We start from the raw sequence: 132,704 nt of genomic DNA on the forward strand, positions 1-132,704 counted from the left end.
GGACTTACAATGCTCAAGTGTAACACCTCTTCATTTATTTATTTATTTTAAAGATTTGTTTTATTTATTTGAAAGTCAGAGTTACAGAGAGAGGTGAGACAGAGAGAGGACTTCCATCTGCTGGTTCACTCCCCAGATGGCCGCAATGGCCCGAGCTGCTCCGATCCAAAGCCAGGAACCAGGAACTTCTTCTGAATCTCCCACATGGGTGCAGGGGCCCAAGGACTTGGGCCACCTTCTACTGCTTTCCCAGGCCATAGCAGAGAGCTGGATCAGAAGAGGAACAGCCGGGACTAGAACTGGTGCCCATATGGGATGCCGGCGCCTCAGGCCAGGGCTTTAACCTTCTGTGCCACAGCACCAGTCCGAAATGTAACACCTCTTATACTATATATATAAGATAATTTTCACACTGAATATAAAAGCACTAATTAATACTGCAGATCAGGGGTCAGCACTGTGGCATAGTGGGTGGAGCCGACACTCACAGTGCAGGCTCCACATGGGTGCTGGTTCAAGACTCCACTTTTGATCCAGCTCTCTGCTATGTCCTGGGAGGGCAGTGGAAGATGGCCCACGTACATGGGTCCCTGCGGCCATGTGGGAGACCTGGAAGAAGCTCCTGGCTCCTGGCTTTCGATTGGCACAGCTCTGACCATTGCAGCCAATTGGGGAGTTAACCAGCAGATGGAGGACCCCTCTCTCTCTCTTATCTCTCCTTCTCTGTGTAACACTGACTTTAAAGTAAACAAATAAATCTTTAAAAAATAGTGCAGATCGTATATCTCAAAGTCTTTTATCTACAAACACTACTTCTACTTCCAGAATTTTCATGTTTTCTCTGGTTGAATCACTTGATGAAATTTATAATGAGACCTAATTTATGTAAATGTAATTTTTATTTTCTCTAAAGATCTCTGAAATTGATGAGATAATCAGATTTATGAATATTTTTCATCTACTTGCAAATTCCTTTAAACACAATTTTGAATTTAAAGCATCCTAAGCATTTTTAGGACTTATTTATTATATATTTCTATATATGTATAGGGAACTTGATGAAGCTAGTAATTCAATACAAAAATTTATGTTTTCTATAGTACACCTCTTTGATTATCTCTTTCTAGACTTCCCTCATCTTTGAGTTATTTTGCAGTTCTACAAATTGTAGATAATTCAAACCAATGAAAAATGATTCTTGTCTACATTCAAATCTTACCCTTTAAAGATCCAGTTCTCTCTCATAATGTGAAAAAAATGTATTGTTCTATTTACATATTCATTTCAATATTTCTGATCCGTGTATGACTAGTGTACTTGTTCATTCTTTGAATTATTGTTTGAGCCTGTTGATTATAACATCTGCCTGGTTTCCTCACTGATTAATGAGTAGAATAAAATCTTTAACATGTGCTCATAAAAGAGTCATGATTTTAGCCTTTTAAAAATATCTTTTGAGAATAATTAAACTACCGATTGCATTTTATTTAGTTGCATGGCTTTGACTTGTGTTTACAGCTAATGAATGTATTTTTCTATCAATATCCTAGGATCTAAAAACACAATTCTACTATAGCACTCTTTAATTAATACAGGTGTAGTGGATGAAAAGAAAAAAAACCTTTTCTCACCAGCTGCTAAGTTCATGGCTAAAATCCATACAGCAAAACACAGATTACCAAGAGAAAAGCACATAGATTAATTTAGCTTTTATGTGGCACGGAAGCCTTCACAGTTTAATGTAAATGTCAAGGAAATTGGTAACCTTGCATATTATTACACTTGGGTTTGAGGGAGAGTAAGCAGACAGCGGTAGGGAAGTATAATTGGACAAAAGAGGTATAATCTAAAGGCAAGTAACCATGGAAATGGCGGTATCGTATTAATGCCTGTTTATTCAGATTATTTACCCTTCCCCCATGTCTTTAGAGGCAAAAAATTCCTTTTCTCCAGATACAGGAATCACAACTTTTGAATGAGAGTCTGCTTTTCTGTCTCAGAGAAGACTGAGAGAAGGACAGAACATGACCTTCCTAGATTTTATAATCTGTTTAAGGGAAAAGGGTAGGAAGTTCAGATTGATCTTGCTTCTGCTGATTCCCTGAGTACCAATATGCCAGATCATAGGGTCCCATGCTCTAGATGCCATTACCTAAAGTGAAACCAAATAATCAATATTATCAAGAAACAAAGGTAAAGAATAAAATATCATTTTATCAAGTTTTTCTTACTTCATTTCATTTTTTTACTTTTAATGGAGAGAGGGAGGGAAGGACAGAGGTAGAGAGAGACAGACAGAGCTTGCATCTGCTGAAATGTTGGGGTTCGTTCAGGCTGAAGTCTGGAGCTTAGAAGTCATAAAGAAATATAGCAGATAGTATTTTTCACAGCCCTTTAAATTTTCTGTGGGGCACTGGATAGTTTCTCAAAGTCAGCTCTGTGCTAAAATCTAAGATGATTTCTTTGCAGATGAGTCTGGGAGTCTGCAGATTGTTCATGAATTGGGAATAGCCAAAACTTACAAAGAAATTGCATTGTTTAGAAGATTCCAACTACACGTTTGCCATTATCACTTAAAAGTCCATGGCAAGTGCTTATATGTAAAAGTGTCATTCATAGATAAGATAATATTCTATAATTTAAGACAGATTTGTGTTCAGAAGAGTTGAATCATCACTGATGCACCTGTTTAGTGTAGAAGTGTGATTGTTACACATGCAGTTGGACTGTAAAACTACTAAGACTCTGAAGACTAACATAACCAGAACACAAGTAGGGAAAAATGTGCAAAACTCATATTTTGAAACTGAATGTGGGAGTTGAGTTGTGACAAATATGGTAACAAAGACCTACGTTTCTGCCAAGTGAGTGCATATCTTCTCTCTATGCCCAATGCTGTGCATAAAATCAGCATTGACAGAATTCACCAAGGAGCCAAGGCCCATTTGTTTCATTTTCCTTAAATGTTGACTGGCATCTTAACACTGGAAACTTACATAGAACAATGCAGTGTGTGTGTGTGTGTGTGTGTGTTTATTCACTTTATTCTGATTACACAGAAACATATGAGAAAGACTTAATATGTATCTATACTGGGGATCCACAATGTGAAGTTGTGAAGAGTAGTCGTTACTTGTATGACTTCTGCTTTCTCTCTATAAGTAGGAAATCTATGCCTTGTTTCCTGAGCTGGATCTGCAATATGTGTGGTACAGGAACCAAAGTTGGCTTCTCCCTAACAGGAGAATTGAATGGAAAAGTCTACAAGTGGTTTGCTAATGAAACACCTTATCTCTCCTTTGCTTGTATATAATAACCTGTTTTTCAGTGATATAAAAAATGAAAAATGGTAGTCACCATTGGAAAAATATTGTACAACTAAAAGGTATACAAAACTGGTTCTCTTGGGTGACAGACTAGTGATCAAGTCGTGACAGTATCTTCTGAAACACTGTGTTTGTATGTGTGTTTGTGTGTGTGCAGTCCTGCTTGTAAGTAGAGCATCCACAATAACAAAAATTGGAATCCCAAGATACTCTAACATTCATAACTTTTGAGCAACTAGATGCCACACCTGATCTCTTGAGATTATTTGCAGGCAAAATGCTTCTGCACAGCACAGACTTTGTTCAGTGTCCTCAAAGAAAAAAGAGCCTCCCAATCTATTCAGTTGCAATACACAAACTCTATTTCATGCACAAAATTATAAATAAAAAAGGTTACTGTCAGGGTATGTATAAACAGTATAGGAAACATAAGAAAATTTTGTTTAAACTTGGATACCATTCCCAAGATATCTCATTATATACAAATATTACAAAATCCGTAACAATATGAAATCTGAAGCACTCATTGGTCCTGGGCAGTTCAGATAAGGGAGAGTTAGCCTGTACCATATTGAAGGGGAAAATTATAGTTTTGAAACAACTTTTTTTATCTCTTGTCCCTTCAACTTTGTTCTGTGAATATGCTCATATTCTTTCTCCTGTTCTCACACAAAATCTCAGCCAACTGTGTAATTTCTTGAATTATCCTTAGGAAATAAAAAGTCACACAGTAATTCTAGGTTATAAATGCAGTAACCACAGTAATCTAATGTGATCAGTCCCAAGTCAACAGTTCTAGACTATGACCTTTAAATTTGCCCTAAGGTGATCTCAGCCATTTTCACAGCAGAGGTCTGCTATTGTAAGGGAAAACACAAATCTTAAAGTGAAAGGATTAATTAGCCTGTAAAGACAGGGGTGAACTTTCTCTCCTCTCTTATTTTAGAGCATTTACTTTACAAAATTTTTTCTTACTTTTTGAAATGTATGTAAATATTTTTGAAATCTTAAGCTCTTTCTTTCAGCTTTGTGACCTAAAATGTGTTTCACAATGACCTAGGAACATCTTTTTGAAATGGAATCCTCAGAGGTGATGGGAGTCTGTTTTCTAGGAGAGTGTAGGATCCTAACTCTGGTACCTAATTCTGAAGGTAGGAGATTAATTGGGGGTGGGAGGGGGATAGTCAATTAGGTAGCAAATTTTAACTCCAATTGTGACGGGTCATGGGTTAATAGGCACTCTGGAAATTGAGCGTGGAAAATGTTCTCCCCAAAAAATTATCCTTAGCAAGGTCAGAAGTGTCTGCCCAATCCTTGGGAGCTTCCAATCTTATGAGAATAGCAAGGGAGTGGTGACTCCACCCTTCTGAGCTCCCAGTTTATTGTGAAAACAAATTAGGTATCCCACCCCCATGATTTGTTTTGTTTTGTTTTATCCTGAGCAAGCCAGACAGGATAAAGAATTGTAAATCAGGTCTTTTATTGGGGTTGTTGCCATCTTACAGATGGACAGTTTCATCCTCAAAATTGTACTTAAAACCCCAGTGCCACTGGTTCCTTTGGGTTTTGCTTCTCTCACAGCCCCCTCCATGCCACTCTGGCTAGAGGTCTTTGACTCTAACAAATCTTGTTTTTAAATCTTTAAATCTTGCTTTTTCTCTTTTGCCTTGTCTGCTTGGAAATTCTTCTTCCATATGAGACAAAGGACCGAGGTAATAATAATTTCTTTGCTACCTGCTACCGTTTTCCCATAACATAATTACCCAATGACTTTAGGATGAACTGTTTGTGACAAACGGTCCTGTCAAATCCTCATGCTATGTTTGTAATATTTTGTATCTGCATCCCTATATCAGGGGGTGAGATTTTTGTTCTGTCTTTGCATTAGCAGATTCCCTGTGATGTACATTCTAGTTTAATGTTTATTCAATAAGAAAACTAATTTTTTCTCTTCTCTTGTGAATAAGTGTTCTGGGTGGGGAGATTTCTTTAAAATAGATTGTATTGTATCTATTTGAGGTTTACAACTGATGTTATATGACAAATACAAATAGTAACATGGTCACAGGATACAAAATAACAGATATGTAAAATGAGGTTTAGAGATCAAATGTCCAATATAATATTACATTTGTCCTGGACAATACACTGGCCCTTTGCAATGAGGAGAGTTGAAGCAGGATACTTCTCTTTATACCCCAATAATTCTCTTATTCATTCAGCTTGTTATCTGCAAGGTGAGGGAAATCGGAACAATAGGTGAATAAAAAGCTATCACTGGATGGGTCAACCAGCAAAATAGACTTCAGCTTGCCTGGTCTTAACCCACAGCTAAGGCTGATTTTATTTTTCTCTCCACCAGAAAGTTTCAGTTATATTTGCCATTTGCCATGTCTCATGCTAGCCAGTCATCATATATTTTCACTGTACTATTTTCCTGATAGAATTCTAGGTGCAAAGGATAAAGGATACAGTAGTGAAAGAATAAGACAAAACCCTGCCTCAGTGGATCTAGTACTCAAGGTAACAATAGTGACCAAGAGCATAATAAATAAGCAAAGAAGGGAAATGTGGGTTAGTGGGAAGTATATGCCAATCCTAATTTAAAAGGATAACTCTAGACTTCAGTCTGGGTAAGAGAGCTCTCCACTTCCTCCATTCCATGAAATTCTTCTAATCATCTCATTTATCTAAATTATTTTCAGAAGAATTTTTGTCTTATGCATAATCAATCATAATTTTAGAATTTAATCTCATTGATGATATTGAAAAATACATGTGGCATGGGTGTTTGGTGCAGTTGAGGTACCAGTAACAGAGTGCTTGGACTTGAGTCCCTCCTATACTCACACTTTTAGGTTCCTATTGATGCACAACCTGGGAGCCTACAGGTGATGACTCAAGTATTTCTGTCCCTGTCATTCACTCGGAAGACTTGGATTTAGTGCTCAGCTTTGCATTCAAACTGGTCCAAACTCATACATTTGAAAGGTAGAAATGTACACATACACACATACACACACACAGGAAGAGAGAGGGAGAGAGAGAGTGTGAGAGATGTTATCTACTGTTTCACTTCCCAAGTACAATAGCCAGGGCTGAGTGGGGCCAGTGCCAGCAGTCCAGAAACATTTCCAGGACATCAATGTGGTTAGAGTTCCACCTACTTGAGAAATCACCCACTACCTCCCAGGTTTTTCATTGGCAGGAAACTGGATCAGAAATGGAGCTGAGACTTAATCCCAGGAATTCCCATGTGAGGTACCGGCATCCCAGGCAGAGTTCCAATTGCTGGCCAAATGCCTACTTCAATTTGAAGAGTGAAAAAGTGAATGAGAACTGTCTTTGTCTCTTGTCTTTGTCTCTGTCTGCCTCTCAAATATATTAAATGAAAAAGGATGCAACAGAAGGGCTTGGATAGAATAAACTGCTTCTTCTCACTGATGTTGGACTAAACTAACTTGCTTAATTACAAAAGAAAGTTAATGCATATGCATCTAGTGTTTTACATACATTAAAAAAAAGATAAGGTCTTGGAGTCCTCTTCATTAGTGTTCTTGGGTGGTTATAACAAAATACCTTAAACTAGGTGCCTTATGGACCACAGATTTTTTTTGCGGGGTGGGTGGGAGGATACTTTCAATTTTTAATGGTCAGCCATCCAGAATGTCTGGAGCCAGCAAATCTGGAGTTTGAGGAGGAGTGTGTACTGGTTCATATGGCTGTTTTCCCTGTGTCCTCACAAGAGAAAGGACAAAAGAGTTTCTCAGACACTTTTACTAGGGCTTTGGCCTCATGGCCTAATCATCTAACAAAGAGTCCCCTCCCAATACTACCACCTGCAAGGATTAGGAATTCAATGCATGAATCATTGAGGGAGGAAACATCCCCTCCATAGCTGTCACTATGTGGTGAAAGTAATAGATAAACAGAGCTGGAGGAACAAAACTTTTTGCTGGAGTTTGTGTATTGAAATGTAGTATCTCAACCTGGAGCTATGTCATTTTGTGACCATATCCTGGCTTTGTATCAAAGTATAGTCAGTGAAGAACAATGACTATGTCAGGGAGGAGGCTTTCGGTTGTCTATTAATTTATTATGGCTGCTACAAAAAGAAGCCACAGACTTGGGGGCAGTAGTCACAATTCCGGAGACCAATAGTCATGGAGCAAGGTGATGTCAGGGCTCTGTTTTAGGGCTTTGTGTTTGGCTTAAACCTGAACTCTTCTCCTTATATCTTCATATTGCATCATTCTACTTGTGCTCATGTCTATGCCCAAATTTACTCTACTTATATGGACACCATTCACATTGGATTAGGACCCACCTGAATGCCCTCATTTTTTAAATTACCACTTTAAAAATGCTATTTCCAAATATGTTCACAATCTCAGGATCTGTGTCAAGCAACTGGCACCTGTTACTGCTTACAGTGGATGACTCCCTCTTCCAGGAAGCTAGCAAAGAGAATGACAATGTGTACCACTAGGTGCAACTGTTCTAGACTGTGAAATTGCTGCACCATTTGAAGATGTCAGTTACCAAGAATAGCAAAATCTACATAGGCACTGGATGGAATAATATCTTACTCACATAGAAGAGAGAATAAATTCACCTTCAATATCAGCATTGATTTACAATGGGCAGCAAGTCTTGTCCCAAAACCAACACACAGATATGGCCTGCATGAATTTTTCTTGTGCTATTGGTGAATGGCCTATTGCCCCTTCATCAGAAAGTAATATAGCCACACTATTCGCTGGTATTACATGATATGCATATTTAAAACAGAACAAAGAAGTGCACATCAAATCTGAAACAGGGACAGATATTTTCAAGCCACAAGATATTCCCAATACAGGCTGTTAAGATTCTTTATCTCCATGTACAAAGAAATATTCATGGTCCATGTTGCACTTTTACACAATCAGGGAAGGGTCAGAGGTCTGTGCATAGATGACTTTCTCAGTAAATACAGGTTAGAACTTCAATGTATGTTTTTTGGGAAAGGCACAATTCAGTCCATAACAAATGGAGAAAAATATTAGATTATGACTTTGCAATTTTTGTCTGGTTTTTCAAACCTACTACCAACCAGTAATCTATAAGTCTGCTGTTTCCTCCATTCTAAATTTAAGAATTTGAGAATTTTTTGTATTTGCCTTGTTACTGTCTCTCTCTTTCTCTTTCTCTTTGTGTGATTTTTAAATCAGAGGCATGGCCTTCAAACATTTATGCTTATTTGTAATTTAACTGTTGCTTAAATATTTTAGCTGTGCACTAATTTTTCACCAGTTCATAGCATAACCCCAAAGTCCCAGTCCTTTACTTCTTGGTGATAAAAATCATTACGGTGATATAGCATGGTAATTTCAAAAAGAAAGGGAAAAATGTGTCACTCCTGCCAGAGTGTTCCACTGTTTTCAAAGCATCTGTGTTTTCAGTTTTACAGAAATAATTGGAAAAAATGTTTAAGTTGCTTTTTTCTTATTTTTAAGGCAATAATTCATTTTAAATGAAAATCCACAGAGACCCCAACCACAAGGTAAGCATCAATCAGAGCCAAATTTTCATCATTGAATCTCTCCTGTTAAATCTTAGCGGAATATAACTGTATCAATCCATGCACACAGATTCTAACATGGAAAGTCTACATACTGTATCTCTCGATATTTCAGAACTGGCAGCCCCAGTGTGAGAAAACATTTTAAATAGAAGTTATGAATAGTTGGTAAGGAATTATCAAAAGGATGAAGTAGATCAACTGTGTAGCAAAATGTTTGTAGGAATAATTTGTTACTATGAGAACGAAAGTAAGAAATCTCACTAAGTTAATTGTGGGAAAGTAAAAATCGATTAGAAGGTTCTTGATAACATTGATCTTGGAGAGAAACAGCTCATGTAGAATTTGGCAACCTACACCACCACCATTCACTCAGTATGCAAACTGAATCCCATTTTCAGGCTGTGCTGTGTCCTCAAAATTGAACTTTCCTCAGTTTATTAATAGAACTGACTGTATCCACAAATGATGACTTCAGGAAGTAAAAGTATGTAACAGATTCTGACAAAGTGAAGATATCATCAGCTGAGATGGAAAATAGCTATATTAGCAAGTTTTCTGTGATTACATACCAATAAAGTTTAGTGATGTGATAGTCATGAGTAAGGTCAGCTTGCCAAAGAGTAAAGAATAAAAGAATGATAACAGACTACATTAAAATGTTTAATAAAATGTGGTTGAATACAATTCTGGGCATAAAAAATAGGTTAAAAACCTAATTACATTACATTTCCCAATGTTGTATTAGTTTATTCTAATTAATAACTCCAACTATGCAAAAACCTAGTTATAACCTATCTTATTATTTGCTAAAATGAAAAAGCAACTCTAAGTACGTAACTAGGAAGGTGTAGGTAATTAAAATGTTTCAAATTTTATATCTTTTGAACTAGTCACTAGATTTTATTTTCTATGGTTATACTTTAATATTCATAAGGATAGTTAAAAGAAAACATTAAACCTAAAATATAATAAAGATGTCTCAGCAAATGACTTACTCTTATCACTGGAAGCTAGTATTTCTTTTACAAGGTATTTTTTGTTAAAATGCAAAATTGTTTTACTACTCAAGATATTAAGCCCCTTTAATCTTTGAAATACATTTTAAGTGGCTTTATTGAGATATAACTTACAGAACATAAAATCCAAATGTCTTAAGTATATAATTCATTGTTCCTCAGGATATTTATAGATGTATAATCATTAACATAATCTACATTAGAAAATTTTCATCACGTCAAAGAAACTTCATACTTATTAATGCTCCTTTTTTCCCTACCCCAATAATTCACTTTATATTCTGTCTCTATAGGTTTAGCAATTCTGAAAATTTTATTACTTTTTATTAATTGGCTCCTTTCAGATTGTATAATGTTGTGGCTTGTGTGAGTTCTCTATTCCTTTTATTATAAAATAGTTTCCTATTGTGTGACTATATCACATGAATTCATGACATGATAGATATGTGTTATTTCCATTTCTTTATAATTACAAATAATGTTACTATGAATAATTATATATAGAAGCTTTGTGTAGATACATGATTTTAGTTCTGTTGGGTAGATAGCCAGAGAAAGAATTGCTAGTTCATAGATTGACTCCACATTTAATATAGAACTACATTTTATTAGTGAATTTTCTCTTTAAAATTGTAGAAAAATAAAACTACCCTCTCAAAAGTTGTACAGAATATGCTTTTCAAAAAACTTTACAGTGTGAACATTTTTAATCATCCACAGTGATCATGTTCTACTTATGACATAATAAAAAAAAGGAATCAATTCAGAAACTCTGAGTTTCAAATTTAAGATGGTGGCTTCTGCCAAACACACATTTTTGTCAAAATAGCATTTGTACTTACTGCAGATTCTCTGAAAACGTAAATGACAAAAATGATCACATAGGGTAGTAATTTTGTAATTTTTTGGCTGAGTAGCCCTGAGTCTATTGGCACCCAACAGTGAGGAAAATTATTTATAAACAGCCACATCATATGCTAGACCAAAGTTCTGTATGCTTCAAACTTTAAAAGTATTGGAAAAATGTTGCTGTGACAGATTTTACATTTTTGATCAACTCTTACAAAACCCAATTTCAAAGTTGGCTTTTTTCTTATCAAATCAATCTCATATTTCCTACCATTTTTCCTCATTTTCATTGGGAGCTTTTTTTTTTTTTTCATTTGAGAAAGAGAGTGTGTGTGAGAGAGAGATCTTATCCACTGATTCACTTTTCAAATACCTGCAACAGCCATGGCTAAACTGAGTGTAGAGTTAGGAGGTAGGAACTCAATCCAGGTCTGCTCATGGAAGGCAGAAACTGAATTACTTGAGCCATCACTGCGATGTCCCAGGTGCTCCGTTAGCAGAAAGGTGGATACAGAAGAGAATATCCAACCGACACACTCTGTCAAAGGAGACTGTGTGTCTCATTCACCAGGCCAAACATCAACTGCAATATTTTTAGCTTCATACAAAGTATCTCTCTTTTTTTTCTTGACGGGCAGAGTTAGACAGTGAGAGAGAGACAGAGAGAAAGGTCTTCCTTCCATTGGTTCACCCCCAAAATGGTCGCTATGGCCGGTGCTCTGCGCTGATCCGAAGCCAGGAGCCAGGTGTTTCTTCCTGGTCTCCCATGCTGGTGCAGGGCCCAAGCACTTGGGCCATCCTCCACTGCACTCCCGGGCCACAGCAGAGAGCTGGACTGGAAGAGGAGTAACCGGGACAGAATCCGGCGCCCTAACGGGACTAGAACCGGGGTGCTGGTGCCGCAGGCGGAAAATTAGCCTAGTGAGCCGCGGCGCCAGCCAAATACAAAGTCTCGTGACCTAATATACAAATTGAAAAATGCTATAAGATTGTTTTAAATATCCTTTAAAAATTAAAGCATTTTATCGATCAGTGTTGTGGCACAATGGATTGGACTGCTGCTGGTGACAAAAGCATCCCATGTTGGATTGCTTGTTTGTTTCCCACTGGACTCCCTTTTGATGTGCCTGGGAAGGTGGTAGAAGATGACCCAAGTATTTTAGTTCTCGGCCACCCATGTCAGAGGCCACATGGATTTCCTGGCTCTTGGCTTCAGCCTGATACAGCTCTGATTATTACAGCCTTTTGGAGAGTAAACCAGTGAATGAAAGATATTCTCTCTCTTTCTCCCCCTCCCCCCACCGTCCTTCCTATAGAAATAAATAAATTGTTTTTTAATTTTACAGTTAATTTTTTAAGGTTGGGAATTTTAGTGTCTCTTTTATGTAAAAATTACTTATTTGAAAGGCAGATTCAGAAAGCAATGAAGAGGCTGGTGCCCTGTCTCAATAGGCTAATCCTCCGCCTGCGGCGCCGGCACCCGGGTTCTAGTCCCAGTCAGGGCGCTGGATCCTGTCCCGGTTGCTCCTCTTCCAGGCCGGCTCTCTGCTGTGGCCCGGGAGTGCAGTGGAGGATGGCCCAAGTGCTTGGGCCCCGCACCCTCATGGGAGACCAGGAGAAGCACCTGGCTCCTGGCTTTGGATCAGCGCGGTGCACCGGCCGCAGCGTGCTGGCCGCAGCGGCCACTGGAGGGTGAACCAACGGCAAAAGGAAGATCTTTCTCTCTGTCTCTCTCTCTCTCTCACTGTCTAACTCTGCTTGTCAAAAAAAAAAAAAAATACCTATTTTCCCCCCATTCAGTCTCCTTCAATGGGTAGGAGGGATCTAAGCACTTGAGTCATCCTTCCCTGCTTTCCCAGGAGCTGGATCAGAAGTGGAGCTGCCGGGACTCCAATTGGTGCTCCTGTATGGGATGCTGGCATTGCAGATGTTGGCTTAAACCACCACAAAAAACACCTCCTAATATCTTTCTTAAACACATTTCCTTTTCCCTTTCCTTTACGACTTATACACATCCTATGACAAAGATGTTTTATCTCTCCTTTTTCTTGATATTTAATCAGTTGCAACTTCTTTATCTCAATATGCATTGTCATTTTCTTTCTTTTTTTTAAAGATTTATTTACTTATTTGACAGAGTTACAGAGAGGCAAAGGCAGAAGCAGAGAGAGAGAGAGGTCTTCCATCCGCTGTTTCACTACCCAGATGGTTGCAACAGACAGAGCTATGCCGATCCGAAGCCAGGAGCCAGGAGCTTCTTCCAGATCTACCATGTGTGTTCTGGGGCACAAGGACTTGGGCCATCTTCCACTGCTTTCCCAGACCAAAGCAGAGAGCTGGATTGGAAGTAGAGCAGCTGGGATTCCAACCAATGCCCATATGGAATGCTGGTGCTGCAGCTGGCAGCTTCACTCACTAAACCACAGCGCCGGCCTCTGCATTGTCATTTTCTAACATATCTAACAATATATCTGATTTATCTTCAAATATCAAAGCAACATAATTTCAATGACTCAAATATACACTTTTACAGATAGTTGTAATATTACAAATCAGATATAACATGATATAAACACAGCTTATGTCGGATTTTCACTTGAGAGTTACACATGTACAACTTCCTTTAGTCTTAATCCTTTTGTCAATCATTTGTATTTTTGCCTCTAAATCCTAACTACAGATTTTAACTTGTGATACATTAATTTCAATTACAGATGTAATTTTATTTTTACTCATAATTTTTTCTTGCCTACTACCAGAACACATACACAAAATAAAATCTGAATTTTTAAAACAGTTTTTTCTAAAGATTTGTTTATTTTATTTGAAAGGCTGAGTTACAGGGGAGGGCTGCAGAGAAAGCCACCATTTATAGTTCACTCTCTAAATGGCAGCAACGGCCGGAGCTGGGCCCCTCCAAAACCAGGAGGCAGCAGCTTCTTTCAGGTGTTCCATGTGGATGCAGACACCCAAGCACTCGGGCCACTCTCTGCTGCTTTCCCAGGCACATTAGCAGAAAGCTGGATAGGAAGTGGAGCAGCAGGATTTGAACAGGTGCCCATATCGGATGTCGGCACCTTGACAGCAGCTTTACCCGCTATACGCCACAGCGCCAGCCCCTAAAACAAATGTTTTACCTTTACATACTTGAGGATAGATATATCAGAATAAGTGAATGCCTTGAAGTTGTGTTCTGAATATGTTTTATTGCCTTCAGAAATCATGTGTAAGTTTCCAAAGGCGCTTCTGAACCAGTCTTTTGATTTCATCTGGAGAGAACCAGAAGTTGTGCTGATGTCCTTATTTAATCATTCATTTATGTGATTTTTTAATGAATGAATTCTACAAATACATTGTAACAGCTTAAAATTACATGATAGTTTGCAGTAAAATTTTTACTTTTCTTTCACAAAAAATAAAAGATGTTACTTGGGTGGATACTGAATTATACCAAATCCTTTTTTCTTCCTTTCTCTCTGTTGGAACCTGGCAATTCTACTCAAATGTCATTGAGATGGAAGCAATCAGCCTTCTTTTATGGCAGAACAGCTGTTCTAAGTGCGGGGCTCATTCGACATGAGTTGAAATTGAGATATCACAGTCGTTATAATTTAATTCTGGTTAGGTCAAAAGGCTTCATCGTTACCACTTCAAAATATTCCTAAAAATAATAAAGCTTGTACATAGTTTCAATTACACTGAGATCCACTTAGTCATGGAAGGTTTTGAAGTCTCCCACTGTCACATATGGTAGCCTAGGCTATATTTGATAAGTCAATATTCATTTTCACAATCACAACTTGAGAGATTTTATTTGTATACATAACAATCATTACTGATTGATTTTTATCATGATACTGAGAGCAGCTGATTGAAAACAGCAGGAAACATATCTTTCTATATTACTGTCATTTCCAGACAAGAGGCAATTGGAGAACAATTCTACATAACCAAATTCTCTGAATATTTTCCTGTTTCTCAGAAAAAAAATTAATGTAACATTTCTGAAAAACTAAATTTTTACCCCAATCCTATTCAACTTACTAAATCAGAGAAAAGGCAGCAGTTAATTTTGTACAATGACAGATTCCATTGCAACTAGTTCAGTTTGGCTGTTTGTACAATTAGCTTCCACAAATGATTAATTTTCAACTCTAAACAAAATAATATTCAGCTGCTTTGAAATGGATCATTCCCAACCTACATCAGTTAATGCAATCTGCTTTAGTCATTAGGGCTAATAAATTAATTAAATTGAAGCCAATGTTGTGGCACAGCCAGTTAAGCTCCCGCCTGCAACACTGGCATTCCATCTGGACATCTGTTGGAATCCCAGCTGCTCCACTTCCATTCCAGCTCCCTGCTAATGTGCCTGGGACAACAGCAGAGGATAGCCCACGTCCTTGTTCCCCTGTATTCACATGGGAGACCCTGAAAAATCTCCTGGCTCCTGGCTTCAGCCTGACCTAGCCCAGCCATTGCAGCACCTTGGGGAGTGAACCATCGGATTGAAGATCTATCTATCTCTGCAACTCTGCCTTTCAAATAAATAAATAATTCTTTAAATTAATTAATTAATTGAACTGTAATTTTTTTAGTCAGTTTAGTTTTAACCACTGAATCAGATCCAATGTATACTGAACCAATCAATTTGTGACCATTGGCTACTACAACATCTAATGGAACAATTTTATGTCCAATAAGGAATGACTATGTTTACAATCAAGCAAGTTTTATCCATGCAGTTCTATAAATATTTAATCATACATTACATAATGACATCTGGATCAACAATGGAATGCATATATGGCCGTATACATCATATAGCCTAGTTTCCCCCTTTCAAAACATCACCCTTATTACCCACAGACAGATGTCCTCACAGAATGCTTGAACAGACTTCCAAAGGCAGATCAGAAATATCAATCAAAGGAAAAGTTCTCAAAGAATGAGATGCCTTCTTTCAGGACCAATGTATTCATCAAGTCAGGGACAATGATTTGGCCCTTTGTCTGTAATAGGATTCCTGGGTTTAACAAAAACCACTGACAATTATTCAAGTCAAAATGTACCACTAAGAAATTCCATGTCAGCAAGACCTGCATTAGCATTGCTCCTGCACTCAGAAAGTGGCTGGGAAGAGTTTATTGAAAGCAAGTAACCTTGGTGCCAATGCAGTGATGGGCATGAGGACCCAGCAGGCCAGTTCAGTTATATGTTTTGCAATTGGAGGTCTGTGAGGTGCATGTTCCATACCACATCATAATGCCTAAGAGTAATCTCTGTTCTCACATTTAGAATTTTCTGACCTAACAACTTTATTATTTTGTATTCAACTGAGTTTTCCCTTTCTACTGTATCTTGCCCTTCCTCTCATATAAGAATATAGATTCATGTTATACATTTCCATTAATATAATAAACAGAATTCTCCCCCTTGACACTGAATTGATCTCCATCTTCTATCTCTGGTATACAGATAAATGATAGATAAGAGGGAATTTCTTAGAGGGATTGGTTTACTTGATTATGAGGATTGAGACTTCCCACCACAGACTGTGTGGAAGCTGAAGAACCAGGGATACTGATGGCATGGCTCAGCCCATGTCCGAAAGCCTCAGAACCAGGAAAGCTCATGGTGTTTTTCTTGGTTTGATGGTGAACACCTGAGAGCCATGAGGGCCTCTGGTAAAAGTCCTAGAACCCAAAGGCTGGAGGAACTGGAATTCTGATGTCCAAGGGGAGGAGAATGGTAACTCTTCTCCAGAAGAAAGGGAGGGAGGGAGGAAAGGACAGCCGGACTGTGAGGTTTATCTTTCCTTTTGTATCTTGTCCGGAAGCCAGTGGGATGCTTCCAGCCCATGTTGAAGGTGGATTTCCACTCAGTCCTCTAGTTGACAATCTCCTCTACATGCTCATGGAAATACTAGAAATAATGCTTCACCAACTCCTAGGTTCTCCTTAAAAAATTTAAAAAAACTCTGAGAGTAAACATGGAACATATTTCTGAAATAAAGCAGTGTGTCAAAAATAGGTTAGATATTCTGATTGCAAAATAGGTAAATAAAGAAGAAGGAAGGGCGACAGGTTCCAAGCAAGTAGAAAGCACTGTAAGACAAATTGCAGGAGACCCTGAGCCTAAGAACAACTTTTTTGGCTCCATGCTCAACCCTTCAAGCAAAATAGAGCAGTGCTACAGATTTCTCAACCCAATGGGCCCCTGGTCCATCCCCTGTAGTTATTCTGCATAGAAGTCCCTCCCTTAGAGATCTGCCAGGCAGGGTCAAGCCTCCATTGCTTGAATCTCCTCACCCACAAGGCTTTAGGTAGAGGTAATCTGGCCTATTGAAAATGGCATGAGAGGACCCTTCTTTTGAAACTGAAGGGACAGAATTGCCCTCTTATCTATCATTTATCTGTGTGCCAGAGAAATGATATAGAAGATAGAAATCAATTCAGTGCCAAGGGGAAGAATTCTGTTTATTATATTAATGGAAATGTCCTAACATGAATTATATTCTTGCGTGGGAGGAAAGGCAAGATATGGTAGAAAGGGAAAACTCAATTTAATATAACTAATATAAAAATAGATCTGAATTGCCTTTTGATCAATTCACCCCTCGACTTGAAAACTAGGACACTTCTGTTTGCAGCACAATAGCACTGTGTGCAATAATCATGCATTAGCCTTTTCTGCCTTCCTCCTTGTCAGTTCAGACTGACAGGTTTCTTGTGAGTTTAGCTGAGTAACTGTAGTCTACACCTATACTAACCTCTTTGATAATGGATACCTAGTCACATACTTAGAGTTCACTTCCAAACATATTTTCTTTTTTTTTTTTTTTTTTAATTTTTTTTTAACTTTTATTTAATGAATATAATTTTCCAAAGTACAGCTTATGGAGTACAATGCACATGTGTTTTTTTTTTTTTAAACTTTCATTTAATGCATATAAATTTCCAAAGTACGACTTATGAATTACAATGGCTTTCCCCCCATACCGTCCCTCCCACCCACAACCCTCCCCTTTCCCACTCCCTCTCCCCTTCCATTCACATCAAGATTCATTTTCGATTATCTTAATATACAGAAGATCAGCTTAGTATACATTAAGTATGGATTTCAACAGTTTGCTCCCACACAGAAACATAAAGTGAAAAAAAATAGATGATTTTTTTTTTTGATAGGCAGAGTGGACAGTGAGAGAGAGAGACAGAGAAAGGTCTTCCTTTACCGTTGGTTCACCCTCCAATGGCCGCCGCTGCAGCCGGCGCACCGCGCTGATCCGATGGCAGGAGCCAGGAGCCAGGTGCTTTTCCTGGTCTCCCATGGGGTGCAGGGCCCAAGCACCTGGGCCATCCTCCACTGCACTCCCTGGCCATAGCAGAGAGCTGGCCTGGAAGAGGGACAACCGGGACAGAATCCGGTGCCCCGACCGGGACTAGAACCCGGTGTGCCGGCGCCGCAAGGTGGAGGATTAGCCTATTGAGCCACGGCGCCGGCTAATAGATGATTTTTTAAAATGATGATGAAATCAGAGCAGACCTATTGTCATGTTTAATCCCAGTGAGAGTCAAGTTGGGAATTGATAATTTCTTTCTTTTTTTTTTTTTTTTAACAGAGGATCAGTTTAGTATGCATTAAGTAAGGATTTCAACAGTTTGCACCCCCATAGAAACATTGTTTGAGTACTCGTTATAGCATTAAATCTCAATGTACAGCACATTAAGGATAGAGATCCTACATGAGGAGTAAGTGCACAGTGACTCCTGTTGTTGACTTTACCAATTGACACTCCTGTCTATGGCATCAGTAATCTCCCTATGCTCCAGTCATGAGTTTCCAAGGCTATGGAAGCCCTCTGAGTTCTCCGATTCTTATCTTGTTTAGACAAGCTCATAGTCAAAGTGGAGGTTCTCTCCTCCCTTCAGAGAAAGGTACCTCCTTCTTTGATGGCCTGTTCTTTCCACTGGGATCTCACTCGCAGAGATCTTCTGCCAGAGTGTCTTGGCTTTCCATGCCTGAAATACTCTCATGAGCTTTTCAGCCAGCTCCGAATGCCTTTAGGGCTGATTCTGAGGCCAGAGTGCTATTTAGGACATCTGCCATTCTATGAGTCTGCTGAGATTCTCACTTCCCATGTTGGATCACTCTCCCCTTTATTTACTCCATCAGTTAGCGTTAGCAGGTACTAGACTTGTCTATGTGCTCCCTTTGACTCCCAGTCCCTTCACCATGACCAACTGTGAACTGAAACTGATCACCTGGAACAGTGAGAAGGCATTGGTACATGCCACCTCGATGGGATTGAATTGGAATCCCCTGGTATGCTTCCAACTCCACCACTTGGGGCAAGTCAGCCTGAGCATGTCCCAAATTATACATCTCTTCCCTCTCCCATTCCCACCACCATGTTCAACAGGGATCACATTTCAGTTAATTTTCAACACTTAAGAATAACTGTGCATCAATTACAGATCTAAACCAGTCATATTAAGTAGAACAGATAAAAAAACTACTAAGAGGGATAATGTATTTAGTTGTTCATTAACAGTCAGGGCTATGCTGATCAAGCCACCATTTCCCATAGTGTCCACCTCACTCCAACAGGTTTCCCTCTTGGTGTTCAGTCAGTCGTCACCGATCAGGGAGAACATATGGTATTTGTCCCTTTGGGACTGGCTTATTTCACTCAGCATGATGTGTTCCAGATTCCTCCATTTTGTTGCAAATGACTGGATTTCGTTGTTTCTTACTGCGGTATAGTATTCTAAAGAGTACATATCCCATAATTTCTTTATCCAGTCTATCGGTGATGGGCATTTAGGTTGGTTCCAGGTCTTAGCTATTGTGAATTGAGCTGCAATAAACATTAGGGTGCAGACCTCTTTTTTGTTTGCCAATTTAAATTCCTTTGGGTAAATTCCAAGGAGTGGGATGGCTGGGTCGAACGGTAGGGTTATCTTCAGGTTTCTGAGGAATCTCCAGACTGACTTCCATAGTGGCTTGACCAGTTTGCATTCCCACCAACAGTGGGTTAGTGTCCCTTTTTCCCCACATCCTCGCCAGCATCTGTTGTTGGTAGATTTCTGCATGTGAGCCATTCTAACCGGGGTGAGGTGAAACCTCATTGTGGTTTTGATTTGCATTTCCCTGATTGCTAATGACCTTGAACATTTTTTCATGTGCCTGTTGGCCATTTGGATTTCCTCTTTTGAAAAATGTCTATTGAGGTCCTTGGCCCATCTCTTAAGTGGGTTGTTGGTTTTGTTTTTGTGGAGTTTCTTGATCTCTTTGTAGATTCTGGTTATTAACCCTTTGTCTGTTGCATAGTTTGCAAATATTTTTTCCCATTCTGTCGGTTGTCTTTTCACTCTCCTCACTGTTTCTTTTGCAGTACAGAAACTTCTCAATTTGATGCAATCCCAATAGTTGATTTTGGCTTTGACTGCCTGTGCCTCCCGGGTCTTTTCCAGAAATTCTTTGCTGTGCCAATATCTTGAAGGGTTTCTCCAATGTTCTCTAGTAACTTGATGGTGTCAGGTCGTAGATTTAGGTTTTTAATCCATGTGGAGTGGATTTTTGTGTAAGGTGTAAGGTAGGGGTCTTGCTTCATGATTCTGCACGTGGAAATCCAATTTTCCCAGCACCATTTATTGAATAGACTGTCCTTGCTCCAGGAATTAGTTTTAGATCCTTGATCAAATATAAGTTGGCTGTAGATGTTTGGGTTGATTTCTGGTGTTTCAATTCTGTTCCATTGGTCTATCCATCTGTTTCTGTACCAGTACCATGCTGTTTTAATTACAACTGCCCTGTAGTATGTCCTGAAATCTGGTATTGTGATGCCTCCGGCTTTGTTTTTGTTGTACAAGATTGCTTTAGCTATTCGAGGTCTCTTGTGCCTCCATATAAATTTCAGCATCATTTTTTCCAGATCTGAGAAGAAGGTCTTCGGTATCTTGATTGGTATTGCATTGAATCTGTAAATTGCTTTTGGGAGAATGGACATTTTGATGATATTGATTCTTCCAATCCATGAGCATGGAAGATTTTTCCATTTCTTGGTATCCTCTTCTATTTCTTTCTTTAAGGTTTTGTAATTTTCATCATAGAGATCTTTAACGTCTTTGGTTAAGTTTATTCCAAGGTATTTGATTGTTTTTGTAGCTATTGTGAATGGGATTGATCTTAGAAGTTCTTCCTCAGCCATGGCATTGTCTGTGTATACAAAGGCTGTGGATTTTTGTGCATTGATTTTATACCCTGCTACTTTGCCAAACTCTTCTATGAGTTCCAATAGTCTCTTAGTAGAGTTCTTTGGGTCCTCTAAATAAAGAATCATGTCATCTGCAAAGAGGGATAGTTTGAGCTCTTCCTTCCCAATTTGTATCCCTTTAATTTCTTTTTCTTGCCTAATAGCTCTGGCTAGAACCTCCAGAACTATATTGAATAGCAGTGGTGAGAGTGGGCATCCCTGTCTGGTACCAGATCTCAGTGGAAATGCTTCCAACTTTTCCCCATTCAATAGGATGTTGGCTGTGGGTTTTTCATAGATTGCTTTGATTGTATTGAGGAATGTTCCTTCCAAACCCAGTTTGCTTAGAGTTTTCATCATGAACGGGTGTTGTATTTTATCAAATGCTTTCTCGGCATCTATTGAGATAATCATATGGTTTTTCTTCTGCAGTCTGTTAATGTGGTGTATCACATTGATTGTCTTGCGCACATTAAACCATCCCTGCATACCAGGGATGAATCCCACTTGGTCTGGGTGGATGATCTTTCTGATGTGTTGTTGCATTCTATTGGCGAGAATTTTATTGAGGATTTTTGCATCTATGTTCATCAGGGATATTGGTCTGTAATTCTCTTTCAGTGCTGCATCTTTTTCCGGCTTAGGAATTAAGGTGATGCTGGCTTCATAGAAAGAATTTGGGAGGACTCCCTCTTCTTCGATTGTTCTGAATAGTTTGAGAAGAATTGGAGTTAGTTCTTCTTTAAACATCTGGTAGAATTCAGCAGTGAATCCATCTGGTCCTGGGCTTTTCTTTGTTGGGAGGGCCTTTATTACTGTTTCAATTTCTGTCTCAGTTATGGGTCTGTTTAGGTTTTCGATGTCTTCCTGGTTCAATTTAGGCAGGTTGCATGTGTCCAGGAATCTATCCATTTCTGATAGGTTTCCCTGTTTGCTGGCATACAAGTCCTTGTAGTAATTTCTGATGATTCTTTTTATTTCTGTGGTGTCTGTTGTTACATTTCCTTTTTCATCTCTGATTTTATTGATTTGGGTCTTTTCTCTTCTTTTTTTAGTTAGTTGGGCCAATGGGGTGTCAATTTTGTTTATTTTTTCAAAAAACCAGCTCTTCGTTTGGCTGATTTTTTGTAATGTTTTTCTTGATTCAATCCTGTTGATTTTTCTCTGATTTTAATTATTTCTCTTCTCCTATTAGATTTGGGTCTGATTTGCTGTAGGTTTTCTAGATCCTTGAGGTGAATTGAAAGCTCATCTATTTGGTGTCTTTCCAATTTCTTGATGTAGGCACCTATTGATATAAACTTTCCTCTTAACACTGCTTTTGCTGTGTCCCATAAGTTTTGGTATGTTGTGCTGTTATCCTCATTTACCTCCAGAAAGTTTTTGATTTTTCTTTTGATTTCTTCTATGACCCATTGTTGATTCAGGAGCATGTTGTTCAATCTCCATGTGTTTGCGTATGCTCTAGGGATTCCTGAGTTGGTAATTTCCAACTTCATTCCTTTATGGTCTGAGAAGCTGCATGGTATGATTCTAATTCTTTTGAATTTGCTGAGACTCGCTTTATGTCCTAGTATGTGGTCAATCCTAGAGAAGCTTCCATGTACTGCTGAGAAGAATGTAAAATCTTTAGCTGTAGGATTGAAAGTTCTGTATATATCTGTTAGATCCATTTGGGCTATAGTGTCATTTAAATCTACTGTATCCTTGTTGATCTTCTGACCGGATGATCTGTCTATTTCTGAGAGTGGAGTATTGAAGTCCCCCAGTACTACTGTATTGGGGTCTAAGTCTCCCTTTAAGTCCGTTAATAAATCTTTTAGATAAACTGGTGCCCTGTAGTTAGGTGCATATACATTGATAATTGTTATATCTTCCTGTTGAAGTGATCCCTTAATCATGATATAGTGTCCCTCTTTGTCTCTCTTAACAGTTTTTGTGGTAAAGTTTATGTTGTCCGATATTAAGATGGCTACGCCCGCTCTTTTTTCATTTCTGTTGGCATGGTATATCTTTTTCCAGCCTTTCACTTTCAGTCTGTATGGATCTTTGTTGGAAAGATGTGTTTCTTGTAAGCAGCAAATAGATGGGTTTTGTTCCTTAACCCAATCAGCCAATCGGTGTCTTTTAACTGGACAGTTCAGGCCATTCACGTTCAAAGTGACTAATGATAAGTGGTAACTTTGCCCTGCCATTTGCCAAAGATAAGTTCTAATATATGCTTTGAATTCCCTGTGATCTTTTGCTGTGAGGTTTCCTTCCTTGGTTTCCTTCCTTTACCTTCTTTCATATTGATGACCGTGTTTCTGTGTTTCTGTGTGTAACACATCTTTAAGCATCTTTTGCAGGGCTGGACGAGTGGCAACAAATTCTTTCAATTTCTGTTTGCAATGAAAAGTCTTTATTTCACCTTCATTCACAAATGATAGCTTTGCAGGATATAATATTCTGGGCTGGCAGTTGTTCTCTCTTAGTACCTGGGCTATATCTCGCCATTCCCTCCTAGCTTTTAGAGTTTCTGATGAGAAGTCAGCTGTGAGTCTGATTGGAGATCCTCTGAGAGTAATCTGACGTTTCTCTCTTGCACATTTTAGGATCTTTTCTTTATGTTTCACTGTGGAGAGTTTAATTACCACGTGTCGTGGTGAGGATCTCTTTTGGTCGTGTTTATTAGGGGTTCTGTGGGCTTCCTGTACTAGGATTTCTCTGTCCTTCTCCAAACCTGGGAAATTTTCTGCTAATATCTCACTAAAAAGGCCTTCTAATCCTTTCTCCCTCTCCATGCCTTCAGGAACTCCTAGAACCCGAATGTTGGGTTTTTTAATAGTATCCTGAAGATTCCCGACAATATGTTTCAGATTTCTAATTTCCTCTTCTTTTCTTTGGTCTGACTGTATCCTTTCCTGTTCTCTGTCTTCTAAGTCCGATATTCTCTCTTCTGCTTCACCCATTCTGTTTGTAAGGCTCTCTATTGTGTTTTTCATTTGATCTATTGAATTCTTCACTTCAGTCACTATCACAGTTTCCTGTTGTACTAGTTGTTTCGTTTCATTTTGATTCCTCCTTAATATTTCATTTTCACGAGAGAGATTTTCTATCTTGTCCATTAAGGATTTGTGTAGTTCCAGAATTTGTTTTTGAGAACTTCTTAATGTTCTTATCAATTTTTTGAGATCTGCTTCTTGCATTTCTTCTATGTCATCATCTTCATAATCTTGAATTGGGGTGTCTTTTTCATTTGAGGGCGTCATAGTGACTTCCTTGTTTTTATTACCTCGGTTTTTGCGTTTGTTATTTGGCATATTGGAGATATTTGGTTTCTTCACTGTGGTGCTTTTTCTTGTTATACTATGACTCTAGATTAAGTGGACTATCTGTTTTTGATGGAGCCTTAGGGCTTGAGATGGGTGTGGCCTGAGAGCTCTGTTTGGTGTGCCAAAGGTGACACTCCCAGGTTAGGCGTGGTAAATCTCTCTCTCTCTCTTTTTTTTTTTTTGATTCAAAAGGGAAGTAATTCCGCACAGCTGAACGAAGTTGGAGGTAGTTAGCAGGCAAATGATATACCCACAGGAGCCAGAGATCGGAAGCTCTTTCCCAAGATCCCCACAGGGAATCTGTTCGGCCCTCAGAGTGGGCTCAAATTCTCCTTCAGCCTCCCACTGGGTTGCCAAAGTTACGGAATTGTAGCGTCTCTGGAGAGTGCTCACGTGAATTCCGTGAGTTCTCTCCCCCACCGTCTCTTTTTTCACAGTCTCAGTTCAGTAGCACCACAAATTTACTAGCTCCTAATCTCCTGTTAATTCACCCCGCCCAGAGTCAGGTTTTTCTGCTAGGCTCAGGGCCGGTGCAGACCTGAGGTCGCTCTGCTTATGACGTATGTCCAAGATGGCGCCTGCTCTTTGTCTTGCTCGCCCTTGAGAGGTGAGCGGAGAGAGAGAAACCCGTGTCCGTACTAGTCACCCTTTTTTCTCTCTCTCTCTCTCTTCCAGTTAGCCTTGTGAACTTCCCCCCCCGGGGGTCGTTCCCTCTAGTCTCCTCTCTCCGCTTGCCTGCCGGTGTCTCGGGCTATTGAGGTTCGGCTCACCTCGCGTTCCAGCGCTGGTGTGTTGAGTCTGCCGCTGATGTCCCGAACTATGGGCTCCCACGCTCTCCACACAGGTCCGCTGTGAGTCACGCGTTCCGGAAGAGTTTCTTCTGCTGTTTCCTCCCCTACTCTTCCTTGAACCTGCAGTATCTCCACTTTTATTAAACTATCTCTCCCCAGACTATCATTGTGCTCCCTTCCTATTCCGCCATCTTGCCGGAAATCCCCAAACATATTTTCTAATTTTTGCATTAACGATAGGCTAAGAATTTCTCAAATTTTAAAATTCCAGTTCCTTTGTGCTGATTAATTCCATCTTTAAGAAATTCCTCTCTTCTCATAATATACCATAAGTGTTCAGGAAAAAAATAAAGTTGTTCTTTAAATATTTTGCCCACAAATAGCCCCAGCTAACAAATTTCTACAAAACACTAGAACATAAACAGAACTTAGCTAAGTTCTTTGACACTCTGTAATGAGAACCACCTTTTATTTGTTGTCCTATAATGACATGTTCTCTAATTCTGTTTTAGAATACATCAGAATGGCCTTTACTATTCACATTTCTAATAACATTCTGTATATGATTACCTATGCATTCTTTAAGGATAAGGAAGTGTTCATCAAGGGGAACCACTTCCTTTTTAAGCCTTCTCAAGGATCACCTTTAGCAATTTCTTTGCAATCTCAGCTTTTCTAGCATACCCTTCAAAATATTTCCAGTCTTTACTGGTTTTCTGATCTAAAGCTGCTTTCAAAATTTTAGGAATTTTTTAAAGCAGTTACTCATTTCCTGGTACTCTTTCTGTCTTAGCTTGGTTTCTTTGGCAAAATGCCATAGATTCTATAGTTTATAAACAGCAGAAATTCATGTCTCACAATTCTGAAGGTTGGCACTCCAGGATATGTGTGCCAAGAGTGTTAAGTTCCAGTGGGAAACCTTCACCATATTGCATACATCTTACTTCTCATGTATCCTCACATGGAAATAATAGTGCTACGTAGCTCTCTGGCCTCTTCTTATAAAGGAACTAGTCCCATTGATGATGGCTTTAAATTCTAATAAATTCCTTGACCAGCGCCACAGCTCAATAGGCTAATCCTTCACTAGCGGCGCCGGCACACCGGGTTCTAGTCCCGGTCAGGGCGCTGGATTCTGTCCCGGTTGCCCCTCTTCCAGGCCAGCTCTCTGCTGTGGCCCGGGAAGGCAGTGGAGGATGGCCTAAGTGCTTGGGCCCTGTACCCCATGGGAGACCAGGCGAAGCACCTGGCTCCTGCCTTCAGATCAGCGTGGTGCGCGGGCCGCAGCGCGCCAGCGGTGGCAGCCATTGGAGCGTGAACCAACGGCAAAAGGAAGACCTTTCTCTCTGTCTCTCTCTCTCACTATCCACTCTGCCTGTCAAAAAAAAAAAAAATTCTAATAAATTCCAGAGTACTTTATCTCCAAATGCTGTTGCATAAGGATGAAAGTTTCAACATAAACATTTTGAGGGACACCAGCATTCAGTCCATTGCTGTCTTCTACTCACAATTTGGAAATTAATTGCTAAGGTTTAATGTGTTTTTTTTTTTAAGGTTCATTTATTTATTTGAAAGAGCTACACAGAGAGAGGAGAGGCAGAGAGAGGTCTTCCATCTGCTGGTTCACTCCCCAATTGGCTGCAATGGTCAGAGCTGTGCCGATCCAAAGCCAGGCGCCTCTTCCGGGTCTCCCATGTGGGTGCAGGGGCCCAAGGACATGAGATATCTTCCACTGCTTTCCCACACCATAGCAGAGAGCTGGATAAGAAGTAGAGCGGCTGGGTCTCGAACCGGTGTCCCATGGGATGTTGACATTGCAGGCTGTAGCCTTACCCTCTATGCCAAGGGGCCAGCCCCAAGATTTAATGTTGTAAAACATTTTTACCTCATCAAGCTTCCATAAGAATACCTCTAAATTATTCTCCTTAAACTAAGTGTGTAACTCAGAAAAATCTTGTCATATTATACAAATGAATTAAGAATTTTGTGAAGACATTGTTCCCTAAAAAAAAAAAAAAAAATTGTGATGTTTTGTGATTGCAACACTTCCCTTTCTATTTAAAACCTCAATAGTTGTCAGGTTTTGTTTAAAAACAATTGGCAGTTATCATCTTACTATTAAGAGGACTGGAGAGTTCCCACTTAAGATGTGCTTTGTTGTATGCTTAATGATACATCATCTGTCAACCTACACAGGAGAAGTGGCAAAGTTTTATCTTGACATTGTCACAGCTGTTTCAAATTTTCTTACTTAGACAATTCCCAACTTTTATAGCATATGCCACTGTCAGCCGCAATGGCTTTTCATTGCTATGCAGGAAAATGTCTAAACTTTTACTTAGAGCTCAGTTGTGAAAATGTAACTGGTTAATCATCCCTTTCATTAGGGCTTTTTACACTGCAAAAGATGTGAACATGGCCAAGAATTGGTGAATACACCAGACAAAGCTACATGGAATTATTTTAGAGTTTATTTCAAATACTCATACAGACATCTATCTTCATCAAATGTACCATAATTATCATCTTATCTATTATTTGATATCTTTAAATTATCTAAAATGTTTACATCACTTGTAACACCATTATTCAAACTTGTCTTGTTTATTTGGTGAAATTATTTTAATTCTATTACTGAGGTTTAAGAAAATTATACTAATGGGGCCAGCGCTGTGGCTCACTTGGTTAATCTCCCACCTGCAGCACCGGCATCCCAAATGGGCACCAGGTTCTAGTCCCGGTTGCCCCTCTTCAGTCCAGCTCTCTGCTGTGGCCCGGAAAGGCAGTGGAGGGCCCCTGCACCCACATGGGAGACCAGGAGGAAGCACCTGGCTCCTGGCTTCGGATCAGCACAGTGCTGGCTGTGGCAGCCGTTTGGAGAGTGAACCAATGGAAGGAAGACCTTTCTCTCTGTCTCTTTCTCTAACTCTGTCAAATTAAAAAAAAAAAAATACTGACGATTCCTCAGCTATGCAACCATTATAATATTATAATAATAAAATTTTCAACCAAGGGGCATGCATTTTGTCTAGTGGTTAAGTTGCTGGTTAAGACACCCATGTACCATAGTGGAGTGCATGAGTTTGATTCCTGGTACCACCTCAGGCTACAAATTCCAGCTTTTTGCTAATGCAGATTCTGGGAGGCTCTAAACTCTAATAAATTCCCAAATGCTTTATTTCTAGATTGGATTTCATAAATCATGAGCTCAATAACAATATTGAATATATTGTGAACTCCTTTGCATCTTTGACATTGTTTTTCCTTGAATAATAACGTACAATCTCTGGATGACAAAATTTTTATTTTCTCTTATAATTTGGAGGCTGTTTAAACAGAACAGACATAGTTGACCACAAAACTATAATAACTCTCATTACACGAAGAGATTCTATTAATTTCCTCAGGTCAATTTATGCCTTGAAATTGCTTTTTTTTTTTTTAAGATTTTGCATTGTCTCCTAATCACTCTTTCCAAAAACACAAATCCAATAGATTATTCCATCTCCTAAATTACAGACATTATAGTAGCAATCAAAAAAAGCTAGCACTACTCATCTCCATTCCACAAATCCATAAACACAAAGGCATACCTACCATAGGAGCTGCAGCAGCCTCTGCTGATTGGTTGCTGTTCCTTACAGCAAGGCCTGGCAAACTGCAGCACATGATCCAACCAGTGGTTTGCTGCCAGTTTGGTTAGCAGAGTTGCACTGGAGCTCAGCAGTGTCCATTCTTTTACTGTTGCTGAGGTTTGTTGACTACTGATAACAGAGACTGTCCATTGAAGCATAAAATATTTACACTGGTAATTTCCAGGAAACATTTGCAAAATCTACACTAATGCAGCTAATCAATTTCATGTAATGCTGAACTTGAATATATTCTCCCTGGACATCATCTTCAACCTTTTCAAGAGCTTTTTGAATCAATAGTACAATCATTTCATTTGATTTTATAAATAGAATTTCTTCGGGCTGAATCCTTCCTGTTACTTTTTGACTAACCTCAAAATCTCATGTTTTTTAAGTGTTTTAAAAATATTTATTTTTTTTTACATTTAGTTAAAAGGCAGAGTGACAGAGGGAGAAAAAAAGAGTGGGAGATATTTTCCATCCATTGTTTCATTCCCCAAATGCCCAAATCAGCTAGGGATAGGCTGGGCTGAAGTCTGGAGGAAGTAACATTATCTGGCTGTCTCATGTATGTATCCGAGAATCATATTTTTGGGTCACCATCTGCTGCTTCCTACGCCCATTAGCAGGAAGGTGGATCAGAAGTGTGAACTAGCTGGGATGGGGTGCAGCCGTCCCAAGCAGTGGCTTAATCTTCATTGCCACAATGCCTGCTCCCAAGAAATAGCAATGCTGCTGAACCACAAAATCCATTTTGTCTCCGCATTACTAAATCATTTTCAGTAATTTCCATTTATGTCACTACTACAATTTTCCACCTTCTAATATACCCTTTTTGGATATCCATTGCCTCCCAATACCTCCCTTTGCCCCAGTTTTACTTCTCCTAGACTTTCTCCGTTCTCCTTTTAACATTCGGAGTCTCCTATGTCTCAGTGAGAGTTGAGCTCAGTTTAACTGGAGCTTCTCTATCACTACAGTAATTGGAAAAAACTCTGTGTTACTGCCTAAAATGAACATCAAGTGTTGCTTCATTAATTATCACCTACTGAGTAAGCTTTATATTTCAGATCAAGAACCACCTTTTCAGGAAATCCTTTCTTAACCATCCTTTCTCCCACTGCATAAATCCAGCCACTTTGTAATTAGCTCTCATAAGAGGTAACTTCAACCTTTAAGATCATAAACCTAAATGGATATGAAATGAACTCATGTTAAAATCATGTTTTGATAAATTAAGTTTACTGAAATACAATTAACAATTGTTGGCACAAAATTAGCTTTTCATTTGGGTGGGGCACTGCAGCAGGATGGAGGGAAAGTGGGAGTTTCTCCACTGGACAGAACCTATTTGCTTGTCTATAGACAGACACATTGCTATCTAAAATGTATAGAGTGGAAAAGTAGGTCAAAGACAATGCTAGAGCTTTCATGGAATCAAAATCAGGCAATGAAGAATGGGCTCTAAATAATGCATAGTTTCCCATGGAAGCACAGATTTTCCTCTAAACTATTTATACTATGCTTTATAAAAAAGAATTATTTATGTATCTGAAAGGCAGTGTGTGTGTGTGCATGTATGTGTGTACGTGTGTGTGTGTGTGTGGTGTGTGTGTGTGTGTGAGAGAGAGAGAGAGAGAGAGAGAGACCTTCCATTTTCTAGTTCACTCCCCAAATGGCCATGACACTCAGGGCTGTCTCAGATTAAAGCCAGGAGACAGGAAATTCATCCTGGTCTCCCACATGAGCGGTAGGGGCCCAAGCATTTGAGCCACTATCTGCTGCCTTCCTAGGTGCATTAGCAGGAAGCTGAATCAGTAGCAGAGTGGCTGGGTCTTGAATTGGCATTCCCGTATGGGATGCTAGTGTCCCAAGAATGGACTGAGTTCTCTGTGCAATAATGCTGGCCCCTATTCTGTGCTTTTAATATCATTTTTTACAGTGTTGTTTGTGTTGTGTCTTTTATCCCTATCTAGCACTAAACTTTGCAAGAGCTGGGACAAAATCTTTTTGTTTACTAATTTATTACTAGCACCATATTAACAATAGTTCTTTAAATAAAATATGTGACCAATAAACATTATTCAGATAAGTAATAATCATAACCACAATAGGATTTTATTTGTGAATATGAATTTAATCAATATTAATATATACCAAAACTTATACTTCAGACAAAATAATGTAAATATAAGAGCGATGGAGTAGCATTAACGTGTAACAGCATGAATTTTGGAGTTAGACAGGTTTTGTCTAGCTAGACTAATATGCTATCTCTCTATATATATACATACATAAATACACATATATCCCTGTATACAAGTGTATATTTATGCATTATTAATTGCATGTATTATTATTAATTATGTATTATTAGTAGTAGACATATAATTAATATGTACATATTAATATATATATATACATTCAGAATCAGATATGTCACTAAGTGGCTATTTATATCATTTTATATCGTCTAAAGTAGCAGAAAAGAGCAAGAAACAATATTATATATCCCAACACATGTTACTTCTGTACCAATAAATTTAAAATTCAGTTTTGAGTTATAATCATAAAATTAAAAATGTTATGCACTTTCCAGACAATGAAAGTTAATAAAAACATTATATTACAAAATGAGACTTAAAATAAAGGTGCTGTAAATATCTGATACCCAAGACAAGATATCTAATCCATAGGAAATATGAAGAGAAAAACAAAATTCGGAAGAAAACATTAAATCAAGACAATGAAAGAAATTATGGATGCTTATCAGATTGTATATGATAAGTTGTTGGTGTTATAATTGTCTTCTGACATTCCTCAAAGGTTTACTAAAATATATTCTTCAACCTCTGGAAAGAGAAATGATCCAACTATGTTTTTATGCTGCATAAAAAATTACCTCAAGTTTGCGACGTTCTACAAGCCCCATTGTTATCTCACAGTTTTTTGTGGGTTTGCATCAGGCATGGCTTACCCCATCCTCTGTTCAGGGTCACAAAACATGTTAGCTAGGACTGAGTTCCCTTCCGCAGTCTCTACCAAGAACATCTTTTCCAGGGATAGAGTTGCTGTCAACATTCAGTTTCTTGTGGTTATGGAACTCATGGTAGCTTGCCTCTGGAAGGGCACTGAGAAAGAGGAGAAGGAATGAGACCCAAAGTGTCTCGTTTATGGGCAAGTAAATACATTTTGTCCTATTGAAAAACTGCCCTTTTCTCCATATCCCTATTCCAGGGAGAGGGAACACCTGATGGGTGTGTTCTTACAAGTTCAAGTCACAGAGAGTAGTAGTTGTAACTCTGTGTCTTCTATGAGGGAATCATGAGTTACCTACCATCACCTTCACACTAATTATGAGATAATGAATGGATTGAAATTTCATCACATTTGCATGTTCCAATCATTAGGAATAAATCACAGAGCTGGTCCATGCAAAGGGATGAAATTAAAGTAGGTGTTCAGGATCTGGTGCTGAGGTATAGCAGGTAGAGCCTCCGCCTGCAGTGCCAGCATCCTATATGGGCACTAGTTCAAGTCCCAGCTGCTCCAATTCCAATCCAGCTCTCTGCTATGGCCTGGGAAAGCAGTTGAAGATGGCTCAGGTCCTTGGGCCCCTACATCACATGGGAAGACCCAGAGGTAGCTCCTGGCTACTGGTTTTGGATCAGCACAGCTCAGGCTATTGTGCCATCTGGGGAGTGAAGCAGTGGATGGAAGACCTCTCTCTCTCTCTCTGTCTCTCCCTCCCTCTCTCTGTCTTTCTGTGTGTCTCTCCTTCTCTCTCTGTGTAACTCTGACTTTCAAATTAATAAATCTTTGGTTTTTTTTAAAAAGTAGGTGTTTAATCAATCATAGTTAAGACACATATATCCCACACTATGATGCCTGAGATCAACTCTCAGCTTTGGCTTCTGACTCCAGATTCTGCGAATACACTCTGGCGAGCAGCAGGAAGAGGTTAAGTAATTAGATGCTTGCCACACACATGGGAAACCGGGACTGGGTTCTTGGTTCCTGGATTTAATCTTGCCCAGGCCTGGTTATTGGCATCTTTTATGAACGGAACCAGCAGAAGTGAGTTCTGTCTCTTTGTTGCTATTTCTCTCTTAAGTAAAAAGAAAAAAGGGAGGGAATTACTCAAGAAAGGGTGTGAACGGAGACAAGAATTGTGAGGGTCACTTTGGGGTGTGATCACTGCATTCTGCAATTTAACTCTTAAACCATTGCATAATCTTCAGAGATAAGTACAACATAACACAGCATTTTCAGAAACTTTAGTGGGACATATTTATTTTGAAATTCAATTGTAAAAGGATTTGTAAAGTGGCAACATATAACTTATTCAGTAGTGTACTACCAAAAAGTAACTGAAGTGTTTTATTAAGAAGAATCTATCTGTACCTAAAATATACAATTAATATATATTCATTGAAATCTTGGAAATAGCTACCTTAATACCTCTCTATTATATATTTATCTATATTCTTATAGACTGACAGATAATTGAATTTGTGATGATCAACAATTAATTTAATTACTATAGATTCTTATTCAAAAGCAACAGTATAATTGAACCTTCATATTCACAAATTTAATCATATACAGATTGAAAACATAAGCAGAAATTTCAAGAAAGCTGAAACTGTGCTGAATTTTCCTCTTGTCATTCTCTAGACAATGCAACAACTCCTTACATAACTTTATATTGTTTAAGGTGTATGTAATCTAGCAATACTTTAAAATATACATGAGGATGGGCATGGGATATATGAAAATACTGTGCCATAAGGAATTCGAGCACTTGCAGGTTTTGGTGTCTTCACTGTGGTCCTGAACCCAATCCTGAAGGCACTGAGAGATGACTTGATTCTAAAGTCACTGTCTGCAGCTGTAGGTAAACCAGACGCCAATGGATCCAAAGCTGACTATTGTATGCCGAGAGAAAGCAATATGTAACTGTTGTTTCTATCTCCTTATCATTCCTACCAATTTGTATCTTCAGGTATCCTCTCTCCACTGCCTGTATTTATTCCTTCCTCAATCCTGTATTATCTACGGTTGCTTATAATGAAAGTTTTATACTTTTCAAACAGCATGGAGATCTGGTTAAATTATGTGAAGACAAAAACCTAAAGCACTATTTTAAACAGAGGATTTCTCCTGAAGGGAGGTCTGCTTTGTTTGTTTGCTTGATTATTCACAGCACCTGCAACCAGAACCTGAAAGGATATATGAGAGGATGCGATTTCATTAATGAATTGAGTTAAATAGTTTAATATTTAAATATTAAATATTTGACTGCATATCTGTATGTTTTAGAATAAAGGTAGAAAAATGGACAAGAAAGCAAACAAAGCAGTGATTAGGCAATGAAAGGAGGGCCAGGAAGATGGAGTTAAATAATTTATTTAACAGTCCAACAAAGAAATGAAGGAAACAAACAGCAAGCAAACAAAGCTACCTTCCAATCTTCATAGGGGTACTCTCAGAACGTTAGATGACAGACTGAGGTGCTTTGTTTTCTTTTGTTTTGTTTAGCTCTTCCATCTGAACATAGAGTAGTAATAACTAGCAGGGGATGGTGGAGTGAGTTTGGATAACAAGAACCAGATTTCCTAGTGTTACATAGCATAGTGAGTGGTTATAGAACACAATAACCTATTGCATATTTTTGCTGAGCCCCAAGATTCATAATGGCAAAAAGTAATGACAATGACACCATAATGACACAGAGAGAAGCATTAATGACTCTGATTTGATCAGTACACATTTTGCACATGTATTGAAATATCACATTATATCCAATAAATATGTCCAGTTATTGTTAATAAAAATTTAACATTTTAAAAAAATATTTTATTTTAAAGACAGAGTTACAGAATGAGAGAGAAAGAGATCTTTCTCCCACTGGTTCACTCCCCATATAGCTGCAATGGCTGGGGCTTTGGAAACCAGGGCCAGGAACTCCATTTGGATTTCCCACATGGGTGGCAAGGAGCTGGATGGTAAGTGGAGCAGCTGAAACTCAAACAGTAGCCTATATGGGATGCCAGCATTGTAGGTAGTGGTTTAACCTGCTGTGTCACAGCATCAGCCCCAAGGAAAAAAAAAAACTATTATTTTTAAAATATATGGTAAATAAGAAGAAAATGAGAAAAAAAACATGTCTCTATTTACCACTGACCACTTGGCATGGGGGGAATCTTTAAATCATAGGAGTGGGTAATAGCACAATCAATTGTATCAACTCAATCTCCCTCAAATTAACCAAATTCATGGTGAATACGGGTGTGAGAGAGAGGGGAAGAAAGAAAGTGTGGCCAGGGAGTGCAGTGGAGGATGGCCCAGGTGCTTGGGCCCTGCACCCCATGGGAGACCAGGAAAAGCACCTGGCTCCTGGCTCCTGCCATCGGATCAGCGCGGTGCGCCGGCCGCAGCGCGCTGGCCGCGGCGGCCATTGGAGGGTGAACCAACGGCAAAGGAAGACCTTTCTCTCTGTCTCTCTCTCTCACTGTCCACTCTGCCTGTCAAAAAAAAAAAAAAAAAAAAAAAAAAAAAAAAAAAAAAAGAAAGTGAGAGAATTTGAGCTCCAGTTCTGGATCAAAATAGTACGACACAAGGCTATTATACTTGCTGTAAATTCATCATAGGAAAATTACTGCTTAAAAAACCACCTCAGGATTCACTGCTTTTTAGCAATTACTTACCATTTTTCAATAGTCTAAGGAGTGCTGTGTGGTGTTGCTCATCTGAACAAAGCCTTGTTGGGCTTCCCTAGGTTTGTGAATGCTCCAGGATGGTGAGTCTGCTAGCTGCCAGGGTTTGTCCTTACTCAGCGGACTCAGCTGGGTTTGCTCTTTAGGCAAAGGCACTGGGGTAAAATCAAGGACAGACAAGATCTAGGCATAGAGTTTCTTCTGCCACATGGGCAAGCCAATCGCAAGGCCAGTCTTATCCAAGGAACTGAAAAACACTCTCCCCTCTTCATGGGAGAAATTGGAATTGGAAAAGTTCATAAAGCAGAGGGGAGAGAGTGAGAGAATTTTATCCGCTGGTCCATTCCCCAAATGCCCAAAATGGCTAGGGTTGGGCCAAACCAAAGCTAGGAGCTGGGAAATCAATCTGAAAGTCTCCCATATGGGTAACAACGACTCAAGTATTTCAGGCATCACCAGTGCCTACCAGGATTTGCTTTAGCAGGAAGCTGGAGTCAGGAGCCAGACCAGGTATGGAATCCAAACATTGTGATGTAGCATGTGAGTGTCTTACCTGGTCTCTTTACTGCCAAGTCAAACACCTGTCTACACACCCTAACCCTACACACGCACACACACACACACACACATTTTTGAGGGAATAGTAGTTTGTTAAACACCCAAACACTCCCCAGCATAACACTGGGTTCACCAGTAATCAAGTTATAACATATAATATAGTAGAAGAGAGACAAAAAAGTGAAAAGAAAAAAAAAACAAATACTAAAATCAGAATTTGAAAAGTTGACAATTCATTTCAGGGAGTTGAAACAGAAAGGTAAAATGGAAGCCGCTAGATAGCTGTGAAGTAACTTCAAAAAATGAAAACAGGATGTAGTGACTATTACCAGTTATTACATGGTAGAGATGAGCACAGACAGGAACTGGCTAGATTTGTTTCGCAGAAATTGAAGAAAATAGATTCCAGAGATGAAAGCACTGATGAGACTGGAATCATTGCCTGCCTTGTCCCATTAAAGAAGCAGAGACCCTGGCCGGCGCCGCGGCTCACTAGGCTAATCCTCCGCCTAGCAGCGCCCGCACACCGGGTTCTAGTCCCGGTTGGGGCGCCGGATTCTGTCCCGGTTGCCCCTCTTCCAGGCCAGCTCTCTGCTGTGGCCAGGGAGTGCAGTGGAGGATGGCCCAGGTGCTTGGGCCCTGCACCCCAAGGGAGACCAGGAAAAGCACCTGGCTCCTGGCTCCCGCCATCGGATCAGCGCGGTGCGCCGGCCGCAGTGCGCCAGCCGCGGCGGCCATTGGAGGGTGAACCAACGGCAAAGGAAGACCTTTCTCTCTGTCTCTCTCTCACTGTCCACTCTGCCTGTCAAAAAAAAAAAAAAAAAAAAAAAAAAAAAAGAAGCAGAGACCAGATTGAAAACGTCTTTGAGGAACAGACTTCTCAATCACTCAGCTCTGCAGCTCCCACTGTCCTTGGCTTCCAGTCCCAGCTCCTTGTCAGGAAGTACACTCCTCTCCTGATGTACTTCCTTCTTTCGGGATAATCTTTTCCCCTTCCATTAACTTCAGTCATTACAAAACTTTGAGTAAAATGTTCCATTTTTCACTTCCAGTCTTTTAAAAATAATTTTAAAATATTATAATTGACAATTTTGCTTAGGGGGAATAAGTCAAGAGACTGATTATTGTTTATGACGACTGCAGGTGTTAACAGGACATTGAGCATTGCTGAGAGTAGGTTTTAAGTGTTCATGTCACAGAAAAAGGATATCATGTGAGAGAATAGATATGTTAATTATTTTAAGCAATCCCACAATGTATCAAAACATGTTGTGAACCAACAAAAGACTGATCTCTCTCTCTCTCTCTCTCTCTCTCTCTCTCTCTCCCTTTCTCTCAGTAATTCTGCCTTTCAAATAAATAAAATAAACCTTTTTGAAAAATAAAACTAATAAATTGTGTAAACATATTTGGGAATCATTTCAAATATGTATAGAAGGTATGATGTATTTGCGAGAACTTATAATATGCAAATACATGAAGTATCTATCACATAAACTCAATATATTTTAAGTTAATGCTTACATTTAAATGTAATTTTAACAACAAAGAGTTGGAAAGTATCAACTTTTAAGATCATATGTTATACACAGTTTAAATTCTAATAGAATGTGCATTTTTCATGTTACAATATATCTTTTTCCAAATGAATAACTTTTTTTTACTGCTTTTTCAAACCTGAGGTGAAATTTTAACCCCACAGGGAAAAGCTTTACAGAGATGCAAATTTCCTACGAGTTGGAATCATTGAGCTGCTCTTGTGAATCCTTCACATCAGAGAACAAATCCAGTGCAAATCTGGCTCCATAAAGTTAGCGATATTCACTATGATTTTCATAAAATCTTTACTTTGCCCACCTGCTACTTTGTTATTTAATTGTGTAATTTCTTCTAGGGTGAGTTTTTACTTCATTTTCTACAAAGTGTCCATTTCAAAAGCAATGCTCTGGAGAATCAACTTCAATGTAAACCCCATTCGTTTTCAGGTTTATTGGCCACACAAATTTCAAGTTGAAGGATGAAGAAAAGTAGAATTGCATGATGACACGCTGATATTCACAGTGTCTGTATTTGATGTTCACTCTTCAACTCAAAAGTATTGCTTGACGTAGTCAGAGGATACGAAACAACCTGCAGTATAGACTGCCAGTCTTAATTTTGTACATTTCGTCAAGAAATACACAAAAGCAACAGAAAGGGACCTGAGAATACAAAGATTATTCTTGAGCACTTAACAATTTTTATTTGAGAATTATTTTTGACAATTAAATATATAGATTTACATTATAATTGAATATGCACATCTCTTTCTGACATCTTCACGTAATTCACAACACACACTCAGATAAACAGGCGCAAAGACACACATGGACACTCAGATTCAGAGACACAAATACACTACACTACATAAAATTAAATAAAATTGTGATATGAATAATAGAATAATGTAAAATGTAACTTTTCTTCCTGAGGGTAATTGTCAATGTACAAATAATATAAAATTTACTAAGTATATTAAGAAATACTCAGGGATGGGGCCTGCGCCATGGTGCAGTAGGTTAATCCTCCTCCTGTGGTGCTGGCATCCCATATGGGCACCGGTTCATGTTCTGGCTACTCCTCTTCCAATCCAGCTCTCTGCTATGGCTTGGGAAAACAGTAGAAGATGGCCCAAGTTCTTGAGCCCCTGCACCCACATGGGAGACCAGGAAAAAGCACCTGGCTCCTGGCTTCGGATCAGCGCAGCTCAGGCCCTTGCTGCCATTTGAGGAGTGAAGCAATGGACGGAAGACCTTTCTCTGTCTCTTCTTCTCACTGTTTGTAACTCTACCTCTCAAATAAATAAAATCTTAAAAAAAAAAAAAAAGAAATACTCAGGGACACTCTTTCAATAATATAAAACTTAAAAATTCATCCTGTAATTTTGCAGAATTGACTATAATTTTTTACCCTAATTGCCTCTTTTCTCATTCCCTGAAGTATGGAAGAGGAAGAGTTACGAATGATCATTACACTAGTCTCTAAGATAAAGGTAGCACTTTGCTAAACTTAGTATAGGACATGGTATTTGTAACAGAGGGTGTTAAAACTTTGAGGTGATGAGTCATATTGGCCAGATTACCATATTACTCATAATTATAAAATGCCACAGATAGAATTTTTAGTAATGCATATATTTCCAATAATATAATCATACGTGTATAATACACAACAACAGCCAAGAGTGGAGCTATTTAGTAAGACAAATTTTAAATTATACCTAGTTAACCACATGGCAAGAAGTAACAGCTTGCACATTTTAATTGGTGGGAAGCAATGCACTGTGCATTATTCTTTCGCCAAATTTTTCAGCTCATTTTCAGCTTTAAGTATAATTTTCATGTTTTCCCAGGTCAATCTATCTAAAAATTCTACCCAACATGCTTTTAAAATTAGCTCCTATCCCTCCAAACTCAAAGAGCAGAAGAGGAAGAATTAGCTTTACAGTATATCTATGCATCTATTAATAATAAATAAATGGATTAGTCATTAATAATAATAGTCTAATAACTAATAAATCATTAGCCTTTACCCAGTATCCCACAGTTGTATATATAAACTCAATAGAATTAATAAAACACTGTGAACAAATGCTACTTATCAAAAATGACATTGACCGATGTGGAATGTATGTAAAATTAATGTGCTAATTAATAAATATTTGAGTATAATTTTAATTTGCTCATATTAACATCATCTCTGTATGCTGTTATTGAATATAATGGCAGAAAATTCATTGATGCATGTATCTTAAATTCTAAACTTTCATTTTGCCCAGCAGGACAGCTAGATTTTCTTTGTAATCCTAAAAGTTCCTTTAAGAAACTACTTGCCGGCGCTGCGGCTCACTAGGCTAATCCTCCGCCTTGCGGTGCCGGCACACCAGGTTCTAGTCCCGGTCAGGGCGCCGGATTCTGTCCCGGTTGCCCCTCTTCCAGGCCAGCTCTCTGCTGTGGCCAGGGAGTGCAGTGGAGGATGGCCCAAGTGCTTGGGCCCTGCACCCCATGGGAGACCAGGAGAAGCACCTGGCTCCTGCCTTCAGATCAGCACGGTGCACTGGCCGCAGCACACCGTCCACAGTGGCCATTGGAGGGTGAACCAACAGCAAAGGAAGACCTTTCTCTCTGTCTCTCTCTCTCTCATTTTCACTCTGCCTGTCAAAAAAAAAAAAAAAAGAAAAGAAAAGAAAAACTACTTTAAAAATGATTTATTTATATTTAACTTCATTTTAAGTAAATGTTTTCTATCATATACAGTTAATATTTTTTCATAATAATAAATGCTTAAAACTTCCTGTGTTTACCCCAGCATGTAAGGCCTAGTGTTTAGTAGTAACAGTCTTTATTTTGCTTCTTTTCCTTATTTGATTTAAAGCTACTGAAGAAATGAGAAAATATCCAACTGTTTTCATCAACTATGAGCTCTGGAAATTTCTTTCAACACCAATAATCCTCAAGGCTTCGCCTCTTCCTAGTGACATTGATGCAACAGCTCCTCTAACCTGACCCCACCTCCTGATTTGCAGAATTACTATGTTGGAGACACAGATTTATTTTCTTCTAAACTTGTTCCTGATGATGGATCATGTCAATGTAATTTAAAATGATAGTAGAATCACTTATTTAAAGCTGGGAAACAGTGACTGATCGCACTTTAAAGCTTAACTTCTAGTCACAACTTTGATGTGAATCAATATAACAAGAGGTCTTGATGTAATGATCCCACTGTACTACACTTAAATTGCACTTATGATCTTGCCTGTTTATATGCCATTAGAATTGTGTATGATGAGTTTCCCTTAATTTTCTAACATTTCTGCATTAGCACCTGGCTTACAATGTGCAGATCTAGTAATAACAGTTGTATTATTGTTCAGCATTGTAACATAGCAGGTAAAGCCACACCCTGTGATGCTGGCATCCCATGTGGGCACCAGTTGAAGCACTGGCTGCTTTATTTCCTACCCAGTTCCCTGCTGATGGCCTGGGAAATGCTGCAGAAGATGAACCAAGTACTTGGGCCCCAGCCACCCAGATGAGAGACCAGGAAGAAGCTTCTGGCTTCAGTCCACCCAGACCCAGCTGATAGTGGCTGTCTGCGGAGTAAACCATCTGAAGGAAAAATCTCTCTGTCTCTCCTACGCTCTCTGTAACTCTCACTGTGAAATAAATATTTCAAAAAAAAAAAAAAAACCTCTACATTTGCATCATATGAGGAACTGAGTAGGTATTAAAGAATGTTCCTCTTGTTTTCTCTTTGGTAGCACATAATCAAATTACAGAAGTCCTATTGTCACACTGAAATCAACACATTACAATTTGCAACAGAAAGTAAACAATAAATGTCTATTATCAAGATGAAGCCAGAGACTAAAAATCATTTTTCTTCATTGACAGCTTGATGCCTTTCTATTTTTACTTTAATGAGATCTAAAATATGAACCAACCTTTAAGAATATTTGAGAGAAAACAGATTTGCAAAGCAAGTCATGACAATTAGGAACACAACATGCATTACTGATCATCTTTTAATTCAAACTATATAAAAATATATTGTAATTAAAATGAGGATAATAGATTTTATATTATAGCCACCAAATGAAAATAAAAAACAAAATAAATTTAGCGATTGCATTTCCTTAATGAACCTTCACATTAAGTCTAATTAAATGTATGCAATAGACAAGTTTTAAATCAAAATTAAATGTGTTCTGTTTATAAATACCTCTAAAAGGAAGTAGGAAACGTCATAATTTGGTGGCGATTTTAGGAGAATTAGTTATCATTCTTTCTCACTTTAAAATTAGAAACAGCAGCATGGTCAGGTAAAATCCATTTCAAATCGCTATTCTACCCATTAAATTTAATTTAAATTGAAAACAATGATTAGGACAATTAAATTAGCAAGTTTGTGGCTCAGTTGTCTTTGTCTATCTTCTCAACCAAGACAATTAGATTGACTTTTAACGTGAAGATAAAACCATCAGCACAAAATTAAACCTGGAATGTCAATTGATTTCCTTGTATACAAGCACTAGATTAGTGTTTCCATTCAATAGTTTGTTCTTATTTCTAGATTAAATGTATTCAGATAAAACTCTTCAAATGCATTTTGTTTTAAATGGGACACCTAAAGTTATATAATCCCTAGTTCAGAAGACATTTTTAAGAATGTCTTTCATTTGTACTAATATTATTCTGATTTGTACAAATGAAAATAAATCTATAAGAATAAAAGTAATTTAAGTGATATGTATTATCACATCACATTACACACAAAGCATAATTTATATACTTAATAACTCCAGCAATAGCAGATCTATACCTTATATGCTAAATCATTTTCCTTGTCTTTGGGATTCATATTCTCCTCTTAACACAAGTTTCTGGCTACACAGGAATACAGATTTCATACCCATGCATCTAAAAACATGTGCTTTGTTCTCTTCTACTATGATGGAGATGTTTTGGATTTTGTTTGCCACACATCCCAGTCCAAGGCAACTTCTCTGAGACAGAAATTTCACCAAAAATTATCATGGGAGTTTCAGTTTCTTTGGTCTTTATTTTTGAAATTATCTTTTTATTCTCCATGCTAAATGAAATTGCTCTTCTTGTATCTTGGTAGGCTCAGCAAAACATTTCTTTGAAGATATAAAGCAATCTTTTTATGTCAGTATTAAAAGTGATAGTTTGTTTACATTAAACTATCTCATATTTCTTATTATGTAAACTGGTTCTGAATTTGATAAAAACAACAGCAAAAAATTAGTATTGGAATAAAATACCAATATTTTGTTTTACCTTGATGAAATTTAGGAGTCTTTAATAAGAAACGTTGAGATCAAAATCCAGAGACTTCTTCAGAAAAACAATGCCTATCTCATTTTTTCCTGAAAATTTTGACATTAAAATAAAATCATTTCTGCGCAGTCACATTGCTTTCTCAGCAAAGAAAGAAGACCCTCAATACAAAGATAACGAACTTGGTAAAAATGCTTTGCACAGTTTCATACCAAGAATATTGAATCAAAAGCTATGTAATAATAGAATGATGCATATAATGCCAAACAAGGATTAATAGCCATGGCTGGACAGTAACTTATATTTTCAAATTAAGGTTACAGTAAGAAAACACATGTTCAAAAATAATTCAAAATGAGCACATTAATTTACTTATTTCAGCAGAATGTTTCTATGGAATCTCTGAGAACTTGTATCAGTTTTCTGATATTGCTAATCAATGCAATGGTTTGGATATTATTTGTCCCTCAGGGGTTTACTGTTGGAGGTTTGGTTCCCGGGGTGGCACCGTTGAAGTGGTAGTGGAACCTCTAACAGATATGGCTTCCTGAGAAATGGTTACAGCTGGAGCACAGCCCTTGGAAAGGATTAAGGTAGTTTTCATGGGATTTCAACTCACCAAGAGTGAATTGTTCTAAAAGAGCAAGCCTGATCCCCAAGTCCTTCTCTGAATTCTTGTATAACCATGTGACCTCTATTTCTTGTCCGTGCTCTCCCATGATGCCATCTATAATGGCATGATGCAGCCTGTGCCAGGCTGTTTGGAATTTCAGCTTCTAGAACTTTATGTTACATAATTCTTTATTTTTAAGTACCCGGTACTCAGGTACTGCTATAGCAATGGAAAATGGAACAATACAGTCAATAACTGTACAAACCTAGATGTTTTAAGAGCACATTCATCACATAATTTTGAAATGAGTACATATTTTTATTTTTACTCTATCATTGGCTTACGGTCTTGTAAAACCATAAGAAAAATATTGATGGGTTGGGTTCTCATCTAGGGGCTCAACTGGAGAAAGATCCATTTCCCTTAATCAAGTAGTCAGTAGTAGCACTCAGTTTCCTGTGATAAGTTTTGGGAGGTTCATTCACTGCTGACTGTCAGAGGTACCTTCAGTTCCTGCAGATAAAATCAGTTAATCTTCACTTAAGGTTTACCAACATGGCTGCTTGCATCCAAACATCTCCTCATTAGATAAATGTTACAATTTTAGGTTACATTATCATGCATGCACATTTACATGTACAATTCCATTTTTCAGGTATATTTTTTATTCTGAGCTATTTATTGTTCTTGTCCATACTCAAGGAGGATAGACTACATCAAGACCAAGATGCCAAGGTGAGAATTTGAGAAGTGGGGATTATGGAGGCCACAAAATAGTTTTATTTACATTACTTCCAAATACTTCACTTGTTTGGACTATGAATTTATAACACATAAATCCATGCAATGAGGTAAACTTACCATAACCCAAAGTTACTAAATTAATAAAATAGATACAGAACTATCTCATATCTACCTTCATTTTCTCATAAAGTTATGCTTATTCATTTTTTATTTTCTTTAGTCATTTTACTATCCTTGTGATTTATATTATTTGTACCGTAAGTGTTCTTTTATGTGCAGAATGAAATCATCATGTTGATGTCAAGATTTACCTTGCTGATGTCAAGGGATGCCTACTGGCTGTGTACTTAGTAAAATTATCTCCTTCCATATACTCCACTACCTCCCATGAACAACACTTCCATTCTTAGAACTAAGACAGAAAATATTCTCGTGTGTTCAAACAGGGTTCAGGATTCTGTATAGAAATATTTGAAAGAGACAGCCAGCAAAAAGTGAGCGCCTAAGGATATGTGCAAGCAGATGTGTAGCACCTAAGGAAAAAGAGAGATTATGCTGGATCTTCATTTTGTTAAGGGTTGTATTCATTTTCAATGAATAAAAATATGTGAATCATATAATTATTCTTATTGGTATTATATTTAAGAATATTATTAAATATATTCAATAATATTAATATACACATGAAATAATAAATGCGAAATGCAGTGCCACCATTTATCTTGAAGATACTTTTTCAAGGGATACCTGAAATTATTTATTATGCAAATCCAAATATACTACACTTTTCCTCTCTCTCCCTCTCTCCCTCTCTCTCTCTTTCTCTCTCTCTCTATCTATATATATATATAGGTGGCTTATAAACAGCAGAAATTTCATACAGTTGTGGAGGCTGACCAAGATCAAGGTACTAGGATCATCAATGTCTTGTGAGAGTCTCACTTTCTAGTTGGGAGATGGCTGTATTCTCTGGTATCTTCAGAGTGCAAAAGAGGTGCGGGTTTCTGGGGAAATCTTTCATAAAGGACTCTAATGTCATTTGGATCCTCCACAACCTAATCACCTCCTTCCAGATCCCATCCTAATGCCATCACCTTGAATCTGGATAATGACACAAACATTAGGCCATTGCACTTCCCATGTAAATTACTCAACAATGTATGAGCTACTGTTCCATCCTCTGGTTTTGTTCCTTTGTTCCTTTTTTCTTGAACACAAAAACTGTCAGCCCAGAAGAAACTAAACCTGCTCAGTGTGTCTGGAACAGATGTCTACATCTGTTTTATCTCTCCAGACTTCTCTCTTGGTGCATATCCATCTCTAGCATTTAGTTTGACAGCCACACTGAACTACACAATTTTTGAATCCTAGATTTTGCTTGGTATTCTCTTGCAGGTCTCTTGATTTGGCAAGATCCTATTTATCAACTTAGAAATTATGTCCACCAAGATGTTTTTCTTTACTTCTCAAGTTCAGGTATTTCTCTGTGGCAAAATATATAATCCTCTACTGATATTTCTTCTAACTGTCTTCCTCCTGGGAACATATGCTCCTTCAGTAGAGAGGTTGCTTAACCAATCTCCGGTCATGCTTGATAACTTTCAATTAAATCCTGACATTGTGTATGACATATTGCAGGTACTCCTGATGATAATGTCACTGTGTCAGACAGCCTTTAGTCTCTTCTCTGTTTTGTTGAGAGAAGGTTGGAAATCATATACCCCAATTATGGATTGAGCCAGTTGGGTATAGTGATCATAATAATTCACTTAACTATTGTTTTCCTCTCTTCTACTGTTCATGGAACCCATGAGACCGGGTATTTGCTACTGCCTAATCATTTTGGGAATCATGTATGCCAATTTTGTCTCTGTAGCACTGTATAACTGATAAGATACCATTTTACTTTTAAAGGCTTTTCGTAGCAGCTACTGGTATTCATTTATGCATTGTTAGCTTTAAAAAATACTTCAAATCATTAAAATTCATGTTAATTTTCTTCTTATTGGGAACTTGACTAGGTGTTGGATTCTCTAAACTGTTCATATCAGTCTTCTCTGCCTCACAATAGTGGAATTTCACCTGAAATCCCAAGATCCACTGTGCCAATCTTGGGAAATACCATGAAACGGTTAGCACACTTTCTGCATTTTCCTAGTTTTCTAGTCTTTGATCCTTCAAGAATTGCTTGCCTTAAATTTCCAATGCAATCAAACAGATATTTATTTGTATTTATTCAACTTTCCATTGGTTCTTGATGGAAGCATCTATTTGCATTCAACTTTTAATAAACAATGTGTGGACCTGCATGTTTTATATACACCATGAGCAAAATGCATCAGCAGAAATAAGTTTCACTCTATGAAATTAATATTTAAACTTACTAAATATACAAAAACCACATATTAAAAATGACAAAATTTTATAAAATGTGAACTCAAAATTCCTAACGTATATTTGAACTAAATTCTTTCCAACTTTTCTTTTTTTCCTCTATAGCAGTTAACATTTTCAGGGGCTAGTATCTGAAGAGGAGATCTACAACTATTTGATGAAGATAATTTTCATAAATAGAGTCTTTGTGTACCCTTCAAATTCATTTTGAAATCTAATACTTTGTATGATGGCATTTGGAGATAGGACCTTTAGTAATTAGACCATAAGGATGGATATCTCACAAACTGGATTAATGCCAACATAAAAAGAGGCCAGAGAGCTAGTTTGTTCCGTTTTTCCCCCATGTGAGGCTAAAAGGAAAGTTGGTTGATTGCAATTTGAAAATGAACGTTCACTATAACCTGACTCGGCTGACACTCTAGTCTTGGACCTCCAGCCCCCACAATTAAGAGAAATAAATGTTTGCCCTTCAAGTCACCTAGGGTGTGATACATGGTTCTTTCAGCCTGAACTTATACAATACTATGTAAAAAAGTATGTCTCATGATGTTGTATATTTTCTAGAATCATTAATTTCACTTCTTGTATTAACTTACATGCTATCTATCTATGTATTATTTACCTTCTGGAATCTACTTTCTCAATGAGAACCATTTCTCTTAATTGTATATAATTGAGTATTTTTAATATTTTCTGTTCCTAAAATGTCCTCTAATCCCATGTGGGTGACAAAAACCCAATTTCATAATCTTAGTTTCAATTACATGTATGTATGTATACACAGTTTGTGCTACAATATAAACAATATAAATTGCTGTTTGTTAGACTAAAAAGTTTGAAAAGCATAAATCAAAATGATAGAACTTGCATTACTTCAGTGATACAAGTTTATCTTTCCTTACAATCTTCTCATTTACTTTATTTTTGTTTTCTTCTTTAAAATGCTACTATTTTGGCTGGTTCCGTGGCTCAATAGGCTAATCCTCCGTCTGCGGCACTGGCACCCCGGGTTCTAGTCATGGTCACGGCGCCGGATTCTGTCCCAGTTGCTCCTCTTCCTGTCCAGCTCTCTGCTGTGGCCCGGAAGTGCAGTGGAGGATGGCCCAAGTGCTTGGGCCCTGCACCCACATGGGGGACCAAGAGAAGCACCTGGCTCCAGGCTTTGGATCAGCGCGGTGCGCGGGCCGCAGCGCACCGGCCACAGCAACCATTGGAGGGTGAACCAACAGAAAAGGAAGACCTTTCTCTGTCTCTGTCTCTCACTGTCCACTCTGCCTGTCAAAAAAAAAAAAAAAAAAAAAAAAAAAAAAAAAGCTATTATTTTAAATAGTGCACACTAGCTACAAATCAACATATACAGAATTGATACATCATAACTTCTTCTGGGCAAACCTTGTATGTATATAAATAATTGTTAGGTTCTAGATTTCTTTCTTAGAAATAAATTGTATATTGATTTTTGAAGAACTCTTGGGGCCAGTACTGTGGCATACTACATTTTTTTTTTTTTTGACAGGCAGAGTGGACAGTGAGAGAGAGAGACAGAGAGAAAGGTCTTCCTTTTTTTTGCCATTGGTTCACCCTCCAATGGCCGCCATTGCTGGCATGCTGTAGCCGGCGCACCGCGCTGATCCAATGGCAGGAGCCAGGTATTTATCCTGGTCTCCCATGGGGTGCAGGGCCCAAATACTTGGCCATCCTCCACTGCACTCCCTGGCCACAGCAGAGAGCTGGCCTGGAAGAGGGGCAACCGGGACAGAATCCGGTGCCCCAACCGGGACTAGAACCCGGTGTGCTGGCGCCGCAAGGTGGAGGATTAGCCTAGTGAGCCGCGGTGCCGGCCCAAGCATACTACATTAAGCCTGAAGTGCCAGTACCCTGGTTCACATCCTGGCTATTCTGCTTCCAATCCAGATCCCTGCTAATGGCCTGGGAATGGAGTGTGGGATGGTCCAATTGCTTCGGCCCTTGCACCCTCATGGGAAACAAGGAAAAAGCTCCTGATTCCTGGCTTTGAGAATCTGCCTAGCTCAGGATGTTGTCGCCATTTGTGGAGTGAACCTTCTTCACAGCAGATGGAAGACCTCTCTCTCTGTCTCTCCCCCTCTTTCTCTGTAACTCTGCCTCTCAAATAAGTAAATAAGTATGTTAAGAAAAAGAATTTTGATATATGGAAAGTAAAATATACCTTTATATTTTTAAAAGATTTATTTTGTTTAAAAATAGAATGAAATAAAGAGAAGGAATGACAGAATTGGGGGGGAGAAGGAGAGCAAATGGAGCAGAGAGAGAGAGAGAGATAACATTTTCCATTTGCTGGTTAATTCCCCAAATATCCATAATAGCTGGGACTTGTCTGGGCTAGGGCAGAGCTGGGACTTTTGAACTAAATCCAGATCTGCCAAGTGGATGGCAGCAACCCAATTACTTGGACAATCACTATCACCCTCCAGGATCTCCTTTGGGAGGAACCTGGAGTCAGGAGACTGAGCCAAAAATCAAACCCAGGTCTGAGAAGTGAGCATCTTAATGGGTTTGCTAAATGCCTACCTCTACAACTATTTAGTACACCGATGTATTAAGATGCAAAGTAAGACAGGTACTCCAAAGGCCAGTTTGAAAAAATGTCTAATTTATACCCTCTGTTAAATTAGTTGATTACTTCAATGTTGCTTCCATTAAATATTTCAGTTGCACAAAGTGACTAAGGGATGTAAGAACAATGCCATACTTCCTTTGAAGACTAATAGGACAAACACACTTCTAATCAAGTTAAGAGAAACAGCTATAGAGAAAGGTTCTCAATAAAAATCATAGGTATGACTATTGGTTCATGGATCTGAAGGGGATCAAAGAGTTTTTTTTGAAGATTTATTTATTTATTTGTGAGCCAGAATTACAGAGAGAGAGGAAGAGATGAGAGAGAGAGAGAGAGAGAGAGAGAGAGAGAGAGAGAGAGAAACATGCATGATTTTCCATCCAATGATGCACTCCTCAAATGGTTGCAACCACAGGGGCTGTGCCAGGCCAAAGCCAGGAACAGGAGCTTCATTCAGGTCTCCCATGTGGGCTCAGGGACCCAATGACTTGGGCCATCTTCTGCTTCATTCCTAGGCATGTTAGCAAGGAGCTGGATCAGAAGTGCATCAGCAGCCGGTGCCGTGGCTCACTAGGCTAATCCTCGGCCTGCACTGCCAGCATACCAGGTTCTAGTCCAGGTCAGGATTCTGTTCCGGTTGCCCCTCTTCCAGGCCAGCTCTCTGCTGTGGCCAGGGAGTGCAGTGGAGGATGGCCCAAGTGCTTGGGCCCTGCACCCCATGGGAGACCAGGAGAAGCACCTGGCTCCTGCCTTCAGATCAGCACGGTGTACCGGCCGCAGCGCACCGATCGCAGTGGCCATTGGAGGGTGAACCAACAGCAAAGGAAGACCTTTCTCTCTGTCTCTCTCTCTCACTGTCCATCTGCCTGTCAAAAAAAAAAAAAAAAAAAATTAAAAAAAATTAAAAAAAAAAAAAAAGAAGTGGCTCAGCCTGAAATGGAATCAGTCTCCATAAGGGATTCCAGCGTTGCAGGCCACAGTTTTACCTGCTATACCACAACACTGGCTCCTCAAAGAGACTTTTAAAGATATATTGACTATTTTAAAAGGTCAATGACAATCTGGGCAATGTTGTATATGCCATTCTGTCATTCAATTTTCTTAAGAGGATTTGTGACTCAGGAAACAATATAATATGATACTTCCTACCTACAAAGGAGTTCATATATAAATATTTGCTTAGCTTGCAGAATTAAAATAATCTCTGAATGTGAGTTCAGGGTGGTGTATGGAAGGGGAGGAGCTCCCAGAGGGAGTGGCCAAGAACCACAGAGAACAATGGACAGAATAAGGGCTTATTTCCTATCCATAGATACATGAGGTACAAGATTGCTACAATGGTCTTTTATAAAATTTCTAGGGGCCGGTCACCATTGTGTGACTCTTTTCTGACTATGGTCATTCTGTTTGTTCTGCAGGATTGTATGCTACGGTTAACGAGAGTTGGGTAACTTCTGTTTTCAGTTGTTAGCCACTAGACCAAGAAAGCTCTCTATATAACCAAGATGTATTTACAAACCTAGATATCATGCCTCAAATCATTATTGAATGCAGTTTTGAGTTAATACCTTACAGTTCAGAAAAGCAGATTTTCATGTTAGGAGAAAAATGTGTATTTAGGAGTAAGAGAACAGATCGTCGTACATGATATAATTTTCCCAAGCATCTTCTCCATCTGTAAGAATATTTTACACCCCTCCTTTGCCATGACCCCATTGTTGGCCATGGCTATATCCCCTTCTATTGTCAGTGGACAGTTGCATGCCATATACAAACTTTCCAGTGTGTCCCTGTGGATTAGTTCAGCCTTTTTTTTCTTGGCTTCAATCAACAGAACACTATGTGCCAGATGGGGGCTGCTTCTTTACTCTAAAATCCATGAATAAGGACATAACACAGAGCCAAACAGAGCCACTGCCAATTTACAAACTTATGGGTGAGAGATAATTGACTATGATTACATCTACACTAACTGTCTGCTACCACAGAAAAAAGCTTGCTTTCACACTACCTCTTTTCATGATTTTCCTGTTCTCATGACTTCTTGCATCTCTTATTTGTTCACTTTAAGTGTACTTCCAATATACACATAAAATTACTTTATCTTTGGTCTATTATTTTAATGATACCATCCATTAACCTCCATGGTCAAAGAAGACACAAGCTACTTCTTACTGTGATCCTAAAGCCCACATTGATAGTGGCAAAAAAAACAGATGTGCAAAAGTATTCCTTAGTAGCAAGCAATTGAAAGAGCCTTCTTTCATACAATATCGCTCATACATGAGTGCATATTATGGATATACACTATTCAAGTAGAAGTTAACAATGTATTAGAGAAACTCTTTATAGTTACTCCTCCATGATATTAAAATTTGGGTATATTCAAACATTTTTTCCACATCAGAATTAAAACTCTTTATTGTCATTGCCTATGCCTCACACATCCCATATTATTTGCATTCCCACACCCACAGAACTTTTAAGAAGTTACTGAAAAATTTGTTTTTACTCTGAAAATACATCTGCAGAGTCTCTCTGATACTGTATGCCTGCAGAAGCTTTTACAGGATTCATTTTCTTTCCAGTCATCATCCCTAGACTTTCCACTGGCATGAAAGTGTTGCATTCCACTGAAGTGATTATCAAGTGACATAAAGAAATATTACATCTCTTCTCTGAAGCACTTTCTTCATTGCTTCAGTTGTTTCTTTGTCCTTTATCATCCAGTGCCATTCTGAGTCTTTTGGGCTTCTAATCATTCCATTATAGAATTCAGAATACTTTCTTCACCGGGATGTTAGCCTCTGTAGAGAAACAAGCTGATAGAATAATGATTGGTTATACTCTCATATGACATAAAGGAATCATTTATGGACCATCCCATGTCTGCATAGCACATCAAATACACTTTCCTGCTTTCATACATTTAAGCTAACAGTGAAAATACAAATTTTTCTTTTTCTGTTAGGGCTCAGTGGACTCAGTTAAATATTCTCAAGTTAATTGGAGTTTATCTATCTATTAATCTACCCATTCATCCAGACCTATAATCTTTTTTTTTTTTTTTTTTTTTTTTTTTTTTTTTTTTTTTGGACAGGCAGAGTGTACAGTGAGAGAGAGACAGAGAGAAAGGTCTTCCTTTTTTTTGCCATTGGTTCACCCTCCAATGGCCGTCGCAGCCAGCGCGCTGCAGCCCGCGCACAGCGCTGATCCGATGGTAGGAGCCAGGTACTTATCCTGGTCTCCCATGGGGTGCAGGGCCCAAGTACTCGGGCCATCCTCCACTGCACTCTCTGGCCACAGCAGAGAGCTGGCCTGGAAGAGGGGCAACCGGGACAGAATCCGGCGCCCCAACCGGGACTAGAACCCGGTGTGCTGACGCCGCAAGGCGGAGGATTAGCCTAGTGAGCCGCGGAGCCGGCCACAGACATATAATCTTAATAACACAAAATACTGCCATTCTTCACATTTACATGTCTTTAGAATTTCTAGCTTTGATCTTGTCAGCAACTCTCTGAGATAAAAGCAAGTAGGCCCATTTTAGAGATAAGAAAATCAACGATTATAGAATGTAACGTAGGTTCTCTAAACTAAAATCATTTATATGCACAATAATTGTGACTTACAGTAGGGAATAACACATGAAATTCAGTGATAATTTTATAAATCCATCTGCAACTTTATCCTCATTTTTTACCATAGGTCAATATGGAAATCATTATCATAGGACCATATGGAAATCATTATGATGATTTTTTTTAAGCACTAGGGAAGAGAAAAACTTACCACTATAATTAAGTAGAAAGAATATGAACATTATCTCAGTAACTTATCTGAGAAATACTATATTTCTATTTTAGGGAAAAAAGTTGTCAGACGTCACTCTCTGAGAAGTTTATTCATCCTTGTCTGCTTGGCTACATGTCTTGTTTTAGTCAATGAAATGTGTGTGCTGGTAAAATACTACTCTGGGCAGTAGCTCTGCAAGCCAGCTTCTCTGTGAGCAGCTCTGTGACCTTTAACTGTCACTTCTGTGATCAAGGAAGCCTGTGGATGCAGGCAGCCCTACAGCTTCAATCCTTCAATGAATTAGGTAAGATGAGCCTTGTCGACCTGTGATGGGCATACAAAATGTGTACTATGTAAACTATATTCATTTAAGCTACTAAATACATAGATTTATTTATGAACATATCACAACTTAGCAAATAATGATGAATAGAGATTACATTTTAAAATGTTGCAAGAAATGTATGTAAAACTTTTGATTATCAAATATTAAACATTAATTTACTTATTCATTTATTTAGAATAAATATGATCAAGAGTGCTGTTGTAATATCAAGCAAGGAATACATCATGAATGACATAGTTCAGAAGCTAGATATAGATCTTAAGAATGGTAAAATAGATGAAAAATACAATGATTCATAAAATAACCAAGTCAAACTCTAAAGACCCTTCTGAACATGCTTATTGCATGTTTGTGAAAGTTTTCTAACTTTTCATCTAAAAATTTAGGAAAATATTTCTACTTTGTGATAAAATTAAATAAGAAATTCTCAACAAAATTATTCAAAGAATTGTGCTTTTCTAAAATAATTATATATAAAACATTAGAATGAAATTCCTGTAATAATATAAAATGTCTTATTTCAGACTTTTAATGCATCTATTTGGATAAAAGTGTTATGAGATTTGATGCATAAATTAGCTTTCCAGGCTTCAATAACTATTAATAATGTAGGCTTTTAATTAAAAATAAATTAGTCCCATTCTAAAGGCAAAAAGATTTCCCTAAGTCACAAACGTGTTGTATAAAATATACATAACTTGTGTTCATTAAATACATCAACATGTTTTCTCCATGAAAGGAGTAATCAATCATTTTGCCAGATTTTTTCTTTGTTAAATTTTCCCAAATGAGTTTAGTCAATTGAAGAGTAACAAATTATGCATTTACATGCAACTCCAATTGACAAAATCTGTGTTGCTTAATAGCCTTCCATAAAAACAGTTGCAACAAATGATACTAAAAGTTGTGTCGCCTGTGATAACTCCAGTCATTAACCTGTGGTTGTTAGAAACAAATCAACGTGATAGACGTGGTCTTTTTGACAGGAGGCTTGAGAATTCTGAAGGTACAAGCATCATTATTAAATCATGCTTTGATATGAGCACAGGAGAAGTAAATATTAATGGGCCTTTTGTGGGTAAGAATTAATTTGCTGTCAAACAGATATTCTCTTCATAGAAAAAAAAAGGTACATTTATAGCAAAAAAATACACCATATGCATTGCTTCTGAATTATAATTAAAAGACATTAATTTTGAGCATGCCAGTATTAGTTCTAGAGGGATTTTGAGCTTCTGTATTAGTTATCTATAAAATGGCAACAATTTCTGTCTTTGCCTGGGCTTCTTCCAGGAAGCAATGTCTCTAATAAGCACTTTGAACATTCCAGTTTACCTCTTCCTCCTTTGAGACGTGCCTAATGCAAGCTCTTATATCAATTCCATTTGCATTTATGCAGGAATCTCTACCTTTTTCCCACATTTTCATCACAAATCACTTTGAAAAACCTGATGAAAGCTTCTTGTCTTCCCTGGACAGGTCAACTTTATGCACACATTTTTGTGCAGCTCATTTCAGTGGGTTCACAAACATCCATGAAGTCCATCCATACATCCTGGAGTTAGTGGTCTCAACATACACTGGTACATAGCTAACACTTGGTCTGAAGTTCTACTACTAAAGCACAGATGCTTGGGATATCTCTGGATTTTCATGCATGTAGAATTTATGTAAAGATTATATAAAGTTGATTGAAATGTGGAATTATGACTGCTAGCCTTTCTCTGGTAATCAGAATTGTCCACTGGATTAATTCTGAATGAAGAGTTGCAGCTGCCTTTTCAGGTATCATCTTGGCACATGTGCCCTGATGGCTACATGAAGAGTATGGTATGTAAAGCCATTAGGGAATGGGAGGATACTTTCCTGAACAACAGACTCTGCACCAACTTCAAACCTCTCTCTCTTCTCAGAGAGGTAAGTAGAAAGGCAAGGATACAGAGATTGTGAAATGCAGAGCTCATATATGAATTCAGAATTGCCTTTAAATATTTACATAAATTTTTGGATTGGCAGAAAATACATGTATGTTATTATGGGATGCTGTATTGTCAGCAGTTATATACAGCACAAGCTAAATTACACCCCGCAATTAGCCCTTTCATTTACTTTAGCAAACTATAATTCCCCTTCTATTCTGTGGAAACCCAGACTCTATCACATTCAGCGATCTACATCTTGGCATTTTTATGCAATCCCCTTCACCCCTCTACCAGTGAAAGGACCAGTGCAGTGGTGGACAGGGAAGTCTGTGCTTGACTTGGTGTGGCACCTCTATACAAACTCTTTTTCTCAGGGATGTTTATCTTTCTTGACATTCTTTAAGGCAATCAAACAGATGCACATATGTCCTCTATGAATCCTCTGACCACTTCCAAATCTAAGTTCAACTACTATTTAACAGCCCTGTAGCAACCTGTAGTTATAAAAATGGATGTTCAGGGCTAGCACTGTGGTTCAGCGGGTTAACGTCCTGGCCTGAAGTGCTAGCATCCCATATGGACGCTGGTTCTAGTCCCAGCTGCTCCTCTTCTGATCTAGCTCTCTGCTATGGCCTGGGATAGCCTGGGAAGCTTCTGGCTCCTGGCTTCGGATTGGCGCAGTTCTGGCCGTTGCGGCTAATTGGGGAATGAACCATCAGATGGAAGGCCTCTCTCTCTGCCTCTCCTCTCTGTGTAACTCTGTCTTTCAAATAAATAAATAAACCTTTAAAAAAAAGTGGATCAGGGGCTGGCACTGTGGCGCAGTGGGTTAAAGCCCTAGCCTAAAGTGCTGTCATCCCATATGAGTGCCAGTTCTGGTCCCGGATGCTCCTCTTCTGATCCAGCTCTCTGCTGTGGTCTGGGAAAGCATTGGAAGATGGCCCAAGTCCTTGTGTCCCTGCACCCGGTGGGAGACCCAGAAGAGGCTCCTGGCTTCTGGCTTTGGACTAGCGTAGCTCCGGCTGTTGAGGCCATCTGGGAGTGAACCAGTGGATGGAAGAATTCTCTGTCTCTACCTCTCTCTGTAACTCTGTCTTTCAAATAAATACAAACAAATATTTAAAGAAAATGGATGCTCAGTCAAATATGTCTATTTTGATGTTACCTACACATATTTTGGAACTATTTGTAAGTATGTAAGAATATTTTAGCACTTTGTTATATTTCCAAGATGAATGAAGTTAGCTTACAGTATTGTACTAGGGATATACCTAACAGTTCCCATATCCTCCATTGCGTTTCATTAAAACTTGGTTGGTCTAGAAGCATGCCAGAGTTCTAAAAAGTAGTGGGGTTAGTTGAAAGCAGGGCAAACCACATTTCATTTTCCTAAAATTTGACTTACCATATAAAAGAGGTATTTTCTAACAGTAAAAGATGCAATGGGGCCTCAGTGGCTAGAGGGGCCAGAGCAAGCATTGCAGGTGTGTACAAGCTCTCATTATAAAGAAGTGCAGACTACGAATGACATATGGAAGCTAAGGAAAGAATGGACAGTGGTAATGCAGGGAGAAATTGTAATCCCAGTACAAACATGTGAATCTGATAAGCATGAGTGAGAGAGGAGCTGAGAGTGAATGAGAGAGCCAGAATGAGTTGCAGCTGCTTCCCAGAGCCCATTCTTCTATAGAGTTTAGGTTGCCTTTTATGAATACCCTTATTATAAAACATGCCTTATTTAACACTACCTAAATATATCTCTGTGTCTTACAAATAAAAAAAGTTACTAAAAGAAAAAGAATCTTTTAATTGATTTTTGTGTTGTGTGATTAAGTATTAGTCTTAAATCTTTATTTTTGAGTTAGGAAGGGATATATCATTTTAAATTTCTTTGCTTCCTGTTGAATTCTTGATTTCATTCAATATGTGTATATTATAGAATATAATATTTGATAGGAAATTCTTTTTTATATAGTCTAATTATTTTATCATTTGCTTGCCTTTCTAAAATAAGTTCAGAAAGTAAGTTTCTGATAGATAAGATGATTTCTTGTGGCAAGTGGTTAAGCATCCACCTGCAATGCTAGCATCTCTTATGATCACCAGTTCAAGTAATGGCAATTCCACTTCTAATGAAGCTCCCTGCTAATGTGCCTGAGAAAGCAAGGGGAAATGGTCTAAGTGCATGGGTTCTTGCACCCACGTGACAGACCCAGATGCAGTTTGAGGCTCCTGGCTTTGGCCTGGCCCATCCACAGCTGTTGCTGCCATTCGGGGAGTGAACGTGCAGAAAGATCTCTTTATACCATCTCTCTACCTGTATCTGAATCTGTATCTGCATCTGTCTTATCTATTTCTATCTTCTCTATCTCTCATTTCTTTCTCTATTTCTAGCTCATCTATCTTGGTCTCTCTGCCTCTCAAATTAAAAAAAATCAAGAAAAATGAGCAAAAATTGATACAAAAACAATGATTTGATAAGAAAAAGGTTAATTATGAGATTAAGTTTGTACTAATTGATAAAAAATGTAAAATCTTTGTTACAGTAACATTTTCCCAATAATTTAAATTTTGGGGAATACAAGAACTCCATCAGGATATCTCACTTGAATGGCAAGGGCCCAAGCACTCAGGACTGGAAACAGAGCAGCAGAGAATGGAACCTGCATGTTGCAAGCTGCGCCTGAACACAGGCCACAGAATAACTAAGGATATTTGCTATGAAGACCCTGTTTTCTCAGTTATTAAAGTCTCTCCAGTAACTAAAATCTCTCTGCAAACATCATCATGTTAAGGTATTTTGCCGTTGTTTTTAGTGGTGAATTACCATATGTGGGCATACATCCACATGTTCCGTGTGCATCACTTACAAAAGTATCTAGAAAGATGACATCTGTAGCTCCACTGGGATCAGATTCCAACTCATTCTCTTCACTGATTTTACACATTGTACCTGATGGGTAGCAGGAAGATAAATAACTTAGGTTAGTTTCACTTAACTAGAAGTTATATTTAGGAGGAATGTCGCTCCCCGTCTTCGTGGAGGAACGACACAGGACCCTGCGCTGTTCTTTCGTCTGCTCGGCCCTCCCCGGGTTTGCTGCTGGTTCTTCCCGGGTTGGCTACTATCCCTTCCACCTCCGTGGAAGGGCAGTTCCCCCTGGCCACATTCCCCACTTCCGCAGGGGAGCGGCACACCGCCGGCCGGCTCTTTCAGGGGCTGCACAGGTGTTCCTTCAGCTACATGTTCCCCTTAGATGTTCCTGGTGCATGCCGTCTCTCTCCTCCTTTATAGTCCTCCTCCGCCAATCCCAACTCGGCTGCCCACACGCCGAGTACGCTGCTCTCCTCCAATCAGGAGTAGGTCCTACAGTTTATTGGTTGAACTGGAGGCAGCTGCGTAGAAGCTGTTTTCTCCTCTCCCAGCGCCATATTGGGGGAGAGCAGATGCACAGAATAAGTCTTAATTCCAGTAACTCAGTCTAGTCCGGATTGCTCCCCACAAGGAAGAACTGTTATAAGTATGTTGCATATTCTTTTCAGTTTAATTTTATTAAATAGTTAATTTCCTTCTATCTATTAAGATCTATTGTAAAACGAATATAATGAATTCTAATTTTGGTTTTAGTAAGTTTGCAAAGTGTTGTGACTAAGGATAAAATAATCTAAATATGGAAAGTTTTTGGATGAAAATGTACTTTTCCATTGTTTTTTTTTCCTTTTGTCAATTTGTAAAGTTATTTTATCATTCAGATAAAAATACAGAGACTTGGCAAACAACTTTTTGAATGTAGACAACATTGCTTTTTAATCAAGCACACCAGTTTACTATTTACTCTTTCAATTTTTGTCAATGGAACGCCATTAAATTTTTGTGAATGTAAAGATATGACTAAACAATGCTTAAATGAGAGGTTATCTCAAAATATCTTTTAGTTTGAGAATAGATTTTCTTTTCCAAATGAATGCTCTGAGAGTGATGTTTGGAAACCAGAAGTGTGGATTTAATTAGGTCCTGAGACATCCTAAGTTTTGTATTCTCTTAATCAATTTTGAATTAAGTTAAGAATTAAATAAACCCATGTAGGAGGTATAGGTCTAAAATAATTTAATTTACAAATTGCCAAGGAAGATTACATTAGAACAAAATCATACTTGTAATAAACAAAAATCACGGAAGTTTTACTTCATAATTTCCCACATCATTAAGACTTTCTTAAATAAAATAGTCCTGCTTTATCTTACTGAGTTCATGATTGACTGATTTTTTTAAAAAAAATCTTCAAATAGATGTGATGTTGATTATAAATAAGCTGAATCTCTGGAAGAATAATAACCTTACTTTCCTTCCATCTCACTTCATTGCACTCATTTCCTTTTGTTTTGCTATAAGCTGAGGAGCTTAGGCATGAATAGGAAAAAAAAATAATTTTCTTGTACTATAGTTTTTCTTTAATTTCAGGAACTGATGCAACAGATTTTAAAGAAGCAGTGTCCTATTTGTCTGCTGGAGTTGTTAGATAATGTAAGTGTTCTTTTCACAATTGAGAACTTGGTTCCTCTGCCTTGCAGGCTTCAGATACTGTAAATCTACATATTTCTTTTCCTTTACAATAGTCAGATTTTCTCTCCAGCTGTGTTTTAATGCAGTTTTCCCTCATTCCTGAGTACCTCCTGTATATTAGTCAGCTTTGTATTACTGTACCAAATCACCTAGGGCATCTAACTTATAAAGAGAAAAGTCTTACCTAGCTAATAGTTGGGGAGGCTCAAAGTCCAAGGTCAAGTTTCCTCATTGATTTGGCCCCTGGGGGAGGCTCCTTCCAATACAGCCACCTTGGGAACCAAGCTTTTACATAGGAATCTCTGAGGTACACTCAACTCCAAGCCCCAACACCCTGGTGAGGTCTCCCTTAGTTATTGTAGACATATTATTTGTGGCTTACACATTTAGAAATGTGTCCTCTTATGAGAAGAAGGAAACTTTATCTTTGGACAAATTGCAAATGATGACTTTTCCCAGCAAATCTTAATACAAGAATTTACTAATCCATGCTTATGCTGGAGTTTATCTCTAATTCAATATCTTGGCAAAACTCTTAAGGTGCATAGAAGGTGCAGAGAAGCATATAGATAAGTAACCCAGTACTCTAGGCATCGTTTATTTTATACTATACTTCAAAAAAAAAATCCTTTCTGGAGGCTGATTTTACACTGCTTTGTCTATGGCTGGGAGTGTGAGTGTTGTGTTCATAAATGCATGTCAAGTCCCCACCCATGTTTGATCCAACTTTGATCTTACCTAAAATTGATCATATTTGATGATCTTATAAACCTGAATTGCGACCTTCCCATTCCATGCTTGCTGAAACAAGACAAAGATGCTTTGATTTCAGGAAGACTATGACTTTTTGATCAGAGGAGGCCAAATTTTGCTGATTCTACCACTGGATAGCAGACAGCTATGTAATCAGGTGATCAAGTGATCAGGAAAACCAAAATCATATCAACCACTTCATTGAATACCCTGTCTACTGCATTCCTTAGAATTATTTACAAAACACAGAAAAAACATAAATGACAAAAACAAAAAAGAGAAAATTTTAAAAATCTAGAAGGAATGTTGTTATACAAAGCTGGAAAGAGACTCAAAATAACCAATATTCAATACATTTTAAAATATGCAGATTTCTCTACTTGTTCCATTTTTAACTCACAAACATTTAGAGAACATTGAGCTTAATATTTAACATTGGCTGTGTTTGGCTAATGAAGGGCCGAGGCAGGAGATGAGGCTCAGCAGCTGTTTTATTCTCCTATGCCGGAGGCTGGCCTCCAGCTGGCTGAGGTTTAGCCCAAGACACACTGGTCCTCACAATGTGCTTCTCTGTTGTCATGGAACAATTTTCTTTCCACTCCTCTTCAGTACCATAAGATCATAGCAAGCTTGTAACTAATGCCCAGGTTCAATATTACATGGTAATTATCTACATGTATGTACACACACACAAACAAGCATGCATAAGATTGCAGTACATGTCCTTGGAAAGCTCATGATACACTGAATCAAAATATTATAGTATTCACTTAAACAATTGGATATAAAAGATTTTTTATTAATAAACAAAGGAGGTAAGAATCAAATGTTACAGTACAGAGGATAATCGTTTTAAAGGCAAACAAAAATCAACAGCTTTGTGCTTAAATATAAAAAAAATGTTAATTAAAAGTCAGAGAGACAGTGAGAGGAAAACAAAGACAATTGCTTTGCCCACTGGTTCACTACTGAAATGCCCAGATTGGACAAAACTGAGAATGCTATCCAAGTTTCCCAGGAACAATCACTGCTCCTCAGAAAGTCTGCACTGGCAGGAAGCTGGTGTTAGGAGCCACAGCTAGGAGCCAAGTGCAGGTACTATGATGTAGGACACGGACATCATAAATGCTAGACTAAATGTCCATCCCTCACTTTTGATTCTTGACTTTGATTTCATCCCTTCCATTAATGTTGTTAGAAGGCAATACTTTAGGGGCCGGCACTCTGGCGCAGCAGGTTAATGCCTTAGCCTGAAGCACTTGCATCCCATATGGATGTTGGTTCTAGTCCCGCTGCTCCTCTTCTGATCCAGTTCTCTGCTATGGCCTGGGAAAATGAAAGATGGCCCAAGTCCTTCAGCCCCTGCACCCACGTGGGAGACCTGGAGGAAGCTCCTGGTTCCTGGCTTTAGATTGGCACAGCTCTGTCCGTTGCGGCCAGTTGGGGAGTGAACCATCGGATGGAAGACCTCTCTCTCTGCCTCTCCTCTCTGTGTAACTCCAACTTTCAAATAAATAAATAAACCTTTTTTTTTTTAAAAAAAAAAAGGCAATACTTTAGGTTTAAAAAACATGAAAAATGACTTGATATTTTCGTTTGATATGCTTTAAATTTACTTCATAATCACAGCTGAATCCTCTACTAAATAAAGAATTCACCAAACAGCACGTAAAAAACCACTGCTTCTCAGGACGATAGACAAAAGACATAAACAATAATCAAGATGTCAATTTCACTCATATACATTGCAGCTTTTCGCACTGTTTTTTGCACACCAATTTTTTTGACTACTTCTTGACTCATATCTACTTCCTGTTCCTGTTTATGGATGATATTATCCTAGTCACCTTTTACACATTCCATAGCAAATTTTAAAATTTTTATTAACATGCTTTAAACAGACAGAGCACTCCTATCTGCTGATTCACTCACCATATGCCATAATCTTCCAGGGCTGGGCAGAAGCTCGAAGCTAGGACGTCAGTCTAGACTTCTCACATGAGTGGTGCGAACTCAACTACAGGTAAGGGCAATTGCTTTCCAGGGAGAATACTGGCATAAAACTGGAATTGGGAGCCATTACCAGGCTTGAACACCAGAACATTGATATGGGCTAAACACCCACCTGTAACCATCATCTTTTCTGACCAGTCACCTCACAAAAATGTCATACATTTGTACAAGGTTAAAAGAAAGACATTTTCCCCTAAGTTATGCACATTCTTCTGTAATCCATACATTAACTATAGAACCTGGAGTCTTGAACTCACCCTGAATATCTCCTTTTCTTTTCCTGTAATGTAGCAAAACAATGACTCAGTAAAGGAAATCATAATTCTGCAACTTGCCTTATATCAAAATTTTAAGTTTCTATAAATAATACTAAATATATTGCCACCTCATGTCTGATGTCATGGTGAGGTTTTTTTTCTACAAAGCCAAGGCAATATATAAGCCAGCTGCAGATTTCAAAGTAAGTAGACAACTGAAATTACACTGAAATTTTTGAGCAAGAAAATGTTATCTAAAGTTATAGTTTTAGAATAGCATAAAAGTTAGATTTTTTATGTACTTATTTGTCATACACTGTATAGAACTTTGTAAATTATTATGTTTGTTTACATCATGGTATGATAAAGTCAGGGCAAACCAATTGAATCTTTAATGTTTTCTCTCAAAATAGAACATAGCATTCTAAACCCTGTTGTGAGAATATAAGAAAAAATCCTATATGTACTGGGTGTTTTATGTATTTACATAGAAACATATATGTATATATAATTTTATGTACATGCATTGAATCTACTTATATATTTTGTCTATGCACATAGATTGTATATCACTTGAATTTTTTATTTTAATGTGTGCATCCCCACTCATACACAAATAATTTCTAAGCTTTCAGTGTATATGGATTCAGTAACTTTCAGTGTATATGGATGTCTTTGTTCTTAAAATTATCAGAAACAGTTATCATGCTATGCTGTATCAATATAAAGACTTTTAAAAAATTGAGATGTTTGGGTCATGGTGAATAGAGTGTAGTACATTAGTTTTGGGCTGTAATTTTAAAACATTTCCACAGTAAGAGATGATTACAACTTTTCAGATAGAGTTATTTTGGTGAAAATATATTTTATTTCTAGCTAGTGTGGCAAGATATATAAAGATAATAGCTGTGATTCTACTTCATGTCTCATATCTCTGAATGGACTGAATCTTATAAGCAGGGTGAATTATTTTCATTAGATTCTCTCTCATCACATAGATATTCCAAGATAAGATACAGCGTTTGGAAGGGCAGAACGTAAAGCCATAGCCAGGCCTGTGATTATTACTATCGCCTTCTTTTGCACTAAAAGAATCACTTTATAATATCTGTGGTGGGCATGTGGTCTAGTGGTTAAGGCAAAACTTGAGACATCCATACCCATACTGGGTGACTGGGATTGTATTTCAGATCTGCTTTCCATTTGAGTTCCCTGCTAATGCTGGAGGAGGCAATGGCAGTGGCTGCAGCAGTTGGACCCTGTCACCCATGCTGGGACAGTTAGATTGAATTACCAGCTCCTGGTGTTGGTCCTTATCTCAGAGCCTTTGTAAGCATTTGGAGAATTAATAAGAGGATGGAACCTCTCCACCTCACTCCCACTCTCCTCTTGTTATACAAATAAATACTTAAAATAAAATAAAATAAAATACTATCTTATTCAAATAGTTGACTTAAATTGTTAACGCTCCTATACAACAAACCTAACAATGTATGCATGTTTATTTTTATCTCTGCAACTTCATCCATTCCTTTCTAAACGGTGTATGTATTTTATTTTGTGGTTATAATAATGTGAAACTTCTGAACAATATCCCTTACTTTTTTTAAATAGTAAGCTTAAGGAAATACAAAAAATAGATTCAGTAGATTTACTTGACTACAAATCTGTAGTAATACAATAATGTCAGAGAGAAGGTTATAAGTGTCAGTCTTACACTACAAATCCTCTTCATGTCAAGGGACGTGCCTTGCTTTTTCGAGGATGCTTGAAACATCCTGAGCCATTGTAAAGATGAGATTTTGACAGAGGGCCATTTTGACCCAGATATATAAGGTGACTTTTCTGAAAGCTTCCTGGGGATCTTGTAAGCAACAATCAAATATCCAAGTCAAGAACTGCTCATCTGTGTGGGCAGTGTGTGGTGTTGACAGAGATGAAAATGATTGAATGTACAGTGTTGATTCTATTTCCAACTACAGAGAGAGAGCCCTAGATGGTATTTACAAACTTCACAATTCTGCCTCTAGCCCTTTTCAAAGTGATCCTCCCACTCTATTGACTTATTTCTCCATCCCTCTTCTCCAGTGTCACTCACCATGACGTATTTCTTATTTACCTTCAGGGCAGGCAGGGCATATACAAAATTATTCATGCTCTTACTCATACAAAAGGAGAAACAGGAAGCATAGTCCTCAGAATAGGATAGCATCGCTTGTTCCCATGGAAAACCAGGAAGAAGCAGGCACTGTCACTCAGTTTATGTATACTCGCTGGCTCCTATTCCTTTTGACTATAAGAATTTAAGTGTCAAAAGTGGTAGAATCCAAGCAGATATTCAGAAAGCAAATATAATGAGCACTCTGAGATATAGTTTACCATATAAGAAGGTATATTGGAAATACTAAGCACACATAAAGAGAAACTCGTTGTCAATGACATTTCATTCCCAATGAGAATTTTATTGCCCCCAAAATGTCAACAGAGGAAATAAAAACATTTTTTAATGTTCTGGTATAGGTCACATAAAGACTGGAAATCTTACTACTTGCATCCTTGACTTCTGAAATCACGTATAGCATATTTTATAAAAATGTGAGTGATGTCAGGAAATATATCCGAAAGGTGTACTTGTAGTAAAATTCAGAATGTTGATTCTTTCCCACACAACTGAAAAAGAATACCTTCCATGTATCCAAGTTATAAGATATACCTTAATGTCAGACAACTATAGATTCTTTTGACAGGTAGAGTTAGACAGTGAGAGAGAGAGTGACAGAGAGAAAGGTCTTCCTTCCATTGGTTCACCTCTCAAATGGCCACTACGGCCAAAGCTGCGCCGATCTAAAGCCAGGAGCCAAGTGCCTCCTCCTGGTTTCCCATGTGGGTGCAGGGACCCAAGCACTTGGGCCATCCTCCACTGCCCTCCCGGGCCACAGCAGAGAGATGGACTGGAAGAGGAGCAACTGGGACTAGAACCTGGTGCCCATATGGGATGTCAGCCCTAGAGGTGGAGGATTAACCAAGAGAGCCACAGAACCATCCCCCACAACTATAGATTTTAATTGATCTCAGGGCTACCTAATATATCATATTTATTTTGAAATGAATTATAATTCATACAAACTTGGCATTAACATACAAATTAGGTATTTCTAAGTGATTAATGTAGCCTTAAATGAGTTCAGTTAGTATATAATAAAGTTATTATAAATCTAAAATGACTGGTGGTTTAAAGTTCTCTAGTTCATGGATATGTATCAGATGACAAATTAGCAAACATAATAACATATATACTCTCATACAGTATTTTCTGGAGTACTACAAAAAACAGTCCCAATGTTGATGTTGTATCATAGGAGGCTAAGCCAGCACCTGAATAATCCACATCTCATATCATAATGCCTGGAATCTAGTTCCACCTTTGCTTTCAATCCAGCTTCTGCTAACATGCCTCTGGAGGCAGCTGATGATGGCACAAATACTTGGGTTCCTGCAAACATTTATTTTGGGATGTGTAAAGGGTAACTAAGATAATATCATTCATAAAGAGGAACAATAAGTACATATGAATCAAGAAGTAGTCATGGGAGGGGGAGTCAGAAAAATTGGAATAAAGAAATTCTAATACTTTTATTAAATGAGACACTGAGTTGATTCTTTATCTTAGTTATGAAAATGTGGTTACAAACAGAAGTACATTAAATTAAGAAGCTTCTGCATTGAAAAAGAAATACTCAGCAAAGTTAATAGACAACCACTAGAATGAAAGAAATTATTTGTGAACTATGCAACTGAGAAAGCACTAATATCAAGAATATATAAAGAAGTCAAGAAACTCAACAACAGCAAAACAAACAGCCCAGTTAAGAAACGGGAAAAAGGACTTAAACAGGCATTTTTCAAAAGAGGAAATCTAAATGGCCAACAGAGACATGAAAAAATGTTCAGGACCACTAGCCCTCAGGGAAATGGAAATCAAAACCACAATCAGGTTTCACCTCATCCCTGTCAGAATGGATTTTATACAGAAATCAACAAACAACAAATTCTGGTGAAAATGTGGTGAGAAAGTTAGCATAATCCACTATTGGTGAAAATGTAAACTTGTACAACCACTGTGGACGACAGTATGAAGATACCTCAGAAATCTGAATATAGACCTACCATATGACCCAGCCATACCATTCCTAGGAAATTACCCAGGGGAAATGAAATCAGCATATTAAAGTGTTATCTGTATCCCCATGTTTATTGCAACTCAATTTACAATAGCTAAACTATGGAATCAACCCAAATGACCATCAACTGAAGAATGAATAAAAATTATGGGATATGTACACCCTGGCATACTACACAATGTAATAAAAACTGAAATCCTGTCATTTGTAATAAAATGGATGCAAACACTATACTTAGTGAAGTAAGCCAGTCCCAAAAGGACAAATACCATATATTCTCCATAATCTGTGGTAACTAATAGAGCACCTAAAAGGTAATTTTATAAGTCAACTGACATTTTTAAGATGTGATGACCTAGAACAGCCCTTGTCTCGACTGTTGAGGAAACTTTTTTCCCATCTATTTGCTAAACTCTTTTGTTAGTATAGAGTTAATCTTACATGTGTAAAGTTAACTGAAAATAGAGCTTAGTAAAAAATAAGAATGGGAATAGGAGAGGGAGAAGGAGAAGGAGGAAGGGTAGGAGTGCAGGTGGGAGTATGGTTATGGTGGGAAGAATCACCACATCCCTAAAGCTGTATTTCTGAAATGCACAAGTTCATATACCTTAAATAAAAGGTTTCTGGGTAAAAAACAAATGATAAACAAAAAAGAAAAAATGTGGTGTATATACAATTTGGAATACCACTAGGCCATGAAAAGGAATGGAATCCTGCCTTTTGCAAATAAATGGATGCAACTAGAGACCACCATGCTTAGTGAAGTAAGTCAGTTCCAAAAATAAAAATATTATGTTTTCTCTGATTTCTGTTAACAATACACAGAGTACAAAATCTGCAATGTATAAGAATGAAAGTGACCTCTTGACATTTGATGATTGCTAATGTGCCTTGTCTATACTTCTGAGAGGCAGTTTTTTTTTTTTTTTACATATTACTTGGTGAATTCTTTATTAAATGGAGGATTAAGATTGTGATAATGAAGTAAACTGGAAGTATGACATCACAAAATTTAAAAGAAAAATAAGAAATGAAGAAGGAATCATGGTGGAAAGTATCACGTTCTTAAATCTGTACATATGAAAGACATGAAATATGTTCTCTTTATTTAAATATATATGAAAATTAGTAAAACAAGAAATGAGACACCGAATATACAGGTTATTTGTCTTCTTTATCTTCCCCCAAATACAGTTATCTTAAACATCACATGATGTCATTGAGAAACTTTAAAGTCAGGTGCAATCTTCAACACCATGTAATCAGAAGGGTAGAGGTAGGATTCCTAACCAGGTGTCACAGACTTCAAAAACCCTATGATTTCCTAGCTCCATTACCTTCTTTGTAGCACAAAATTAAGTTGAATGTACAGAACTAGAGTTTCATAAATGCAGCCACTATATATGTTTTTGAAAAATGCTGGTTAGCAGAATCTACAAAACAGAAAAAACAATTAAAATGTTGATCAATCCTCCTTAATATCTAATCAAAATCTCTAAGAGCAAGCAACAGGGAATGTAAGCAATGTCCTAAACACCACTCCAAACATCCACCCCAACATGTAATTATAGTTTTTCCACCATTTTTTTAAGTACACTCATGTAAGACTTTAGGACATATCCAGCTTCCTTAGCATTAAGTGTAAAGGAAAACACACAGGATAGAACATATGATTAAAATGCTTCATCAGGGTAAGTTCAGAGAACTTTTGCTATCAGCTGTAGTTTAAAAGAGACTGAAAAATAAACCACCTATTTTAAAGTCCAGGGAAGTAATGATGAAGGGACAAAGGCCACGATCGTAGGAGCAAGAATGGTTAGTTTCTTCTGAGTAAGGTCAGCATCATGAATATTTTATAAGTGGTTTCCTTCACTAATTAGAAAGAATGATATTATTAGTGTCATTATTTCAATATGGGTTCTATAAAAACTGTTAGAAGTACAGTGCAGTACTGCACAGCTGTAGGGCAATGATGTTATGGAAAGGGAATACACTAAAACTATTTGAATATGAAAATAAGAGCCATGAAAATAGTTCTTGATTTTTCAAGGGGAAACACTCTTACAAAACAATTATTAGTTTTAGAAGAGTGGTGTGATCATGTCATACACAAGAGACAATGCAATGAGAAAAAATTTCCTCACAATTATTATCTTTAGGTAGAAACTTGCAAGGATTAATTATTTTATTTTTGGAATATTTATTTATTTACTTATTGGCCATGTGACAGAGAGTGAGGGAGAGGCAGGGAGTGAGAAAGAGATCTTTCACCTGATGGTTCACGGCTAAAATGCCTTTAACAGCAAGGCTAGGCCAAGCTGAAACCAGGAGCTAGGAACTACATCTCTGTCTCTTCCATGGGTAGCAGGAACCTGAGTACTTGGGCCATCATCCATTGTCTGCTGTCTCCAAGGAGCATTAGGAGGAATTTGGACAGGAAAGTAGCGACCTGACTGGATCCCTGGCACTCATTCAAGATGAAGACATCCCAAGAGGTAGATTAATCTTCTGCAGCACCACAATGCCCACCCCAGCAAAAGTGATTTTTAAGAAAAAGGAAGTTGGTTATTAAAGAATGGTGTGAATGACTGCAATTTTAAACCATTCCCTCAGGAATCTCAGATGTCAAGAAACAAATACTATTGTGAACAGAAAATAATTTCATGGATAAATGTTTGGCGATCATCATATTATATCATCGCTACTGTCTTTGGTTCTCTCTCTTACCTCTGTTTTACTCTCTCTTCTACATACATCCCACCCCAAAAAGTCCAAACAAACATGCACACATGCAAGAAAATTCAAAACCAAAATGCGTCTTTTTCTTTTTTCCTAATAGCCTAGTGTCCCAGCTGCTCTTCTTCTGATTCTTTGCTTATGGACTGGGAAAGAGGTGGAAGATGGCCCAAATGCTTGGGCCACAGTACCACACAGGAGACCAGGAAGAAGCTCCTGCCCATGGCTCCTGGTTCCTGGCTTTGGATCAGCTCAGCTCTGAGCATGCTGTAGCCATATGGAGAGTGAACCAGCGAATGGAAGACCTTTCTCTCCATCCCTCACTTCTCTCTCTCCCTTTCTCTCTCTCTCTCTCTCTCTCTGTAGCTCCGCCTCTCAAATAAATAAATAAATAAAACAGAAAATTTAAAGCTAAGAAAGACCCACTTTCAGGAAAAAAATACGTAGAAAAGGAAAATGAGAGAGCAAGAGAAAAAAAGGTGTATGGGTATTGACAGAGAAAAATCACAGGAAATATGCATAATCTCACAGAAAAAAAAATAAAAGGATATTTCTTCCATTGATGGGAAGGTGGAATTTTATTTTTTGATTGATAGCATTCTGAATTCTACAAATATTACAATAAATATACATTAGTTTTATAATTATAAACATTGGAAAAAAGTGTTTTGAAAAAGAAAACAAAGTAAGTACTTAATTTTCTTCAATGCGTTAAGAAGTAGTGGCCAGCGCCGCAGCTCACTAGGCCAATCCTCTGCCTTGCGGCGCCGGCACACCAGGTTCTAGTCCTGGTCGGGGCGCCGGATTCTGTCCCGAAGCACCTGGCTCCTGCCTTCGGATCAGCGTGGTGCACCAGCTGCAGCGCACCAGCCGCGGTGGCCATTGGAGGGTGAACCAACGGCAAAGGAAGACCTTTCTCTCTCTCTCACTGTCCACTCTGCCTGTGTCCAAAAAAAAAAAAAAAAAAAAAAAAAAGAGGAAAGCTCTACATACAGTTAGCATTTGCTTTAATAAAATATTTTTTCAGTTTTGTTCATAAATTGATATTATTTCTCCCAGAGCAAGTGTGTATCAGAAACTTTATAATTCGCCGGTGCCGCAGCTCACTAGGCTATCCCTCCACCTGCGACACCAGCACCCCGGGTTCTAGTCCCGGTTGGGGGGCCGGATTCTGTCCCGGTTGCTCCTCTTCCAGTCCAGCTCTCTGCTGTGGCCCGGGAAGGCAGTGGAGGATGGCCCAAGTGCTTGGGCCCTGCACCCGCATTGGAGACCAGGAGGAAGCACCTGGCTATGTCAAACGTAAAAAGGGCATGAATTGAAAGACAGGAGGAAGTGGGTTTACCTTTCAAAGCAATGACAGGAAATCATTGCAAGAATGTATAAAAGGAGGTGTTTTCTTTGGTGAACATTCAGACCCATTTGCAAGGTTTTACCCTAGTTACATAATTAACTTACAGGAGGAGGCAGGGTTGAGATGAGTCTTTTCAGGTGAGCATTTTCAGCCAGAGCTAAAGATGTTATTAGGCATAAACTCATACACACAGCTTCTCATTGGGAGCATCAGTTCGAGTTAATTTGGTTTATGGCTATGCTTTAGAGAAATGACAGCCTTCAAATAGAGATTAGATGCACTGTAATAAGTTCTTTACTGTAATTTAATATTTTCTATGAGGATTTCATTCCCCATTTGTTTCATCTGTTGCTTCTAGTTATAAAAATGTATGCAGGATTTTTGTAAACAAGTTAGAACCACCTCCACTTAATGAACTTTCAAGGGGAAATTTTCAAGAGTATTTATATGTACATAAATGCTGCAAAGGACACATCGTTTTTGCTCTGAAACTTCACTTTCCAAAGCTCATAAAATGATCTCACACCTATATAAAACATTGTTATATGTATATATTAGTAGAACTACTTATAAACTTCTAAACTTCAAAAAGTATAGAAGTACAAGGTTATCATTAGACAGAATTATTTAATACTTAATTTGAATTAGGAGGCATATTGTCAACTACTATATTTCAAAACATGCAAGACATTTGGGCTCTCACAACAACACCCAGATAGGAGAGCTGTGGTGTCCAGGCACATGGCTTGTCTTTCTGTCACCTCTCTCCTTTGCTATAACTTACATTGTTTATTTAGCTTGTTCTGCACATAATTTACAGTAGTTGTGTTAATCCTAATAAGCAGATCTAGATTCCTTCCTTCATTGGGCATTAACAATTTATAAAATACCATAACAGCTTTTGAAAATAAAATGAGACACTGTCGACCTCTAAATGAGCTTTGAAGATAAAGGAAAGGAAAAAAAAGATGGAGAAATAATTGCAGTAGGGGTCTTCTGAAAAATGTCATAGTTGAAATATCCTTAGGGAAATGCAGGTGGAAATGTGGGGTAAGATTCAACTCAATTGAATTGTACTTGGATTTCATGGTTTAATCAGCATTATTTTTCTTACTGTTTTCCAATTTCTTTAGTGGCTCCAACATAAGTTAACATAACATATTGTGAGGTCATTATGAAGATGATTAAGATAATTCATACTTGGCAAGTAAAGAAACTATTAATTAAAAAGAGACTGAAAATAGGACTATCATATATTTTGAAGAGATTTCTGCTTCTTAAAATGCATGACCCAAGAGACAGAAAATGAAAGTAAAATATTGTATTCTGAACCTTGTCCAATACCTTCAAAAGTAGTACTGCATTCCATTTTGTGCAGGAGAGACCAGCACTTTTTATAATTTAACTCCTCGGATGGTGTTCAACTTTAAATCTGTTTTTTAACCAGTAGCTCTGGGCTTCAAGTTCTTTGAAATGTTGCTCTTCTTAAAATGTCTGCACTGAAAATGAATTTTCTCCTCTTTTTGATTTCAGTTCCAATTGTTACCGGGGAAAGGGAAAGAAAAAGTCGCAAGAGCATGGTGAGCAGAAGCAGCTTAATGAGGAGCCACTGCAGGTGGTGGGGGGCTGAGAAGAGGTTAAAACTAACAAAGAGACCAGGGTAATTTCTCCCATTGCACTTTGCCTGGGGAAACCCTTGCTAACTTTTCTTGTGGCAAAGTAATCAATTGACAATGCATTTGACACAGAAACCAAGTATTTCATCATGTCTATTGTTAAGAAACAAACATTGTCCACTATTAAAGGTGATAAAGAGAAATTGGAAAACTTCTCTTCATGAAGCATTTTTTGCAGATTTAGTTGAACTGGACAAACTTCAAATAAGAGCAGTGACTCTATATTGTGGAGTAAAAAGTAAGGACAAGCACAGAGCTGCTCTCACAAAGACAGCATAACACATAATGAAATACATGATAGAGAGCTGAAAGAATGTGCAACTATTCAACTCCAGTTTGTAACTCCATTTTTAAAAAGTACATAAGTACGCCTGCTCCGCGGCTCACTAGGCTAATCCTCTGCCTGTGGTGCTGGCACCCCGGGTTCTAATCCCGGTTGGGGCGCCAGATTCTGACCTGGTTGCTCCTCTTCCAGTCCAGATCTTTGCTGTGGCCTGGGAGGGCAGTGGAGGATGGCTCAGGTCCTTGGGCCCTGCACCCCATGGGAGACCAGGAGGAAGCACCTGGCTCCTGGCTTCAGATCAGAGCAGCGCGCTGGCCGTAGCGGCCATTTGGGGGGTGAACCAACGGAAAAGGAAGACCTTTCCCTCCGTCTCTCTCTCTCTCTCTCTCTCACTAACTCTGCCTGTCAAAATAAATAAATAAATAAATAAAGCACATAAGTAAAAAAGTATATTGTATACATAACTGAATAAAAGCCACACAGATGAAAGAATTGCAACCATGGTTAGTTTCTGTGTATTTGTGTGTGAGTGGCTGTGCATGGTGTCTCTTAGAACAAATGAGTTGAATGCAAATGGGTTTGCAGTGAGCCAGGCAGCACTTGACAATGCATGTTTTAGTTGATACATTTATTGAACTTAACATTCTTTGTTCATCCTAATCTTCCACGCATAAAACATAATCTCTCTAATCTCTAGGTAACTGGTATGGGAAATCCATAGGGCCCTAGATTCATAATGACACCACACACTGATTTTTCCTTTTCACCAGAACAAACAGGACTAGTAAATCACCAATATTGGCACAGATGTGTTGAACTTCTGCCCTCAGCATTCTCGTTTCTGCCTGGCATCAGTAACGTTGAAAATAATTAGAACAATTAGTTGCTAAAACAAGATTTTAACTCATAATCTTTCAAGGCTTGACTGGAGTTCATTTCTACTTCTTATTGCAAGAGGCCATCTTAGTAATTTTGGTAACTTCTCATTTGCAGACCTCCTTAACCACAGAGGCTATATTTCCAGACACGTGGTGGATGCCTGAAATTACCGCTAGTCCTGAGCTCTATATATGCAATATTATTATGGTAGAGTTTAATTTATACATTAGGCAAGTAAGATATTAATCACAGACACTAATATTAAAATATAACAATTATGATAGTATATTCATAATACAAGTTACTTAAAAATTATGAATTATTTAGTTCTGGAATTTCCCTTTAATATTTTCAAGCTTCATTCCAATACAGGTAACTGAAACTATGGGAAATGAAATAGAACTAAGGGGAAAGGAGCTACTGTTTTACAATATCTCTGTAAATGGTATGTGATGAGTGGTTGGGTTTACTGAAAGATCTTATTTGTCACATGGTGTAAAGTTTAATATATTTGAGCAATCAAATGTACAATGTACACTAAATTTAACTTGGATCATTTATGAAAAACTCATAATAGTTTTTGAAAAATGAAATGAGACAAAGTTGACCTATGAATAAGCATTAAAAGCCACTCAAAGAACTGGAAGGTGAGGTCCAGTTTATGTCATTTGAGAAATACTGCATTTGAAATTCAGAGAGCAGAAAGTTTTTGGTGACCCCATTTATAACTGTCTCAGTGAGGAGGTGGAGACAACTGTCAATCAGGTTGGAGTGATCTGAGCAATGAACAGGAGGAGAGTGCACAGCATCCTTCCAAGAAGCTTTCCATCAAAGGAGAGGAGACAGTGGGATCAGAGTGAGACCCACGAGGCAATGGGATCTGCGAGATCTTCTACTTTTGTAGTTTTGAGAAGGGAGGGAAGAGCCCAAGGATCATGGAATTTAAGGAAATGAGGGAGTCATTCACAAGGAAGTAGAGAGGATGGGAGACAGAGCAGAAGTCCTTCAGTCTAAAATCAAGATATGGGCAGCTCCACAAACACAGAGAATAGGCAAGACTAGCTGCTGACAAAAACAGCTGGGAGGGGGATTGATGAGAGGATAATTCTTTATTGGCAGAGTGGCAGTGAGAGTACACAAGGTAGAGACACGGAGTCTCCTCCAACAGAGGAGAAACTACACTGCTGGTACCTGATCCACTGGTAAAAGGATGTAAGGAATAACAGAGGATCATATAGAAGAGAAGAAAGATTCATCTGCGACCAAGTCAGAGAGGATAAAGCATCTATCACAGGTCTTATATAACACCCCCTGTAACATGTGAGTATAAACAGGAAAATGTATGTAGGCCTCCTGACAATGAGTGGAATCCCAGAACAATTAACTTCCTTCTCAATCCTTTACAGAAATGGCTCAGATTGAAGTGTGAATTTAATTTTGGTTTAGAAACTCTGTGTAGTACTAATATTTTATTGTTTAAAGAATTACATATAGAAAGGGAGGGGGAAGAATATTAGATAATAGAGGAATCTCTCTCTCTCTAGAGTGCTCTACAAAATAATCAAATATATTCAAAGAAATAAAATTGATTATTTTAAGTGTTGGCAATGTTATTTGTATATGATACACTTCAGAGATGAAAGGATTAAGAGAAGATGGTGGTGTAGATTTTTTTTTCTTTTCTAGGAAAAATAAATCAGAAACATCTTTCCGTATTCAAACAAGTTCCATTTAAGAATGGTGTATGCATTTCTAAAATTTCACTGACTACTTAAATTCCTCATGCAAAAAGCCAGTTTACTGAATTGAATAGTACCATTTAAATTGTCTACTGCTTACCACATCAGTGTACTTCCTTAATGTTTATCACGGTACCCCTGCCTCCATTTTGTTATTTTTAGCTCTAAATTCATGGATGACAGGCTAATTTTCCTTGCACAGAGTAACAAGAAGCATGTTACAAACACTGAGATGAATTCAACATTCCTGAAAATCAGCAAAATATCTAATATCAGTATGTATGTTACATTTTTCAATACAGAATGTAAACCCTAGGCTTACCAAGACTAACATACAGATATGCATTTTTTAAAGTTTTATTTTTATTTATTTGAAAAGGAGAGTTACAGAAAGGGAGAGACAGAGCGAGGAGACTCTTCATCTGCTGGTTCAGTCACCAAATGGTTACAACGGCCTAGCCCAGAAGTTCTTTTGGGTCTTCCATGTGGGAGCAGGGACCCAAGCACTTGGAGCATCTTCTATCACTTTCCCAGGCACATTAGCTGGATCAGAAATAGAACAGCCAGGTTTTAAACCAGCACTCATTCTTTCTGAAACAAGCTTCTTCCTATATGTTCTGATGCAGTCAGAGAGAGAGAGAGAACTTTTAAAAGTTTCCATTCCTTACAAAAACATTATGTAGTTTCCATTTTTGTAGTTTAACATAATGTAAGATTTACTTGGATAGATTTTTTTTTTTAAGATTTAATTATTTATTTGAAAGTCAGTTACACACAGAGAGAAGGAGAGGCAGAGAGAGAGAGAGAGATCTACCATATGCTGGCTCATTCCCCAATTGGCCACAACAGCTGGAGCTGTGCCAATCTGAAGCCAGGGGCCAGGAGCTTCCTCTGGGTCTTCCCACATGGGTGCAGGGGCCCAAAGACTTGGGCCATCTTCACCTGCTTTCCCAGGCCATAGTAGAGAGCTGGATGGGAAGTGGAGCAGCTGGGACTTGAACAGGCACCCATATGGGATGCTGGCACTGCAGGCGGTGGCTTTACCTGCTACACCACAGTGCTGGTCCCTTGGATAGACTTTTAAAAATATTTATTTTTTTTTAAAAGAGTTACAGAGAATGAGAGATGAAGAAAGAGAAATCTCCCATCCACTGGTTCATTCCCAAGATTGCTGCAATGGCCAGCAGGGCACCAGGCCGAAGCCAAGAGCCAGGAGCTTCTCCTAGGTCCCCCAGGGTGGACAGCAGCCACATAAGCACTTGGGCTGTCTTCTGGTTTTCCCAGGCTATTAGCAGGGAGATGGATGGGAAGAGGAGCAGCCAGGACACAAACCAGTGCCAAGCGATGTGCCAAGCGATGCTATCCTACACTGAGGACTATGCTTCCTGTTTCTCCTTTTGTATGAGTGAGAGCATGAGATGTCAGTGTCACAGGCAGTGACTATCCACTACACCACAACACTGGCTGCTTGTATAGACTTCAACATAAGCGGTAACAAAATATTTATTTAATACTTGTTCATTCATTAGATAGAAGTAAAAACAAATTACTTTCTCAAGTTTTAAATTTCTCAATTATAAAATGGTAAGAGCAAACTCTTAATTATTATTTATTTAATTAATTGTTAATATTAATATTATTAATGATGTTATTAATATTAATTACTAATTAATTATTAATTAGATGAGTATTTTCATAATTATTATATTAAATATAAAAAGTGTTAGGCAAAAGCTATAAAAAGTCAAATGAAATGATGACCATTTCATTCATATACAGTAAATTTTAAAATCATCACCCCTACTGCACTAGGGTATTTTTAATTGTTGAATGTTTTATTTAGTGGAGCATTAAGCATTTGACTAAAATGTAAATTAAAAATATGTTATCTCAAAAATTAAGAAAGAAAGAGACAGGAGGGATGTATGGGGAGTAGAAGTGAAGAAGGCAGGAAGAAAGGGAATATCATTCTATTCTTAGAATTGTATCTTGAACTACAATGAATGTGTTCTGTTTGTATTAATATCACATTAACATGAAAACAATAAAGTATCAGATGGTATTAAAAATGAAAAAGTGTTAAAAGCATTATTAAACATCTAACAGTATTCTACCTACTGAAGTACATGTGGAATGAACAATTCATCTGAGTCTCTAAAGTGAAGTATATGAAACCAAACAGTCAAGCAAATATGCAGCAGACAACAAATTTAAAACAAGTAATGAAACATAAAAATATGTATCAAAACAAAATGGCATATTCCAGAAGTAGTGTACAAAGAAAGACAAGGTACAAGGGTATTAGGTTGTGAGAATCAGGCACTAAAATGAGAATCTGAGTAGCAGAAAACAAAAGGTAAAAAACAGTCATCCTCTAGTAAATTTAAAATTCTCTCATTTCTCTGAAGACAAGAATGACACAGAAAGTGTGAGTTGGGCACATGTGGTCTTCAGTGGTTACAGAATAGAGATAGATAGTTGAGAAATAAATCTTTGTTCATTAAACACCTATTTGGATTTTCTGTCAGATAATGTCAGAGACCTACAACCCAAGGGATCTTTTAATAGGAGGTATTTGAACCCATTCATTTGGTCGAACACCAATAACACAGTGAGGCTATGGTTGATTTCCTGTTACTGCTAAAACTTAGATGTTGAGGACAACTGTATTCATGGATGCAGAGGCTGAATGTGCTCAAAGGGAATTTAGAGATTAAAGAGAAGATCAATGTGGTAAGCAGGCTCCAGGATGGCCACCAATAACGCTCACCAGGCTTTCTTAATTCTGATGGCTCCTCTCCTCTTGAAGGTGGGTTTCCAACCAATAGAAGACAACAGAATTGATGTCATGTCCTTCTGAGATACAATGATGCAAATTTGATTTTCATGGTGGCTGCTCTCTCCCCCTTTCTTCTGTATTGTCTTTTTCTCACAGAAACTAGCTGCGATGTTGTGGGGTAGGACAAAAGGAATGCTTGCAGCCATTAATAAAATAGCCCTGTGCCAATGCCCAGCTGATTGGAAACTGAAGCCAGTCAACAACCATGAGGTTAGAAGTAGATAATGTCTCTCCCCTCCAATTGCGTTTATAAAATTTATTTATTCAAAAGACAGAGTGACAGAAAAAGAGGAAGAAGTAGAGAGCGATATCTTCCATCTGCTGATTCACTCCCCAAATGGCCATAATAGCTGAGGCTGGGCCAGCTGAAGCCAGGAGCCAGGAACTCAGAAGCCTAAACACTTGGACAAGCATCCGGTGCTACACAAGTGCATTAGCAGGCAACTGGATCTGAAGTGAAGCAACCAGGACAGGAACCAACACTCCCACATCAAATGCTGGCATTGCAAGCCCTGGCTTAACCTTCTGTGCCACACCACCAACCCCCAACTACACTGCTGAGATATCTTAATGATATTCTTTGCTTTTAAGATTATTACACATCTCTAATGAATAACTGTGGTTGACCCTGTGCCTTGCTGGGAGACTGCCTGCTTAGCCCATGCAGGAGGTTAAGAGGGCATGGCACACCATGCCTCACAGGAAGGACCCTGTGACCAGACTGCTGGCAGGAGGCAGGAGCCCCAGGCACATTTCCCCACCCCCACTTCCTGTTGAAGGGCTTTGTAATTGTCAATCCAGTAAACAGCTCCTGGGTGTGGCCTAGACACCTGGAAGGCTACTTTGTCTTTGTGACCTTCAAGCTGATTGGAGAAGTGTAGAGGTATCAGTATCAGCTTTATCCTATAGAATTAGTGTTGCCCTGAACTAGCTCCTTCCCCTCTGCCTGCCCTTTAAAAGTTTATGCTTGATTGTTAGTAGACAGACATGTTCACTGAAACTTGTCTCCGGGGTTTCTTGTTGAAGAACGCTATCACCCCACCATCCTGACACTGCGGGCCTCGCAGATAACCTTTGTTAAATTGAGTTTATGTGACATTACATTAATCTGTATTCAGATTCTGTTCATGATGTATCTCTCAAAGATTTTGTTCACAAAAAATAGTCATTTGGATTATAGATTAAGATTCTGGATGACATATATAGCATAGGACACTTCAGACCTACTAATCGAAAAATGAGTCTCTTTCTTTAATCATTCAAGTTTACAAGCCATTAAAGTTTGAATTCGCTATCAGTCTTGTTCATTTTTCAGTTTTAATGCCCACGAACCACAGAAAGTCAAAATCAGAATACTACCCAGGACTCAACCCTGGAAGCAGCTCAGAGATTCTGTCGTAGATAATTTTGTTTTGCTCTCTTCCTTCATATGGAATCAGGACTAGAAATCAGACAGAATAAAAATAAATAACCATGACTTGGGTGCTAAGATTCTATTAAAAGAAGCAAGCCAGCTTGGAAACCAGTGGGATTACTTTATAAAGAGGGTGTAAATGAGGTTCTTTAACATAAAAAGGAAATTGAAAAAAGACTAAATAGATTTTTTCTCAATTACCTTGCCTGAGGAAAATGTCAGGGAAATTCTTACACTTGGATCATTCCTTGAAATGGGCAATTAGCAATATTATACTGACTGGTGACATGCTTTTGTCAGTGATTTATATTTTAATATGGATTAATCATTTTTGTACTTAGAATGTCCCAAATGCTCTTATTAAGCCATCAAGTCTTTTTTGGAAAATGTGCAATTCATATTATCTGGTTCTTGCTATCAGATTTTACAAGTCAAAGAGATTCATTTAGGTTGTTTTTATTCCATCTCTGAAAGGTGAATGCTACAAATGATGGAATCTTATTTCAAGGTGAAAAGGTAGTTCAAGAGGATTGGTGAATGTCATTTCATTTAGAAATTAGCAAAAATGTCATCATTTATCATGAACACTGGGATTATTCTTGCCTCTCCAGTTATTTAATTCACATAGGATATTTTCTTTCTTATTGGTAAACAGAAGGAAATGTCATTTTTTTTTTTTTTTAGTTTCCTAAACATTCTTTTTAGAAGTCCTATTAGTTTTTATGCTTTGCAGGAAAATCACAAATTAGAGTTGTGATAAAAACTGCCATTGCCACTGATGGCAAATGTGTAGCATATACTTCCATTGGGAGAATTTTCAATGGGTCTCTTGCATTTCTCTCTGTTGAAGAGTTGTTGACGGCTTTTGTTCTATTTATTTCCAGTATGCTTGTATGGAAAGCAACCTTGGAACAAGTATATAGTGTCTCCTTTCTGAAAGAGAGGTCATACACTAGTTTCCGCAACAGGAAATGATGATCCCCCCAGGCAGATGCTGGGGGGGCTTTCTCATTTACTAGATATGATTGTGATTTTCTAAACTTTGGGTCCCTCATCTGTGACCTAATCTGACTGTACCTACACACCAATTCACAGGGCTGGCACTTGTTAGCTTGCAAGTAGGATAAAATCCAAACCTTCCACATTGTTTTTATGGTTCCTTCCCTTGAAGACCTGTGCTGTATATTTCTTATATGTCTCCATCTATACATTCTGATTCACAGTTTATAATAGGCAGCATTAGGGTTCAGTTTTCTATTTTCACCATGATATCATGAGTTGAATATCCATTATCAAATGACTACAATTACTGAGAACTCAAAGTTTCTCTCTCTCTCTCTCTCCTCAAAACTTGTCATTTTGTTATACCAAAAAGTTTCATACCATTTTATGTGTGGAAAATAATTTTACATAAATTATCTAATTTAATTTTCTCAGAAACCCTAAGGAATAGTATCACACATGTTTCTGATAGGAAAACAATAAGACTCAGAAGCATAATAACAACATAGCCAGGGGCACAGAGTTAATAAACAGTATCTTCTCATACTCAGCACCTTGCATAACACCCAGCTGTTTTATTTTTGTTTCCTGTGTACAACTCCATGCTTTTGTGTAACGTATATGAGTAAAGTGTCTAACATATGCCACTGTAAAAGGATTCCTGAGACCGAGACTAGATACAGGATATTTTGGAATTATTTAGCACTATTGTAAGAAATATATGTTTCAGTGAATGGCATTTCTAAGATTTAAAGAAATTCTCCTAAATAATAATCAGATTTATGTCAGAGTTTCAAAAAATTCATGGAAAACTCAAATTATCTTTCAGCTTTATTTTTTCCATGAGCTTTTGGAAACATCCTCATACAGTAGTATAATAACATTTAATATATTTTGAAAGAAATAACCATGAAAATATACCTTACAACAAGCATGGTGCATAAAAAACAATATACAGAATAAAGAGCAGTAAATTAGCACCTAGACAAAAGAAAGAAGAAACAGAGGGTGTTTATTACATAGAAGGACTATGATAAACCCTTTCATACATTACTTTGATTCTAGTACTCCATTTGTATCTTTGAGGAAACTGAAACGTGGCCATTTTTGGCTCCAAGTGACATTGTGTGGTGATGGTACTTTCATATTGCTCTCAGTGATTCTATCATAAAATCATTCTTTCTAAAAGGCTGTATCTAAGCCAGCAGCACTGTATCAAATTTTACAGAAAAAGCCTTCCAACTTCCCATGCCACTTGCATTGGCCACCGGACACTAAAGAAACTCCATTTCAGGCAATGCACTCAATTCAGTTTTGGAAGACATCTCCTTAAAGATATATAAAGTAGACCACTCAGTCCCTAAAAAAAGGAGTGACCATGCTAGTAGTCTGGACTCCCCAAATCCTATCATAAGGAAAATATCTTACTTCCCGTCCTGTTGTCTTATTAGTATGAACACGGTGGAAATTTGGGGGACAGAACTACAGAGTCAACATTTCCTTTTGAAAAATGTACTCAAAAGTTTTTTTTCCTTAATATCCAGTATTTTTGACCCAATAATAATACGAAAGTTGACAGTGACATCCACACTTACCTCTGGTTGCCGTTGTCTATAGCAGCCCAGTTCTCCAGTGAGCATCTGTAGGAGTCTAAGGAGACTCAAAGACAACTCATCCTCCACTGGCCGCCCCCTGCCTGCTCTCCCAGGCCCCGCCCACGTTGGCCCCGCCCCCTCCGACGCCGTCACCCGGGAAACCAGCTGGGATCACAGCCAACCCGAACCTGGTTCATGGCAGCCGCGGAGAAATCAGTCTTGGGGCCACTTGTGGGGGCCATAGACCAGGGTACCAGCTCCACGCGCTTTTTGGTTTTTAATTCCAAAACAGCGGAACTCCTTAGTCATCACCAGGTAGAAATAAAGCAAGAATTTCCAAGAGAAGGATGGGTGGAACAAGACCCTAAGGAAATTCTACAGTCTGTCTACGAGTGTATAGAGAAAACATGTGAGAAGCTCGGGCGGCTCAGTATTGATATCGCCAACATCAAGGCTATTGGTGTCAGCAACCAGAGGGAAACCACTGTCGTCTGGGACAAGTTAACTGGAGAGCCCCTCTACAATGCTGTGGTGTGGCTTGATCTGAGGACCCAGTCTACTGTCGAGACTCTCAGGAAGAGAACTCCAGGAAATAACAACTTTGTCAAGTCCAAGACAGGCCTTCCGCTTAGCACTTACTTCAGCGCAATGAAACTCCGTTGGCTCCTGGACAATGTAAGGAAAGTTCAAAAGGCTGTGGAAGAAAATAGAGCTCTTTTCGGGACCATTGATTCATGGCTTATCTGGAGTTTGACAGGAGGAGTCAACGGGGGTGTTCACTGTACGGATGTCACAAATGCAAGTAGGACGATGCTTTTCAACATTCATTCTTTGGCGTGGGATAAAGAGCTCTGTGAGTTTTTTGAAATTCCAATGGAAATTCTTCCAGATGCCCGGAGTTCTTCTGAGATCTATGGTCTCATGAAAGCTGGGTCATTGGAAGGTGTGCCAATATCTGGTTGTTTGGGGGACCAGTCGGCTGCACTGGTGGGGCAGATGTGCTTCCGGGATGGTCAAGCCAAAAACACCTATGGAACAGGATGTTTCTTACTGTGTAACACGGGCCGTAAGTGTGTGTTTTCTGAACATGGCCTTCTGACCACAGTGGCTTACAAGCTTGGCAGAGACAAACCAGTGTACTATGCATTAGAAGGTTCTGTAGCTATAGCTGGTGCTGTTATTCAATGGCTAAAAGACAATCTTGGAATCATTAAGTGCTCAGAAGAAATTGAACAACTTGCTAAAGAAGTAGGTACATCTTGTGGCTGCTACTTAGTCCCAGCATTTTCAGGGTTATATGCACCGTATTGGGAGCCCAGTGCAAGAGGGATAATTTGTGGACTCACCCAGTTCACCAACAAATGCCATATTGCGTTTGCTGCATTAGAAGCCGTTTGTTTCCAAACCCGAGAGATTCTGGATGCCATGAATCGCGACTGTGGAATTCCACTCAGTCACTTGCAGGTCGATGGAGGAATGACCAGCAACAAAATTCTGATGCAGCTACAGGCAGACATTCTGTCTATTCCAGTAGTCAAGCCCTCCATGCCCGAAACAACTGCCCTGGGAGTGGCCATGGCAGCAGGGGCTGCAGAAGGAGTCGGTGTTTGGAGTCTTGAACCCGAGGATTTATCAGCTGTAACGACTGAGAGGTTTGAACCTCAGATCAATGCTGAGGAAAGTGAAGTTCATTATTCTATGTGGAAGAAGGCAGTGATTAAATCAATGGGTTGGGTTACAATGCAGTCGCCAGCATGTGGTGACCCTAATATTTTCTGTAGTCTGCCCTTGAGTTTTTTTATACTGACTAGCATGGTAATGTTAATTGGAGCAAGATACATCGCAGGTATCCCATAAATAATAGAACTCAGAGATTCTCAAGACACGAGCTTTCATGTAATGATTGAGAATTCAGTGATTCTGTCGAATGTGATGACACTGTTAATAGACTGATTTTATTTATAAGCTGCTTGCTGCACATAGATCAGTGGCTTGAAATAAAATGCAGTCGAAAGAATACTGTGGAAACATTTTGTGAGTTTTGTTTTTTTTTTTTTAACATAAACAGTTAACAATGGGTCAGCCACCTATGGGGCTAACCATTTTCACTGCCGGACATGCTGCCATGTTCCCTCTAGGCGCTAGAGAGAACTCCAGTTTGTTCATTGGATTCTTTCATCAAAGATAAACAAATGCTAGTAGACCTGGATTTGACTCTGTATTGCAAAGGCTCTATGATGAGAAGATTTATCTGCAAAAATTGAATGACTTTAATATACTTGCCCCAAAGTCTTCCCTTTTTTATATAAGGAGACCAGTACATCTTCTTTGAGTGTGTAAAAGGAAACCTCTACTGAATTATTAAAATGGAAATTTTGTACAACAAGTATAAACCAAACCCTGAAACTAATAGGCCAGGAATAAAAAGACTCAAAGCAGATATATGTGAAATTGAAACAAAAAAACTTGCGTAAAATGAACGAAATTAAAACTATTTTTAAAGGCAAACAAAATAGACACTCTTTTTGCCATACTAACGAGAAAAAAGAAAAAAATCCAAGTATATAAAATTAGAGAGGAGAAGATATTACAATAGATACCACAGAAATATAAAGGATCATGAGAAACTACTTTGAACAACTATGTGCTAACAAATTGAAAGTCTTGAAGAAATAGGTAAGTTCCTGGATACATATAACCCAATAAGATTAAATATATAGAATATATAGAGGCTGTAAATAGACATATAACAAGTAACAAGATGGAATTAAATGTAATTAAAAACTTCATGTAAAAGCAAAGTCTAGAATCTGACGTTTTCACCACTCAATTCTGAAAAGAATTTTAAGGGGGACTAGCTTTAATACTTTTCAAAGTATTGAAAATTATGGAATTCAACAAAACTCATTTTAGGAGGGCAGCATTTCCTGTTACCAAAACCAGACACAACACCAAAGGAGAATTACAAACCAATACGCTTGATAAAAATAGATGCTTTGATTCTCAACAAAATATTAGCAACTGAATATCATATTTCATCAAGAAGACTATGCCTAATGATCAAGTTGAATTTTCTCAGAGGTGCAAGAGTAGTTCAACATTTTCAAATCAATAAATGTTATAAATCACATCAACACAAGGAAGAACAAAAGACACATGATCATGTTAAGAGAGACAGAGGAAGCATTTGCTAACATTCAACAACCCTTTATGACAAAAACCTCAACAAATTAGGTATGGAAGGGATATATACTTCAAAATGTTAAAGGTTGTTTTTAAGAAACCAGATGTCAATATCATAATGAATGGGGAAAAATTGGAAGCATTTCTCCTAAATCTGGAACAAAACATGGATGTCCACTTTCATCACTCTTATATAATATTGGAAGCATCAGCAAGAGAAATCAGAGAACAGAAAGAAATAAAGGGAATCAAAAATGGAAAGAGGGAAATTAAAATATCCATGTTTGCATATGACAAGATGTGCATAAACCTAAATGCTTCACTGAAACAGCAGTTAGAACCAATAAACAGACTAAATAGTGTTGTAGATACAAGATCAGCATATAAAAATATCAGCATTTTTTAATTTATTTTTTTAATTTTTGACAGGCAGAGTTAGTGAGAGAGAGAGAGAGAGAAAAAGGTTTTCCTTCCAATGGTTCACCCCTCAAATGGCTGCTACGGCCAGCGCGCTGCGATCGGAAGCCAGGAGCCAGGTGCTTCCTCCTGGTCTCCCATGTGGGTGCAGGGCCCAAGCACTTGGGCCATCCTCCACTGCCTTCCCAGGCCACAACAGAGAGCTGGACTGGAAGAGGAGCAGCTGGGACAGAACCCACGCCCCAAATGGGACTAGAACCCAGGGTGCTGGCGCCGCAGGTGGAGGATTAGCCTAGTGAGCCGTGGCACCGGCCAATATCAGCATTTTTATACATCCAAAATGGTCTTGCTTAAATAGAAATAAAGAAAGCCATTTGACAATAACTATAAAATTTTTAATATTTCAGAAGTGAGAGATCTCTACAAGAAAAAGTATAAAACATTGATGAAAGAAACCATCAACAACACACAAAAACAAAAATTACCTGCTAATGGATTGGAAAAATTAATATCATTAAAACATCTATGTTAACTAAACTAATCTATAGCTTCAATGCAACCTCTGTCAAAATACCAATGACTTATTTTATAAAATGAGGAAAAAATTCTAAAATTCTCATGAAACTAAAAGAGACCTGAAATAATCAAACTAATCCTGAGGAAAAAAGAAAGTCAAATAAAGATGGAAATATTGCAATTCTTGATTTCAAAGTATATTATAAAGTTGTAATTAGAACAGAATTGGGGGTACTGATGTGTAGTGCAGTTGGTAAAGCTGCTGCTTATGATGCTGACATCTCATATTGGAACCTGTCTGCTCCACTTCCAATCTAGCTCCCTGCTAATGTTCCTGGGAAAGCAACAGAGAATGACTCAGGTACTTGGGCCCCTGTCCCTATGTGAGAAACCTGGAAGAAGCTCCTGGCTCCTCATGTTGGAACAGCCCAACTCCAACAGATGGAAGATCTCTCTCTCTCTGTAACACTGTCTTTCAAACAGATAAATACATCTTTAAAAGAAAACATAACGGTTCTGGCAAAACAAAATCAAAAACAACAAACTCTGACACAAAGGTCAATGCAACAGAATAGAGCATCCAGAAAATACACCATATAATACAATCTAACATTAAAGGTTTTTGACAAAAGTGTCAGAAACATCCATTGAAGTAGTGATAGTCAACAAATAAAGCTGATAAAACTAGACCTGAACATGTAGAAGAATCAAAATAGATCCCTATCTTTCATTGTATACAAAATCAACCTAAGTGCACCGTTGTGGCACAGTAGGTTGAAGTCCCAGCTTGCAGTGTTTGCATCCCATATGGGCACTGGTTCAAGTCCCGGTTGCTCCACTTCCAATCCAGTTCTCTGTTATGGCCTGGGAAAGCAGTAGAAGTTGGCCCAACTCCTTGGGCCCCTGCACCCACGTGGGAGACCCGGAAGGCGCTCCTGGCTCCTGGCTTCGGATCAGCGCAGTTCTGGTCATTGCAGTCATTTGGGGAGTGAACCAGCAGATGGAAGACTTCTCCCTCTCTTGCTCTCTCTCTCTCTCTCTCTCTGTAACTCTCAAATAAATAAAATTAATCTTTAAAAAAACAAATGAACAAAAAAAAATCAACTTAAAATAGATCAGAGACCTAAATGAAAACCCTGAAACTATACAAAATTATAAATTTGCTAGAGGAAAACACAGGAGAAACATTTCAGGGCATTGATATAAGCAATAATTTCTTGGAAAACACCCCAAAAGCACTCACAAAAAAAGCAGAAATAAACAAAGGAGATTACATCAAACTCAGAAGCTTTTTTCAACAGCATGAAAACACAAACCAAGAATGATCAAATTATTTGTGTGGTACTTATCCAAAAAAATTAAAAGGATTAATATCCAGAATATATCAGGTCTCATAAAACTCAACTCAACAAGATAAAAACAGCAAATACAGCTCAGAGAAGTGAAATAATATAACCAAGTTCAGTTACTCATCATTAGAATCAAGATTTGAACTCATATTTTTCCTTATTCCAAATCTAATGCTCACTTACAGTAACCTTATTGATATACTTATATAATATATAAATATTTTATTTTCTGTATGAAGATGCTGTACTCTAAATTTTTTGGTTATTGCCTTTTGAAAAGTATATTTTAATAGCCTATTTTCCTAAAAATTTGAAAATATTTTAAAAATCAACATAAAAACTAGATGTTTTGATGGTTTTAAAATAAATTTTATTTATTTTCCTATATGTATTATTTGAGGGGGGGCACTCCCACATCTGCTGGTTCACTTCTCAAATGCCTACAAATGCCCCAGGGTAGAATCAAAGCCCAGAATCATTTCAGGTCTTCCATATGGAGGGCAAGTATCCCACTATTTGAGTCCCAACCTATTATGTACCAGCGTGCACATTACCAGGATGGTGGAATCAGGAATGGAGCCATGACTCAAACTCAAGCCCTCCAATAGGGGATGCAGGTGTCAGAATTGGCATCTTAACTGCTAGGCCAAATTCCACCCCTAGTTTGTTGATTTTAATTGTCAGAGAATTACTTCTTCTCTGATCAGTTTTTATTATTATTATTTTTATTTTAAGTATCATTTATTTATTTTGAAAATCCAAGTTACAGAGAAAGAGGAAGAGACAGCGATCTTGCATCCATACTTTCACTCCCCAAATGCTGCCATGGCCATTGCTGGGCCAGGCCAAAGACAGTAGCCAGCAGCTTCATCCGGACCTCTTTCATGGGTGGCAGGGGCCCAAGTGCTTCAGCCAAATTCCTCTGCTTTCCTCAGGCCATTAGCAGGAAGCTGGATCAGAAGTGGAGTAGCCAGGACAAGAATTGGCATTCATATGAGATGCCAACATTGCAGGCAGCGGTGCTACCCACTAGGCCATAACACTGGCCCCCTGAACAGTTTTTAAAAACTTTAGGTTTAGCTTCATTGAAAATTTAAAAAGTTGTATTTCAAATATCAATATTACTATGATATTTTGAGGATCCAAATATATTTAAGCATGTCTAATCCACTTTTAACTGCTTAATATTTTATGGCCCAAACCCTATTAGCAATAACAATATTACTTTTAGCACTTACTGTTTTCTTTTGGTCTTTGTCTCTAGGATCAGGCATTTATTCTGTATGTATTCTGCATAATTTTTTAAATAGAAGCTTCTCTAAAGGAAAATCATGAATCTGGGTTATCAAGAATAATTCTTCCACAAATCAGAAAATAGATGAGAACAAGTGAAACATGGAATGAGACCTCCCCTCCCACCACTGGCTGTGTTTCCAAGTTGGACATTATAGTCAAAACTGAGTTACTAGCATTCACCCTTATTTCAAGATTCTTTTCTTGCCAACTATGGCAATTTAAATTAATCACTCCTATAAGCTCCTTTCCATTACAAACTAAAATTTTAGAAATCAAATATGTGATGATTTCACTTCTGTTTTCTACTAAAGTGATTGTGCCAAAACTGTGTTTTTTCTTTTGTAATGAAATAACAACAGATAATTCTATGTATACCTCTTGATGATTTGCAATTGATATAACTTCTGGAGAGACAAATGTGTAAAAAGTATTAATTCAATCATATTCTAAATACTTAAACAAATATATTTGCAGACTTGCATTCCATTGTGGCTTTTATCTCAATATTCCATTTTACATAAATCTAATAATGATCAATAAGTACAAGTAAGAACAACATAAAACATTGCTGGTACTCTCTTTAACATAGTAATTTAGAGGTTCAATCTATTGTTTTTGCTCATGGAGTCGATTCAAAATTATTTGCTGAGGAAATCTTTTATATCTGCTGATAAGCACTCCCTTGGCCCATGCTGTGATATGGTTGAATAGCAGTCTACTCAGGGAGAAGTAATGGTTAGACCTTTCAACTCTCATAAGAGGATTCAGTCATTCATGCAACAAATATTTATTGAGTGCCAGCCATATGCCAAACGTACCATTCAGGTTACTTAGATTATATCAGTGAATAAAAAGACAAAAATATATTTGCCCTTGTGAAGCAAATCAGTAAGGCTGCAGAAAGTTAAAACAAAGCACTGGATCTGAACTTAGCTTGCAACTCAAAATACTCATCACCAAACATTTCTGAAAGCCTGTATCTTCAAATACACAGTATACTTATCTAAAGCACTGCAAAGAGAAATCGTATTTGTGTTGGTGTTGTAGGGCTTCCATGACAAAATACCACAAGCTGGGCTCTTCTAACAACAGAAATGTATCATTTCACAATTTTGTAAATCCAAGTTCAAGGTGTCAGTGGGGTTGGCTTCTTTGTAGAAATAGTCCCTTCATCTGCCCACAAAGTGGGTGTCTCTTCATATCATCCTTTGTGTATATGTAATTATCTCTGTCCAAATTCCCCATTTTTATAAGGGGATTGGTTATATGGAATTAAGATCCACCCCAATAACATTTTAACTTGACTTATTACATCTGAAATGACTCTACTTCAAAATAAATTCATATTATGAAGTACCTAGTTGTAACTTCAACATGTGGATTTTAGGCCAACACAATTCAACATGTCACCAAATTTATGGAATAATGCCTAGGTAAAGATTACATGAAACTGTCAGGGCTGTGTAATTGAACTATAAGTTGTTACCGCTTGTCTTTCTCACCCCAACATTGGAAACAAATCTACCCAGCAAATGTTTTAATTCTATGGCATTATTATACACTGAAGGATTTGAGGAAAAAGTTAAAAATCCTTCTCAATTTTACAACAGGGATGTTATGGGTCAATTGCTAGTTATACAATAGTGTCTTATTAGGTACATATGAAGATTCATTGAAGACACACTTTATAGGTGTCTGCTGTAAGAACATTTGTGCTCTCAAGAAAAGTATTAATTGATATTTTCTACATGTAGGAAATGTGACTCACATAATGAATAGTAAGTTTGTTATTTGTCTTCTGTAAACTATAATTATGTAATTAATTTGAGCTCTTTTACAAAAGTATATTGACTGTGAGCTAACATTTTTAGCTTTATTCTATTATGTCTGCTTTCATTGATCTCTCTTTGTTCAGTTATTTGTTATTTTGAAGTAGTGTGCGCATTTCGTATGATGTTTTAGCTCTTTCTGGAAACAAATGGAGTTTATGAACCATGTAAGTGCTCTAAACTGAATTAAACATATAAGCATGCATTATATAAAATTATATCAAATAATTAAATATATATTAGAGCGTCATCAAATATTTAAATTCAGTAAACATGTAAGTAGAAACACTTTTCCATTTGTACATTGTGTTCGTGTTATTCTGTGACTTTTTTTTTTCTATTTTAATTGTGTTTTCAGTTGCATTCATAGAATGTTCTGCTCTTGTTCATGAATGTTTTTTTAAACCAGATGAATCTTATGTTCAGAACTGTAGTAAGTAATTATTTCTGTCCTTTTCCATGAAGAATATCAGAGACACATTTTAAAAAGTATCTGCATCACTCAAAGTGTTATTTATCCAATACTTTCCCTACTCTTCCTTAATATCATTTGTGACTGAAGAGATGGATTTGTCTATCACTCCTTATCTTTAAAGATGTGACTCAGAAGTTTTTAAATGAAACATCATAGGCTATTCCGCAGACAAGTGCCAAGAAGGACACTGCAGATATAAAAATTATATGCTATCCAGTTTCTGTATCAGATTTTAAATATATCCAACAAAACTCAAATATAATGTAAATATAGTTACTTAGATGCACATTAAAATATATCGTAACCTAAAGATGTTCCAACAATTAGGATAACCCAAAATTCATTTTTAGCTTTTTATAATACAAAAGTAATAGACATCTTCATAAGAAAAATATAGATGTGTCTAGAGTGAAAAATTTAGAAAATATTAAGAAGCTTTTGTTTCTCTCCTTTTTTTTTTTTTTTTTTTTTTTGACAGGCAGAGTGGACAGTGAGAGAGAGACAGAGAGAAAGGTCTTTGGTTTTCCATTGGTTCACACCCCAGTGGCCACTGCGGCTGGTGCCTTGTGCACCATGCTGATCCGAAGCCAGGAGCCAGGTGCTTCTCCTGGTCTCCCATGTGGGTGCAGGGCCCAAGCACTTTGGCCATCCTCCACTGCACTCCTGGGCCATAGCAGAGAGCTGGACAGGAAGAGGAGCAACCGGGACTAGAACCCGGGGTGCCGGCACAGCAGGCGGAGGATTAGCCTATTGAGTCATGGCACTGGCCTCTCTCCTCTATTTTTAATGTCTCAATATTCGAATGCTCATATGGTGAATGTCTACATGAAAACACATTTTTTGTAATACAAAAACTACAGCATTTTCAATGAGCAGCATGCTATACTGATGATAATTCCATTTCAATGTATTTTTCATAGGTTTTAGAATTTTATATTTTCAATCAAAATTTCAAATAAGATACTAACCATGATTATCAAGGTAAGACCGTTAGTGGCTTTTACTTCTGAAGTAGGTAGGCATACAGGTTAAAATTGATCAGATTTGTGAACTGGAAGACCACGCCTCCACCATGCCACTGTGTGACTTCATGCCCTGCCTGAAACCTTCACCACACCCCCGTGTGTCCTCATCTCCCTACCTGGCCACACCTGGGTGCCCACTAGCCAATTCAGGTTAATTAACCACTCCCCTTTGGAAGTGGGTTAAAAGCCAGGCCAAGGTGTCACCTGGCCTGCTCTTCTTCCCTGGCCTCTTGTCAGGAGGGGGGTTGCTGTAGCCCCCACGCCTCCGCCTCCAGGGCGCATGGCCTTCGGGCCATGTGCTCTAGGCTTCCTGGCCTAGAAGCTCTTCCACGTGGCTGGTTCCTGGTGCTCAGTATGAATCCCATCCACTTCTCTGTTTTAAATAAAGCTCTCACTCTCCTATGCATCTTTCTCACTAAATAAAAGCTTAAAACGTACCATGCTGCCTCCTTTATCTGTGCTGATATTTAGAATTCTTCTCTAAATATTAAGCAAGAACCCTCTTGGGCTTATTAATGTTGGGGATTTAGTAATAAGCCCGTGGTGAAATCGTAAGGCACCCCAAATTCCGGTAGCACATGTGGCGCCCCGGATAGCATTCCTGGGGAACTTTAAGGGGCCACATTTCAGTGTAAATTTTAGGGGGTCTTGTCCAATTTCACTTCCAGATCTCCAAACAATATTCTTCCATGTGTTTAATTAGAATAATTAAGCAAATTTCAAAACTAAAATTGTTTCAATTTGCCTTTGGTTTTCTATTTTTCACCTTTAGATTTGATCTAACAGTTTTTGTCTGCAAATATTTGATTTTTGCTCACTTTTTGACATCACTTTTCCCCTTTTTCTTAGAATCTTTTCTGATTTATTTTTAGACTGCTAAGATTTCCCTCTTCTCTATTATTTTCTTCATGAAATGAGGAAATACATTTTTCTTTCTTTTGATTCTATGGGTTAAGAAAATGCCATCAGTAATATTTTATTAAAACTTTTTGAGTACTATGCTTAGATAATAGAAATGCAATAAACTAGGATAGTATATTCAGAAAAACTGCAAAAAAATCAAGATCTCCCATAGGAAAAAAAGGAAAAATGAAACATAGCAAAACAGGGGCAGGTATTTAGCTCTGTGGTTAAGTCACTGCTGGGGAATCAGAGTACCTGTTTTGAGTCCCAGCTACTCTTCTTCCATTCCATCTTCAAGGGCATCCTGGAGGGCAGCCAGTTATAAGTCAAGGGCTAGTTTTCTTGCTACACACATGGTAGTGCTGATTGCAGTTCCAGGTTCCTTTCTTCAGCCAGGCCTAGACAGGCCTAGCCAGGCTATTGGGGCCAGCAGAAAGAAGTGTGCTCACTCGTGAGCTCTCTCTCACTCTCTCTCTCTCTTTATATTTCCTTCTGTCTTTGTCTTTCAAATAAAATGACAATGAACAAATTAAAAATTAAAAAAAAAAAAAAAACAATGAAACAACCCCACAAAAGCACAAAATGAAGAAAAGGAGAAAGATAGGGAGAATCTTAGCCCATTTTATATTTCTCTCTTGCCTCTCCATCTCCATCCCTTAGGTAAGGCAAGATCTCGGCAGGAATTTTCAGGTAAGATTAAACACGTCTCCTTCTATTGATAGACCATTGAAGGAATGTCCTCAAATGTATTAGATATGTATGTATATTAATTACAACTAGTCACTCCACTTTCCAAATAAGAAAACAAGTTCAGAAGTGTTGCACAGCTACCTCTAATTCTACGTTGAATGGGAAATCAGATATTCAAAGCAGTTGTCCTTCTTCAGAAAGGCAGAATTTAAAAACTTCAACATCTCAATGGATTCAGAAAAAGTATTTGATAAAAACTTAACAAGTTAGGTACAGAAAGAATATTACACAACAAAGATATATGGAAAAACATTATTCTCAAAGGGCTAAAGTTGAAAGCTTTTTTTCCAGGATCTGGAACAAGAGTAGGATGTCTGCTTGCACTTTTCTTATTTAACATAATACTAGAAGCCTTAGCCAGGGCAATTAAGTAAGAGAAAGAAATAAAAGATATCCAAATAGAAAAGGAAAAAGACAAATTATTCCTGTTTGGGGGTGACACAATTTTACGTAGATAAAACATAAAAAACACTGATGAAGAAATTCAGCAAAGTTGCAGGAAACAAAATCAATATACAATAAACAATATAGCTTTTATGTACCAATAATGGACTTGGTGAGAATGAAGAAAGCAATGCCATTCACAATAGCCACAACATAAATTTCTTAAGAATAAATTTAATTTCAGCAATATACACAAAATAAAATGAACGTATCAAAGTGATAGCTGTCCTTCCTTTTTTACTGAAATACTATTCACATTAGCCAAGACATGGAATCAACCTACGTGCCCATCAGCATGTGAATGGATAAAGATGTGGTATATATACACAAATGGAATTTTATTCAATCACAAAAATAAGAAACTCTGGCATTTGAGACAAAATGGATGGCTGTGGTGGATATTATGCTAAGTGAAATAAACTAACAAAAAGGATAAATACATGTTCTTACTCATATGCGAAAGCTAAGAAATTGATTTCAAATAACAGAGTAGAATATTGATGACTAGAGGCTAGAAAAAATAGGGTGGATTAAGTGAGGTTGGATGGAAAAATATAAGTGTTCTAGTGTTCCACAGCACAGTAGGATGACTATAGTTTGTGACAGAAGTATATATTTTATTTAAGAACTAGAAAAGGGGAGTTTGGCAGCTCCATATACACAAAAAAAATTGTGAGATAGAAATGCTAAAGATTCTGATTCGATCATTACACAATGTATGCATGTTTTACATGATCAAAACATCCCCTGTAAGTATGGATAGTTACTTCATGTTAATTAAAAAGTAAAGTAAAATAAAAACCTTGCTTTCCACTAGGTCAGATAATAAAGCTTCAAACTGTGATTAGCTTTTCTTTTTTCTCTGCAGAACAGACAACATTAGATGGCAAATCTCTCGTCGCTCAGTGAGATCACTAGCTTTCTGAAGAGTTGGAAGTTTGGGAAAATATTGCAACTAAAGGAGAGCAGAGTTATGTGATAGGACATCAAAAAAGATGTAAAAGGCTGCTTGAAACAACTCGTTTCAAAGCATGAGAGGTCTGTGGGACTGTGCTGCTGGCTTGAAGAATTGCTTGAGGAAAAGTGTGGTGATGAAAAACTGTGTTCTCTGCTCCCTTAGTTCTTTCTTCAAGGAAGTCTCAATGAGTTCAAAACTGAAGCAAAGCCATTCTTACCAGAGGTTTCAATCAGGGAGTATGTCACAGGCGCTTGGATGCAGTCCCCTATTCCCACCATCCTTTTATGAGTGACACAGATTCTGAGACGTGGAGGCTGTGCAGTGCTGTATCAAAGGGCTTCAACTGTCAATACACTTGTCAGTGAATGATTCAACCCTATCTGCTATATCGCAACCTCAGAATACTGCAATGAAATATATGATCACACATGAATAAACAATTATTTGCACAGTAGCATGCTATTGTTCCTGTTTATTAGTCATTCTATATAAAACTATCTACTATCTTGATTGTCATTGAGCTATTTTTTATATAACTCAACACACACAGTTCAAATGTTAGTGTAGCTTAATAAATAATTTTTGGACAGTGCTAACATTAAAGTTATAGACTGCAGGGCAGGAGTCACAAGATTTTGGGGGAAGGGGGTCTGATGTTTAAGTAGAAAATCAATGTTTTTTTTGCCTTCCTTTTGTTTTGTCTTATTTTAAATCGTATTGTACTTAAGAAAATGGATCTTTTCCTGCTAAAGGAGGAATTAAACTATTCCAAAATTCAAGAAAGTTCAGAGAGGATGCTAAACAGAAAGAGAGTAAATAGGAGTTCTGGAGGAGAGGCACGGGGAACGGTATATCCACAGTAAAAGCGAACCATGCATTTTACAGAACATAAGGTTTAAATGCCTATATGTATCTGCTAAGAGTGCTAATAAAAGTGCACTACTCAAGAAGGCACTGAACATTTTCCGTGAATGAGGTATAAAACCCTGACATTTAATGGAAGTGGCCTTTCTGATGGAGATTGCTTTTGGGCAAGAACATTAGAGGGTACACCACAAGCCAAAAGTTATTGGACAAAAGGACCAAAAAAAGAAAACACAGCTCTACTACCATTGTATAAAGTTTATATAATGATTTTATTCAGAGATGGAATTTTACTAAGTCTCTGTACTAGGGGCTTGAAAGTTAAAAATTAAATTTTTCTGTGTTAACTTATATAGGGCTACTTTGTTCTCTGTGTGTTAACCACCTCTATACAATTCTCATTTTTTTTAATTAAAAAAAATTGTATTTACTTAGAAGCATTCAGAATGTCAACAAAACAGCTGCAACTTTTTTTTTTTTTTGCAATTACAGAGTGGTATTCAGTTAATAGAACAACAATTATTTCGCATAAGCTGCATCAGAGACAACTGAAGATGAAAAAACTACCGTCCCCATATATAACTAATTTGTGCTGTGCACCAACAAGAACCTGCTTTAAATTTCCATGCCAATTTACAACCCCCATACTGTACCAGGCAAGGTTAGTGGCTATTGAAAATACCACCAGGACAGGGCTATCTAAAGACACATTCGGTAGTGTGTTAACTATACAAAAAAAGACACTGTACAGTTTAAAAACAAATCTTACACAGCCTTACATTTCAATTTTTTTTCTTTAAAAGGAGTGAGTTGTGTACAGGGGGGTTAAATGCTTTATAGACAAGAAAAAAAACTGTGCTAGAACCAACTTATTCATCATCATCTTCTTCTTCTTCATCTTCATCTTCCTCATCTTCCTCTTCCTCCTCTTCCTCCTCATCCTCTTCATCTTCTTCATCCTCCTCCTCTTCCTTCTTTTTCTTGCTCTTTTCAGCCTTGACGACTCCCTTTTTCACTGCATCAGGTTTTCCTTTAGCTCGGTATGCAGCAATATCCTTCTCGTACTTTTCCTTCAGCTTGGCAGCCTTCTTCTCGTAGGGCTGCTTGTCATCTGCAGCAGTGTTATTCCACATCTCTCCCAGTTTCTTTGCAACATCACCAATGGACAGGCCAGGATGCTCTCCTTTGATTTTGGGGCGATACTCAGAATAGAACAAGAAAAAGGCCGAAGGAGGCCTCTTGGGCGCATTGGGATCCTTGAACTTCTTTTTGTCTCCCCTTTAGGAGGGATATAGGTTTTCATTTCTCTTTCATAATGAGCCTTGTCCGCCTTTGCCATGTCTTCAAATTTTCCCTTCTCTTTAGCAGACATGGTCTTCCACCTCTCTGAGCACTTCTTAGAAAACTCTGAGAAGTTGACGGAAGCATCTGGGTGCTTCTTCTTATGCTCCTCCCAGCAAGTTTGCACAGAGAATGCATATGATGACATTTTGCCTCTAGGCTTCTTAGGATCTCCTTTGCCCATGTTTAGTTATTTTTCTTTCCTAGATGCCCAAATGGCCACAATGGCTGGAGCTGCGCCCATCGAAGTAAGGAGCTTCTTCCAGGTCTCCCACGTGGGAACAGGGGCCCAAAGGCTTGGGGCCATCTTCTACAGCTTTCCTAGGCCATAGCAGAGAGCTGGATCAGAAGTGGAACAGCCAGGACTCGAACCGGAGCCCAGATGGGATGTCAGCACTGCAGGCTGCGCTTTACCCGCCGCAGCGTCAGCCTCGCCTTTCCTACTTTTAACTTCGCTTTTCAGTGACTTGATATGGCCTATAAAACTTTATACAGGGCACTTCTGGGACGGCTGAGCCACCTGGGCGGTGTCGCCTGCGGGAGGCCATTCCCCAGGCAGTGCGGGGTGTGCTGGTCCTACAGTTCTCATTTTATGCTATTATTTCAGTAGTTGTTGGTTGTCATCATATACACCCGATTCATCTATTCAGTGAATACTCATTGAGCATTTATTGAATATTTACTTGGAAGCCAGAATCATGTTAAATTCTATAGACAGTAATTTATCATTTTAATTAAGATTCTAGTACAAAGAGGAGGGAAAAGGTAATCAGTAAGTGCTTAAGGAAATGTGTCTTGAAAACATTATTTTTGTTATAGTGATTCATTTATTCATAGTATCTGAGAAATCCTGTTTCAGAGTAGTAAAAAGGCTTTCTCTCAATTCAGATGTCAATAATTTAACTAAACTCCAGAAGCATGAAGAGTAAAATCCATGAATGGACTCTTAATACATTTTAAATTCTTAAATGAATGCTGTGTCATCATTTTAATAAGACATTTCTAATGTCTTCCCTTCTTTGCATAGTGCGAACATCCAAAACAGAAGCAAAACACTGCCACAGTCAAATGGGAGTAAAACATTTCCTTTTTAACTAGATTTGCAGTTATAAGTGCAAGAAAAATACACTGTTCTCTGATATTTAAATTGACCCCTTTCCCCCTAGTTGAAACACTGAAATGTAGCAGAATCCAAGCATACATGGTCAGTTTTCCCTGTACAGTGTAGGGGATTTGGTAAGATGAGATATTACTTAATAGGATAAAATGAAAATAAGTTCTTGATGTTTAAACAGAGATCAGCTAAACTGTGGTTAAACCAAGTGCACCAGACAAGAGAGACAATGACAAACTTGGGGCCAGCACTGTGGCGCAGTGGGTTAAAGCCCTGGCCTGCAGCACTGGAATCCAATATAGGTGCCAGTTCAAGTCCCAGCTGCCCCTCTTCCGATCCAGCACCCTGCTAATCCAGCACGGATTCCAGCTACTTCCTGGAACATCAAGAATACTAGTATTTTAAGCTATGCACTCCCTTGAGTGACAGCTCAGCCTGCTTTTTTCTGAGCATTCAGATAAAAATGTAGCCAATCAAGCACCCAGAGCAGCTACACTATGGATTTTCTAAAAATAGTGCAGTCTGGGAAAGAAGCAGAGGATGGCCCAAGTTCTTGGGCCCCTGTACCCATGTGGGAGACCTGGAAGAGCTGCTGGTTCCTGGCTTTGGAATCGGTCCACGCCAACAATTTTGGCTATCTGGGGAGTGAACCAGCAGATGGAAGACCTCTCTCTCTGTCTCTACCTTTATCTGTAACTCTTTCAAATATTTTAAATAAATCTTAAAAAATAATAAAAAGTGGCAAACTCATCAAAACAGGAGTTTTAATGGTATCATTGTTTTCTATATAGTCTTCTGCATAAAAAATAGGACAGGAAAATTATGAAAATTACTGATCATTATGGTATATTTGTCTTATGAGAAGGCCTTCCTGACAAAAGGAAATAAAGTAGCCCTCAACAAACGATATACAGAAACTACTTCATGGATCAGCCACAGACATTTCTCTTTACTACACAGAAATTTGATACATTCCTAATTGAAAGAGTGTAGGTAATGGATTTGTTTGAAATTCACTATTTGATTCACTTGGAAATATTTCTGTCATCTTGGAACCATGGATCCTAGTTGATTTGCTATTTTGGAGTGACTAAATCATCCTGTACCTCTTGCTTTTAAATGAAGTTCCTATAATCCATGTCTGATTAGCTCAGTTTTTTTCACTAGATCAAGAGAATAGAAGTAATTTAGAAGCAAATGCACCTTGAAAACTAAATATATAGAATTCTAAATAGGTTGTTGGACAGTGTGGTTAAGTTCAGTAAGTTGTTGGCAGAACAACTGGTTTTGGATTCAATATTATGAATATGAACTATTTGATTTATCTTTTTCACATTAAGCTCATCCAGTTGGAAAAGATCAATTTTAATGTTCTGCAAAACTGAGCATTACTTTGAAAATCTTGAACACATACTTTCTTTCCTTCTAAATTTTAGTGTACCATTTGTTGTTTTATATTTGATATTCTGTAAAATAAAATTAAAACATCTTTAACCATCTGGTAGTTTTGTGGATAATTTAACAGATATCCACTTGTGGCAGTTTATTTCAATGTAGTTCCAATTAAACACTGATTTTTAAGTACTAGAATTCCATTCTGAACTACTATTGTGTTGCCATCGTGTATCTCTAATTGTCCATAAGCTTAACTGTAATTGAGGTAATTACGGGCAACAAAAACTCAATCTGGGACTCTTGCTCATTACGAAACTGCTGTTGCCTACATGTGGTGGGTATAAAATGGCTAACCCATCGATTTCTAGTTGTTAGAACCAATGAAATATTTATGGGCATTACACAGATTTTCTATCAGTTTTTGCTAACTTTAAATTTGCCTTTTAACTGTCAAAAGAAGCTACCACAGCCCCTTGTCAGTTTTGATAGAGTGTGAGATCTGAGACCACCTAACAGATCTAGTGAGTCTGTTTATAAGGAACAGACAACAAATTCACCATGACATGTTCAATCATATCTAGACTACTGTGAGAAAAAAAAATTTTTCTGGAATGACAGGGGCATATAATTTCCCTAATTAATAAGAAGGGAATGATTTAAATAAACATTTAATTTTGAATTTTTCTAGCAATCTACCACTTGAAAGAGCAGAACTATGACCCCAAACAAGGTAGAAATGAAAATTTTCTAGTAGTATTAGGAATGGAATAATTATACCTAGCAGCATGAATATGGACTTGATATTGAAATCACACTGCATATTCCTTGTGGGAAGTCAAGCTATGAAAAATAGTTATTCAAACTCATTATTGTAGATTAGAAAATAGAAAGACTAGAAAGTTTAATCGTCTTCATATATTGGACTTCCTAGTAGGTGAAACTAGTATTTGCACGCAGATGAATAAAAATTCAATAATTCATGTATTTCTATTACTATGCACAACTTTTTTGAGATATCCACATATAAGGGACACAGGAAGTAGTCATATAATTTCATACTAGTGTTCTTTCATTTTTGTCATATATATGTTTTTCTTCATAAATGCACCATGATATGTATAATAAATTCCTCTGCAGATCTTTATTACCTAAAAAGCATTTGTTCTAAAATATTTCCTACTATCATTAGCATGTAAAATTCTAAGTAAAATATATTTTTATTTGATAGAATACAAATTAATTTTTTTTTTTTTTTTTTTTTTTTTTTTTTTTTTTTTTGTGACAGGCAGAGTGGACAGTGAGAGAGAGAGAGACAGAGAGAAAGGTCTTCCTTTTGCCGTTGGTTCACCCTCCAATGGCCGCCGCGGCTGGCGCGCTGCGGCCGGCGCACCGCGCTGATCCGATGGCAGGAGCCAGGAGCCAGGTGCTTTTCCTGGTCTCCCATGGGGTGCAGGGCCCAAGCACCTGGGCCATCCTCCACTGCACTCCCTGACCACAGCAGAGAGCTGGCCTGGAAGAGGGGCAACCGGGACAGAATCCGGCGCCCTGACCGGGACTAGAACCCGGTGTGCCGGCGCCGCTAGGCGGAGGATTAGCCTAGTGAGCCAAGGCGCCGGCCCCATATTAATATTTAAATGTTTGTCTTTGCTTTATTGGAAACTTTGTGTTGAAATTGTGCAAATATAGTTTTTTATTAGATTCTAGTCAATCCATAAGAAATTATTATCCAATATATAATGTTCTATTTATAGAAGTAAATATCAATTGAGTACTAGAACATTTAATTCAAGAATTACACAAAATTGTTTTAAAACATATATGATCATTATATCAGAAGTTATCTATTTTGGAAATAGTGATGTGTTTGAAATTTCTAAGTATATATTTGTACTAATGTTGGAAGAATGCGTGGGTGTTTGTGTGTGATCTGGTTTGACTGCTCCATTCAAAACTTTTGTGGATATTTAACTGTCACTGGGACGGTCCTTGGGTTGTGGGACATTTAAAACATAATTTGGTCACAAGGTGTCCACCATTGGAGATAGCGTAATTAGCACAGCAGTGGATTAGTTATTGAGTGGCTTTGTGACAAATGCAGGTTTTCTCACATGCTCTCTTGCCATGTTATAATGTAGAAGAAGGTCCCTTCCAGACTCTAGCACCTGGCTACTGGATTCCAAAACTGTGGGAAAAAATTTATTTTCTTTATAAATAATCCAGTCATTGATATTCTATTACAGCAGCAGAAAATGAATTGAGACAAAGTCCAAGGGCATAGCAATCCAGTGATTATTATGATCTCTATCTACTTACAATAGTTATAGATGGAAAATTATCTATGATTTTTTGAACAAATGAAATAGTCTGAATCCAAGAAGAAAAAAAAATCCATGAAGTAATTATGCACAATATATATGCAATTGAATTAGAAATCAGGTTATCTGGGTTTCTTGTCTCATTTGTTCTTTCTGGGTAGCTAAAAATAGAAAAGAAGTACAAAACTAGCACAATCTCTTTTTGAATATTAATTTACCACACAATCATTAAAATGGTATCGTGGAAAATGAAGGACAATTGATAAGCAATGTGACTTAAACAGTTGAGAGGGAGCATCCTACTTGTGAATTAATTAAATAAGAAAGTTATTAAAGTTTTAAACTAAATGACAACTAATTTTTAAACTAATGTTAACTAAGTTTTAAACTAATGACAACTAAAACTGTCATTAATAAAACTCATTGTAACTGAATTTCTAAAAACATTAAAGCTTTATAAAGAAATTTTGATATTAATAAATTAGCTTAGCAAGATTCCTGGATATGAGATCTGTATAAGAATCAATCATTTTTTTACATACCAGCAATAGTGATAAAAAAAACACAAATAAGAGATTATTTATAGTGATAATTCAAATTTTAAGAAAAAATGTCTAATAAAAATGGAAAATACACCAAAATAAAACTTTATTTATAGAATTAAAATATTTGAATAAAAAAGAAGTTCTTCAAGTTCATGGTTTGCAAAATTGATATTTAAAAACAAAAAATATTATCTTTTTCAAATAAATGTATTCAACACAATTTTCATCAATATACCAGCAGACTTTGGCTGAAACTTAATGCCTAATTCTAAACACATAAATATGTAAAGGGCCCTGACAAAACTTTGAACAGATAATACATAAACGAGGAAGGAAAGAGGACAAGCAAACTTATGAAAAATACTTGACCTCACTTGTCACCAGATATAAAAACTATGCCTTAGATGCAATTAACTTATTTCCTCCCCAGAATGGTTAAAACATAAAAGAAGAGAAACACCAAGTATTGGCAAGGTAATAGAGATGCTGGAATTATCATAGTGTTGTAGTTGGAGTATAAATTGGTTTATATATTCTATACACATGATAACATAGCAAAGAAAATTAGATCCTTCCTAATGCTCTTTGGTAATATTTACAAATGCACACACACACACACAGACCTACTAATTCTATTCCAAATCTATAACTAGCAGAATTAACTAAAGATTGTGACAAAATAATATTCAGCAGCATTGCAATAGCCTTACAATCAAAACTATTCATATTCCAACAAAAGTAGATTGAAAAAACAAATTGTAGCATATTCAAAAAAGTGGTAGTATATATGCATGATCTCCAGCTATATAATTAAAATGATGAATCCTTCAAGCACAGTATTATTCAAGCAAATAATAATGAGTATCAATAAGTATGTACACCTCAACTCAATTTATATGCAATACTCAGGCAAGACTAATCTATGCTGATAGAAGTGAGAAAAATGCTTAGCTTTGAGAAGGACTAGTGATTGGAAAAGAAATCATGGAAGAATTTTTGAAATGCTGATAAATCTGTCTACTGATCTTGAATACATGAATATGTTTAATTTTTAAAAATTCATTCAATTGTCAATTATGACATGCAGTTTTCTGGGTGCAAATTATAATTCAACAGCAAGTATATAAAATTATTAATGTAAGTCTAGATGAATTATCTAATTAATGTTTTAAACAGATGTTATAACTTAGTTGTTATAAGTAAAAACACTCTATGTCTGTGAATGAATAGATAATAGACAGGAAATGAGAATTTGAATAATGTAAAGATTTCATATCAAGGTACATTTAAAGTACAACACTTTCCCTCATTTTCCCCTGAGGATTTATTTTGAGTTTTTTGTTTGTTTTTGAAGTGACTCCTTGTCTCACAATTACTGTTTTTTAAATATTCAAGGTTTAAAGTTTGGTTGTATCTTAAAAATCCAGGAAATGTCACAGGGTATGCTTTGTGCTTATAGAGAAATCTGCATTTACTTGGTCTCTGCAAAGTATGTGATAATTTTATGCTGCTTGCAAGCTATTCAAACTGCCACAATATATATGATTATATATTCTGAAGAAGACCTGAAACTCTTGGGTTAGAGAAATAGGACTTCCTTACTCATGGCACAGCAAGAAGGAGCCTCCTGTTTGCATTGACCCATCTCATCTTCCATTCCTGTGGCAGGCAATGTGGAGTGGCCCTGTGGATGCTGTGCACAAAGTGAGTTTATATCATAATCAAGGGACCCCAGAATACTAAAGGAGCTGCCAGCAAATGTACTCTAACGTTGACTTCAAGGGAGGTTTTGCCTTTATTATAATGGAAGCAAACACCTGCTTCTGCTCTGGACACACCCATTATCTCTGTCTTCATAGGCTGATTGTTAAAGAAAGGTCCTTGAAAAGAATGTTAGGAATGAAGTACAACCAGTATATTAGGAATGTTAGGAATGAAATACAACTTTCTGAAAGTTGAGCAGAAATGCAGTAGACACAGGGAAAATGGTTTTCCAACACATATTCCTGAAAGGAAAATGAAATACCACTGGGTTTTACCAAATAGTCTGGAAATATGAATACAAGTATTACACAAACTCTATCAAGAACAACAATCTAGATTTCTTACTGAAGTAGGCAGGCATACAGGCTACAATCAATTAGGTTTGTGAGCCAGAGACCACACCTGTACCACGCCCCTGTGTGACCACATCCCCCTACCTGGCCACACTTGGGTGCCCACCAGCCAATCAGGTTAATTAACCACTCCCCTTTGGAAGTGGGTTAAAAGCCTGGGATACAGTGTGTCCCTCTCTTATTTTCCCTGGCTTCTTGCCAGGAGGGGCTGGCTGCAGCCCTGCGCCTCCAGGGCGCATGGCCTTCTAGCTAATCACCCTAGGCTTCCTGGCCTAGATGCTCCTCCACATGGCTGGTTCCTGGTACTCAGTATGAACCCAGATTTACCCCTCTCTCTTAGATAAAGCTCTCATTCTCCTATGTATCTTTCGCACTAAATAAAAGCCTAAAATGTACCATGCTGCCTCGTTTATTTATGCCAGTATTTAGAATTCTTCTCTAAATATTAGGTAAGAACTCTCTTGGGCTTATTAATATTGGGGATTTATTAAAAACCATATGGTGATATTGTATGGCACCCCAAATTCTGGTAACATATGTGGCACCCCAGACTCGACCTCGAGGGAACTTTAAGGGGCCACATTTTGATATATATTTTAGGGGGTCATTTCCGACATCAGTGGGAAGAATTCAATTTTATACATTCCAGTCACCAGTGGTGGTTTCTTTTTTTTCGTTTGTTTGTTTGACAGGCAGAGTGGACAGTGAGAGAGAGAGACAGAGAGAAAGGTCTTCCTTTGCCATTGGTTCACACCCCAGTGGCCGCTGCTCACTGTGCTGATCTGAAGTCAGGAGCCAGGTGCTTCTACTGGTCTCCACGCAGGTGCAGGGTCCAAGCACTTGGGCCATCCTCCACTGCACTCCTGAGCCACAGCAGAGAGCTGGACAGGAAGAGGAGTGACCAGGACAGAATCCAGCGCCCTGACCGGGACTAGACCATGGTGGTTTCTTTTACATGGAATGTTTCTGATGGACTTACCATCCAGGAAAAGTCTTGCTTTATGCCTGTTTCAGCACAATTAATATTAGTGGCTCTAATCTTTCTACAAAGTATTCAGTTTGATTTCTAAGCTATAGTACCCTTATGTAGGAGACACATCCACATGTACTTGATCAACATGTTAATCCAGATGATTTCTTCCATAGGTGGTCACCTCTTAAGATACTCACATGAATCCAATAAAGTCCGTGATTCAATCGTTGGAAGTTGTTGTATGTGTGAAAGGTTTATTAGTTCCTTTGGATGATACAATGGTTTACCTATTCTGCTTTTCCCTTTAAAGCTGATTAATCCATCTTAGGGTGGCACATACTATATCCAAGGTCTCTGATTGAATGCAAATCATTTAGTGTTTTTAGTGCTGTCAACTATCAAGTATTTTAGAAATATTGAGCTATTTCATTAGAGAAATGAATTCTATTTTCTTATGACAAATTTGAAGGTGAATCTCCCATTGAGTCAAAAGTTTAGGTGCAGCAAAAGGCAGGACCATCCTGGTTCCTGATGTTTACAGTTTTGCTTGCAGAGTTGATCAAGTTCCAGACTTTGGCATAGTCCATGGTCAAAATCACATTTTAACTTCTCAGGAGAAATTTATGATGCTCATAGAGAAGCTATTTTTGAAAGTGAATATTGGACTGCTGAATCATTACTTCCATTTAAATGAAAAATTGTGTAGTCACACAATAACAAATTAGTAATTGCTATTTAGCATTAGAAAGATCAACATAAGTATAAAACTCAGGCTGCTAACATCTGTCACATTCTGTGGTCAAAGACATCAAAGAGCTCTGCAATTTTCACAGACACTTTTCATCCCATTGGTTATGAAAGAGTGATGTGGCCCATTTCAGGCCTTGTTGACTTCCTGCCTGGACTTTTTGCAAGGATTCTTGCTGTGAAGGTCTCTTTCCAGATTAATCACCCAATAGACTATAATTATGAAGTGTGACATGTACTGTCTCTAATACACATACAAGAAATCAAGGCTTCAGACCCTTTTTCCCCTTGTTGATGGCCACAACACCAGTTTGTATTTAATAGCCCACAGAATATATTCATTTGAATGGAATGCAGTTAGTTCTCAAGAAGAGTATTGGGTAAGAGGGACCTATATTGGGTCCCCATTCAATTGCCCTGCATCTTTTGTCAATTGCTTTGGGGTATCATACAGTCATCTATGTTTTCTCGCTGGAGCCCTTCATAATAATAAAATCTTCCATATGATGGGATGCTTTAAGCCTAGGAATAATTTTCTTAAAAGAATGTGGGAGTTTATAGAATAATTGTCCCAGTTTTATAGTATGAGTTTTCTCTATTCATTCCTTTGTGCTGCATTTATGGAAATATTTATTTTTATTTTACAGCTCACTTATATACTTTTAATCTGTATTTATTTCAGATGATTACTCTTCCTGATATCTAAATAATAATTCAAAATTTTCAAAATTCCTATTGAATTTATTTTTAAGCGCATTGTTTTTAATTACAAAATAATCTATATAAGGATATGACTGATTCTTGATAGTGTATTTACTAATGGTTTTGAGATTCTCGTATTTTCTTGTCTTTTTCCCATAGTTTATATATAGGGAAGGGAATTGGGGCACACTCATGGGATTGATTATTCATTCTGCATTAAGAGTGGATAAGAGTGGGAATTCTTGCCTCTTTTGTGCTTTAGAACCAGTCCTAGACATGGATCTATTGTGAAATATTGTGTGTGTATATTTGTTTACTATTCTGTGTGTGTGAGATAGTTTAAAAAATGCCCTGTTATGTTTTTCTCAATAGTTCTATCTTTATTTTTCAGGTGCTCAAAGTAATTTTTATCTCTTTTTTATTGACCTGTTGCCTTGAATCTCTGTTTATTATTTCCATGCTCTCCTACAGATAGACTGTGGTACTTGTATATCTACAATACTCATTAACTTTCTAGTCACAATTTCTAAATTATATTTTTGTACTAGGTTGTGAAAAAGTTCCTTAATATTTAATTTCCAGATAACTATTCTATTCGTTATTTACATATATTCTAATGTTTTCTTTTAGAGTAATTTTAAAAATTTAATCAGTACTAGATATTTTCAAGAAATTTCTTTTTATTGGTTGACTCATTTCTCTTTAGTATTTTACAGAATATATGGGTTAACACTTTTGAATATTGCTAGTGTTCATATAAATAAAATATGAATATTAAGGATTTTATGGCTAAATTATTTATAAGCTTATAAGCTTTTCTGATGGTTAATCTTGCTCTTTTTGTGTTTTTAGGTTTCTTACATATCTGATAATCTTTAGAAATTATCACATGGAGAACTAAGTTCATTATACCAGTATATAGCTAGGTTTTCTCTGCACATGCACACAAGCAAGCCTAGCTCCTCAACAAATCTCACATTCTAATGAGAAGTTTACAGTACAGTCAATCTGAGGTATAAGACTTGGAACTGATGCAAGATTCACAGGCCAGGACAAAAAGGAAGGCAAGGTGGATATCTCCTACAGTCCTTGTAGCAAGGATCATGTCGTTCAGTGGGCAAAGCCTTTAGACTTCATCTTTCCTCACCCACTACATGTTTGATTGGAGGCTAGGAGTTCCACCAACTACTCTATTTCTATGTTTTCCTTCCTTACAAACATCAAGGCCATTATCCAAGGATTTTGTATCTTTAGAAAACCATTCTCAAAGCACTAACTAAAAGAAAATGCAGGAGCAAGCATTTAGCTAAATGGCTAAGTCCTCAATATCCCATCTACATCAAAGTACCTGGATTTGATGCCTGCCTTCGTCTTCTGATTCCAGCTTCCTGCTAACACAGACTCCAGAAGGCACAATAATAGCTCAGGTAATTGGTTTTGCGCCACCCATGTGAGTGACCTGGATTGAGTTCCAGGCTCCTGGCTTTGACCTTCTCCCAGGCCCTGCAACTGTGGACGTTTGAGGAGTTTGAGGATTGAACCAATGGATGGGAGTGCTCTTCTCTCTTCCTCCCTTTCTCTCTCCCACTTCCTCTTCCTCTTTTCCTCTCTCTCTCTTTCTCTCCCTCCTTACTTCCTTCACTCCATTTCTCCCTCCCTCTCTTAAAAAGATAAATTTAAAAAAAATAATAAAAATACTAGCAGGTATCAGGTACTATAGCTGGTAGGTAGGGGAAATGATTCAAATGTAAATTTTCAATTAATTATTTTTCATTTTAGAGACTTATTTATTTACTTGAAAGGTAGAGTGACAGAGAGGTAGGGGGAGAGAGAGAGAGAGAAAGAGAACTGAAACAGATAGAGACAGAGAAATCTTCCATTCATTGATTTACTCCACAGATGGCCACAGCAGGCAGGTCTGGGCCAGGCTGAAGTTCAATCCTAGTCTCCCACCTGGGTTTTAAGGGCCCAAGTACCTACGACATTTTTTAATCTTTTAAGATTTATTTTATTTATTTAAAAGTCAGAGTTACAGAGTGGGAGGGGTAAGAGAGAGAGAGAGAGAGAGCTCCTTCATCCATTGGTTCACTCCCCATTGGCCAAAATGACCAGTGCTGGACCAGACTCAAGGCAGGAGCCTAGAGCTTCCTCCCGGTCTCCCACATGGGTGCAGGGGCTGAAGCACTTCCGCAGTGTTCCACTGCTTTCCCATGTATATTAGCGGGGAGCTAGATCAGAAGTAGAGCAGCTGGAACTTGAACCAGCACCCATATGGGATGCCAGCACCGCAGATGAAAGCTTAATCCTTTACAGCACAATGCTGACCCCTGAGCCAACTTCCACTGCCCTTCCAGGTGCATTAGTAGAGAACTGGATCAGAAGCTGAATAAGGGACTGGAATCAGCACTCTGATGTGGGATTCCAAGCTCAGAGAGCTTACTTGACACACTCTGAGCCACAACGATGACCACTTTAATTAATTCTTCATCTCTTACTGTTTTCTATTCATGAAGAAACACTTGCAGCTTTATCAGAACTCATCACAGTCAAAGGATACTCTCCCAGATAATGTGAAATACTTTGTTTTGAATTAGCCCATAGTAGAAATGGAGGCCTCATTAACCTTGGTAAGGGGCACATATGTCTTCCTTATCTTTTCTTTCTTTTGAAAATAGATTAAAAAAAAAAAGCAGTACTTGTCACGTTCAAATCAATACAAAATGCCCTCATGTCAAAGAGCAAACTGTTCTACCTCCAAGATCACAAATATCCAAGACTTTATTAAACGAACAAGAATAAATGAATGGTTAGTGGCTCAAGCAAGGCACCCATAAATAGAAGTAGAAAATCTCCATGAGGTATTTCTGCTTGTAACAAAAGCAAATTAGAAACTTTCAAAACATATGTTCACAAAAGACAAAAGTGAAGTTAAAAATCCAGAGCCCTTGAGATTCGTATCTGGTTTTCATCAAATAGTTTTGGAGCTGCCTCTAAAATTTTTATTCAAATCACCTAAGGAAGGATCTATATTCCTTATTGGTTTGTTCACCTAAAATCAGGCAACAAATAGCCTTGATTGCATTAAACAAGCAGTGAATAAGTTTGATTATACACTGGTAGAATAAAAAGGAGTTTCAAGGGTAGAAATCAATTGTGTTGGAATAATTATGGTGGTTCTGTATTTTTGAGTAAAAAGAAAACAAAATTTTAAAAAACCTTATTCATAACACTCTCATTTGGCTCTAGTATTCTAATACAAAGTTAATTTGAGAGAGTTGCTGAGATAAAATAATATAAATTGGAAGAAAAGAGTTATTGGTGCTGGGGCTGTGGTGTAGCAGGTAAAGCTGCCGCCCACAGTGCCCGCATCCCATTTGGGTGCCCATTCAAGTGCTGGCTGCTCCACTTCCCATCCAGCTCTCTGTTACAGTCTGGGAAAACAGTAAAGGATGCCCCAAGTCCTTGGAGCCATGCACCCGCTGGGAGAGACCCGAAGGAAGCTCCTGGTTCCTGACTTCACATCTGCGCAGCTCTAGCCATTGTGACCAACTGCGGAGTGAACCAATGGATGGAAGATCTCTCTATCACTCTCTGCCTCTCCCTCTCTCTGTGTAACTCTTTCAAATAAATGAATACACCTTTTTTAAAAAAAAAAAAAAAAGTTGTCCAGTTGTTCTTAAGTTTATGTTTGTATGTTTCAGTAAAATATTTTTTTAATGAACTGAATAAAAAAGCTTACATTTTAAAGGACATCTAAATACAAATGCCCTATTTACAGCAAATTTTCCCCTAGTTGCCAATTTTAGTTGCATTTTAGTCCATTCTCAATGTTGTATGAAATAGGTATCTCAAATAGGTAATGAAATTTTAAATGCTAGGATGAGGAGAGAGTGGTGCTTACATGTGTAACTCTTACAATTCACAAAATAAGAATAATGGAATCATTACATTAAATTCAAGTTATCTTACATAGAATTCCAATATTAACCTATTTTTATGAAAAAATCATATTTGTCAGTAGATAAAATTCTGTAATAAAAACCCATATCTCCATTTTTAGTTCACATAATTACAATTTATTTAAACTAAATCTTTAAATATTTTGCATCTTATAATATTTGAATCAAACTCAGATATTTACAAATATGAGAATATTTCAAAAAGTACACAGAAAATAAAAATAATTTGAGTGCATTTTTGAAATACATGAATAATTTTTTCCTAACATGTATTTTCAGCAAATTTTTGAAAACCCTCTCACATATACAGTTTTCAAAAATTTTGCACCAAAATAAATGCATTGAATTCCAAAAATGGAACTTTTTGAAATGCCTTTAAATGTTGCATTGCAATATCTGAAAGACAAAGAATATGTTTTTAAAATATATTGATATACCATTGAACTGCTATGGTTTGAATATTGATTTTTCCTTGTATTTCACATTTAAATTTAGTCCCCATTTTGAGATATTAATAAGAGGTAGAACCAAGTGGGAGCCCCAAGAATGCATTGATCTACTCATGTGAATAATGGATTAATGAGAATGGGGGTTAATGGCTTATGGCCAGGGTGTGTCTGCTGTGGAAATCAGTGTGGCTAGGTCTTGTCATCCTCTGTTTCTTGCTGTGAGATGCCTTATACTATTCAAGGACTCTAGAAGGTCAACACCAGACACAGCCCTTTTATCTTGAACCAGAATCATGAGCCAGAATAAACCTCTTTATGTAAATATAATATTATTTATATATAATATTTTTAATATTTTAAATATAAAATTACATATATATGTAAAATTTACACAGTCTGTGATACTGAGTTACTACTAACCAAAAACATTCATGGAAAATATCAATTGTCTGTACTTCCTGATATATGCAAATGTGTTTGGATCTCAACTAGAAGCTTGATCACATGCCTTCATTATTTATTTTTTTATTTTTATATTTTTTTTTATTTTTTTAAACTTTTATTTAATAAATACAAATTTTGAAAGTACAGCTTTTGGATTATAGTGGCTCCCCCCACCCCATAATTTCTCTCCCACCTGCAACATTATTTATTTATTTATTTATTTATTTATTTATTTTAAAATTTTATTTAAAGCATATAAATTTCATGTATATCATATATGCATATTTAGGAACACACAAGTTCCCATTCACTTGATCATTGTTGTTTCCAAAGGGAGAGACCTGATGTCTGGTTATCTTTCTTCTTGTTTGTTGCTGTTGATGCCTGCAAGAGATATATCAACTCATTCCAGGTTGTGTAATTCTGACGTTGTCACATCTCTTCCTCCTTTACAGGCTGAGATACTTTGTAAATAATTTTTACAACTTTGTTTGGTCGTTATAATTTGGTATTTGCTAGTTGGATCTCAAGCTCATTTTACAGATGTCTAGTTCTTTTGGACACTTTTCTCGTTATACAATTCCAAGGAGCCCCATCTGCTTTCTGTTAAAATTGGTCTCTATGGGCCACGATTACCAAGTTTCAGGCTCTCCTTGTTATATGTTTCATCATTAATTTTAGCCTTTATCCATAGATTGTCTATGGCTTAAACATATGAAGAGACTTCAAAAAGTTCATGAAAAATTGGAATTAACTTTATTTTGGTGCAAAATTTTTGAAATCCACGCAGTTTTTTTCCATAATATGGATTTGAAGACCCCTTGTCAATTACATAGTGAGGCCCCATTCATACATCAATTTAAATTCTATACAATTTTGGTGAGCTTCTTTGATATTAACATTTTCTTTTATAAAAAGATTTATTTATTTATTTTGAAAGTCAGAATTATAGACAGTGAGAGAGGAAGAGACACATAGAGAGAGAGACATAGAAAGAGAGAGAAAGAGAGAGAGATTCCAACCACTGGTTCATTTCCCAGATGGTTGTAGGAGCCAGGGCAGGGCCAGGTTGAAATCAGGAGCCAGGAGCACCTACCAAGTCACCCACATGGGTGGCAGGGGCCCAGGTACTTGAACCATCATCTGCTGTGCCACACCACCAGCACTGACATTGTTTGTTCTCTGCTTGAAAGTGCTGTAATCAACAGTAATAAAAACAATGGATTTACAATTTCACATGACCATTTTTATCTCAATTTATCTGAATTTGCTTTCTTATTTTTTAGCAGCATTGCTTTAGCTCCTTTTTAATGTTTTATTTTTCAATATTTATTTTGTTCCTTTTACATACCACAATGTACATTCACCTAGATTATCTTTATTCTGTAATTTTTATTTATTCATTTTCACTTTATATGAAAGGCTGAGAGAGGGAGAGAAACAGAGACAGACGTAGACACAAATAAACCTTCTATCTGGTAGATTACTCCTCAATTGCTCACAACAGTCAGTGCTAAGCCAGGGAAAGCCATAACACCGGAATTCAATCCTGTTCTTCCTCCTGAGAGACAGGGACACAAGGACTTGAGCCAATACCTCCCAGAAGTACAAGAGAAGGAAGCTGGATTGGAAGCAGGTTAGCTGATACTCAAACCAGGCCTTCCAAAATGAGATGTGAGCATCCCAAATGGAGACGTAACCACTGTGCCACACACTCACCATAAATTACTCTTTTAAGACTATTTGGAAAAGTCTTACTCCCTCTATCAAACAGATAAATATTTAATTTTAATTCATCTTTTATCTTTATGACTTTGGACAGTTTTTATTCAATAACTGTAAATGTGAGTTTATAAATGTTTACCTGGTTCTACAGCAACATATTTTTAAAGAGAAGGCCTTCTTATTCTTTCTTATGTTCTTTTCCTGTGCATACAGGTAATCATTTTTTCTGTTTTACATTTTTATGGTTAATTTTGCAGTTTTAGATAAGCATATCCAAAAATTTTCCATATCTTCCTATGTGCCCCCTCTCCTTTAAATGGTAAGTCCCTGAAGGAATATACTGGTTATCTTGCTATCAACACCACATAATGAAGTGTCTATTATTTAACATGTACTTACAAATATTTCTTTTTAAATAACTATGAATAGCTACATACAAAAATAAATTCATTATAACAGTATTTTATGGAGATTTTAGAAGATGTGCAAATAACACAACACTCCCTCTTCAATTCTTTTAAATGAAAGTAATTATAGTCACTGTGAAGATCAAGCCAAAAACACTTTCCCTGAGTCCAGCAGGGATGGGAAGCTCTGCTCAGCCTCAGAAAATCAGTGGTTTGCCCAAAACTAGAAAATTGAACTCTTTTCCTAGGACATCTTACAAAAGCATATACATAGGATGGGCAATGTCAGATTGCTGAATTCAACTATCATGGACATAAAAATTCAACATAAATCTGATGTATTATGGTTTGAGTCACATGTTTTTTTAAATTAATTTGAATGCTTTAAGTATACATAGAAGTTGCAAAGATAATGCAGACAATTCATGTATATTGATCACATATTTTTATCTGTTAAAACATACTTTCAATTCCCAACTTGACTCTCACTGGGATTAAACATGACAATAGGTCTGATCTGATTTCATCATCATTTAAAAAATCATCTATTATTTTTCACTTTATGTTTCTGTGTGGGAGCAAACTGTTGAAATCTTTACTTAATGTATGCTAAACTGATCTTCTGTATATAAAGAGAATCTAAAATGAATCCTCATGTGAATGGAAGGGGAGAGGGAGTGGGAAAGGGGAGGGTTGCGGGTGGGAGGGACGTTATGGGGGGGAAGCCATTGTAATCCATAAGCCGTACTTTGGAAATTTATATTCATTAAATAAAAGTTAAAAAAAAACATACTTTGATTTCATGCTTTAATTTTGAAACATTATGTATTAAAATATTTCCATATTAAAGGCTATGTGTATCCTTCTGTGAAAACACCATTTAAGTGATCAGCATACATAAACATCAGTATGCTATCAGTTATTCAGCAATAAATATGTTTTGTAAAATAGCAAACACCAGACAAATATACATGAAATCCCACTGAGACAGAACAGAAACAGGATCACTCAGGCACTGACCTTACGTGTATCCATCTCAAGCACCAAACCAATCAGGGACAAGGACAGTACAGATGCTGATCCACAAAAGAGCTCTGGCTGCTCTGTTAGGGACATCCCCAGCATGCTCACATGCTCAGTATAACCAAATGTAACTAATATGTGATGCTCAGGGGTAGCAGTAATGGGGAACACTGCCATTTTGAGCCTGTGGTGTGCAAAAAAACCCAAGCCAGGTGAAAATCAAAGTGTCCTTACAGAAGGAGCCAAGTTAAAACTCCAGACCAGGTGCAGACCAAAGAGCCATATTCCAAGGCTATCATGCCCTCCCAGTTCTAAGAAAGATCTGTTCAGCTCTTGTCCAGGAGTTACTTGTCAGAACCTCTTGCCACCATGCTATCTCCCTTGTTCTGGAGTAAAAGCCCCAATAAACCTTTTCTGGGTTACACATTGGCCTACTGTTCATTTCTATTTGCAAGGGAGCCATGGAACCTGGGGTAGGTAACAATACTTCAATTGAATAATGATATAATGCATTTCTATTTATTGATATTTTAGCTTCCAGGATATCTATACTGCTTCTTTGTCTACGAAGTGAAACAACTATAGGAATGAAGGAATTCTCATGCTCTATGATTTATGATTTTTAAAAAATTTGTACTCTCAGTAATGCTTAGACAAATATTCTTTATTTCCCAGGGCCAAGTACAAGGTACCATGATACCATGATACCATGATTTTATATTAGCACAGCTGCAATGTCTACCAATCATCAAATCTCCACTTGTATCATAAAAGCAAGTATCTCAGGTTGGAGATTCAGCAGCAGTTGGAAAAAGCAATAAAATCATCTTGGGTAAAGTGCCCATGATATAGCTGGAACAAAGGACAAAAGCACTCAAGTTAAAAGTAGAAACAGAACATTATAACATCAAGTGGCAGAAATTCTTTATATATTTCATAGAAAAACACCAAACACACCCTTCAGCAGCAAAATTTTCTTAATCTGCAATTATTAGGAAATCTGCATTATTAGGAAAATAAGTTAACTCTTTCCAGAAATAGCTACAGATAAATTCAAAATTGAATCATTTGCTCAATGTTCATCACATACCACTATCATAAGAGTATATGAGTCTACAAATGTGTACACACAATTTGTATTTGCACTGCTATGCTTTGAATGTTTGTCCCTCCCATTGTAGCAGCTTGAAGAGGTGGGGCCCTTAGGGCATGAGAATAGTATGCAGGATCTGGCTTAATGCATAGAGCAATCGCATTGCCATGGGTGTAATTTGCTATGATGGCAGTGGGTTCCTTTTTAAAGGATGAGTTCAGCCTCCTTCCCCTTTCTCTCGCTCTCTCTCTAGCTCTGTCACTTTCCTTCTTGCTCTCACTCTCACTCTCCCGTGCTTTCTCTCATCCCCTTGCCTTCCATGATGGGTGACAGAGCAAGAAGCTTTTGCTAGATGCTGGAGCCTTTCCTTGGGCTTCCCTGCATCTATAACTGAGAGAAATAAATCTGTTATTTACTCAATCACACATACTCTGTTATAGCAGCAGGGAACAAAGTCAAACTGATGGGTGATTTGCCACGTCCATCTGAATATTTCAGACAGACAAAAGCAAGTGATGGCTTTGAATAAATTCTGAAGGTAAAAATCCTGATATGTGTTTTTTTTTTTTTTTTCTCTTCATTTATTATCTTTTAAGTCTGACTCAATTTTAACTCCTGGTTTTTCTTTGAGATGGAGCTGTCATGGTTAGTCACTGGTCTTTAGAGATTTGTTCTGAAATGAGAGTTTGATTATAATAATGCAGAAATGTAAACTGATTCTGATTTTGGCAACAAGAGAATATGATGTCTTTAAGAAAAAGCCCATGTGCAAAACATCTCAAGTGTTTGATAAAATAGCAAGACATGCTTTTAAAAGGTACTGTTAAACATACAATTATATAATGGAAATTCCCTCAGGCTCCAACCCAACAGTGTACAAGCAAGAATCCAGAAAGGAAAATAAGCCTTGTGGCTAACAAGGATTCTATGGGCTTCTGTCACTCACTGGTGACCTGGAAATTATGTGCTACATGGAGACATGAGAAATCCAATATGCTAAATGCAATACCACAATGCAGTACTGGAACCATCTACTCAGAAAAAACAGAGATTTCACTAGCTGAGGACACAATTCTCAAGAAGACAGCTGTCATTTCAGACAGCAGCCACAGCTTCAGGGGTCCCAACCCACCTGCACTTCTGACCCACTGGTTATAAAATCTGGATTCACAGGCTTGGGCCTGATAATTCACTAGAATGATAGAACTGAAGAAAATTATATTCTTGCAATTACTGTTTTATTATCAAAGATTCAAATCAAGACCCCCAAAATGAAGAAATCTGTAGGGATGGGTATAGACACTTCCATGCACCAGGTTGTCATGTCCTTTCCCTAAATTACAGCTTTTTTCACCAGCCTATTTTCCAATGTGTTTATTGTCCAGGAAACTTAGCCTAATGACAGTACCCAGAATTTTGGGGAGTTCATTATATAAGCACAGTTGATAAAATTAATCTCTAAGTGAATGAGGTCAGTTTCCAGCCCTGCAACATTAGTACTCTGCAGAAGTTGGCTAAAATCACGCAGCTCAAGAACCAATCCTCTAACCACATGATTGGTCTTCCTTATGTGGTCAGCTCTTACCTTTGCTTTTCTTAAAACTATTTAGGATCTCAGCATGATAACAACACAATTCCTATCACTCTGTAATTCTTGTAGCTTAGAAGTTTCATCCCAGAATTCAGGACAAAATCAGACCAAGTCTACTACAAAAATATATATATTTTTAAAAATACAAACCCTGATAAAAGTATTACTGGTTTCTATGACGGGGTTCATATTCACAAAATACTCAATGGAATCTTTCATGTCAGTAGGCTAAAGAACAAAACCAATAAGCCCATATAAAATGACACAGAAACATTTAACGAACCCAACAACCTATGTGATGGTTAATTTTTTGAGTTCTCTGAAAGTCAATTCCTTGTAAAGTTCTCTCCCCATATATAATATCTCTTATTGGTTCTGTTTCTTTATAGAGTCCTGAGTAACATATATATTTATGATAGAATCTCTCAGCAAACTAATATTTAAGAAATTCTTCAAATTTATCAAGAATATCTGCAAAAAAAGCCCCAAATCTAACATACTTAGTGGTGAGAAACTGGACACTTCCCTGTAACACAAAGAACAAAACAAGTATGCAAAAAGAAAGTTAGCGTATCTACATCTGCTGTATTTAGAAAGATTTGCTTACAATTTGGCCCATGGCTATAGCCAGAGATTTGTATTTCAGAAGGTTTCCCACTATTTTCTAAGTGACAAATGTTGTTTATTGTGCTGAAATGGTTTGCAAAAACAGACATTTAAGTAGTAAAACTGTGGAAAGAAGCTCTCTATGTTCATTTGTCTCCCCATTTCTGGGTCTCTCTGACTCTCAAATGGAATTTAAAAACCAAACAGAAATCTTTCAAATGAAAAATATACTAAGCAAAACTAAAATAGAAGTTATGAACAATAGGATAAAGAAACAGTGAACTCAAAGGCAGGTTATCTGAAAATAAACAGTTTGAGGAGAAAAAAAGAAAAAAATAACTAAAATGAATAAGGAAAATTTCAGCAACATTCAGGCAGCAGAAGAGCAAAGCTCTTAGTAATTCAAGAGGGGCTGGAGAATGCTAAATGACTGTCTTTGTTCTAGACCCTATCTAGCCCGTTTGGGGCCTCATTTCTTTGTCATCATAGCCTCTACTCTAACAATGGCTCTACTCCAGACCTGAGTGTATTGATGGTCCTCTCCCCCACTTAATGTTGTATAATTGTTCAGAATTTTCTTTACGGACAAACTCCTCTACCCGCAAAAGATGAGTGGCCTTTCTCCCAGTCTTGGTTGGGATCAGCTTCAAACCTCATCCATCAAACAGTCTTCACAAGGGTCCAGAGACCCAGCCCCCAACCCCATTTCCTCTCCTCTATGAAATCCTCTCATGACTTGGTTAATGCCACTTTTAGGATCATTGGTTGCTATTCTTACCCTGTCTTTTATACCACAGTGTCTGTTTAAGTATTTACAGGAGGTGATAATGGAAAGAACCAAAACCTTCACCAATCAGGCACTCAGCTAAATGCTGCTACAGGGATATACTCGGCTCCCCACCTAAGAGATATTGGCTTGAGACAGCGCCTCATGCCAGCAGAGAATATCTCATCATCCCATGTCAGTAGGAAGTAGGTCCAAAGACATATCATCACCCCTCTACCCCTCCTGGACTTTTGGGGCTGATGTAATCCCATGCAACTCTTGCTATATGAAAAAACATAAGGGGGGACTGTTAGTAAAATGGTGCTGTCTTGTCTGTGGCATGATCTATGTTCTGGACACCATCCTAGGCTCTAGCCACCATTGCAGGAAGCCAGATGACCACATGGCCCAACCACATGTGTCACTTCCGCCCCTACTCTAAAGGGATTCATTGCTCCTACTTCCTTGCCCACCTCCAGCAGAAGTTTAACAGGAGCTGTTCCTGAACACACTCTCTCTCTCTCTTACTCTCTTGCACTCTGCCCCCAGCCTGTCGGGCTTCCCCCACCCTACAATAAACCTGTCCTCTAAAAAAAAAAAAAAAAAAAAAAAAAGAGAGAGAGAGAGAGAGAGACAATAATGAAAACCTCCCAAATCTAGAGAAAGAGACAGTTTTGTAGGTACAGGAAGGTCAGAAGGCACCAGCCAGATTCAAATAAACCGAGTCTATTCGAAGTCATACTATAATCAAACTCTGTAAGGTTAAAGAGAAAGAGAGAATCTGAATGCTACAGAAAAAAGAAAGAATGTGTAAAGGAGTTCCAATTAGCTTGACTGCAGACTTCTTGGTGGAAACCTTTCTGACCTGAAAGGAGTGGTGCTTTCATAGTAGTGAGGGAAAACAAAACAAACAAACAAAGAAAAACCACCCTCCACTCAGTAATACTGAACCCAACAAAGCTATCCTTCAGCTACTATGAAGACATAAACGTATTCCCAAACAAGAGATGAGAGCATTTAGGACCACTAGTCCTGTGTTAAAGGGCATGCTAGATGCAGTTCTTCTAACTGAAGGAAAGAGATGAAAACCAGCAAGAAGAAAATATCAGAAGGTAGAAAATTCTCTGATAAAAAGAGTGGTTATACAAGCACCTTGAATTCTTCATTTAGTGGAAGACTAAGCTTGTGGTTATAAAGTAATTCAAAGTTCATACCTTTCTGATCATAATGTAGTAAAACTAAAAAAAAGGATACCAAAAAATTGGAAGCTACACAAATGGAAATTAAATTCCTTATACCCGAACAAGCAATTAATGAATGAAGAAATTAAAAAAGAAAATTTTAAACTTCTTGAAATAAGTAAAAATGGAAACACAACATAGCAAACCTATGGAGTGCAACAAAAGCAGTACTAAACAGAAACTTGTAGAAACTAACCAAAGCCTGAACCACAGATTAGAATGAGGCGCTTTCAATGTGGCGCAATAGGTTAGGCCACTACTTGTAACACTGGCGTCCTTTATCTGAGTGCTGGTCCTGAGTATCAGCTGCTCTGTTTCTGATCTAGGTCCCTGGAAGTGCCTGGCAAGGCAGTGGAAAATGACCCAAGTTTTTCCACTCCTGATACCTTTGTGGGAAACCCAGATGGAGTTCGGGGTTCCCTGGCCATTGCATCTACTTGGGGAGTAAACCAGTGGATGAAAGATCTATCTGTGTCTCTGCCTCTGTGTCTGTAAATGTGCTTTCTACATCAGTAAATAAAATAAATAAATCTACTTTTTAAAGCAGAAAGTTCTCAACTCAACTTACTATTGCACCATAAGGAATTGGAGAAATAAGAGTTTGCCAAACCCAAAATTAATAACCAAATTCATAAAATTCATAGTAAAAGAAAATTATAGAAACCCAAAAGTCTAGACACACATACACACACACACACACAGACACCCACACACCCACACACATACACACAAATAATGAAATGAAGATCTGATGCTTTGAAAAGATAAACAAAATTAGCGGAACCTTAGCTACACTAAGAAAAAAGAGGGAATTCAATAAATAAAACCAGAGATAAAGAATGATACATTACAAATGATAGCATAGAAATAAAAAGAATTAAAGAATATTATGAATAATTATACAACAAGAAATTTGAATATCCAGAAGAAATGGTTAAATTCTTTGACAGTACATCTTACCAAAATTGAATCAGGAAGCAATAGAATTCCTAAATAGCCCAATAGTAAATAATCAGATGGAATCAGTAACATGAAGTTTCCCATGGCAGGGAGTGGGTGGGAGTAGGAGTGGCCTTGAATCAGAAAACTGTACTGCTGAATTACACCAAACATTTAAAATGAATTAACACCAATTCTTTTTATAATATTCTAAAAAATAGAAATGGAAGGAATTCTTCCAAATCCAGGTCAGTATCTGCCTATTAAAACCAGACAAAGATACATGAGGAATGAAAGCTACAGGTCATTATCCTTGAGGAACATAAAGGCAAAAATCCTCAACAAAATATTAGCATATTAAATACAGTAACACGTTAAAAACTAATTCCATGTGATCTCTTTGGATTCATTCCTGGGATGTAAGGATGGTTCAAAATATGCAAATCTATACAATGATCCATTACATCAGCAAAATTTCGATAGAAATCATGATCATCTCTATACATACAGAAAGATACTTAATAAAATCCAGCATAACTTCATAAAATCATTAAACAAATTGAGAATAGAACATACCTCAACATAGTAAAGCCATATATAACAAACTAATAGCTAACATCATTTTGAATAGGAAAAACCTGACAGCATTCTAAGATTGGAAACTACAAATGACTGCATCCAAAAACCACTAGAATTAAGGAGAAAATTCAGCAAACTTGTAGGATAAAATGTCAACACACTAAAATTAGTGGCATTGTTATACACTAATAGCAATTTATCTGAAGAAGAAATCAATAATCTATTTTGAGTAGTTACCAGAAACATACAGGAATATTTAAACAAAGAAGTAATATATCTTTGAAATAAAAACTATACAACACTAAACAGAAATTGAAGAAAACACAAATTAGTGAAAATACATATTGTGTTCATGGATCAGAAAACTCAATATCATTTGAAATGTCCCAACTTTCAACAGTGATATACAGATAGCATGTATTCTCTATCAGAGCAACAATGGCATTTTTCATAATACTAGAAAAAAACCTAAAATTCATATAGAAGCACAAAAAACCCTGACTTGCCAAATGATCCCTGAACAAAAATAACAAAGTTAACAGCATCATGATACCAGATTTCAAGAAATACTACAGAGCTATTGTAACCAAAATAGCATGGTGGTCACATAAATATAGACACATCAACAAATGGAACAACATAGAATTCTCAGAAGTGAAGCCACACATCTACAGCCAAGTGATCTTCAACAAAAGTGTGAAAATCATACTAGAGAAAGGACAGTCTTTCAGTAAATAGCATTGGATAAGTTATATCCATATGCAGAAGATTTAAGTTTGATGCCTGGATTACCCTATTCAAATGTGGACAGATTTGGGGCAAATGTTTGGTATAGTGTCTTTTCTAAGCTTGTTCTTAATTATTTCTTGATTAATGAAGGCCCACCCACCGCACCAGCAGTGCCTGTGCCCAAACACCTGAGAAGTTCCTGTCTCTTTCCTTCCCTCAGAAGGTGACTGGGCATCTGAATGACAGTGAACCCAGTGAGCCACAGGAGCAGCCCAAACCTCTACTTACTGCTATCATTAACTAAGGCAGAAAAGGTATAAGGAGAACTTATTATGGAGTCTAGCTAAAACTAAATCCAAAATAGTCTACGAAACCAATGTCCAAAGGTAAATCTTCAGGGAAAAGCCTATGATCAACAAAAAAACCTCTAAAATAACAGAAACAACTGAATCGCAGATGGGCAGAAGTCATCATAGAAACAGAAGAAATATGTTACATGCAAGGATACTACAATCTTGAGGAGTCCCTCAAAGTACACAGAAGGCAAAGGTAGAAGATAGGGACCAATAAGAGCAGAAGTGCTCATGAGGGTTGAGCAACTCAGCAATCATTAGGCATCTTCTTTTCACATCAACATTGATATACAAGTAAATTCAGACAGGACTAGATTATATACAACCTTAAAATAATTTAATTGTTGAACTCATTAATGATCATTACACATCAGTGAAAAATACTGAAACCAACAATAAAGGAATCTATATAATCATCACAACACTGAACACTATACTGCTAAGAAATTGTCAAAGGTTAAGTAAGAACTTGGTAGACAGTTCTCTGAAGAAGAAGGGTACGATACATGAAATCCCCAATGTCACTAGCTGCAGGGAAATGAATGTCAAAACCACAATGAGTTAACTTCTTACACCACTTACAATCATTATCAAACAGATAAAAAATAACAAATGCTGCTGAAGATATGGAGAAAAAGAAGCCCTTATGTAGTGTTACTGTTAATGCAAATTAACACAATCACTACGTAGAACGCTATGGAAATACCCCAAGAAACAAACAAAGTCTATCATATAATCCATCTACTCCTGGATATTTGTCCAAAGGAAATGTAATCAGCATATGAAAAAGATACTTACACTTACATGTTCCTTGCAACATTTTTCTCAACAGCCAAAAATTTGGAATCAGTCTAGATGGTTGAGAAACATATCAACATTTGTGTTCTACTGGTATTGTGACACAGAGAGTTAAATTTCTACTCACCATGCCCACATAACATATTAGAGTACTGGTTTGAGTCTTGGCTGCTCCATTTCTAATCCACCTTCCTGCTGATACACTTAGCAAAGCAGAAGATGATGACCAGATACGTGGATCTCTGCCACCAAAGTGAGAGACCTAGATGGGGATTCTGGCACCTGGTTTCGGTTTGGCCCAGACTTGGATGCTCTGGTGGCCAGTGGGGAGTGAACCTGCAGATGGAAGTTATCTTTGTTTGTCTTTATCATTCTCTGATACTACTCCTTTCAATTACATAAATAAATCTTTATTAAAATTGTTATATATCCACAATGCAATGTTATTCAGCCAATAAATAAATGAAATCCTTATCTTTGCTATAAAGTGGGTGAAACTGGGAATCATCCTGTTAAGTGAAATAAGCCAGAAACAGAAAATCCTATACCATATAATCTCTCTAACATGTGGCAGTTAAGAAAAATACTCCAGGGGCCAGCGCTGTGGCTCAGAGGGTTAAAACGGTGGTCTGCACTGCTGGAATCCCATATGGGCACCTGTTCGAATCCTGGCTGCTCCAATTCTGATCCAGCTCTCTGCTATGGCCTGGGAAAGCAGTATAATATGGCCCAAGTGCTTGGGCCCATGCACCCATGTGGGACCCAAAAGGGGCTCCTGGCTCCTCGCTTCGGATCGGTCCAGCTTTGGCTATTGCAGTCATTTGGGAAGTGAACCAGCAGAATGGAAGACCTCTCTCTCTCTCTCTCTCTCTCTCTCTCTCTGGCTCTACCTCTCTCTGTAACTCTTTCAAATAAAATAACTCTTAAAAAAAGAAAAGAAAAATAGTCCATTTGAATTTATAACCCTGATATAAGAGGTTGGGAAGTGGGAAGAGGTCATATAGAGGGAAGGTGGGGTAAACACAGACAGAGGATGTTGCTGTTTTTCCAATATAGTGGGATGATTAGAGTTCACACTAGTTTACTATGTACTATATGCAAAACTGGAAGAGAGGAGTTATAAGGTTCAAAATATAAAGAAAAGGGAAGCAAAAAGAAAGACTGCTTGCCTAGTTTGGTGAACAGTGTGTATATGTACTTGAGGTATTGCACTGTAGCCCACAAAAACATAAAAGTATTGCATGCCAATAAAATTTTTTAAAAACAAAGTACTAAAAATGTTTCAAGTAAATATCGGCAATGGAAATTGTTAACAGAGGTAAATACAAACTAGCATTAGTATGTGAAAACAGAAAGACTAATGCTAAATTCATCTTCACTTAGAATAAATTAGAATTAAATATTGACTACTATAGTGTATTAGTTGATAGGAGAGTAATTTTCATCAATATCTTCTAAAATTTGTTCACCAAATAATGAACTTAATTCCCTTTCAACTTCATTAAGTAAAATGAACATGTTAAAATGTCTAGAGTTCTCATAAAAAAAATAAGACTGTGATTTATAAACATGTCAAAGAAAATATTATGAAAATAAATATCAAATAGGCTAGAAAGAAAATAAAAATGTAAAATAGAAGTTTAGTTACAAAAAGATCAAGAAGTTGAGATTAAAAAATAAAATTATCTGTGATAAAGATAACAACATGTCACTCACCTGTATTATTGCTGCTCATCTTTTTCCAAAGGAAATGTATTAGAGTATGTCATGATTCTATGACTATTTTGAAAAATAAATATAATTTACAGGAGAACTAATATAACCTAGGGGCAAACTCATTAAAGTAAATGATCACTAGGCTCACTAGGCTAATCCTCCACCTTGTGGCGCCGGCACACCGGGTTCTAGTCCCGGTCGGGGCGCCGGATTCTGTCCTGGTTGCCCCTCTTCCAGGCCAGCTCTCTGCTGTGGCCAGGGAGTACAGTGGAGGATGGCCCAGGTCCTTGGGCCCTGCACCCCATGGGAGACCAGGATAAGTACCTGGCTCCTGCCATCGGATCAGCGCGGTGCGCTGGCCGCAGTGCGCTGGCCGTGGAGGCCATTGGAGGGTGAACCAACGGCAAAGGAAGACCTTTCTCTCTGTCTCTCTCTCTCTCACTTTCCACTCTGCCTGTCAAAAAAATAAAAAAAAAAATCATAAAATAGATAATTTAAATGAAACTTACAAAAAGCTATGTTACTATCAAAACATACTTTTAGAAAAGACTGAGAAAAAAGCCACTACTATATACTAATTAGACATTTAAATATCCAAGTTGATGTAACAATTATAAAAGCAATCTAAAATGTAGCATAACTTTACAATGTATGTGGCGGCAGGCGCCGTGGCTCACTAGGCTAATCTTCCGCCTTGTGGCGCCGGCACACCGGGTTCTAGTCCCAGTTGGGGCGCCGGATTCTGTCCCAGTTGCCCCTCTTCCAGGCCAGCTTTCTGCTGTGGTCAGGGAGTGCAGTGGAGGATGGCCCAAGTGCTTGGGCCCTGCACCCCATGGGAGACCAGGATAAGTACCTGGCTCCTGCCGTCAGATCAGAGTGGTGCGCCGGCCGCAGCGCGCCAGCCGCAGCGCGTCAGCTGCGGTGGCCATTGGAGGATGAACCAACGGCAAAAGGAAGACCTTTCTCTCTGTCTCTCTCTCTCACTGTCCACTCTGCCTGTCCAAAAAAAAAAAAAAAAAAAAAAAAAAACTATGTAGCAAAAGTTGATAAAGTTACAGAAAAAAAAAAACAAAAAAATACTTCACGTTAGCATGGGATGTAAAAGCCTACTTCCCTACCTAATTTTATAAGAAAATTAGCCATTCATAGTTACTATTTTTAGAGTAATTTGCACAAAAGTAATTCCCAAAAAATGGGTAATTGGAAGAACACAGTTTTACTTCTTTGCCTATGAGTGAATATAATTAAAAGCAAAATGTGAAATATTACTAACAAATTCTCTTCAAATCAGACTTTTAGAAAAATTTTTAGGGACCATTGCTATGGTATAATGGGTAAAGTGGCTGCCTGAAGTGCCAGCATCCCATATGGGTGCTGGTTCTAGTCCTGGCTGCTCCACTTCCAACCCATAGCTCTCTGCTATGGCCTGGGAAAGTAGTAGAAGTGTCCCAAATCTTTGGACTCTACACCCACATGGTAGACCCGGAAGAAGCTCCTAGCTACTGGCTTTGGATCAGCTCAGCTCTGGCTGCTACGGCAATCTGGGGAGTGGATCAGTGGATAGAAGACCTCTCTCTCTTTTTTCTCTCTCTCTCTGCCTCTGCCTATCTGTAACTCTGCCTTTCCAATAAATAAATAAATCTTAAAAAAGAAAAGGTTTTAAATATGTCTTTTTTCAAGTGGTGAATCCTTTGGTAATAATACTATTTTAATGTGAACCATGTTGATTATAGAACAGATAGCTTGGGAACATACTGTGGCAGAGGGTGAGCTCTATTTTCATTAAAGATTTAGGGCTTGGAAGTGTCTACATTGTCAGTGACATTTCACAACTCTTCTTACATAGTTCAAAGGTGAAACCTATCAGGAGAAATCAACAAGTATTTACACAAATACCAAAATATAAAGCAGACACACAAGAAACAAGAACAAGGAAAACAAAACTACTTCCCCAAAGGAACATAACAACACTTCAATAAAATGTGAAGATGAAGAGATTGATGAAATGCCCGAGAAGGAATTCAAAATATGATCATAAGATTATTCAGAGGCAATGAGAAGCAAATGTACAAGTTAAAGAAATCAGTGCATTGAACCTTCTCAAGAATAGACCATATATAGATCATAAAGCAATTCTCACCAAAATAAAAAAAAACATTGAAATCATACCATCTATTTGTCTGACCATAATGGAATGAAGCTGGAATTCAACTGAAGAATCTAGAAAATAAGTACACACATTGAGACTGAAAAACACACTCCTAAATGAACAGTGGGTCATAAAAAAATCAAAAGGGAAATTAAAAAAAAAAATGTCCTGGAAACAAATGCATGTGACAACTCAAAATATCAAAACTGATGGGAAACAGCAAATGCAGAGTTAAGAGTGAAGTTTATAGCAATTAATGCCTACATCAATAAATTGGAAAGGCTTCAAATAAATGAGCTGCAAATGCATGTCAGTGACATAGAAAAAACAATAAGAAATTAAACATAGAGAATAAACAAATCCAAACCAAACCAAACAAAAATCAGTGAAATGAAGAGCTGTTTTTTAAAAAAAAAATAAACAAAATTGATACTCCACTGGGAACAGCTAACCAAGAAAAAAAAATTGGGGGCCAAGAGCCAAATCAATTCAATAAGACATGAAAAAGCAGATGTAACAAGGGATACCATAGAAATAAAAAAAAATCAGATATTACTACAAACAGCTATATGCCAACAAATTGGAAAATGTAGAAGGAATTGATAGATTCCTGGACATGTACAATCTACCAAAATTGAGTCATGAATAAATAGAAAACATAAACAAACCAATAACCAAGATGTAGAGTAAATCAGTTTTAAAGACCCTCCAAATAAACAAAGGCCCAGAACTGGATGGTTTAACTGCTAAATTCTATCAGACTTTTAAAGAAAAAATAATTCCAATTCTTCTCAAGCTATTCAAAAAAAGTGAAAAGGATGGAATCCTCCCAAACTCCTTCTATGAAGCTAACATCACCTTAATTCCATAACTAGAAAAAGATACAACAAAAACTGTAGACTGATACCATCAATGAACATAGATGCAAAATCCCCAACAAAATACTGCCTGACTGAACCAAACAATACATCCGAAACATCATTCACGAAAACCATCTGGGAATTATCCCTGTTTTACGGTGATGGCTCAATATATGAAGTAAAAATGTTATGTATCACATTACCAAATCGAATAGTAAAAATGTATAATTATCTCATTAGGTGCATAAAAAGCTTTTGACAAAACACAACATCATTCATGATAAAAGCCTTAAGTAAATTGGGTAAAGAAGTAACATCTCTCAATGCAATCAAGACAATATATGACCCAGCCAGCATCATATTGAATGGGGAAAACTTGGACATATTTTCACTAAGATCTGGAATGAGACAAGGATGCTCACTTTCACCACTGCTATTCAATATAGTCTTGGAAGTTTTAGCTAGAACCATTTGGGAATAAAAAGAAATCAAAAGGATACAAATTGAAAAGGAGAAAGTAAAATAATCCCTATTTGTTGATGACATTATTCTATATATATGGGAACCGAAACATTCCACTAAGAGGCTATTGGAATTCAATCCATACATCTACAACCAACTGATCTTTTGAAAAGGAGCTAAAATCCATCCCTGGAAAAAGGACAGACTCTTGAACAAATGGTCCTGGGAAAATTGCATCTCCATATGTGGAAGCATGAAATAAGACCCCTACTTTACACCTTATACAAATATCAACTAAAAATGGATGAAGGATCTAGATCTATTACCTGATACCATTAGTTTACTAGAGGAGAACATTGGAGAAACTCTGAAAGACATTGTCATAGAAAAAGACCTCTTGGAAAATACCCCAGAAGTACAGGAAATAAAAGCAAAAATAGGCATATGGGATTACATCAAGCTAAGAAGCCTCTGCACTGTAAAGAAAACACTCAGCAAAGTGAAGAGTCTACTGACAGAATGGGTGAAAATATTTGCAAACTAAACAACTGATAGTGGATTAATAGCCAGAATCTATAAAGAACTCAAGAAACTCAAAAACAACAAGCCAAACAATTCAGGTAAGAAATGGGCAAATGACTTGAACAGGTATTTTTCAAAAGAGGAAATTCAAATGGCCAACAGACACATGGAAAAATGTTCAGGATTGCCAGCCATTAAGGAAATGCAAATAAAAACCACAATGAGGTTTCACCTCAGCCAGTTAGAATATATTTCATACAGATCAAAAATAATATGTTGGTGATGATTGTGGGGAAAAAAGTACCATAGTCCCCTATTGGTGGGTATGTAAACCAGTTCAGACATTGTGCAAGACTGTATGGAGATTCCTCAGAAATCTGAAAATAGATACACAATATCATCCAGCCACCAATTCCTTAGAATTTACACAAATGAAATGAAATCAGTATATGAAAGTGTTATCTGTACCCTCGTGTTTATTGCAGCCCAATGAACAATAGCTAAGGTGTGGAATCAACCCAGAAGTCCATCAACTGATGATTGAATAAATAAAATATGCCATATATACACTATGGAATACTACTGAGCAGTAAAGAAAAGAATGAAATCCTATATTTTGCAATAAAATTTATGCAACTGGGAAGCATTATACTCAGTGAAATAAACTAGTCCCTGAAAGCAAATACCCTACATTTTCCCTGATTTTTGGTAACTAATGGAATACAAAAAAGTAATGTATATGAGCAAAATTGATATTTTGAGATTAGATTATTGTTACAGCCCTTGTCTCTATTGTTAAGGAACAGTGTTTATTTTTTCTTAATATTTATTGAACTCATTATGATAAAATAAACTGAAAGTAGATCATTTTGAAAATTAAGAGAAAGAATAAGAAAGGAATCAGAAGTAAGGGTGGGGCTGTGAGTAGGAAGAAGGGTGGGGTGGGAAGTATCACTATGCTCCTAAATTTGTATATATGAAAGACATGAAATTTGCTCATATTAAAAACTTTTATAAAAAAAGAAAGTGAGAAAACTGACAAAATAATTGCATGTTTGACAAAAAGTAAAGGGAACAGGTAGAAAAATATTTCAGGACAATAAATGCTGATGCGGCACATAATTAAAAGATAGGAAGATAATATTAATATCCTCCGGAAAAAATCTGAAAACTTCAAAAAAAGACAAATATCTAACTAATAATAGAGGAAACTTGTTGTAGGATTACATGGAAAATTTAGTACTACTTCATAATTTTGTTTTGTAAATTTAAAGCAGTTCCAAAATACAAAGTTAAAGACAACAAATAAAAGTCAAATATCTAAAGAAATATAATTTTACCAAAATTTCATGGGTAAATTTTAAACTACTCAGTTTGAGCCTCATAAACAGTCCTGCTTTTCTCTTGCAGAAAGTTTCTTCCTTTTTAAGGAACTCAATGACTGCCCAAATAAAAAATCCAGAAACACTTATGTTTTAGTGTATTGGGCAGCCTAATATAGGCAACTGGTAAAATAAGAGAATACAATTCAAACAAGAGCTGTTTGGGTAGTTTTACAGGAACACTGTTATAATAGCAACACCAGGGTGTATGTCATGATTAACAACAAGTACCAAATATAAGTAGCCATTATAACATCATCTAGCACTTGGAAATTCTTACATGAAATGGATGTGATTATTATTTTTTTTTTAATAGGAAGAGTGGATAGTGAGAGAGAGAGACAGAGAGAAAGGTCTTCTGCCATTGGTTCACAATCCAATGGCCACCACGAATGGCGCGCTGCGGCCGGTGCATCGCTCTGATCCGAAGGCAGGAGCCAGGTGCTTCTCCTGCTCTCCCATGGGGTGCAGGGCCCAAGCACTTGGGCCATCCTCCACTGCACTCCCTGGGCACAGCAGAGAGCTGGCCTGAAAGAGGGGCAACCGGGACAGAATCCGGCGCCCCAACCGGGACTAGAACCCGGTGTGCCGGAGCCGCTAGTTGGAGGATTAGCCTAGTGAGCCGCGGCGCCAGCCTGGATGTGATTCTTAATGAAGAAGAGAATTTAACTTCTCATTAATAGTCTTTTTTTCCTTTCTGTTCCACCTATAACCAGAGACACCTCAGAGTTCGTTTTTATTCTTATATTCTTAATTGTCACAGTGTTTATTGGCTTTTCTGTGTCTTGTTGAAAATATTTTGAAACATTCCTGCATATTTACGGCTATTGGTTAAATATATTTCAGCTTTCTATCCCTGGAAAATCTTAATGTTCCAACAAATGTAGGAAAAAGAATATGTTCCTTAGCAACTTTGCATGGTTTGTGTCTCCTATACAAATTGGACTGGTCAACTTCGTCTGTTTTTCTTGGGAGCTGTGATCAGGACCTGAAACTAGCGGTAAAGTGTGTGTCTCCCAGATTCATGATTTATGCCTCCTGTAGTAATTTGGTTTTTACTGTCAAAATTTCTTCCATCTGTTAT

At 37.6% G+C, this 132,704-nt stretch overlaps 1 protein-coding gene, 1 long non-coding RNA gene and 1 pseudogene across 2 annotated transcripts; 1 reads left to right on the forward strand and 2 right to left on the reverse strand.

Moving 5' to 3' along the window:
- Positions 1-51,337: 51,337 nt before the first annotated feature.
- On the reverse strand, positions 51,338-83,332 carry LOC127492841 (uncharacterized). Its single transcript, XR_007922641.2, has 4 exons — positions 83,209-83,332; positions 82,570-82,624; positions 58,158-58,240; positions 51,338-52,049 (listed from the first exon to the last, which is right to left on the reverse strand). It is a non-coding gene; the product is annotated as an uncharacterized lncRNA (long non-coding RNA).
- Positions 82,742-96,158, forward strand: LOC127492839 (glycerol kinase). The gene is made up of 2 exons (XM_051853863.2): positions 82,742-85,245; positions 95,625-96,158. The coding sequence occupies exon 1, from the start codon at positions 82,765-82,767 to the stop codon at positions 84,424-84,426; it is 1,662 nt and encodes a 553-aa protein (XP_051709823.2). The 5' UTR covers positions 82,742-82,764; the 3' UTR covers positions 84,427-85,245; positions 95,625-96,158.
- A 1,168-nt stretch (positions 96,159-97,326) lies between these two features.
- On the reverse strand, positions 97,327-98,112 carry LOC100338241 (high mobility group protein B1-like; annotated as a pseudogene).
- Between the last annotated feature and the right edge of the window lie 34,592 nt (positions 98,113-132,704).

This window comes from Oryctolagus cuniculus, chromosome 14 (assembly GCF_964237555.1).
Source record: "Oryctolagus cuniculus chromosome 14, mOryCun1.1, whole genome shotgun sequence".
NCBI lineage: Eukaryota > Metazoa > Chordata > Mammalia > Lagomorpha > Leporidae > Oryctolagus > Oryctolagus cuniculus.

Excerpts from the sequence above, each read along its gene's own strand:
- LOC127492839 (XM_051853863.2), top strand. The coding sequence starts at position 82,765 with ATGGCAGCCGCGGAGAAATCAGTCTTGGGGCCACTTGTGGGGGCCATA.